The sequence below is a fragment of the Musca autumnalis genome, unplaced genomic scaffold, assembly GCF_047663935.1.
Source record: "Musca autumnalis isolate F117 unplaced genomic scaffold, ASM4766393v1 scaffold_1, whole genome shotgun sequence".
In the NCBI taxonomy this organism is placed as follows: domain Eukaryota; kingdom Metazoa; phylum Arthropoda; class Insecta; order Diptera; family Muscidae; genus Musca; species Musca autumnalis.
In genome coordinates this window covers 178628468-178772646 of record NW_027411644.1, presented here as the reverse complement: position 1 = coordinate 178772646, position 144179 = coordinate 178628468, and the positions used below count along the sequence as shown (strand labels likewise).

Here is a 144179-nt window from a genome sequence, read left to right as displayed (position 1 = left end):
TCGATTGGTCAACTGCAACCGTGCTAAAAATCAGTTACCAGATTTTAAATGGGGGTCAAGTTAGACACCGTTAAAACACTGTAAGAATGGACCAATATTAGTTTTAATTTCATATTCATGTATTGTCATCCAAATCTGAAAAGTGTGCAAAGTATAAGTACGATTTGCCACCTGCAACTGCGTGAAAAACGAGTTACCAGATTTAAAAAGCAAAATACCGGAAATCGGGTGGTACCGTTATATGGGGGCTATAGGAAACAATGGACCCATATTTGTTTTGGTTTCATATTCATGTATTGTCATCTAAATCTGAAAAGTGTGCAAAGTTTTTGTTCGATTGGTCAACTGCAACCGTGTTAAAAATCAGTTACCAGATTTGAAAAAGGGGTCAAGTTAGACACCGTAAAAACACTGTAAGAATAGACCAATATTAGTTTTGATTTCATATTCATGTATTGTCATCCAAATCTAAAAAGTGTGCAAATTTAAAGTTCGATTGGTAAACTGAAACTATGTGAAAAATGAGTTACCAGATTTGAAAAGCAAATTAGATAAAACACTGTAAAACATTTTAAAAATGGACCAATATTGGCTTTGATTTCATATTCGTGTATTGTCATCCAATTCTGATAAGTGTGCAAAGTTTTAGTTCGATTGGTCAACTGCAACCGTGTTAAAAATGAGTTACCAGATTTGAACTAAACACACACCAAGGCAAGTTAAAAAAAAAAACACTGTAAAAAAAATCCGAGTGAAAGGCCTTTGCACAGGGGTAGTGGTGTAGGGTATCACATAGTCGGCGCCGTCCCGACTATAACCTTTTCTTACTTGTTTAATTTTGGCCAGAGGCAGCGACCACTGTGTACTGTGACCACAAATTAAATACAAAAGTTAAGCTTAATTTTGGTGGGGACGTTTCTTGAAAACTGACAACCCTAAATGCCAAACTTTACCTAATTCGGTAGAACATTTTGCTACAAACATCAACATAACTGTAATGTGGCGGTACATACTTTTTCGTGGAGAAGTTTCTGTGTCACTGTTTACCCTAAATCACAAATTGTAGCTAATTGGGTGGGAAAATGTAGTTAAAAAGTTTCCGCTATGAAATCGTGCGGTACCATTATGTGGAGGCTATACCAAAACGTGGTCATATGCCCATAACTTTTTATGGAATGGCTTTTTGATCTCTGATAACCCTAAATGCCAAATTATAGCTGAAAACATAGCTAAATACCTCAAAATACTTTAATTTGGGCGGTACCATTATATGAGTTCTATACGAAAACGTGGACCATTATAGCCAATGTTCGAACTTGACCTACCTGCCAAAAAGACAAATTTTTCCAAATGTTCAGTGATTACCACAGACGGACGAAGTTCATAGATCGACTCAAATATTACGCTGATCATGAATATAATTTTTAACAAAAAACAAACTTAATATACCCTCCATACTATGGTGGAGGGTCAAATCTCAAGTATCAAATCTCAAAAAAAATCAAGTTTGTTGAAAATGGCGTTTGAAGTTGGCGATTGAAATTTGACTTCCTTATTTAAAAAGATTATTACACAAAAATAAAATGACTACTTGGACCATCATTTGTAAAGAGCTAGCCAGATATCAATGCTAATTTTCTGTGCAAGATCAGGCATGGTTTGAAGTGTTTTAACGCTTAATAAACTCAAAAAACTTTTTTTGTTAATTTATTGCAAAATTTCCTGAAAAAACGCATTTTTTGAGTTATGCCATTTTTTGAGTAAATGAGCGATATAATCTTGTAGGAAAATCTCTTCGTTTATTTTTACTTTGTTCTAGCTGCCGAAGGTGAACCTACCTTGAGGAGAATATTATAAGCTGAGTGCGATATACAAACCAGTCATCATTGAAGTCACCATATATTTCAAATTAATCGGCAAATAAAGTACACAAGTCTACTGCTGTAAATTTTATTTTTTATTGAATTTCAACCCACAAAAACAACAAAACAAAACCCCTGAAGTTAAATAAGTTTTGTTGAAAATTGAAAGTTAACTTAATATAAGTTACTAAATTCATTTTGAGCAGTATACCTCTGCTAAAATGTGGAATTCAGCCGATCTACGCACTTGTATTCGCAGTGTCAGGTAAAAATGTTTATGACTTAGTACTTTTATACTTCCAAAGTATACTTACATAGACAGGCGGACGTAAAGACTTTAACTTAATCTATAAAGAAAACATAAAACGGCAAATATTAGTAAAGGGTTAGCATTTTTCCTTGTTTTAAAGTGAATACTTATCTTTTTGTTCGCTTTGCTGTTTTTTTCAGTCATTCTAGGCAGTTGAAGGAGTTTTTTAGGGGAATATTCTTTGTCCTCATTACAAAATGATGGTGGGTCTTTCGAAGTTTTAAAACTGAAAAGAAAACGAAAAAAAAAGCTTCAAATTCAAAATATTATTTTATAGAATAACATATGGATTTAATAAAATTAATGTTCTACTTTACAACTTCGGCGGGTGGTTAAAAATATTCAGAATCGATTAATGTTAAATTATAAAGTACCCCAGCTAGTAGCATTTGGAAGATTGTTTTTTCAAAAATCACATTGCGGAGTCTTTTTAGAGTCCTTTTGGTGACCAAAAAGTGATTAAGAACGATCAGAAAGGTACTCGTAAGTGACTCCCTCTAATGATTCAAAATGTGTAGCAATCACAAATAAATCATTGAGGCGTTTAAAATGTGACTTTTATTTCCGTTATTTATTGTCATATATTGATCATCTGAAGATTGAGAAATGCTTAATCAAAAACAGATCATACATGTGTTTGAAAAGTGATTATAATTATGTATCTACTGATCATATTTTGATCAGCTAGGTGATTAAACACTGATTGTTTTGCTTTTTCCAACCATAACGGCTTGGTTGTATACAATTCTTATATACACTTTTTACAAAACTTTGATATAAATATCAATATTATGAGTATTGACAAAGACAACATATCGAGCCCTTCCCGCGAAAAAGATGTAAGCGACATTTTTTCGATTTTCTTTTTTTTACGGAAATTGATAAAGAATATTCCAACACACCATCTCCCAAATTTTTAGAACTCAGCCATGTACCGTTACGAAATTAGAGCAAAAACAATTTTGATGTAAGCGCCATTTTTGCTTTTTGTGTACATTTGTTTGTGACAGCGAATTGTCGCTTACATCAAATTGCACATTTACATACCATGTCGTTATTCAACTATATTACAAGAAATACGTTTTAATCTTATAATTCTTCGAATAAATACTTGCTATAAAATTAGTGTGCTTTGTTTTTAAATTGTAGATAAGAATTAATCTAAAAATGATTTGTTTCAAATATTTTTTTTGATGTAACCGCCACTTCTCAAAGTAAAAGCCTGATTGCGTGACAGCGAAAAAGATGTAAGCGACACAAACTACCGTTATATTGAAGATATTCCACAATTTTTTTATTTTTTCAGTAAATAGGATTTAATAACAGAACTATACCAAATTTGAATAAACAATTTTGGTTATATCAAAAGTTATTCAATAAAAACCGTCTCCTGTAAAATTAGCTTTTTGTCGCTTACACCTTTTTCGCGGGAAGGGCTCGATATGCCCTGGTTTTGCCAGGTGAAATGAAGAATGTAAATGAAGAAACAGTATAACAAAGGGATAATTAAAAGTCATAACAAAGCAGAAAAGAAAACAAAACATAGGAAAGAAACAAAAAACAACGAAAAATAGAAAAGAAAATTCTTTTAATTTTTTTGGTCTGTTAAAAAGACTCATAAATGACTCACTGAAGGCTCATAAACAATTATAAACATGACTCAAAAAAGAGTACCAAATTAACCAACAAATCACCAATAAATGATTAACATGCGATTCCAAAAAGACTTTATATATAGCATTTCCAAATTAAATGAAACCTTTTCCAAATTGAATGAAACTTTTTCCAAATTGAATGAAACCTTTTCCAAATTAAATGAAACCTTTTCCAAATTAAACGAAACCTTTTCCAAATCAAATGAAACCTTTTCCAAATCAAATGAAACCTTTTCCAAATCAAATGAAACCTTTTCCAAATCAAATGAAACTTTTTCCAAATCAAATGAAACATTTTCCAAATCAAATGAAACCTTTTCCAAATTGAATGAAACCTTTATTTTTATTAAAGGAAAAAAGGCAGAATATTTTGAAAAGAGAAAGAATAACAAATTGTATGGGTTTCAACGATTTTTTACTTAAATTCTAATCTTAAGTAATGACATAAAAGTTTACCTCCCTGCATGTTTTGCTTCCTTGAACTTAAACATTTCATAAGTTTTGGGCATCAATTAATGTTATAGCGAAATAATGCTAAAGAGAGAATTAAAGGTTAAAAATTGCTAATAATAACAGGGGCTATTTGTATTACTAGAGATGGTTTTTACCGGGTATTTATTTGGGTATTTACTATATTGAATGGCAAATACAACATTTTACACCCTATTCCTGGGTTTAGGTTGTAAATTCGTTTTAAATGGATAGTTTTACAATACTTTAGACTAGTGGGTAAATACTTGGGTAAATACCCGAGTATTTACCCAAGTGTTGGGTAAAAACTCATTAACTGCCGAACCACTTGACGTAGGCTGACAAAATTTGGCTTACGTCTTTCTTATGTCAACAGAACTTCTGGTACTGAACATGGGGTCTCTGGGTCCATGTTTTGATATAACCCCCATATAGCCGTACCTCACGATTTAAGGTATTTTTCATCTATTAGCCACATTTTACAACCAAATTGGCTGTAATTTGGCACAGTGAGTCCTCAAGGAGCAGCAAATATCCTTGCAAAAATTTGTCAATATAGGTCCACGTTTTCTAATAGCCCCCATATAAGGGTACCCCGATTTCGAGTATTTACCCAAATTTTGGGTAAAAACTCCTTAACTGCCGAACCACTTGACGTAGGCTGACGAAATATAGCTTAAATCTTACTTATGTCAAGAGAATATCTAGCATTGAAAATGGGGTCTCTGGGTCCATGTTTTGATATAGCCCCCATATAACCGTACCTCCCGATTTAAGGTATTTTTTGTCTATTTGCCTCATTGTGCAATCATAGTGGCTGAAATTTGGCATAGTGAGTTCTCAATATGTAGAAAGTACCCTTGCAAACACTTGTCAACATAGGTCCACGTTTTCTAATAGCCCCCATATAAGGGTACCCCGATATCGAGTATTTACCCAAATTTTGGGTAAAAACTCTTTAACTTCCGAACCACTTGACGTAGGGTGACAAAACGTGGCATAAATCTTTCTTATGTCAAAAGAACTTCTGGTACTGAACATGGGGTCTCTAGGTCCATGTTTTAATATAGCCCCCATATAGCCGTACCTCCCGATTTAAGGTATTTTTCATCTATTAGCCACATTTTACAACCAAATTGGCTGTAATTTGGCACAGTGAGTCCTCAAAGAGTATAATATATCCTTGCACATATTTGTCAACGTAGGTCCACGTTTTCCTGTAGCCCCCATATAAGGGTACCCCGATTTCGAGTATTTACCCAAAATTGGGTAAAAACTCATTAACTGTCGAACCAGTTGACGTTGGCTGACAAAATTTGGCTCAAAACTTTCTTATATCAATAGTAATAAGTGGTTCGGCAGTTACGTCAAGTGGTTCGGCAGTTAAAGAGTTTTTACCCAAAATTTGGGTAAATACTCGAAATCTGGGTACACTTATATGGGGGCAATTAGAAAACGTGGACCTATATTGACAAATTTTTGCAAGGATATTTTCTACTCCTTGAGGACTCACTGTGCTAATTTACAGCCAATTTAGTTGTAAAATGTGGCTAATAGATGAAAAATACCTTAAATCGGGAGGTACGGCTAAATGGGGGCTATATTAAAACATGGACCTAGAGACCCCATGTTCAGTACCAGAAGTTCTTTTGACATAAGAAAGATTTATGCCACGTTTCGTCAGCCTACGTCAAGTGGTTCGGCAGTTAAAGAGTTTTTACCCAAAATTTGGGTAAATACTCGAAATCGGGGTCCATGTTTTGATATAGCCCCCATATAGCTGTACCTCCCGATTTAAGGTATTTTTCATCTATTAGCCACATTTTACAACCAAATTGGCTGTAATTTGGCACAGGGAGTCCTCAAAGAGTATAATATATCCTTGCACATATTTGTCAACGTAGGTCCACGTTTTCCTGTAGCCCCCATATAAGGGTACCCCGATTTCGAGTATTTACCCAAAATTGGGTAAAAACTCATTAACTGTCGAACCAGGTGACGTTGGCTGACAAAATTTGGCTCAAAACTGTCTTATATCAATAGTAATAAGGGTATTGAAAATGGAGTCCCTGGGTCCATGTTTTGATATAGGCCCCATATAGCCGTATTTTTAACTATTAGCCACATTTTACAATCATACTGACTGTAATTTGGTACAGTGGGTTCCCAATATGTATAAAATATCCTTGCAAAAAATTGTCGACGTAGGTCCACGTTTTCTTGTGGCCCCAATATGGGTTTCTGAAATCGGGAGGTACGGCTATATCAAAAAGTGGACCCAGGGACTCAATTTTCAATACTTTTAATACTATTGATATAAGAAAGTTTCTAGCCAAATTTTATGAGCCTACGCCAATGGTTCGGCAGATAAAGAGTTTTTACCCAATATTTGGGTAAATACTGGGTGCCACCGTGGTGCAATGGTATGCACGCCCGCTTTGCATGCAGAAGTTCGGTGGTTCGATTCCCCGGCCAGGCAACATCAAACATTTTTCAACGGTGGCAAAATACCCCTCAGTAATGTTGGCGACATTTCCTGAGTATTTCAGCCTTGTAAAACTTCTCTACAACTGGTGTCTTTAGACACGCCGTTCGGACTCGGCGATAAACAGTAGGTCCCATATCATTGAGCTAATATGAATCGGGGTGCACTCATTGATATGAGAGAAGTCTCCCTTGTCCCGTATGGGATGTTGTGGAACAATGTTTTTTTTTTTGTTTTTTTTTTTTTTTTTTGTTATTTGGGTAAATACTGGAAATCGGGGTACCCATATATGGGGGCTATAAGAAAGCGTGGACCTACGTTGACAAATATTAGCAAGGATATTTAATGCTCATTGAGTACTCACTGTGCCAAATTACAGCCAATTTGGTTGTAAAATTTGGCTAATAGATGAAAAATACCTTAAATCGGGAGGTACAGCTATATAGGGGCTATATCAAAACATGGACCCAGAGACCCCATGTTCAGCACCAGAAGTTCTTTTGACATAAGTAAGATTTGAGCCAAATTTTGTCAGCCTACGTCAAGTGGTTCGGCAGTTAATGAGTTTTTACCCAAAATTTGGGTAAATACTCGAAATCGGGGTACCCTTATATGGGGGCTATTAGAAAACGTGGACCTATATTGACAAATTTTTGCAAGGATATTTTCTACTCCTTGAGGACTCACTGTGCCACATTACAGCCAATTTGGCTGTAAAATGTGGCTAATAGATGAAAAATACCTTAAATCGGGAGGTACGGCTATATGGAGGCCATATTAAAACATGGACCTAGAGACCCCATTTTCAATGCTAGATATTCTCTTGATATAAGTAAGATTTGAGCCAAATTTCGTCAGCGTACGTCAAGTGGTTCGGCAGTTAAAGAGTTTTTACCCAAAATTTGGGTAAATACTCGAAATCTGGGTACACTTATATGGGGGCAATTAGAAAACGTGGACCTATATTGACAAATTTTTGCAAGGATATTTTCTACTCCTTGAGGACTCACTGTGCTAATTTACAGCCAATTTAGTTGTAAAATGTGGCTAATAGATGAAAAATACCTTAAATCGGGAGGTACGGCTAAATGGGGGCTATATTAAAACATGGACCTAGAGACCCCATGTTCAGTACCAGAAGTTCTTTTGACATAAGAAAGATTTATGCCACGTTTTGTCAGCCTACGTCAAGTGGTTCGGCAGTTAAAGAGTTTTTACCCAAAATTGGGTAAATACTCGAAATCGGGGTACACTTATATGGGGGCTATTAGAAACCGTGGACCTATGTTGACAAGTTTTTGCAAGGGTATTTGCTACATATTGAGAACTCACTATGCCAAATTTCAGCCACTATGATTGTACAATGAGGCAAATAGACAAAAAATACCTTAAATCGGGAGGTACGGTTATATGGGGGTTATATCAAAACATGGACCCAGAGACCCCATTTTCAATGCTAGATATTCTCTGGACCTACGTCGACAATTTTTTGCAAGGATATTTTATACATATTGGGAACCCACTGTACCAAATTACAGTCAGTATGATTGTAAAATGTGGCTAATAGTTAAAAATACGGCTATATGGGGCCTATATCAAAACATGGACCCAGGGACTCCATTTTCAATACCCTTATTACTATTGATATAAGACAGTTTTGAGCCAAATTTTGTCAGCCTACGTCAAGTGGTTCGGCAGTTAATGAGTTTTTACCCAAAATTTGGGTAAATACTCGAAATCGGGGTACCCTTATATGGGGGCTATTAGAAAACGTGGACCTATATTGACAAATTTTTGCAAGGATATTTTCTACTCCTTGAGGACTCACTGTGCCACATTACAGCCAATTTGGCTGTAAAATGTGGCTAATAGATGAAAAATACCTTAAATCGGGAGGTACGGCTATATGGAGGCCATATTAAAACATGGACCTAGAGACCCCATTTTCAATGCTAGATATTCTCTTGATATAAGTAAGATTTGAGCCAAATTTCGTCAGCGTACGTCAAGTGGTTCGGCAGTTAAAGTGTTTTTACCCAAAATTTGGGTAAATACTCGAAATCTGGGTACACTTATATGGGGGCAATTAGAAAACGTGGACCTATATTGACAAATTTTTGCAAGGATATTTTCTACTCCTTGAGGACTCACTGTGCTAATTTACAGCCAATTTAGTTGTAAAATGTGGCTAATAGATGAAAAATACCTTAAATCGGGAGGTACGGCTAAATGGGGGCTATATTAAAACATGGACCTAGAGACCCCATGTTCAGTACCAGAAGTTCTTTTGACATAAGAAAGATTTATGCCACGTTTTGTCAGCCTACGTCAAGTGGTTCGGCAGTTAAAGAGTTTTTACCCAAAATTGGGTAAATACTCGAAATCGGGGTACACTTATATGGGGGCTATTAGAAACCGTGGACCTATGTTGACAAGTTTTTGCAATGGTATTTGCTACATATTGAGAACTCACTATGCCAAATTTCAGCCACTATGATTGTACAATGAGGCAAATAGACAAAAAATACCTTAAATCGGGAGGTACGGTTATATGGGGGTTATATCAAAACATGGACCCAGAGACCCCATTTTCAATGCTAGATATTCTCTTGACATAAGTAAGATTTGAGCCAAATTTTGTCAGCCTACGTCAAGTGGTTCGGCAGTTAATGAGTTTTTACCCAACACTTGGGTAAATACTCGGGTATTTACCCAAGTATTTAGCCACTTGTTTAAAGTATTGTAAAACTATCCATTTTGAATCGATTTCATAGCCTAAACCCAGAAATAGGGTCTAAGAAGTTGTATTAGCGATTCAATATAGTAAATACCCAAATAAATACCCACAAATGGGTATTTACCCGGTATTTACCCAATTTACCCAATTTACCGGGTATTTACCCATTGGGTATTTACCCACTGTCCATCTCTATGTGGTTCACGATTTACTGCTTGTGGAATTTTCAATGGACATACTCATTACATAACTGGAACAGTCCTGTTTATTGAACTGTTGGTTACTATGCTCAATCACTTCAACCATATTACGATCTATTGTCTGATCGCGTAGTACCACACTGGTACACAATTTTATTTTTGAAAATACCTTTACTATTGGGTTCAACATTGCTGAATATGGCATTCAAAATTTCAAATTACACCGGTTTAATTCTATTATTATGTGTATTCGTTTACATATTAAGCTATTGCATAAAAATTATCGTAAAAAAAACTTTCAAAAATAAAACTGTGTGCCAAAGTGGTACTACGCGATCGGACAATAGATCGTAATACCGTTGACGTGATTGGCATAGTATCGAACAGCTCAATCAACACGACTGCTCCAATTATGTAAGGACCATGTCCATTGAGAATTCCCCAAGCAGCAAATCGTGAACCACTTCATTAGGTACTACAATTAGCCCCTGTTATTACACTGTGAACCGAAACCTTGGGACAGAGATAATTCCTTTTGGGGATGAAAGACCTTGGTGAGTATATTAAGAATCCCAAAGGACAGATCCGCCGTGAGTCGAACTTCCGAGTTATGGCGTGATTAAGTTTTTGGTGAAGACCCTAAAACAACAGTTAACAAAGATATAACGTTAATTTCAGATGCCTTACATGGTCTTCAGCAGAGACTTAATCAGGCCATAACTCGGAACTTCGACTCACGACTGATCTCTCCTTCGGGATTCTGAATATAGTTAAAAAGGGCTTTCATTCCCAAAAGGAATTATCTCTGCCCCAGATTTTCACCTTCATTTTGTGTCACAGTGTTATTAGGAATTTTTTAAAACTAAATTCTCTCTTTAGGATTATTTCGCTATAACCTTAATTGATGCCCAAAAATTATGAAATGTTTATGTTCAAGGAAGCAAAACATGCAGGGAGGTACACTTTTATGCCATAACTCGGAACATAGACTCACGACTGATCTCTCCTTCGGGATTCTGAATATACTTAAAAAGGGCTTTCATTCCCAAAAGGAGTTATCTGTGCCCCAGATTTTCACCTTAATTTTGTGTCACAGTGTTATTAGGAATTTTTTGAAACTAAATTCTCTCTTTAGGATTATTTCGCTATAACCTTAATTGATGCCCAAAAATTATGAAATGTTTAAGTTCAAGGAAGCAAAACATGCAGGGAGGTACACTTTTATGTCATTATTTAAGATTAGAATTTAAGTAAGAAATCGTTGAAAACCCATATAATTTTTTATTTCTTTCTCTTTTCAAAATATTCTGGCTTTTTTCCTTTAATAAAAATAAAGGTTTCATTCAATTTGGAAAAGGTTTCATTTGATTTGGAAAAGGTTTCATATGATTTGGAAAAGGTTTCATTTGATTTGGAAAAGGTTTCATTTAATTTGGAAAAAGTTTCATTCAATTTGGAAAAGGTTTCATTTAATTTGGAAATGCTATACCGTAAGAAAATGGTAGAAAATTACTTTAAACTTATGCAGAGGAAGTCTCATAATTGATTTGTTTAGAAGAATCGCACAAGGTTGCGTTTTTCTACAGACAAAATAGTCTGTTATGCTCAGAAAATGCGCTCATATTCCATTCTTTTGATCGCGCAGACAGATGAAAAAGACTCGAAAAAGAGTCCCAAATTAATCAACAAATCACCAATAAATGATTAAAATACAACTCGAAAAACGACTTTATATACCATCAGCAAATGCTCGAAAATTACTTTAAACTAATGCAGCGGAAGACTCATATGTGATTTATTTAGAAGATTCCCCCTAGGTTACGTTTTTCTACCGACAAAAGAGTCTTCATGATCAGAAAATGTGCACAACCTCCAGCTTTTTAATCGCGCAAAAGGATCAAAAAATACTCGAAATTGATTAAAATTTTCAAAAAGTGCTGGCTGGGTACATACATACGTACGTAAAGATTTTTAAGTAACAATAGTTATTAAATTATACTTAATATACTCAACATATCTACATATATACACTCCCGATCATCTGAATAAGTTTGACATTTTTTCTTTCAATATGTTAAGGTATCTTCTGATGTGCTCGTATTACAGATCCATACTTTTTAGTTTTTGAGAGTCCTATACTATGCCAACATTCACAGCAAACAACTTAACGGTGTTGCAATATTTTCGGAAAATATCCCAATAATAATAAAAAATATACAAAAAGTGTAAAATTTTTGCGATCATCAGAATAGGTTTGAATAAAATAAAGTCGAAAAAGTGTACTACCCATGCAAATATTGAGCAGTTTTTTGGTTTAGTTTAGTAAAATGGAACATTCTGATAAACCCTACAATATATTTGACCCGCTTTATTAGGAACGTGGGTTCAATTCTCCACCTGGAAAAGTTACCAAGAAATTTCAGATAAAATCAAGGAATATTCCAACACAAACGTTTGATAAACCTGCATTAAATGACTTTTTGATTTCGAAAATCAAAAAGCAAATACCAAGTATTAGCCATATACTAGGATCGATAAATTAGAAATGTCATTGAAAATAGTTGGTATTTGAGCTCAAGCTTCATTTTTTTACTATACTTGCAGTACAAATTTAAGTATTATCATGCTCACAAATCCACCATAGTTGACCACATGTATCATAAATGTTGGAAAGTTGGTCTGGAAGAATGTCTCTTCGACGACAATGAAGTAGAAAATTGTATCGCCGACTTTTATAGTGCGTTGTCACTTTTCTCCAACTGTTAAAAGAAGTTCCCGCACCGATTGGAAGTTTTCCATTGCAGTTAATACGAGGGCTGCACGAAAACTACTTGGCCTAGGCAACACCACTTATAGCGAGGCGCCATTTGAAATTTTTTTTGGAAAGTTTGACAAAGTGGTATTTACTTGTCAACATTTTTGTCCTATAATTTTTCACAAGTTTCGACGTGGATAATCACCGCAAGAGTGTATCTATCAAATTAAATCTTTGTATGTCGATAAAGGGCCATCCTATAGGAATATGAAAAATTGGTTTAAAGAATTCAACCGTGGTCGGCACTCGCCAAAAAACGAAAGCCGTGAGGGTCGCCAAAAATCGGTCGTTGTGCCAGAAGAAAAAAAAAATGCCGTGCATAAACGGATGATGCGGGATCGTCATGTTAAATACCATGACATAGAGGCATCCTTGGGTAATTCTTCAACCAAATAACATTTGATATTGCATAAACATCTGGCCGCAAACATTTATTTTTGTCGTTAGATCCAGCAACATTGAACAATCGCTCAAAAAAGGCTCCTGTGAATTGGTAAAAAGAAAGTGTGCATAAAATCGATCGCAGTGCTTCAAACGCCGTTTATAGCATCGTCACAGACAACGAATCTAGGATCTATGCTTAGGAGCCTGAAACAAAGCAGGAATCGGCCGTTTGGATCTTCGAAAGTGAGCCAAATCAAACGAATGTTGTTCATATAAGAAGCACTACGAAGCAAAAGGTTACCTGTTTCTTCAGAAGAACTGACCCTGTGGTGACTGTCTGATTGTGGATGGTATATACATATGTACATAAATCTTAGGGCATATCAACCATCTCAACTATCGAGCAGCGTTTTACTATTATTACTCACATACATTATTACTCACTTCTGTTCAAATTGTGCCTACAGAAGTAGTCTGGATCAATTTCGGCACATTGATGTTCGTTGGGGAAGAGAATAACCACGGGGAAGAAATTGATTCACGTCATTCCCATACCATCGGAGAGCTGTATGTATATATGTATTTGCAGTAATTAATTCATTATCATTGGTTACGTTTTTCAAGCGATGCATATAGCATTCATATGACAGTTTTCTTACAGATGTTCTGACATTGATTTCTCATTCACAAAGCCTCGATACAGGAGATGATTTGAGAACCCGTAAGAAATTGTTGTACAAGATTGTTTTTAAATCAATCATAGTTTTTTTATACCCTACACCACTATGTGGAAAGGGTATTATAAGTTTGTTTTGGGAAAAATTCATGTAACACCGCGAAATATCGGTCCTAGACCCTCAATGTGGTATACCAATCTTCATATCTCGACGAGATAAAGCGATTTTGAGATGTGTGTCCGTCCGTCTGTCCATTATAAATTGTAAACAAACTCCAGGCCGCAACTATGGACCGATCGTCACGAAATTTTGCATGGAGGTTGGGTTTAGACCTATTGTTTTTGATGATGATCGTGAAATATTTAACGGGTGAAATGGACCAAAAACATAATTTTTATCCGGTTTTGTAGCTGCCCTGTAGGTCGCAAAAATAGTCCAATCGCCTGGAAATTTTAACTAAGATAAGAGTTGGGTGCCACCGTGGTGCAATGGTATGCACACCCGCCTTGCACACATAAGGGCGTGGGTTCGATTCCCCGTCCAGGCAACATCAAAACACTTTTTAACGGTGGCAAAATACCCCTCAGTAATGTTGGCGACATTTCCCGAGTATTTCAGCCATGTAAAACTTCTCTACAAAAGTGGTGTCTTAGACACGCCGTTCGGACTCGGCAATAAACTGTAGGTCCCATATCATTGAGCTAAAATGAATCGGGGTGCACTCATTGATATGAGAGAAGTCTCCCTTGTCCCTTATGGGATGTTTGTGGAACAATTATTATTATTATATTATTATAAGAGTATATGACAAAGAAGAAGCTTGCAATTTGAGGTAGTGATCAGATAATATTTAGCGGGTTAACTTTTGTGTGAAAATGTTTAATATACAGCTTATATGTATATGTATTCCTGGAAGATACATTGCGCCCACGTAAATAAAATTAGGAAAGCCATTTCTTGACCTTTCCATTGATGTCAATTATGTTGACTTACGTGTTACGTGTTCATAACAGAGTTACAGCCTAATATATCCAATTATTTGTTTGTAGTGTAATCAGAGCACGCTAGAGGCTGCAATTATAGATCAATAGTCACGAGATTTTGCACGATGTAAGAGTTTAGGTCGAAGAACATGCCTACAATTTTGAATGATGATTTCATATATCTAGATGCTAAAATGGACCATTACTTTTTAATGAAAAATATAATGTATAAAAACACATTTGCATTTGAAAAACCAAAAGTTCTAGGACAGAGAAGCCATCCCACAGTCGATACGTCTGAAGAGCTACTCAACTAATAGCGAAACCAGGTCACGAAATTTGGTGACTGTGTGGGTTCGAGTCCTTGGCTTTCCTTTTGCACTTGCAAAAAATTTTCAAGAAATTTCAAGCTTAACTCTAAACGAGAAAATTAATAAAAAACCATTAAAAATTATCTTCGCCTTTACAGGCAAAATTTCAAAAATAAAAATTTAAAATTTGGTCCATATTTTACTTCCTGGAGGGCATATACCAGCGAAGTAGCCTACATATGGAAAAATAACTACCGATCTTTCCCCTGATGCAAATTGCGATAGCTAACGGGCCTACAACCTAATATATAATAGATTTTGTATAGAATACAAAATTTCCCAGCATTACTGCAAATTACTTGGAGCCCTAGCATATTAATTGTCCAATTGAATTTTTTATACATATGCAAATTGCAGCAAGGAGTCGCTTCGCAACCTTTATATACACTACACCACAATGTGGAAAGGGTATTATATGTTTGATACATATCGTTTAAATAACGGAACTACTATTGTCGAACATATAAAAGGATTACTTTATCGTTTTGGTTTGTTTGCAAATAACTACATTTATCGCATGCTAGAATATGTCTCAATCATTATGGAAAAGTTTTCAAATCACGATAATGAAATTCCCAGTTTTTTTAAATCTATGCAAATTACAATTCTGTACTGGGTCTGAAGTTTGTGCACCAACTTTGGTAAATGGCAATTCAATACTTCGAAATATTAGTCGTGTTAAAATGGTGCGAACGATAACTCTTGAACGGAGCATACGTAGGGTTCGAATACGGACTATATCGGTCCCGACCAGCGCACAGTGGATCCACTTGTATGGAAAAGGTGGCCAAAAATATTTAGAGTGTAAAAATCAAGCCAATTCGCCGGTTACAGCTTTGTGCTGCTGCGAAGAGTGTTTTAAGAAACCACGAGCGTAACATTCTCCCCCCTTTCCCCTCTGGAGGGGGTATACGGTAAGAATTGTATTATGCTGTTAGTACAAAATGAAATGAACAAAGGTCCCGATTATCTTATGATGCAAAAATAGGCTTGGGGAAACAAAACAATCTCTAAAGCAACATAAAATCCACCAAATTTAGCGGATTAAAAAAATCAAAATTTTTCTCTGAAAAAATTTTAATATAGATCTTATAGCGTTCTTCCGGGAAAGCACGTACCACCAACGTATAACACATTTGGAAGAAGATTTCTTCATATTGCCACTGATGCCAATTATGTTAATGTACGGGGTCAGATAACTGAGTTATACGCTAATATATCCATAGAAACCCTATTCTGGGACAGCTTTAGTCAGCGACCCACCATTTATAGTCTGGCACTAGATGGCAGCTGATTTTAATACTGAATAATCTTAAACCCATGACCAACTTTGAAAAATTATTCCCGAGGTGGGCACTGGTGGGCATCATGACTAAAACCTTATGTCAAATTTAAGTATATAATCGAATTGGCATTACAAAATACACTATGAAAATATGCAGCTAACTGCAATTCCACAACACGCTAAAACACTACTTTTTAATGAAAATTAAGCCATTACCTCCTCCTTCAAAATCCACTATAATATTTTGCTATACGTATTAGTTTCGCGATATTTTGAATATATTTACTTGCACTTAAAATATAGGTTGTACTCGCAACAAAAAATATTAGTCAAATGTTCCGACTTTTGAAGCTATTCTTAAGCAGATCGCGTTCGAATGAAACAAAAACTAATATAGTTTTAAAAAGTTCCATGTCATAGCTGTCAGAGTTGCCAGATGTTGTACCAAAATTTTGACATTCATTTTTTTATTTTTGGCCAATGGGTGGATCCACTGTGCAGCGGGTACCTCACACACAACATTTGGGAAAAGTGTAGTGTGAGGACTCGTCTCGCATCTATTTGAAGCAAACTCGTGATACAAAACAATATACATGTCTTTTATTTATTTTTTTTGTTAAGAGGCTGAGGTTTTATCTTCGTTAGCATAGCGGTAAAAGTCGTGTAATGCTATTTTTAAATTCTTTTAGTTTCATTCTTAATACACACATTCTTAATACAATTTTAAAACAAAATATAACGTGTCGCAAAAATATAACGTGTCACAATAATATAAAATAAATTCCGTGTAAAACTAATGCTCAGGGCAAGTGGTGTAGGGTATTACATGGTCGGCCCGTCCGAAAATAGCCCTCTCTTACTTGTTTTTGTTTTTTTTTTTTTTTTGAAAATATGAAAAAGAATAATGGTTCCAATGAGAAATTACAATAAAATAACTGATATTAAACCCATTATTATGAGTATTCTTTTGTTATTTTTTGGATTTACCGAACGGATATATTGGAGGAGCTTCTTTGCATTAACTTTCAATGTAAAAATTATAGTTTTAATGCCTCCAAATTGGTTTATTTTGCGTTTTCAAATCCATCAGATAGTAAAGGAACACATATAATAATGACCCTTAGTCTTCTTTTTTCTATTATATAAAATCCTCGATTCTAACTTCCTCATCGAGTTTCTATAGTCGCGATCTCTACGGCTGTGGGAACCAAATCCACGTAACATTCTTATAAGATCAAACATGATTATGGCAGTTGTCTCATTTCTTAAATATTGTTGGAATCATTTATTCGATATTAAGATTTAAATATTTGGTAAACCCGACACAAAAAATTTATATTTTTTTCTCCGAAAAATGTCCTTAACCTTACTTACAATAGCTACCATTACTTGAGTAAAAGATAACGGTTATTAAATATGTAAGTGCAAGAAAATATTATAATGATTCATAATGCGCAATTTACAAATTACTCGAAACGCCTTTCAGTTCTTCCAAGTAGAATGTTGGAATCGTCGTGGTAGAATCGTCGTCCTAAATACATCAAATCAAAGAGTTAACTGCAATGTGCATTTGACCTCTGCAATGTGATACTTATCTCATAGAATGAATATTTCAATACCAGTACGCGAGACGGAGTTCGCCACTAGTTTTTCTGTAATTTTGTTTTAATTTCGTATTGTTTTCTAACAAAGACTATTGTAAAACATACATATTAAAATTTTTCTCATGCTTTGACTGGAATTTTTAAAAAGATATAGGATCGCAAATGATTAGATCGATGTGTTACAAACAGAAAAATAAACTTAATAAACCCTCCATACTATGGTGGAGGGTATAAAAATAACAACTTAGAAAGTTTTTGTCAGTTTTACCTTTTTTCCCGAGTATATTGTGGAAAGAACTTTTCCCCGCTCGAAAATCTTTACGCCTTTAAAATATGTGAAAATGAAGGGCAATACAAATCAAAAATCTGCATGCCGTCAAAATTATAAGTAATTCATGACCAGGTTTTAAAATGGATGTAAGCCAAAATTGCGTTTTAGCGTTCAAAGCCAAACTCATAACTTCAACAGCAGCCAAAAACTCGTTTGTCATGAAGAAATACAAATCAACAGCCAAATATCCGTTGCATTTGAAAAACCAAAAGTTGTAGGACAGATAAGCCATTGCACAGTCGATATGTCTGAAGAGCTGCCCAACTAACAGCGAAACAGGTCACATAATTTGGGGACTGTGTGGGTTCGAGTCCTTGGTTTTCCTTTTTCATTCGCACAAAATCATCATCAATCTTAACTCTAAACGAGAAAATTAATAAAAATAAAGATTTTATCTAATCTTATGTAAAAGCTCTTTAAAATATAATACAGGAATATCAGGTTGTAAAAAAATCATAATCATATACACAATCCGTATTTCATACATAGGTAATAACTAATACGAAATGTACCGAAATACATAAACATACCGATTTTGTGAGAAAGGAACGTGTAAACTGATAAAATTCTCGGATGAACATTCTTGTAGGATTTTTTCATGTAGAAAATCCCGTCTTGTTTTTCTTTTACAGCTCAAAAACAAAACGGACATGGTAGGAACTGAGCATAAGGTCAAAATGTTCTACAAAAAGATTCCTCATCATTTAAAATGGTGAAACAATATCGTCAAACAAAGCTATAAAACATTTTTAGGCATTATTGGGGGCCAATCAAAAATCATTACTTAATAACTCAGAAATATCAGCCATGGGATCCTTTGGGTTACTCAATGTACCCAATATTGGTTTTCATTCTCAAACCGAATTGTTCACCCCAAACCCTGACTTCTATTTGGTGTCACAGTGTAATCAGTAGGATATCCGGAGAGATTGTGGTCTCCGTCTTTCGACGGAGTCCAACAGGTCCTTTAACAGAAGACAAGTTTGATTTCTCACAAAAGACAAAATGAAAAAACCAGTAGACCTTTGTAAGAAGACCAGTAGGTCTTCTGACAGAAGACTTGTGGATTTATATACACTCCGGTTCATCTGAATAGAACCAGCCAATATTTGTCTACAAATACCGTTATATCTGACGAAAGGAGAGGAATTGTAAATTATAATTTTGTGGACATGTAGAGTATATAGTAGCCGATATTTTCAATACCTAACATGTTTCACATATGCGTTATAACGGTACTTTTTACTCGCTTTATGAAAAAATGTCAAAATATTAGCATTTTTTAATGGTTCACCAGGATAGAACCACCCTAAGAATTTACACAAATTCTTTGTTAGATGTGGTTAACTTTAACAAAAAACTATTTATAATTATAAAAAAATGCCGTTAGTGTTGATTGACAACAAATATTGTGCAAAAATTTGTATTAGGGTCTTGAAATTTGATGAAATTCGAGGCTTAGAGCTCCAAAAAATATTTTAATGAAGAAATCGGTAGAAACAATTTATAAAGACAAAATTCTGTACTGAATTATGTTCAAAATTTTCTATACTACAATACAATTACAAAAAAGTCACATTTGATAGGTTTATGAGTCCGAAACAGAGGAAATATGGTAAAGATAATCCAAAATTCTACCTTTCCAATCCAAAATTTGATATTTTATCTCAGGAAAGTGAATGCAAATCGATGGGTTCCACCCAGTTTCGTTGGCTGTGGACACCTACAGGTCCAAAAAATAAAGAAAATTCCACCGCCGAACGCTCCATCTCACCATCAAGTCCTTGGAATTTCAAAAGGTTCTAAGACATTTGATGTGAAGAAACAGCTTAGCGATAGGGAAAGGCAGACGTTAATTTTTTCGAAAGGACAGGGTTTAATTTTGATGGTTATGATGTTCACACATCTTTTCCTTATAGTATAAGTACCGAAAAATGTTTCTGATCCGTTATTACACAAAAAATAGCGCCTATGTTTCTGTACTTTCCTTGTCATGCGATATCTTCTAAATCAAAGCCCTTGATGTTGACATGAAGCGTTCGGCGGTGGAATTTTCTTTATTGTTTGGGCCTGTAGATGTCCACAGCCAACGAAACTGGGTGGAACCCATCGATTTGCATTCACTTTCCTGAGATAAAATATCAAATTTTGGATTGGAAAGGTAGAATTTTGAATTTTCTTTACCATATTTCCTCTGTTTCGGACATATAAACCTATCAAATATGCCTTTTTTGTAATTTTATTGTAGTATAGAAAATTTTGAACATAATTCAGTATAAAATTTTGTGTTTATAAATTGTTTCTACCGATTTCTTCATAAAAATATTTGTTGGTGCTCTAAGCATCGATTTTCATCAAATTTCAAGACCCTAATACAAATTTTTGCACAATATTTGATGGCAATCAACACAAACGGCATTTATTTATAATTATAAATAGTTTTTTGTTAAATTTTACCACATCTAACAAAGGATTTGTGTAAATTCTTAGGGTGGTTCTATCCTGGTGAACCATTAAAAAATGCTAATATTTTGACATTTTTTCATAAAGCGAGTAAAAAGTACCATTATAACGCATATGTGAAACATGTTAGGTATTGAAAATATCAGCTACTATATACTCTACATGTCCACAAAATTATAATTTACAATTCCTCTCCTTTCGTCAAATATAACGGTATTTGTAGACAAATATTGGTTGGTTCTATTCAGATGAACCGGAGTGTAGAAGACGTAAAATGTTCAATTATAACTCGATAGTTATAGAACTTTAATTTTGCTTGCAAAAAATTAAAGATTCAATTGAACCAAAAAATATTTTCCACATGAATTTTGTAACTAAAATAGAGTTGAAAAAGTCTAGACTTCAAAGGATTGTAAATATCCTGTGGATCGTCCTCAAACACCGTGCGTTTTATATGTTTTCTTATAGATTTCTTTTCAAATAAATAATGTTTTTTGAAAAAATTGTTGTGCCGAATTTAGTGTTATATTTCTACATACATATATTGTATGTATGTATATGTATATTGCCCGGAGTCGGAGTCGAGTAATTTTTTTCGACTCAGACTCCTACTCCAGCAAAATTACTCGACTCCGAAACCATGCTCAATATCCAACCGAAATGTTTAAAATTGGCATTTAGTCTTCCTTGGGATTATAAAACTTTCACCTTAGATTTCTCGGTATAGGTCTGCCCCTTTATGTAGCCCCCATAGAACGGTTCCTCCCTCAAAATCCATCCGAAATGGCTGAAATTTGATACTTATTTTTCGTTAGGTATGTAAAGCTTTCCATTGTCGGCATAGGTCTTCAAATAGCCCCCATATAATGACACTCACCTATTTTCGAGGGTTTTGTTGTCAAAATTTCGAACCGAAAATTCTGTAATTTGTTATTGTGTGTAGTCAGAGGTTAGTAAGATCAACGATGACGCCCCATGTGAGCTCTTTTAAATATTGGTGCTACATTTTCCTTCTCAAGTGGATGTATCTGGATCTTTTGGAATCTCAATGGGTAGAAAAACTCCACACAGAAAATTACCAGTACAAAATGATTACACTATGCAACAATGAAAATGCAAACAACTTCTAGTGTACATTTTTTGAAAGTACATATTTAGACTACAAAAACCCTAGTATGGTTTTGTCCTGTCAGATCCAGTTCGGATTTTATGGCCTCATCTAAATCGGGCTAAATCTACACTTTTTGCATTTACCAAGCCTTTATATCAGAAACGAATAGGAATTTGGCCTTGCTGTCTTTAGCAATATTGTAGCCCTAAACTAGTAGAACTTATCTTTTGAAAAAACCACATAAGAAAAACTCCATCTAGGGCATCAAAATCTAAAAAATATAGAAAATTTTACATAATTGCTGAAATTCTGGTCAGTATCGGTTAAACTATTGGGAGTTAAACCAAGTAACCTTTTGCAAAAATCGTCCAAATAAAGTTCTCAACAATTCTTTAGAACATTCTGAAACTCTAAAATGCTTACATCATGTTGTTTCAGCGGTATTTTGCATCATATCTTTTACAACACGTATTTCAAATACAGTTCACACCAACAGTTTATTCTCGCATTTCGGATTCCACTACATTATTGACATTTTTATTAAATCGTCGTTGAAAAATGTACTGAAAACAACGGCATAGAGGCATTTTACAACAATGACATGTTCTGAAGAGTTGTGTATTACATTCCGGGGAATATTTTTCCAAAAGAAAATATTCAGAAAATATTAACGGTTTTGGAGATACGGTGCAAAATTTCTCCAAATATTTTATTCTTGTCCTTGTCTACAAATTTGCTTCAGAGGTCAGAAGAAGATTCGCATTGGTTTCAGAGATATAGCCCCGAATTTCTTTAAAAACTAAATATTTAACCATGTTTAGATGGGGCCATAAAATCCGAGCTGGATCTGACACAACACACCCCAACTAGGTTTTATTGTCGTTTGGGTCTGTATATTCAAAAAATCTTCAGTTCGAATTGTTTGCACAAGATCACCTTAAAAATGTTGCACAGTGTTATCATCAGTTAAGATATTATTCTCCTTCAAGTTATTAGACTTGAAGTTGGGGAAGAGCTTCGTAATTGCTTATTGTCCATATTTACTTCAACACTAGAGTTTGGGAATTCCCGACTTTTTTTCATTCCCGGGAAATCGGGAATGAAAATTTCTCATTCCCGGAAACCCGGGAATTCCCGGGACTATGGTAATTCGAATTCGCGGGGCATAGACGTGACAGAGATTATTCCTGACTAATTAGCGGAGGTTATATAAAATATCTTTTACCAACTACCATACTAGCGGAATATACATACCTTGTTATTACTGGTTTCCAATCCTAATATGCTCTATTTGCCACTTACACATTGTTCTATATTGCAAACAATAATTCGAATGGATCACAGCTTTCATATCTTAGCCAATTAATATCCTTCAAGAATGCCACCAATAAAAATTTAGACTAGAACAACCATGATAAACTAAAAATTAAAAATTATGTGAGGCTATACAGACTTCAAATTGTAAAAAACACCAGTTATCGAGAAGACCAATGCATACATATTTTATACGAAGTATGGATTTTTCCAATGGGCCCGCAATTACGAATAATCGGTGCACGAATTATCGCCATTCTACTATATTTCCAATATTAAATAACTATAAGGCAAATAATATATGTCTTATACATGAAAATACAAATACCCGTATTCCCGGGAATTTCAAAAAATGTTCCCGGGAAATCCCGTTCAAAAAATTTCGGGAATTTCCGGGAAATCCCGGGCCGACCAGAAACTCTATTCAACACAGTTTGTGGGGGAGGAAGTTCAGACCGGCCGAACTTGACGCCGTACATAATTGTTCTATTTGCCCCTGGTAAATAAATTCAATTATGGTTGATTTCGACATTAACATTTTGTTCTCCTCAATTACGTAACACTGTGCAACATTTTTAAGGTGATATTGTGCAAACAATTCGAACTGAGGATTTTTTGAAAGTACAGACCCAAACGGCAAGAAACCCTAGTTGGCTTTTGTTTTGACAGATCCAGCTCGGATTTTATGGCCCCATCTAGACATGGTTAAATATTGAGTTTTTAAAGAAATTCGGGGCTATATCTCTGAAACCAATGCGAATCGTCTTCTGGCCTCTGAAGCAAATTTGTAGACAAAGACAAGAATAAAATATTTGGAGAAATATGAACTCGAAAAACTACATTTATTGCCTCAAATTTCACAATATATGCAAAAATTCCACAATTTTTATACATTTTGCACCGTATCTCCAAAACCGTTAATTTTTTCTGAATATTTTCTTTTGGACAAATATGGAATGTAATACACAACTCTTCAGAACCTGTCATTGTTGTAAAATGCCTCTATCCCTTTGTTTTCAGTACATTTTTCAAGGACGATTTAATAAAAGTGTGAATAATGTAGTGAAATCCGAAATGCGAGAATAAACTGTTGGTGTGAACTGTGTTTGAAATACGTGTTGTAAAAGATATGATGCAAAATACCGCTGAAACAACATGAAGTAAGCGTTTTAGAGTTTCAAAATATTCTAAAGAAATGTTGAGAACTTTATTTGGAAGATTTTTGCAAAAGGTTACTTGGTTCAACCCCAATAGGTTAGCCGATACTGACCAGAATTTCAGCAATTATGTAAAATTTTCTATATTTTATAGATTTTAATGCCCTAGATGAAGTTTTTCTTATATGTTTTTTTAAAAAGATAAGTTCTACTAGTTCAGGGCTACAATACTGCTAAATACAGCAAGACGAAGTTCAAAACCATTTCTGAGATACTCGTAAAGGCCCGATAAATGCAAAAGACTATAGTTTTAGCTCGGTTTAGATAAGCTCATAAAATCCGAGCTGGATCTGACAGGACAAAACCCTACTAGGGTTTTTGTAGTCTCAATATGTACTTTCAAAAAATTCATACTAAAAGTTGTTTGCATTTTCAGTGTCGCATAGTGTAATTCAAGCGCATTTAGCTTTACTCCAATTTTTCACGATTGTCTAAACACGATTATGATTGATGAAACGTTGCTGGCAATGTCTTTTTTAACCTAATTGCTTATTAATTATGTTAACACTTTGTCAAGGAAATACGTTTAACCTTATCGTGTGTGTATATGGGTATGAGTACGCATTTTAACATAAAAGGACGTTAAACAATGTGTGAGTGTGTGAATAATAAATGAACTTCGTTATTAACCTCACTATTTGTTTGGTGAAGGCTAACAATATGCATACATCCATATAACGATACGGTTCCTATTCCGATGTTTTTCCCTAATTGAAATGTAATTATGGCGTGTACAATAGGCCGGAAAAAGTGTGTTTGTGTTTACACATTCGTATGTAACTGTTAGCTTAATTACTGCTTCTATTAAAGAATAATTTCGTAAGGAAGTTTAACTTGAACTACCAAAAAACTTAATTAGAAGCAAATTCACTGTGTTTAGGGGCGGGAGTGGGTTTTTTAATTTTGTTCGATTTTATTGTTCTCAATTTTTACCCTTTTTTATTCCTTTTATTTAATGAAAGATTTTATAGTTTTGTTTTTTGTATGAAAAGCTTTTTATTTATTGTATTTATTTCAAGTTATGGATTTTAGTTCAATGTGTAATTTATTTTATTTAAATTTCATTTGATTTAATTTATTTTAGGTTGTTTTTGTTTCTAATTCTTGTTTTCTTAAAGTCTTGTTCCAATTATGTTTCACTTGTTTATGAGGACTCTTCTTTCTGTTACTGCTTTCGTTCTTGTTGCTTCTGTGGTCAATGATGTGTTGATCGTTTCGATGTTTGGCAGCCCTCCAAACATTTGGAAGTTAAATATATCTTCTCTCAGTAAATGCGTCTCCGTAAAGTGCCTGCATTCAGTTAAAAATGCGAATGTTGTCTATTTACAAGAAAAAATATGTTGTTATCGCTTTTTTATCCGTATGTGGTCACAACTGCGCGACTTACAGTATTATAAAAAGCGACACTTTATGTTGTACAAAAACAAATGCTTAAAGTCTCTATATTATAGAGAGTAATGTTTTCAAAACAATAGTGGCAACATTACAAAAACAATTTATCTTGCAAACAGTTAAGCGAATTGTAATGAAAGCAAATAAGTAGAATAAACATGAGTTGATTGACGTGATTTCTTCAGTTCTTATGACGTTCTGTTAGCAATCGGTACAAACTTGGTACCAAAATTTAAATGAAAATAAAGCTGTTTAGTTTCTTTATTGTATATTTACAACTTTTATAAAAAGTAAATCAAACGTATTATTATTCATTTGAATTCAATGTTAATGCGGTTATAAAAGGTGCATTGTATTATAATTTTTTTTCTTTTTTGATCAATTTTATAATAAAATGCATCTTTTATAACCGCAGTAACATGAAATTCAAATGAATAATCATAATATGTTTGAATAAACAATAAAAAAACTAAATAGCCTTTTACAAATACTGTCGGTTCCGTCACTACTGAAAGTTTCGTAAACGGTACCTGCATGAGTATCTAATGCACACTCAAAGTGCCCCGCTTCCGACACTCCAACTGAATCGCATAAGAAACATACAACAGTGACGGAAGCGAAAATAGAGTTTGGACCGCATAAGTGGAACAGTTTCTTTAGTAATTTTTGTCTTTTCGGAAACAAATTCGACTGTCGCAGTAGACACAACAATCCGTTTTCAGTGACTTTTGCGTCAAGCAAGCGATAGAAAATGTTTGGAGGGAGGTAACTAAAACTTCACTGCAGTGAGGATTACATTCCAAGTTATTTGAGGAATATTAACAACAACATCTAACACTGCTTCTCGTGCGCTATTTCGTCACTAGCAGAGTAGTTTATGTTGTTGTTGTTAATTGAGATAAATAAGGAACGGCGAAGAGAAATGCCAATAACAACAATAGGAAGGTCCGTTAGTTATGTGGATCATAACTAGGAGAATTTTAATGTTTGTTGTTATTGGCTTATTATGAAGAGAGTTGTGAAGCAATGAAATAGAAAATAAATAGGTCAATGAACACATGCTTATGACATTGAATATTCTTTTTTGGAGAATAAAATCATATTATGCATATGGGTAATTCCATTGCATTTGAATAATGCCAAAAGGATCACAAATAATTATGACTTACAATATTATTTTAAAGTCAATTGGTTTAATGTCTTCGTACATTAAACATACCGGCCCCTCCGTGATGGATACCGGTGTTTCTGAATTCATTCCTATGGACAACATCTAAAAGTCAATAGCAACTATAGTAATGCATTTTGGATTTGAATATTTGGCGTTTAAAATACCCTTCTAGGTAGATTTTGTAGTGATGTCTATGGGTTTGGGTTTGATGTCGCCATCCAATACAAAAACATTCTTGAAGTCGGAATTGTTCGACAGGGTTGGTGGAGATTTGGCTGACCGTCTTCCATTAAAGATGAATCATTTTCAGAGTAGTTTTGATGAGGCATAAATCCAATTTTGAAGATGTCGGTACTTCCATTCTGTAAAGGACAAAAATCAATAAATAACGTTTTGGAATAGATTTGAACTACATGGAATGGTGATTAGAATTTTTCCTAAAGGTCTATTTTTAACGCCCTGAGGTATTTTTGGTGGTCGTCGTTATTTTAGCTGCCAAAGCCAGGTTGTAATTATATTGTCTGGATTGTTAGTGATGGTTACCTTGTTAATGTTGCTAATTTTAAAGGCGATGAGGTTATCTGTGGCTGGCGTAATTTTCTTTTTGATATGGACGTATTTTGGAATCATCTGATTTTCATTTCTTCGGTGGCAAATGTTTATTTGTGTGTGAAAATGCCCACGTAGGATTTTGTTTTGTTGGTGAGGACTTTCATGGCTAGAGCGAAGAAGGTTGTATAATCCGAGGTCCTTCTGAGAGTCATAATTTACCTTTCTCAAACCTATAAAGAGGGTAAATAGCAAATTAGTTTTCCATTTAAACTTGTATAAGTATCGTATGATAATTTTGTGGTTACAAAGTTTTTTATTCATGACCAAATTGTCAAGTCGCTTGAGTGCTGATTTTGGTCGAGATTTCCTAAATGATTTTGTATGATTTTTGTTTTTCGCCTTCGTAGCAAATTTATTAAGTTGATGCGTTTTGTGAGGTCTGTATACAGTGTTGGTCACAGAATTAGCACACCCCTTTGGGGCAAAATGATTTCAGTCAGCTAAGAGTTTTGATAGGGCAATTTGAAATATGTTCGTAAACAAAAGTCTTTTCTATAATGTATTTAACAGATTTAATGATATAAGTGAATAGTATTATCAGTGGTTTTTTGAAAATAAAAGTTTTGTGAAGACGACCAAATTTTCAAGGGGACATATAATTAGCACACCCTAAGATTTTTTAATTTAATTCAATTAATATACAAAAATTAATTTATATTGAAGTTAATTAATATTCAAAACGTATTGAACAAATCATTTTTTGAAAGAAAAAATAGTTTATCACTCCGGAATCTCAAAATATATCCCAATAGCGGACCATTTTTCGTAAAGTACACTTAAACCTTAGAAAGTCGGCAAAACTTTAAAAACAAATGTACAATTGGATCTGAAATTATTGGAATTGTTAACCGATTACCGAAATTTAAATATAAAGTGCAAAAACTTTTCAAAAAGTGTTTAAGGTCAATGATTCATTCAAGAAAATTTTCGACTTGGAAGGGGTTTATAGAAAGAAGATCAATAAAATGCACCCTTGTGTGGAGAAGGATCAACTTATAACACCATTTGTTATTCAAAATTACCCGTCTGAATAACACCAAAGACCTATCACTACAAAACTGTCAACAAAGACTAGGTGAACACGTAGTACATGAATATTTTTAAAGGTATAACCCCTTTCTGACCATAAAGGATTTTGAGGTTTGCTGAAATTGGTAAAAATTCAAGAAAGTAGGCATATACTATTCAAGATAAAGGTTTCCTGGGTTATTGATTTTACATTTAATCATTTTAAGCTCCGGAAAACATACTATCTTGCGGTATCAATAGACTATCTCCCATTTGCCTAATGTTAAGAAAATTATTGAAATTTGCGTAGGTCCCATAGAGATGAATATAGGTTTATCGTGGCATACATCACGACATATCGGTAAAATTCAGTCCAGATGGATAAGTTTTTATAAAATTAATAGCCCAAAACATCATATTAAAGTTATTTAATGAAAATTTTTGTGTCAAACGGACTTTACATATACCCACTGCTGGTGGGTACATCCAACTATTCGCAAATTTACACAGATGAACAAGAATATGATATTTTATTTGATGTTTCTATGAACTACTTGCCTCAATGAATTTGGTTACATGAGAAAAAAATCGATAAAAAAACACTAAAAAACTGAAATTTCCATCAGTCCTTGGGACCTAAGGTGTACCCCATATAATTCCCTTCTGACACTGAAATTTCGGAGGCTGGTAGAGAATATAACTAGCAGACTGGAACTTATTCCCAAACGAAAGGGATTTAAAACTGAATATGGACGAAAATATTGACCCTATTCACAATATTAGTGATTCTTTTAAGGTGTGCTAATTACGTGTCCAGTGAATTTAGTACATTTTTTACATTTTTGGAGGTTATTCAAATTGACAGCTATGTTTCAGTTTCTGTATTGCGTTGTATTCTTTAAGCATACTACGGAGAATATATTAGTACAAATACTTTATTAAATACAGCTACTTTTGAAGGTCTTTTTAGGCTAAATAAATGTTGGTAGTGGGGTGTGCTAATTCTGTGACCAACACTGTATATGCACTTGTTTTTGCAGATAGATTGGTGTTAACGATATTGGTTTTACATTTTGTGGAGTAATACTCGGATTGAGATGTTGAGCTTTCAAGTCTTTGGGTTTGGAGAAATTCACATTGAGCTTTGTTGAAATTTTATCTTCATTTAAGATGGCTTGTGTTGATTTATGTAGTTGTCTGTAGCGAGGGGAATATTGTAGTTTCAAATTGTATATTGATTTTTCATATGGAACTTGCAATTTGTTTTGAATTGAGGGGTTTTCAGTATCCCGCTTTTGGTTTTTAAGATGAAGATCTTCTACTGAAAGAATGTATTTGAGGTGATTACTGATACCGATAACAAGGTTTGAACAAGGCATATTAAACGGAAAAGTCTTTGTAGGAAAAAATGTGCTTAACTTGATGTCAGCGTTCAATGACCAGCGAAGTGTGAACGCAAAAGCCTTTTTTGATGCTTCGAATACTGCTGTAGGTACGCCTGAGTTGTGTGTTAGGTGGTTTCTCGTGGGAATTTTTGGTATCTGTTGCAGTTCAACATAACTAAAGATTGATCCGAAGTAATTGATTGCTATAAGATACGGTCGACTAGGCTGGAGTTGTTTGGGTTTCTGATGATGATCGAAGTCAAAGTTTGAGCAAAGCAATTTAAACATTATGGTCTTTCTAAAATGAGCGCAGACATTTAATTTGAGGTCAGTATTCAATCTCGAGCAATGTATGAAAACACAAGCTTGGGTTGATGTTTCCAACACTGCTGGATTTAGGCCCGTGATAGGTTTCAGATTTCTCATTGGAAGTGTAAGTCGCTGTTCCAGGTCATTAGAAATATAGATCGATTCGGAATTGAAAATTGCTCGGATGCCGTATTTTTGACTGGTGGACTTAACTTGCGCCAGAGAATCGAATAATAAAGTCTCTTCCGATTTTGTTTGAGGTCTATCCTCATCGTAAAGAGTTAGATTCTTGGAATTACTTGACGTGGTGTCATTTTTATCGCCTTCCGACTTGGTTTGAGGTCTATCCTCATCGTGAAGGGCTTGCAAAGCTGAATGATTTGTTTGATTAATCAAATGTACAGATACCAAAGTTTCTTTTGGTATTTTTGTTACGTTATAAGGTATTGATGTCAAAGTCTCGTTTGACATTAGTTGATGTTTATGTCGAAAAGTGTTACATCTTAAATGCTTAGTTTTACTAGGGGTGGTTGTTAACAAGAAATCTTCGGATAATGGTTGACGTCTATGGTGAGACGTTTTTGATAATGATTGCTTTGCTTTTATTTGATTTGTGGACTGTATTTTTGTTCCTTTTTCAGTTCTTTGGGGTCCTTTGAAAAAAGTACCACCGTTTGAAGAAGCAGAAATGATATCAATTTTTGTATTGATGTACGCATAACAATTTTTGTAAAGTTTAAAAGCTGAATTGAAGACATGTCGTATCCATTTGATATCAATCGGATTTTCACCTCTTGGAGCTTCATAATCTCGACAATTTTCATAACAATTTCTAAGATTTGACCAAGTAGAATCTAAAATTTCTCGAAATGCTTGTAACATGTACACCGTGTCTCCAGATGTATTTCTGACTTGATGCTCTTCAAAGTCAATTAGATCATTGTAAGTATTCGTAAATTTTCTCAAAAGATCCATTTGGGGATATAAAATAATCGAAAAAGGTCATGAAAAATCAAAGTGGTTGTTAATCCACAAAATGGAGAAGACTCAGCGTAGTAAAAGGTGAACGACGACAATGTCAATGTATAGCGTTTGGGAGAAAATGTATTCAAAGGTCGAAAATAAGTCCCCAGAAAATATAAAAAGATATGCTGTTGCAGCTCTTAATCTTTTAAGGAATCTGTGAATCGTCCCCCGCGATTTTCTGGCTTTTTCAGCAAATAAATGTTAGATTTGTGCTATGTATGTATATGTTGTACTTACAGGTCCTCCATTTTTACTTGCTTTACAGTTTAAATGTGTGTTATGCTGAAGTCCAAATGTTGCAATGTCTCCTTAAGTTCCAGGTTTGATTTAGCGTTAAGTAATTTTTGTTGTGGGATTTCCTCTTAGAGCCATTCTTTGCATAGGTCTAGGTCTAAATTTCACCTTGAAATATTTACTTGTATTTTCTGTTTTCACTGGTTCTTTTACAGTTTGCTTGCACTTATCAAAAAAAAACACGATTCGGCTCGTGGGGACCAAATGTTTAGGGGCGGGAGTGGGTTTTTTAATTTTGTTCGATTTTATTGTTCTCAATTTTTACCCTTTTTTATTCCTTTTATTTAATGAAAGATTTTATAGTTTTGTTTTTTGTATGAAAAGCTTTTTATTTATTGTATTTATTTCAAGTTATGGATTTTAGTTCAATGTGTAATTTATTTTATTTAAATTTCATTTGATTTAATTTATTTTAGGTTGTTTTTGTTTCTAATTCTTGTTTTCTTAAAGTCTTGTTCCAATTATGTTTCACTTGTTTATGAGGTCTCTTCTTTCTGTTACTGCTTTCGTTCTTGTTGCTTCTGTGGTCAATGATGTGTTGATCGTTTCGATGTTTGGCAGGTAACTAAAACTTCACTGCAGTGAGGATTACATTCCAAGTTATTTGAGGAATATTAACAACAACATCTAACACTGCTTCTCGTGCGCTATTTCGTCACTAGCAGAGTAGTTTATGTTGTTGTTGTTAATTGAGATAAATAAGGAACGACGAAGAGAAATGCCAATAACAACAATAGGAAGGTCCGTTAGTTATGTGGATCATAACTAGGAGAATTTTAATGTTTGTTGTTATTGGCTTATTATGAAGAGAGTTGTGAAGCAATGAAATAGAAAATAAATAGGTCAATGAACACATGCTTATGACATTGAATATTCTTTTTTGGAGAATAAAATCATATTATGCATATGGGTAATTCCATTGCATTTGAATAATGCCAAAAGGATCACAAATAATTATGACTTACAATATTATTTTAAAGTCAATTGGTTTAATGTCTTCGTACATTAAACACACTGTATATTGACAAAACTAGATTTGTTTTGTGTGTTTTGTCAAGATTTGTTATATAAATTTTTCATGGAAGTTGGGATATTATTAAAGAAGCATTTATGACACCATACCTTGGTTTTGAGAAATTTTTGTATGAGGAGCAAAACCTATTGACATTTTTATTAGCACTGACAATGAAGCAATTATTAGTCAATAAACCCAAATTGAAGTAGATCGAAACAGGGTAATTATTTTTAATGAAGCCATCGAAAACATTCCGATCTTTTGATGTCATGTACATGTCTTCCAATTAATCAAAAAGTGCAATAATAAATAGGAGGGGAACTAAAAAGTTTCTGCCCTAGGTAACACGCAGTGTTGAATTTTTTTGAATTTTTTGTTTGTAAGTTTGATAATTTTTAGCCTAAACGTTCCCAGGACAGTTTGACATACGATCATGTGTTGTGTTGGATAAAATTCAATTTTTGTATGTCGATAAAGGACCGTCCTATAACACTATGAAATACTGGTTAAATGAATTCAATCACGACACTCGCAAAAATCGAAGGTCGTGAGGGACGTCCAAAAACGGCTTTGTGCCAGAAAAAAATTAAGCCGTGTTATATGCCATAAAATAGATGCATCATTGGGCATTTATTCCACCAACTAACATTTGATATTGCATGAACACTTGGCGGTAAAAAATTGAGGTTTTCTCGTTGTATCCCGTACGTACGATCGCGGTGCTTTGAAAGACGTTTATAAGATGGATCCAGGTGACGAAAGTAGAAACAATTGCCATAAGATACTGCAAAACCGGTCAAAAACCATGCTTTGGTTGTGTCTCAATCAAGCCACTGTAAACAACACAACACATGATCTATGTCAAACTATCCTGAGTACATTTAGCCTAAAAACTGTCAAACATTCCAAACAAAAAAATGCCAAATGTCGTCTGGCAACACTGTGTGTTGCCTAGGCAAGGAACTTTTTTAGTTCCCCTCGTATTACAAAAGTATCAATGTCCATAATTTGTGGAGGGGTACCAGCTTAAGTAATTTTTTTTTAGTCGTTCCTAATCCCACTCTTTCCCGCCCTGCCGACCGAGAGGGCCACCTCCCCATAACGTAGGGAGCGGGTATACCTCATATTCCGGAATATGGGGGGTTAGTAGACTAGGGAAAACCAGCTACAGCAAAATATCAGACAGTTAGAAAGTTACATTTTAAAGGCAAACACATCAAGAAATAAATAGGTCTAATCTAACATATTGTCTGGCAAGTGTTGCAACACACTAATAACGTAAGATAAAGTTTTTTTATGACATGCAGAGGTTCAGATAACGACATCATATTATAAAACTTGTTATATATTTACATCACATAAAGATCGTAGTGGATTAATTATTTCATGATTAGATTTCACTAACATTAATTTAAGTGGTGTGTAGTTTCGAGTGCTACGTGAAGGTACATTAAAATTTATTTCGCCTATTAAAAACTGTTTTTCAATTTGTCCACGCAAAATTTTAATAATGAATATAGATCTGATCATTGAACGTCTTTTCTCCAATATTTGAAGGTCAATTAACTTTAGACGGTTTTCATATGGTGGAAGAGGTTAATTTGAGCTGCACCCTAAGCCTCTAAGAGCAAATAAAAGAAATTGAACTTGTACTGATTCTATCTTATCAGAATAACATTTGTAGAACGGAATCCAAAGTACACAAACGTATTCTAAAGTTGGTCGAACAAGGCTAATAAATAAGTCACGTATGGATCGTCAAATTCCTTAGACCAGCGTTTTATAAAGCCTAATAGTGACTTGGCTTAATTAACACAAGACTCTATATGTAAGTTGAAACGCAGTTTACTGTCTAGAATAACTCCTAGATCCACAAAAGAATCTACATTGTCCAATTTGTGCGAACCTATGAAGTAGTCGCAAGAATTAGGACGAGCTCTATAAAATGAGAAATTTTTACATTTTTTTTAAGCTTAATGACATACCGTTGACACTACACCAGTTGGAAAGAGAATACAAATCATGTTGCAGATTAATTGACTGATTATAAGAATCAAGATTTCTAAACAGTTTAACATCATCAGCAAACATTAATACTTTAGAGTAACGATTTGGAGTAGGTATTTTGAAAAAAGTCAGCAAACATATTTGCAAAGTCATCAGGGTCACATGATTCTTTACAATCAAGTTTCATGCTACTAGGAAATTCACGTACTTTTGTTTTAGAGTTTACGAATTTATAGAAGTTTTTAGGATTTCTATGAAAATTATTTCGCATCTCAATTAAGTAATTTGAAAAACACCTTGAATTGTCTCTGTTGAACGCGTTTTTTTAGTTTTTGCATAATTGGTATAATTTAAAGTGGAATTACATCTTTTAAATGTTTCATACAGTCTACTTTTCATATTTTAGGCACAAAAACTAAAATGGCTCAAATCGGGGTTTGCCGTTATATAGGAGCTATATCTAATAGCTGAACTAATACCAAATACCAAATTTTTGCTTATAACGAAAATGTAGGTATAATTTATAATATTCCTAAAATCGGGGGCTGTACCTGCTGGACAGTTTCAAGAGACAAAAACGGCTTTAAGAATCCAGGAGACAGAATCATGGCGATGTTCACACTTACGTCATGCAAAAGTCTTAAAATTAATTGATAGTTTGAATTAAATGGCAGGTGTTGCGTAAGCGATTATTTGTCCACCTCCTTCAGATTTGCCTCTTTGTCTTTTACCTTTCCAAGTAGGGACATATGGGCTGGGTGTTCCTCCGCTGGACGGTCTGGCAACATACACATATGGATCCAAGATTGATGAAGGCATTGATGCCGACACTTATTGCGAACCCGCTTATTAAACACTCATAAAAACTTAACGATAGCTGTAGCGTCTCTCAGGCAGAGATTCCTGCTACAGAAAAGTAGCAGAATTGGTGAAAGAGCAATACGCAATATCGTTAAAGTTTGTTGGGATCCGAGTCATGAGAAACGAGTTAATAGATGAACTTACTCGAGGTGTCATCGAGTTACCAGTCGGCAACATCTACAGCGGGCATGAATGCATCTCAAAGATGGCGCTTGGAAAAGGTCTATAACTACTAAAAATTTTCCTTCCTTCCGGAAGCTGAGAATTACAATCAATTTAGACTGAAAATGTAGATAAAAACTGAAAAATACCCTAAATCGGGTGGCACCGTTATATGGAGGCTATTACAAAGCGTGTCCCTGTGTCCATAATTCAATACATTATTTAGATTAGATTAAATAATGTAGGCATTGTGGACAGGAAAGTTAAGAATATTTTTAAGTTAAGAATATTTTATGGTGGAGGGTACAAAAAGTTCGGCCCGGCCGAACTTAATAATGCAAACTAGTAGCACTTGACTGGGTGAAGTTGGCCACACCTTATGTGTACAAAAAACATACACACAACACAAAATATTATTATAGAATATCAAGTGAAATTTGCCAGCCTTTATAAACACTTCATGGCCTGCAGCAGTTGTCGTCCAAACGGCAAAACCAAATATTAGCCGGTAAGGCAGAAATACTATATTGCATTTCCTATGTTTTAGTAAATATTTATGAAAGAAGTTTATCTATTGCTTCTTGCGAATGGCGTATCCGTGGTTGATTACATATTCCCTAAACATATTCAAGGAACCGGGTAAAAGTTCTGTTTCCTTACCAAGAAGCATAGACACAAAATTAATTTTTTTTTTAATTTTTTCCCAGACGTTTTAAAAAGAGACTTTGTACATATATCTGGAGAAAAAAATAAATTGTATGAAATAAAAATGGCTTATAGACAGCTATTAACAGGAATTTCTAATGAAACAAACAATTTAAAAGAGAGAACAGTGTGGTTAACTAGTAAAATATGAATGTAAATTTTGTCAACTATATTACAAACATCTGACCATCCAGACATAATTATTTTTTTCTATAGTTTAACTCGGACTCGAATTGTAATAGTTATTTCACTTGCCACTTAATCATTAAGAATATAGGTACTAAAACTGTTAAAAAATTATTTGCTTGTTTTTATCTATTAATAACATTTATATTTGTAGTTATTTACTTGTCAAACATTCAGTACGATATTTATTTCAGATATAAATATATTTTATATATCATGCGCTTAATATTGCATTCTATGAAAGAAATAAATAAAACGCAAAACAAATTAAATATGTAAAAAGGTATATACGAACTATATGTAATTTGACATTTGAGGTTCCTAGTGGTCACAAAACTTCTCTGGCATAAATTGCCAACATAGGTCCACGCTGTGATATAGGCCCCATAAAAAAATGCCGCCCGTTTGAAGACATTTTTAGTCACGTTTCGTTTCATAAAATTTCTACACCTGAAACTGTGGACAGGAAAAAACTAATTTTCCATTTTAGTTCGTAATATTACAGTTTTTTATTTAACTTGCATTGGTGTCCGTTTAGTTCAAATCTGGTAACTCATTTGATGGTGAAGTTCGGCCCGACCAATTTTCCGTTTAGTTAAAATCTGGCAACTCATTTTTAGCACAGTTGCTGTTAACCAATCGAACTGAAACTTTGCACACTTTTCAGATTTTGATGACAATACATGAATATGGTATCAAAACCAATATTGGTCCATTTTTATAGTGTCTTAACGGTGTTTAATTTAAATTGCATTTCAAATCTGGTAACTCAATTTTGACACAGTTTCAGTTGACCAATCGGACTAAAGCTTTGCACACTTTTCAGATTTGGATGATAATACATGAATATGAAACCAAACCCAATATGGGTCCATTTTTCCTGTAGCCCCCATATAGCTGGACCACCCGATTTAGTTTAAATCTAGTAACTCATTTTTAACGCAGCTGCAGTTGCACACTTTTCAGATTTGGATGACAATACATGAATTTGGCCCATTTTTTTACAGCCCCCATATAGCAGTACCACACGATTTCAGGTATTTTGAGGATTTTATCTTCATTTTTGCCCGAATTAGCTGTCACTTAGCATTTGGGATTTCCAATGATACAGACATTTCCCCACCAAAAATTTTGAACATAAGTCTAGGTTTTGGTACAGCCCCCTTATAGCGGTACCACTCGATTTCAAATATTATGAGGATTTTATCTTCATTTTTAGGCCGAATTGGCTGTAACATGGCAATGGGACACCCCATTGGTACAAAAATTTCCTCGCTAAAAATGATGGACATAGGTACAGGTTTTGGTATAGCTCCCATATAGCGATACCACCTGATTTCGAGGGTTTCAAGGATTTTATCTTCATTTTAGGCCGACATAGGTCTAGGTTTGGTATAGCCCCCATATAGTGGTACCACCCGATTTCAAGTGTTTTAAGTATTTTATTTTCATTTTTAGCCAGAATTGGCTGCAATTTGCATTTGGAGTTCCCAATGGTACAGAAACTTCCCCACCAAAAATTATGGACATAAGTCCAGGTTTTGGTATAGCCTTTATATAACGGTACTACACGATTTCAGGCATTTTAAAGTTTTTATCTAAATGTTCGGCCTAGATTGACTATAATTTTGTTCTCAGTGGTCAAACAAGGTATTTACTAAAAAGTTACAAATAAAAAATTATTAAAAAAAATTAAGTTTCATTGTTTTATTTAGAAATGCACTTAAACCTAGAAAATAATTTGTCGCTTAGCCTGAATAAATATATTTTTCTCATGATGGAATCTCTCAAATAAAATGCTTACATTTAAATTATAAATGGTGGCGAAATTAAACTGCAAGCGTTTTATTTGAGAGATTCCATCATGAAAAAAAATATATTTATTGAGGCTAAGCGAAAAATTATTTTCTAGTTTTAAGTGCATTACTAAATAAAACAATGTGCATTAAGTGCATTTCTAAATAAAACACTGAAACTTAATTTTTATACCCTACACCACTATGTGGAAAGGGTATTATAAGTTTGTTTTGGTAAAAATTCATGTAACACCGCGAAATATTCGTCGGAGACCTCCAATGTGGTATACCAATCTTCATATCTCGGCGAGATAAAGCGATTTTGAGATGTATGTCCGTCTGTCCATTATAATTTGTAATCAAACTCCAGGCCGCAATTATGGACCGATCGTCACGAAATTTGGTATGGAGATATATTTCACATCAGAAAAGATCGATATTTTAATTGGTGATGATCGTGAAATATTTTGCGGGTGAAATGGACCAAAAACCTAATTTTTATCCGAATTTGTAGCGGCTCTGTACGTCGCAATAATAGTCCGATTAACGCAAAATTTTAAATAAGGTAAGAGTATATGACGAAGAAGGAGCTTGCAATTTGAGATGGCGATCAGATAATATTTAGAGGGTTAAATGGACCACAACTTTTGTGTGAAAATTGTGAAAATGTTTAAAATACAGTTTATATCTTTGTTCGTAAAAGACACATTCATTCCTCGTAAGTTATATTTGGAAGACGATCTCTTGGCCTTTCCATTGATGTCAATTATGCTAATGTACGCGATCAGATAACAGAGTTAGAGCCTAATATATACAGTTTTTTGTTTGTAGTCTAATCATAAACACGCTATTATAGCTCAATTGGTCGCAATTATAGCTCAATAGTCACGAAATTTTGCACGAGGTAATAGTTTAGGTTGAAGAATATTGCAGCGTGGGGTCGCCTCGCCTCCTATTTTATACCTCAGGAATTTGGGTAAAGGGGAACATACAAAATACGACCAAGGTTGTATCTCATCGAAATAATGGTTTAAGAGCCCAAGTATGTTTGGTCGAAATTAGTTTCAGATGATTTGGAGTCGATGTAGCCCTGTCCGTTCACCTGTCTCTCTCACTGTCTAGCTGGCTGGTGCGCACGAGAACTCTCGAACTGATCACCGAACTGATAAGCAAATTTTATACTTCGTAATATTTTGCCCAAACATAGTTTGAGTTCGAATATGGGCTACATATGTAGGTCCACACCTCCCCCACAAAAGTTCAAAATTGTTTTCGAAAAATTGTGTGAACTATAAATGGCAAAGTGAGCAATCGATTTGGTCCACACTTTCCATATATTATTATTAAATTTTTCCAGATATAGATCGGTTAAGACTATATCCGTCGACAGATTCGGGTACGTCCCACACAGATTTCGGAAAAGTGAAATGTAAGAGTCCTCTCGAACAGTTTTGTATTTATTTTCAGCAGACTGTCCTTGCGGCCACCTGTACGATGGTACAATTCAACGGCAAGTCCATACTTCCTGAGGTTATGGCCGAAAATGGCAAATCCGCAAGATAGCTCTCAAGGGGATTTTCTGATTGGTCAAACTTTGCACATCGTATTATTTCATTCAGTCTTGTTGGACTATATCGGTCCCCTAATTAGAGTATTCCCACACAAAATTTGAGAAAAGTGCAATATTTTGACGAAAACTCGTGATAGAAAATCAATATATTTTTATACGGCATAATAACTGAGTTTGTTTATTTTTTGGTCATAGGCTGAGAGTATATCACCGTTAGCGCAGCTGATTTATACTATCTTCTTTAGTGTGTAATTGAATATGAATAATTTTGGGATTTATAAATTTTTTTGAATTATTTGAATTTCTATTCATTATTTGTTATTTCTACCGGTAAAAAATATATTTTTGATATCACAATATGTACCCACAATGAACTATTTTCGAAATACCCTGAAAATCACAAAACTGCATTATTAACCATATTTGAGGTACAAGTGCACAATTTTAGGACGATAAATCTTCAATAAACTCACAATTTTCCCAAATGTCAAATACCAGATATAGCGAATTGCATTGTATATATATTTATTTATTTTAGGTGTATTCCAAAAAGGAACCTGATATTCAAAGACAAATTGAAGATGTAGCAGGAGGGGCTAATCAATGTGAATTTTCGAATATTTTGTTGAAATGTATCTATCTATATATATAAAACTAGCTGACCCGGTCCGCGTTGCTGGCCCGTTGTTTGGGTTCTCCGTGTAAACTTTAGTTATCTATCCAGTATTGATACACCCATAATTAGGCATCCCTCTAGAAAATTTATAATATAAATCAATGTTTTGACATAAATTCCCCCAATTTAAGTTATCCCCCAAATTTAAGTTATAAAATCTCTTTTATTATACCCTTCACCATAAATCGACAGTTTAAAGCACTTTGTGATCCACATATAATGGTCGGTGAACGTCAATTAACATTGCTATATATTGGATTGTTGGTCTCGGTTGGCGTCGTAATTATTACTGCAAAGAATTGTTGGTATAGGTCCACGTTTTGATATAGCTCCCATAGAACGGTACCGGCTGATTTTCGCTATTTTTGAGGATTTAACATCATTATCACACCGAAATGGCTGAAATCTGGTTTTAATATATTTTAAAGAGAGCATAAATATTCGTATCGACCGAAAGACACGCCTTTTTATTTGCGCTCGGTATGTAACAGTAACACTGTTCAGTATACGTCCTCGTTTTGATATAGCTCCCATAGAACGGTGGCGCCTGATTTTCGCTATTTTTGGTGGATTTAACCTCATTCAGGCCGATCGAACGTAACGCTTTTTTTTCGCGCTCTATATGCAATAGTGGTAAAATACCCCTCAGCGAAATGTATGTTCCTTCGGGATATGTATGGCAACATTTATATAATTCATAAAAAAAAAACTACTTCTATAAATTGTAGTTGTTATTATCGAGATTTTGCTGTATTTAAAAAATGTATCTTTAACTAGCTATTCCAAGGACTGAAATCAATGCTCATGAAGTTTCACTTCCCACATTTTGAGATTTTATCCGTAATTATAATATTTTCAAAAATCGAACACGATCGCGGTATTCTGATTCCAATGATGATATTGTATTGTATATCAATAACTTTGTCTGATTTCCAATGGATCTTTCTGGAATTTCGATCTTGTGACATCTCAAGTTATCCGGATTTTACTATATTCCAAAATGTGGAGTTGATCGCGCTGTCCCACTTATTGTTTAGTGTTCAGCGTTTATAGCGTTTTTTATGCACGCTTACAAAATTATGTATATTATCTGAAATAATTGCAAATTTTGTGATGACCGCGATATTTCACTTTCCGCGATATTTCACTTCCGCGAAGACCATTCAGGGTCAAGATAGTAATTACAGTAGTATTGCAAACAATCTGTAAACAATATGTTCAAAAATATCATGGACTTCAGACTAAAAAAAAAAAAAATTATGAAGGAGAACCTCCGGTCACTACACCTAGCCGTATAAAAATAGCTCACGACCGCGCTATCCCACTTGTTCAAGCTAGTGTTTATATCATTCTTGTGTCACGCTTACTAAAATTATGTATATTAATTGAAATAATACATTTTTGAAAACTTTGTGATGACCGCGATCATTCAGGGAAAACAATCTGTAAACAATACGTTCAAAAATATCAAAGATTTCAGATTTTCTTAAAAACATTGTGGGAGAGGACCACCGGTCACTACTCCTAGCCGTATAAAAACAGCTTACGACAGTTCTAATTAATTGAAATAATACATTTTTGAAAATTTTGGGATGACCGCGATTTTCACTTCCGCGACGAAAATTCAGGGTCAAGACTGTAATTACCATAGCATTGCAAACAATTTGTAAACAATATATTAAAAAGGAATCTTGAATTTCGCGGTTTTCTTAAAAAAATTGTGGGGAGGACCACCGGTCACTACACTTAGCGGGATAAAAAAAATAGATTACGACGTATTCTCAGACCTAAAAACTCCACAAAATTTCATAAGATTTCCCAATCGATTTTTCGGAATTTCTATATAGTGACATCTCAAGTCATCGGGATTTTACTGTATTCCAAAATATGGCGTTGACCGCGTTATCCCACATATTGAAGCCAGTGTTTTAGCGGTTTTGTAGTCACGCTTACTAAAATTAGGTATATTATCTGAAATAATACATTTTTGAACCATTTGGGATGACCGCGATATTTCACTTCCGCGACGACCATTCAAAAAAATATATAGCCTATTTTCACCACCGGTGTTCCCAGAACATTATCTGAAATTTTCAAGAAAATCTATTCAGCCGTTTTTGAGTCTATTCGGAACATACAAACAAACAAACATACACACATTGCCTTTTATATATTAGAAGATTGAAATTTGTTTGTCTGTCTGTTTGTTTGTTTGTGCCTTATAGACTCGAAAACCGCTGAACAGATCTTACTTAAATGTTTAGGGTACATTGCTACATGGTCTGGAATGAAAATAGGCTATATCATTTTTTGAAATTTCGCGTTGATCTGGAGATATAGCATCAAAACCGGATGTACCTCCAAAAAATTTAGATTTTGTATGTGTGACGGAATTTGATGTAGACATAAATTTACCAAATTATATTCAAATCGGTTCAGATTTCAATATAGCTCCCACATACATATATTTTCGGCCGATTTCCTTATTTTATGTACCAAACATGCTATTTATGTCCAATTTCGATGAAATTTGGAATGTATGACGAAACTTGGTCTGGAAATAAACGTGCCAATTTATATCAAAATCGGTTCAGATTTAAATATAGCTCCCATATATATTTTCGGCCGATTTTCCGCATTTGATGCAGCAAACACGCTATATACGTCCAATTTCGCTGAAATTTGGGATGTCTGACGGAATTTGTTCTAAATATAAATGTGCCAAATTCTATCGAGACCTGTTCAGATTTGGACGCACTACATATGTCCAATTTCACTGAAATTTGGAAAGCGTGACGCAATTCGTTCTAGAAATAAATGGGACAAATTATACCGAAATCGGTACAGATTAGAATATAGCTCCCATATATATTTTCGGCTGATTTTCCGTATTTTATGCACAAAATGTGAATGTAAGACGGGATTTGGTCTAAAAATAAATATGACAAATTATATCGAGAGCGGTTCATATAGGAATATAGCTACCCATATATATTTTCGGTCGATTTAATGTTTTTGTTACGTATGTTCAATTTCAATGAAATTTTGAAGACTTAGTTGGGAAGGCTGTTAAGTATCATATCTTTGAGAGACTTCTTAAGATTTATGTTTCATTATGATATATCTAAATCATTAGGAATACTTATAGGCGGAAAGGCTTTCGAAGGAGTGTTACCTCCTGAAACTTAAAAAAATACCATAGTAGCTTCACAACAACCCTGAATAGGTATATCGACCTTTTTGTAGAAAATTAACTTATGTTGAAACTGAGGTATGGGGTACTGTAACTCGCGAACAGTTGTACTATACCATAACTTTTGAACGCATTTCGGTAAAATAAACTGTTTTAGCCCGATTCACCGATGGGTTTCTTAAAATAGTAATTTGAGCGGAAGCTGTGGTCGTTTTAATGTAAAAAAATAGGAAAAAATCGTTGAAGGAAACGAGTTTTTTTAAGTAAATTTTCAATTAGTGGCTTTACAATAAAATGTAGAGTATAATGTTCAAAGAAGAAGTTAAAGAATACACTTCAGAGATGAAGTTTCTAATGTATGATTTTTTAATATAACCAATGCATCAATCTCAAACGGATGCTGACATTTTGAAGACTGAAAAATTGGGTTTTTTGAATTTTTGCTCTAATCGGGACGCGCAACTGTACTCGTTTAAAAATTGATTATGAGATTGTAGTACTCGCGATTACGCATTTTTTGATGTATAACTCGGGCGTGTAGCCTTCAAAGGTTCAAAACAATCTCAGCTTAAAGTCGAAATTTTTATGCGTAAATTTTTCTAAAAAAAAAAAACAGTTTTTTGGATTCAAAATTTACAAATGCCATTCGATTTCAGTGGAAACCCGCGTGAATTTAGTTTTTTTACGTTCTGAATCTAACAAGCCTTTGCGCGTCTAAATCCATCCAGTAGATCGGCGGATATGATACCCCTCAAATTTCGAAAATCTGCAAAAAATGTTTTTGAAAATATCGCGTATTTAGACGCGTTTTAGATGTGTTATTCCTACTTAGATAAATAGAGCGAAACGCATATTTAAAATGTGCGAAAACAGATATTGAAAAAAGTTCGCGAATCCGGAGAATCGTGGAAATTATGGGCATTTTACTGTTTTTTGCACCCTAACATGCAACTGATGCTACATCGTGGTCACCAAATGGAATTTCACAAACTGTACACCAAATAAAAGGGATTGATTCGCTGTGTTGCAAAATCGGATGCGCATCATGTCATTTTCTCTATTACGCGGTTTATATGCGTTTCAAATGTTGTAATATTCAATATGACATTATTTTAATGTTATGCCACAATTGGAATTCCTTGTGATTTAATATAACGTTCTAAAAATATTCGCCAATAGGAAAACTATAAGCGAACAATTTTTTGTAATGGAATATCTTCACTATTGGGCGAAATATTGACGAAAAAAGACGAAGAACTCAAACATTTTTTCTTCAACCTTTTCTATAAAACCATAAAAAAATAAAATTAGAATAACATGATTTTTATTTTTTCGTCATATTTTCTTTGTATTTTTGCAAATAACATGAATACTATAGCTTCAAACTTCACGACTTATGTTTCATTTTATTCCTCACAATGTCTGGATGCTGCTATAATATTTTTATATATATTTTTTGTAAGTATAAGCGCTATTGTTTCAAAAATATGTTTGTAAATACGTGAAATTATTTAACAAATTTTATTTTTCGCGAATCCATTGAAGCTTTTCGATTTTTTTTTTTTTGCATCATCGCAAAGGGTGCGAATTCAGTTAACGATAATAGGATATAACTGCTTACTATATTAAGCCGCGATTTTTTTAGAATTTTTTCTAATAAGCATAATTAAAACGGCCATATCTATTGCGCGCAACGATCGAAGTTGGTAACGAAATCAGATTTGGAATGACGATTTTGTTCTTCATCTATGTACCAAAAATCATAGATGTAGTATCAAAATTTTTTTTTTATTTTTTTTAAATGGAAAAGACGGTTTTAGACATTTTTGCTGATATAACTCCTTCATATCTCCTATATTTATTCGTTAAAATATTAAAAACGCTAATATAATTATGGCATTCCATTATATTTTATCGTAGTCGGGGCAGCAAAGCGCGCCGGGTTCAGCTAGTAATTTATATAATTGTTTCACAAACATCCAAATAGGGACAAGGGAGGCTTCTCTTATATCAGTGGATTCATATTAAGTTATTGATATGTGACCCAGTTTTTATCGCCGAGTCCGAAAGGCATGTCCTAAGTTGCCACCTGTAGAGACGCTTTTCACGGCTGAAATACTCAGGAAATATCGCCAACATTATTAAGGGGTATTTTGCCACCATTGAAAATTTGATATGGCCAGGCCTGAGAATCAAATCCGGACATTCAGCGTGCAAGGCGGTTGATCATAACAAATTCCTAGAGGTTCTGGTGTAGGGTATCACATGGTCGGCCCCGTCCGACCATAGCCTTTTCTTACTTGTTTTAAATAATTTTTAAGTTACTTGTTTTTAATTTGGAATAGATTTTTATTAGGGTCTAAGTATTTTGAAATTAATATAAACTAAATATATATTTACCTTTCTAACACTATTTCTGCAAGCTTCTTAATTTAATTCGCAATATCGGATATTCCTGAAAAAGAAAAGAAAATATATAAAATGATTATTGATACAATAAATAGAATGTGCGAGTATAACAAGGTTATGGAAAGTGATGGACACATTTTCTTATTCCAAGAAATTCAAATAATATCGGGTACAATTGACACCTCTTTAACCCACTGTATTTTAATGACAACGAATTAAGAAAGACACAAGAATTCAATGCAAAATTAAATAAACAACGAAAATAGCAACGGTTACCACCATCGAACATGCAAGAGCACTAAAGTTCTAATGGAAACAAAGAAAAAATTATACAGAATGAATTTGAATGAAGCTAAAAACTTGCAGCTATGCTGGCTTGTTTCCACTTTCATTCAACTTAAATAACTGAAAGCGACCCATAAAGACTGTTTCCATGAAATTTATTTATAAATTGATGCAAAGTGCAAAATTGTTGGCATATTTTATTTTGAGAATGTAAAGGAAGCTCTCGTTTTTTATTTAAGAATAAAATAAATTTAAAGGGTTACATTTTGTATTACCAATGATGCGTTTATGTGAATATAAGGAAAGTATTTGAAGTGGCAAAAACTTAAAAATTGATAACAAAAATAATTCCTTTGCAGGTTTTATAGACCAACATGTTTGTCTGAAAATTGGTAAAATTTTTCTTAGAAGATACGTACCAACCACGTAAATCACATATGGATAAAAGATTTTTGACTTTTCCATTGATGCTAATTACTATGTTAGATAACAGAGCTATACTTTGTATATCCATAGAAACTATATTCTAGGGCAGCTTTTGTCTTCGACCCACCATTTCAAGTCAGGCGCTAGAGGGCAGCTCACATTAGGAGTGGATAATCTTAAATGCATGACCTACATTGGAACAAGTAAGACCGGCGTTAAGTTCGGCCGAACTGTATTGAAGTTAATATGAATAATTAGTAACTACGAAGCTCTTCCTCTGCAATGAAACCAAAAATTATTAAATTTTAGGTAACGTAAGGTTTCATATCATAAACGAAACATTTCATTGTACTAATGTAACATTTCATAGCATCAATTGAAAATAATCAATGAAACCCGTTCATTGATACAACGAAGCATTTTTCTATTAGTGTGTGTGCAGGCCCCTAAAAAATTGTCGTGGCTCGGTTTCGAAGTCAGTCTCAGTGTATGTATAAGCAAATCCCTGCAATACCTTTTTTGAAGCAGAACTCTTACATTTCTTGCGTAAAATTCCAAAGAAAAATATATATGAAAAGAATCCTCCATGGCCTGTTGAATAAATCTAATAATAAATCATAATAATGTTGTCAACTATCATTTCACTGGTTAACCTTATCATTATTAACAGCAAATGAACTAATTTAGAAAGAAAGAGTTCCCCTTCTATCATGCACCGGACACTAAACAAAAAATAGCACAACGACGAACAAAAGAAAAGGTATAAAGTTCGATATTATTTTCATCGCTATTTTAAAAAGTTTTTCCCTTTCATCGCTTGACAATTAACACTTACATACATATAAATGTATAGGAGATATAAGAGTTAATGTGGATGGAAGGATTTAAGGAAGTTCGGTATTGTTTCCTTGATTATTCAACCTAAATAACTGCCATTACTTTTTACACATGAGCGCCTACACATTCACCACAATTTAGTGAACACACATACATACTAACGGATATTTCCCAAAGAGCTGACAGCTTGAAACGATTGCTATGTGGTTTATTTGTGTTAGTGTTGTTGAAATTTTTTTACTTGAAAAATATTAACGTGGATATTTCAATTTTCTAAACAATTCTCTAAACTTTTAAAATATAGCTTCTATTTCGAAAGAAACGAGAATTACACTGCGGATAATGTTTCACAGTGTTTGATGAATGGTTTTATATGCCTTATTATGGTGTAATGGATTCAGTTAGATCAAAGTTAGATGGTGATTCTCACTCTCAATCCGATAGCAACAGCAACTTTAGTTGAAAACCCGCGAAGTGTTCGATGAAGTGCGCGAGGTGATTGCTAAAGCATAAAATTAGCAATGCAATTGAAAAGAATGATTTCAAAAAGGCTCTGATGAAGTCCTTCAGTGGTAAAGGAAAAGCAATTCTTCATGCGCTTTGAAAAGGTGTAATGTCGTATATATGTATTTCCTAAATATTAAAGTGATGTGAAACGCCTCCATATTCATTGTCGTACTATGTCTGACACACCATGTTCGCCGTATTTTGAAATTGTTGGAAAGCTGCATAGAAAAAGTTGATGATATACACGTCCTGTTATAGAACCCCATTCAAATCCATTTTGACTTTTGCTCGTGTAGCGTCGCATAGTGGTTCAGAATCGTTTTTTTGGCAAAACTCTGTAACTTTTGAACGGATAAAGATATTTTCATAATTCTTTTTATTGTTCGACAGATAATACTTTCAGCCTTCTGAAACATCAAATGTCACCAATTTCGGTTTAGCGGTCGCAGAGGAATTCAAGGGCAAAATTAAATTTTTGAGTTTTTTCATATTTTGCATCAAAATATGTGTGTTGTTGAGTTTTTCATATCTTCTAACTACTTTAGAAAAGGTCAAACACCAATAAATAAACTAAAAATATTTTGTTTTTTCAAAACCCATTTTTTTCAAAATTGAAAAAATGCTCCTTGGGTTTCCACAAAACTCTTGTAAAAACTGATATATTTATAAAAATTTCCATTTGTGTGAAAAAGCTATAATTTGTTAGGGAAATGGTATGGAAAAAAACACATTTTTACCCATGTAACTTCAAAAAATTTAAAAAAGTGTTAAACGGACGGAGCGTGACCGGTACAAAACTCACTCACTACGTGTAAAAGCTACGGTAAATTATTAAAACGACTCCTAAAGGCAATAACTCCACATACATACATATATTAATTTTGTATCACGAGTTTGCTTTAAAATATCAATCAATGTCAATACCAAATCATTGACATGTATCAAACATTTTAGTAACCAACTTCTTCATAGAGGACTCGAAATATTAAATTACGTTAAACTAAGATTGAAAGAAATTTTTGAAACAGTCTTAGGCCCGTTTTTACATGTTGTCTTTAAATTCCATTTTTGTTATACCTTACTTTAAGAGAAATAAAGAATAAAGTTCGCATTACAAGGGATTTGTTATTACATCTTCCATTTAAACTAAATATTATATTTTGTAAAAATATGGCAATATCAAGCAAAAAAATCTGTATACCTCAAGTTTTCTCAAACCTGATTGGTTGATTTGAATTTGCTGACAATTTTTTCTTGCTCTTGGTGCAGCATACTCTCGGGCGCAGTTTAAATTTTAAAAGGAACACAAAGTTCCTTTTAATTTCTCTGACACTTATTCTTAAAGCAAACATGTAAGAATAAAAAATGGGTTATCTGACCGATACCGGCCAATATTTAACTACAGAAAGGATGTAATAACGGGCCTTAGAGTTATCTTGCCCAATAGCCATTTTAGTATGTGCCGGGAGGGTTTTGGAGCTTGGACCATTATCGCAGAAAGTGTGACTTACACCGGAAAAATGAGGCCACTAGAACAACCTACTGAAAAAAGAACCAAAACGTGTTGGATGTACCCGAAGGAGTGGACCGATATAGCCCATATTCCAACGTGATACTGACTGGATGAAATAATATGATGTGCAAAGTCTGCACCAATCAGAATCTCCCTGCAAGAATTTTCTTGCGGATTTTCTATTTTGGTTGTTGCCGTCAAGGTTTTTTGGAACATTTAGGCTAATATCTCAGGAAGTATGGACTTGCGCAAGAAAAAAATGGATGGACCGATATAGCCCACCTTCGAAAAATTTGGTTCGAATCGGTGGATCCAACCTGATACATGACTGGATGAAATAATATCTTGTGCAAAGTCTAGATAAATCAGAAACTGCCTGCGAGAATTATCTTGCGGATTTGCCATTTTGGTTGGTGCCGTCTGGGTTCCTTGGAACTATTAGACGCAAGAAATAAATTTTACCGTTGTAAAGGGAGCCGCAAGAACAACTTACTGAAACAAATTTCAAAACTATCAGAGAGGAGCTCTTAAACTTCCACTTTTGTGTGGGAGGTACCCGAAGGAGTGGACCAATATAGTCCATATTCGATTCTGAAAGGAATAACATACAGTGAGTGTCAAAAATATTCGGTTTTCAATTTCACCAATAATAACACCTCAGTTTTTTTAGAAGACCGTAACCAATATCCAAAAAACCAAATAATTAACAAAAGCTTTGTTCCAGAACTTTTTTAGTGGTAAAAGTAGTAGAAGAGCAAACTGATTAAATTGTTCTCAGAGCAGATATATTTTCAAAAAGTACAGGAACGGAAAAAACTGTGAACATTTTTAAATGTGTCAGATACAAAAAACAAAACATGGTAGACGTCATGTTAAAACATAAGATAAAAATAAACAAACTTGTATGAAATTATTTTATTTTTAATTGTTTAATTTGAAAGCTCATTTGCAAATACCACTCTACGTTTTCATATGATCACACATGAGTTAGTGCTAAATCATCAAGGGCATCAGTAGCGACGAATCTGCTGAAAAATAATTTTTCCAAACGTCATTCTGCTGGTCTTTCAGTTTGCACAAACAATAATATTCCCTCAGGAAAAAAATCAATAACCGTTAATTCCAATGATTTAACGGTACCACCCGATTTAATGCATTATATGAAGATTTAAAGAATTTAACTCAATTTTATTTAAAATAAACCACCAACTTATTTATAGAAGCCAGTCTTTATTTTCTGTGTGTATGTGGTCACGGTAGTTTGGACGGGGAATAACGGACAACTTGTACAAACTGTTTTCTCACATATATTTCTGATCGATCGATCAGATCCTTTAGTGGTTATAAGAATAATTCTTGCTTTTGCATAACGGAGAAATGGTATATCAGATGTAAATTTAGCAAAGAGAAAGTATCTTGTCATTTGGAATTCCAAACAACTTAAAGGGATACGTTGAAGACTACGACCTTGAGTATTTAGGGCAATGAATGACATGTGTTTTTATTTCAAACCTGACGGTGGATTTTGCAGTTTTGGAATATTCCGTTTCACAAAGAATTCGTTACAAACTATTGAACTGAAATATTTCGTTGAACTGCAAGAAAATGTGTTTAATTAATGAAATTTTCTGCAAATTTTAATACGTACATCGCTGATTTCAGTTAATACTTCATTTGTAATTGTATTTAAGTCTTGTTTCAGTGCTAAATTCAAAATTTAATGGTTTTAGTCAAAATACTTATTTATTATTTTCCCTTCAAAAATGATAAATATTTTGTTTGACAAATTTACCACTTTCTACACAACCAAATGTATGTAGTAGGAAATAGTAGAAGAGAAAGCCATTCAGAGCCATTTTTGTTTAAAGAGAACAGAAAATATTGCCTTTTTTGTAGTACAGGAACGCATTTTTTCAACAAATTTTCAAAGTAGTACTAAATAGTACTATTTTGCAGGTTCTGGAACACAACTATTATGTTGATCCTGTGGGTACTAAAAAATATATGTAACACGGATCCATGGCAACCCTATAAGAGAGAACAACAAAGAAAATGTTGTTAACCCTGTTTTCAATGTGTCAAAAATATTCGGTTTTTGTAACTTTTGTTAAATATTTTGGCAACAAACAGGTCATTATCTGTAATATTAGTATACATTTTAATAATTGTGAACAGAATCTTTGTTCTTGTGTGCAGAAGTATTATATTTTATAGAAATTATTAGCGCTAAGGGAAAACGCTATCCTAGAAAAAACTGGTTATATTTCATTATAAAAACTGCAGAAATAACCGAAATTTTTACTAATTTTTGAATATTTGGTTGAATATAGTTGAAGTAATGTGCAAAAGTCACGAAAATATAGAAATAATCGATATCGTGAAACACATAAGCCAGCCAAAACCAAGGACTGGGAGGGAAGATTGCGGAATCTCCTGAAAATTTGCGGCTAAACCGCTCTTAATATTCTTGAAATTGGTCGCCGAGTCCTAAATGACTTTCTGAAGATAGAAAATATGCACTAACATTTCAAAAAATCGTAAGGATAAAGGCTTTCGTGGCCTTGTAACACATCACAAACCATCGGCTTATTTACGTAACCAAAAATTTAGTTCAATTTTCGCCTTGATGTACCTTCAAAACTTGATGTACATCAGAAACTTGGAGAAATAGAGTTAGTTTTGAATGCCCAAGCAGGAAAATCAGTATACCACCAAGTTTTCGGCCTTTCTGTGTACTCCAATACAAAACGTACAAAGGAGATTCTAGGAGACATGCATTTATCAATGACTTATGATGTGATACATGGCTGTGAGAAGCTTTAACCTTCTGATTTTTTGGAATGTAAGTTGATATTTTCTATCTTCTGAAAGTCATTTAGGACTCGGTGGCTAATTTTAAGAAAATTAAGGGATGTTTAGCCGCAATTTTTCAGGAGATTGTCTACCTTCCCTCCCAGTCCTTGGTTTTGACTGGCTTTTGTGTTTCACGAAATCTATTATTTCTATATTTTCGTGACTTTTGCACATTATTTCAACTATATTCGACTAAATATTCAAAAATAAGCAAAAATTCCTTTTATAATGAAATATAACCAGTTTTACTCTTCTCTAGTATAGCGTTATTCCTTAAGTCCAATTTACATATGCACATTAAATGATTTCGTTTTACGAAATCCTAGAATCAAATGAAGTGCATTTACATCTGTTTTTTGCGTCATTTGCTTACGCACATACACACATATACAATAACACAAACACACGCACACAATATATTTATTCAGAAAAATAGGAATTTCAACACAAATGTGTATCAAATAACTTAAATTAATTCCAAAAACAAAAAACATAATTTTAGCAAGTTGTTTAACCATTTATTTTCACTTCCCAGATAGCATTTAGAAGACTGTTTTGTCAAAAATCACATTGAGGAGTCTTTTTAGAGTCCTTTTGGTGATCAAAAATTGATTAAGTCGCTTGTGTGATCAGAAAGGGACTCGAAAGTGACTCCCTGTAATGATTAAAAAGAGTTCAATTTAAAATACAACAACAAATGTGTAGCAATCACAAATAAATCATTGAGGTGTTTAAAATGTGACAATTTTTTGTTATTTATTGTCACATTTTGATCATCTGGAAGATTGAAAAATGCTTAATCAAAAAAGGGTCATACAGGTGTTTGAAAAGTGATTATAATTATGTATACTCTGATCATATTTTGAACAGTTAGGTGATTAAAAACTGATTGCTTTGTTTTATTTTTATTTGGTTGTAAATAAAAAAATAAAATTCTCATATACACTTTCTACAAAATTTTGATATAAATGTAACGTATAATATTAAAGGTACAAACACAACACAACAGGTTTTGCCAAGTGAAATGAAGAAGCAGTATACTAACCACCAAGCAACATAAAGGATAATTAAAAGACATAACAAAGCAGAAAAGACTATAAAACATAGGAAAGAAACAAAGAAGAATAAAAAGAAATTTTTTTTAATTTATTTCGTCTAACAAAAAGACTCATAAATGACTCCCTAAAGGCTCATAAATGATTATAAACATGACTCTAAAAAGACTCGAAAAAGGGTCCGAAATTAATCAACAAAACACCAATAAATGATTGAAATACGACTCGAAAAAGACTCATTTGTGATTTGTTTAGAAGAGTCGCCTGAGGTTATGTTTTCCTACCGACAAAGGAGTCATTTATGATCAGAAAATGAGCTCATATTCTAGCTTTTTAATCGTGCAGTCGGATCAAAAAAGACTCGAATTTGATTAAAATTTTCAAAAAATGCTGACTGGGCTTTTGTCATCGTTTGAGTATTTTTGTTTTTCTACAACACACACAAACAAACAAAGACATCATAAAACAGTTGCATTTTTTGGTAGTTTATGACGAAAAAGCAGGGTTGCATATAATAGTATGGTGTTTTCGTGCGTTGTTTAGAATAAATGACGCAGCTATCGTCAATTATTTTTGTATGGTAAATGACGCAAAATGTTGCCTGTTTTAGCAAATAAATGACGAAACAGCTCTAAATGACGAAAAAGTTGCTAATGTAAATTGGACATTAGCCCTAAATTTTAATAAATTGCTATAAAATATGATGTTTTTGCACACAGGCACAAAGATTCTGTTCGCAATTATTAATATGTTTACTAATATTGCAGAAAAAGTTCGTTATAAAAACTGAATATTTTTGACGCTTAGAAAACAGGGTTAACAATGTTTTCTTTGTTATTCTCACTTATAGGTTGCCATGGATCCATGTTACACACATTTTTTAATTGCCACAGGACCAACATTTCTTTAAGTATTTGGTTTTTTGGTTATTGGGTATGGACTTCTAAAATACTGAGGTGTTATTATTGGTGAAATAGAAAACCGAACATTTTTGACACTTACTGTATATTCTGAAAGGAATAATACGATGTGCAAAGTTTGGACCAAATCGATTGCTCACTGCGAGAGTTATCGATCACACCATTTTACAGACAAATTGTGAGCTTTTGTGGGGGAGGTACCCGAAGGACCATCTTCGAACATTAACTAAGTTTGGAGAAAATATTACGATACCCAAAACTTTGTTCGAATCGTTTGATCCGTTCGAGAGTTATCGTGCGCACCAGACAGACAGATATACGGACAGACGGACGCTCATGGCTAAATCGACTCCAAATTATATGAAACAAATTTCGTCCAAACATACTTGGGATCTTAAACCGTTGTTTCGATGAGGCACATTTTTGTTCGTATAAATGTGTAAATATACACTTTCTAGCCTGAACAAAATACCTGTTATAGTTTATGAGAAATAGCTGTTTCTTTCTCCAGAAATTTGTAAAAATTACGTATTTTCCAAAATTGTGGAACATTAGGAGCAAGCCATGCTCACACCTTCCAATATTTCGATCTAATTTTTTGCTTTCCTTAGTTTGAATATGTTTCCTGTCGAATCCCATATAGAAATTAACAATCTGTTAATAAACAAAATACCGGATATCGGGAGGTACCGTTCTATGGGGGTTATATTAAGGCGTGGACCTGTACCTACAAATTTCCGGGAGAAAGTTATGTACCCCTCACGAAGACAAAATGCCATATTTCAGCCATTTCGGAGCAATATTGAAGTCATAACCTTCATAATACCGAAAATCGGAAGGTACCGTCCTATGGGGGCTATATTAAGGCATGGTCATATACCAACAAATTTTATAAAGAAAGTTTAATACCCCAAGTGAAGACTAAATACCAACTTTCAGCCATTTCGGTGAATTATTGGGGTCACAATCTTCAAAATACTGGAAATCGGAAGGTACCATCCTATGGCGGCTATATTATGGCATGCACCTGTACCGACAAATTTTGTATGGAATGTTTACTACCCCAAGTGAAGATTAAATACCAACGTTCAGCCATTTCGGTGAAATATTGGGGCCACAACCTTCAAAATACTGGAAATCGGGAGGTGCCGTTCTATGGGGCAATATTATGGCATGCACCTATACCGACAAATTTTGTATGGAATGTTTAATACCCCAAGTGAAGACTAAATACCAACTTTCAGCCATTTCGGTGAAATATTGGGGCCACAACCTTCAAAATACTGTAAATCGGGAGGTGCCGTTCTATGGGGGCTATAAGAAGGCGTGGACCTATACCGACACATTTCATATGGAATGATTAGTACCCCAAATGAAGGCTAAACACCAACTTTCAGCCATTTCAGTGGAATATTGAGGCCACAACCATCAAAACACTGGAAATAGGGAGGTACCTTTTATGAAAGCTATATGAAGGCGTGGACCTATACGAACAAAATTCTGGGGGAAACTTGTATACCCCCAGCGAAGACTATGTATCAACTTTCATCCATTTCGGTGTGAAAATTAAGCTATAACCTTCAAAATACTGAAACTCGGGTGGTACCGTTCTATGGGGGCTATATCAAAACGTGTACCGTGTACCATTTGCAATACCAAACATCCTACGAGTAATAGAAACTTCTATACCAAATTACAAAGCTCTATCTTAAAAATTGCGAGCTGTATCTTGATTTCAACAGACGGACGGACAGACGGACATGGTTATGTCGACTTCTAATTTCACACTGATCAAGAATATATATATATACTTTATAGGGTCTCTCTCTCTTTACCCCCAAGGAAGACTTAATACCAAATTTTAGCCGTTTCGGCGGGATATTGAGGCCACAACCTTCAAAATACCAGAAAACGGGAGTTACCATTTTATAGGGGCTATATGAAGACGTGCTATACCGACAAATATCAGGTGGAAAGTTTTATACCCCAAGGAAGACTTAAAACTAAATTTCAGCCATTTCGGAGGGATATTGAGGTCACAACCTTCAAAATACCAGAAAGCCGGAGGTACCGTTCAGTCATTTCGGTGGGATATTGAGGCCACAACCTTCAAAATACCGAAAATCGGGAGGTACCGTTCTATGGGGGCTATATGACGGCGAGGAGCTACACCGACAAATTTCAGGTGGAAGGTTTTATAACTTCCAACGAAGACTAAATTCCAAATTTCAGTCTTTTCGGTGGGATATTGAGGCCACAACTTTCAAAATACGGAAAATCGGAGCTATATGAATATATGGGCCTATGCGGACAAAGTTTCGTACCCCTAACGAAGACTTAATAACAACTTTCAGCCATTTCGGTGGGATATTTAGACCACAAATCCTTGTATATATTTTTGCATATGGTTTTGCATATGCTCATTTTATGCAAATATGTAAAGATATGTCAAAACATGCACGATGTGCAAAATATGCAAACATTTCTGGGCCTAGTTCGTTTTACTTTGTGATAAAACGAGTTTCTGTCTAATCAGATTTTCTCTACGACCATCCTAACCATATATGCATTTGCATGGGATTCCGCTGTCTACATATAATGAACGGCCCGATTTTCCTTATTTTTAAAAATTTAGGTACGTTTTTGACCGATTTACCTGTAATATAACATTTGGAGTTCCCATTGTCCACAAATAACCTCCACCAAAAATGTTCAACATAGATCAATGTTTTGGTATAACCCTCATGTAACGATACCTACCGATTTTCAGTATTTTAAGGATTTTTGCTTTTTTTGTGACCGAACTATCTGTCATTTGATCATTGAGGTTCGCAGTGGTCACATAACTTCTCCACCAATTGTTTTCAAATAGGTCCATGTATTATTATAGCCCTCATACAGCGTTACCTTACAATTTTCAGTATTTTGAGAATTTTAGTAGCATTTTTTACCAAAATCCCCCATATAAGGGTACCTCCCGATTAGAGGTATTTTTAGGAGTTTAGCTACATTGTTGACCGATAAATCTGTAACATGTCATTAGAGGTTTCCAGTGGTCACCAAAAATTGCCAACACGTTATAGCTCTCATATAAAGGCGCTGCACGATTTTAGACATTTTCTGACCTAATTTGGGCATTTGCGGTATCAGTGTTCATTAAATGTTTCCACCTGAAATTGTGGATAGGAAAGAAAATTAATTATTCTATCTTAGTTCCGAATATTTTATGTTGAAGGGTATACAACGATGTTTTACTTGTTAACGTTTCTTCATGTTTAAGACCATAACATCGATTTACCAAATTAAGATTTATTCGAAAAAATATAAACTTTTCATCTAACCCGTATAAACGTTTTTATTTTTTCTCCCAGGAAATCCAACCATTCAGCGTTAAACCACATTAACGTGGCCACTGTTGAAGCGAAAAGGGCTCTTCTGTTGAAGCTTTTATTATAGACAAGTTAGAGGAAAACAGTAACTTGTGTGTCTGTGTCTCTTCTTACTTATTCTCTTTTATTTCACGAATCGACAAGTTTAGCCATACCTATACACAAAGATACGAAAAAACACTACACACCTCCATGTCCACAAAGTCTGCAGGAAATGAAACATAACTAAGAATGGAGAGAGAACACCACACAATTGTATATAGAGACGGCTTCACAACACTACCCCACAATAAGTCATCATCAAGTGGCAGGGTAATGGTTTTATGTGGTAGTAGTAAGTACCATTGCTGCTGACTGGATGACGATGATCAAGACAATGTTCAGTGTAAAAGAAGAAGTCCCAATAAAGGTCAGGATTTGTTGCAAAAATAATATAAGAGGACCTGTCATACCAAACAAAAGGCAAATGAACAACAAACTATCTTCTCCTTCAGAACAAAGGAAAATAGAGACGTTTTGTTTGTGCAGAAAAATGAAAGGTCAGGTCAAATAGAATAGAATGAAGTATGATATTTTATAGTCACCATGTACAGACTCACACAAAAGAATACATTTTACCGACATCAACTTGTAAAAATTAATGTATTTATATTAGACTAGCGGACCCGGCGAACTTCGTCTCGCTGTTAAGGAATAAAATTTCATACAAAAACTCAATTTTCGATTTTTCCAATTTTCCGACTTTTCCAGAGGGATTTTCCAAAATTTTCTTCCGTAAAGACCTTCTCCTCGAAAATGCGAATAACTGACAAAAATTTTTACAGAAATCGGCCTAGCCGTTCTCATTTCATGAATTACTATACATTTTTTACACCATTTTTATATATATAGATTTATATTTTGTTTCAGAGTATATATGGGCTATATCGGTCTATGTTTTGATATAGTCCCCATAGAACGATATCCCTCAATTCTCGTTATTTTAAAAGCTTTAGCCTCATTATACCACAGAAATGACTGGTGTTTTGTATTTGGCATTCGTTCGGGATATAAAACATTCCACTAGTGAATAAACGTTATGTTTTAGTCCCCATTTAACTTTACCTCCAGATTGTCGGTAGTGTGAAGATAATAAAAACATTATTCAACCAAAATAGCTGAAAATTTTCCTCTTTTATCGTATAAAATATTCCGGTAGTGATTTATACAGGTGCAAGTTTTGATATAGCCCCATAGAACAGAACCCCCAGATTTTCGGTATTTCCAAGGTTCCGGCTGAACTTGTTTAAGATATAAACATCGATCATCGTTTTGAAAAAGCTACTATATATTTTGAAGTTTTGGTCGACATTTCGGTCCAAATTGGACGAAATTCGGAATTTTAGGGTAAGTGTGGTCAAGCAATTTGTCATTAACGGTTACCAGTGGCCAAATAACTTTTCCACCTAAACTTGCTGACATAGGACCACGGAATAGCCACCAAATTGGTTTATACCCTCCACCATAGTATGGAGGCTATATTAAGTGTTTTCCGTTTATAACGCATTAAAATAATCATTGGTGACCCTATAAATATACATATATCACCAATATATTTGGTAATTTAACATAGCTGAAGTCAAGTTTTATCCTTTTAAAATACGCGACTTGTGATTGTATATTATACAAATTAAATATTCCATTTCAAAAAAATCAAAAAAAAAATTGATTTTGATTTTTGGTACATGGATTAAGAAAAAAATCGTCATTCCAAATCTCTTTTCGTTACCAACTTTGATCGTTGCGCGCAAAAGATATGACTGTTTTAATTATGCTAATTAGAAAAAATCCAAAAAAAAATCGCGGCTTAATATAGTAAGCTGTTATATCCTATTATCGTTAACTGAATTCGCACCCTTTGCGATGATGCAAAAAAATCGAAAAGTTTCAATGGATTCGCGAAAAATTAAATTTGTTAAATAATTTCACGTATTTACAAACATATTTATGAAACAATAGAGCTTATACTTTCAAAAAATATATAAAAAAAATTATAGCAGCATCCAGACATTGTGGGGAATAAAACGAAAACTAAGTCGTGAAGTTTGGAGCTATAGTATTCATGTTATTTGCAAAAATACAAAGAAAATATGACGAAAAAAAAAATAAAAATCATGTTATTCTATTTTTTTTTTTTTTTTTGGTTTTATAGGAAAGTTTGAAGAAAAAATGTTTGAGTTCTTCGTCATTTTCGTCCAAATTTCACGCAATAATGATGATATTCCGTTGCAACAAATTTTTCGCTTATTTTTAGAACATTATATTAAATCACAAGGAATTCCAATTGTGGCATAACATTAAAATAATGTTATATTGAATATTACAACATTTGAAACGCATATAAACCGCGTAATAGTGAAAATGGCATGATGCGCATCCGATTTCCCTTTTATTTGGTGTACAGTTTGTGAAATTATATTTGCGGCCACGATGTAGCGTCTGCTATGGCGCAAAATACAGTTAGATGGTCATAATTTCCACGAAGTGCATTTTACTTTTATGCGCATCCGATTTCGATGATAACCTTTAAAAAATACATCATTTGATGTCGTTTCATTGCCATCCATCAAGAACCGTGGATGTAGCATCGCACTTAATTTTTAGAAAAAATCAATTGTATCTCCGGATTAGCGATAGTTTTGAAATATATGTTTTCGCACATTTTAAACAGGCATATAGCTCTATTTATTATTTATTTATTATATATTTATTTCAGTAAAATTTGCACTTCCAAAACGCGTTTCAATGCACGCAATTTTCAAACACATTTTTCAGAACGTAAAAAAACTAAGTTCACGCGGGTTTCACCGACAATTTAATGGCAGTTGCAAATTTTGAATCAAAAAAACAGGTTTTTTTTATAAAAATGTACGCACAAAAATTTCGATATAAGCTGAGATTGTTGTGAACCTATGAAGGCCACACGCCCGAGTTATACATCAAAAAATGCGTAATCGCGAGTACTACAATCTCATAATCAGTTTTTAAACGAGTACAGTTGCGCGTCCCGATTAGATCAAAAATTCAAAAAACCAAATTTTTCAGTCTTCTAAATGTCAGCATCCGTTTGAGATTGATGCAGTGGTTATATTAAAAAATCATACATTAGAATCTTCATCTCTGAAGTGTATTCGTTAACTTTTTCTTTGAACATTATACTCTACATTGTATTGTAAAGCCGCTAATTGAAAATTGACTTAAAAAAACTCGTTTCCTTCAACGATTTTTTTCCTATTTTTTTCATTAATACGACCACAGCTTCCGCTCAAATTATAATTTTAAGAAATCCATCGGTGAATAGTGCTAAAACAGTTTATTTTACCTAAATGATGAAGCATTGTGGCTTTTTTTTATTGGGATAGCGTTTGCAATTTTGTTTTTTCAAAATAGTCTGGCTTAATCCCATTGTTGTTGTTTTAATATTTTAAAACAACTATTTTATTAGTGGAAAAGATTTGGCATTGTTCGCAAAGGGGTAAGGCAGGGAATACTATAGTTTCGATCCACGCCACTGGATCTCATCAGTTCCCTTGTTTCTTGTTTGTGGATATTCTCCACCGAAGTTATTTTTCAATAACAATGCACACACCAAAATTTGGTTGGTCTGCTTTACAGCAAAAACAACACACGTCGTGCCAGTGTCTTCAATTTGAAGCATTGTGGCGTTTTTTTATTGGGATAGCGTTTGCAATTTTGTTTTTTGTTTTTTCAAATTAAGCCCGACTATTTTGAAAAAATTACCTAAATGATTTTAAAAGTTTTCGTATTTACAACAATTCGCGAGTTACAATACCAAATACATCAGTTTCAACATAAGTAAATTTTCTACAAAAATACCGATATTTATGGTAAAAAATGGGTAAAAATGGGTAAAAATGGGTTGAAACCAATTTGTCTTTTTTTGTTTTCGTACGATATGTGAGTAAACCACACTTCTCAAGATTTTCCTCATTATCATCATCTCCTTCATGCATTACTTTTCAAAATTTGATCTGCTTCTATCATGATGCTGACATTTTTAAGCCAGATTTACAGTGTTTTTGACATTTCCTTCAAGTTGCGTTCCGCAAACAAAAAAATCATTTATAGGTTATAGTACTTGCGATTCTGGGTCATTTGATACGTATACTGTGAATGTAGTCTGTACAGCTTCCTAAAAATCTGCATCCTAATGCGGAAATTTTGTGCGAAAATTTTTTTAAAAATCATATTTTTCGGGTCTAAAATGCAATTGTCATTCGATTACCTCTTACGACATTGCACATTTTAGGTTTTTACGATACGTATCTAATTTCTCGCGTGTTACGAGAAATACCAAAGTAGGAAAATCGCCTAAAATTGTATTTGAAATTATCGCGTATTTTATCGAGTTTTCTGCTTGCTATTTCCACAGCAACGAAAAAATTATACAGCATCGGTTTTGCAGAAACAGAGATTTAAAAAATCAGTGATAAGGGACCTGCATTCATAGTGCCGTCCTGTGGGGGCTATATCGAAACGTCGACCTATACCTAAAAATTTCAGGTGGAAAGTTTTGTACCCCCAGCGATGACTAAATACCAAAATTCAGCAATTTCGATGGATTATTGTGGCCATAACCACGGGCGCCACCGTGGTGCTATGGTATGCGCACCCGCCTTGCACTCTAAAGGTCGTGAGTTCGATTCCCCGTTCAGGTAACATAAAAAATTTCAACGGTCAGCTATGTTGGCGACATTTCCTGAGTATTTCAGCCATGTAAAACTTCTCTACAATAAACAGTAGGTCCCTCATCATTGAGCTAATATAAATCGGGGTGCACTCATTGATAAGATAGGAGTCCCCTTGTCCCGTATGGGATGTTTGTGGAACAATTATAAGCTTCAAAATACCGAAAATTGGGAGGTACTATTCTATGGGGGCTAAGTTAAGTTGTTGGTGCTTACATAGCCGTGAAAAATCATAGACGAGAAAAATTAAAAAAAATCGTCCCATTGAAATGGGATTGAACAAATGCTGGAGCTGTGCAAATTCTCTACAAGATTGACCTTTAGGACTTTTTCCTAGGTTTTACCATTTTTGAGATATAGAAGTCGAAATTAGGACAACTGTATGTATCACCTCCTTACAAAACAATGTCATGCATGGAAGGTGCTTACACCAGGGAAGTTTGTTCAGGATTTTGCTTGGAAACCGCAAGTCGTAGAGAAATGGGACTAAAGAAAATGTTGTAGCAGTGAAATTTTTCTAGTCCCATTTCAATAGGTCAATCGGTTTCCAAGCAAAATCGTGCAACCTAAAAAAGCCCTATAATGTGAACTTTGACGCAATTAGTTTAAAAATCCCGTTGGCGATTTTGTTGATTTTTTATCTATGAACATTGTAGATTAAGAATCTGCAAAAACTTTCCAGGTGAAAGCACCTTCCATAAAAATTTGGTTCAGGCGCACCGTGATGTTTGACTATTATAACTTTATTTAGCTGCTACATTGATATAATATGCATCAAGTGTGAGGTCAAGAGTTGGTTTTCAAGTCTAGTTTTCGTAAGTTGTCCGAATATGCCGCCAGAATTTAAATTGCTGATTAATCATTAAATTTGGATATTTTTCCAACAAAAGTTATGGTAAATTTTACACGCCAAATCATTATCAACAATTATTGTCACTATCCTTGACCAAAACTATTACCTGATGCAAACATTTGTCAGTATTGAACTATAACTGCGATCTCTAGCGTGATTAAGGTTACACTACCCACAATTAAATCTTAAGGATCCCTGCTTATACTAGGATGTAACTCTGTTATCTGACCACGTACATCAACATAATTAGCATCCAGAAATAAAGATATAGTAATTTCAGTAACAACTTTACCAATTTTAGCACAAAAGTTCTGGTCAATTCTTCTCTGTCGTAAACCCATCACCGCCGATCAGACTACTATTGCGACCTACAGAACCGCTACGAAATTGAATAAATCTTTTGTTTTTGGTCTATTTCAATTTCCCGGTGTTACATGAGTTTTTCGAAAAACAAACTTACAAACCTATAAAGTATATATATATATATATTCTTGATCAGGGTAAAATTCTGAGTCGATCTATGCATGTCTGCCCTGCCTGTGGTAATCACTCTAGCATCCATAAAAATTAAGATAGGACGCTGAAATTTTTTAAAAAAATTGCGTCTTTTGTTTGCACGCGGGTCAAGTTCGATGATGGGCTATATCGGTCCACGTTTTGGTTTTTTGACGTTTTTAGCTATATTTTCAGACCGAATTAGCTATAATTTGACATTTAGGGTTCCTAAGTGTCAAGTAAATTATATAACAAAACTTGTGGACATAGGTCCTTGGTTTGGTGTAGCCCCATATAACGGCACCCTTCGGCTTTCGGTATTTTGAGGATTTAAGCTACAGTTTTTAATCAAACTAGCTATAATTTGACATTTGAGGTTCTCTGTGGTTTCGGAACTTCTCCACGAAATAAAGTCAACATTGGTCCATGTTTAGATATAGCTCCCATATAACGGTACCGAACTAGCTTTAATTTGACATTTAAGCTTCCTATGTTTGATATAGCTCCCATATAACGGTACCACCCGATTTTCGGTATTTTGAGGTTTTTAGATAAAATTTTTTATCGAACTAGCACTTCTTCACTAAAAATCGTCTGCATAGGTCCATGTTTTGGTATAGCCCCCAAAAAACGGTTCCTCTCGATTTTCGGTATTTGAGCTGTAATTTGACATTTGAGGTTTTCTGTGGTCATGAAACATCTTCGCCAAATATCGCCAACATAGGCCTTTGTTTTAATATATCTCCCATATAACGGTACCACCCAATTTTCGGTATTTTGAGCAGGGTTTCGGAGTAGAGGTATTTTTGGCTCGACTCCGACACCGACTCCAGTCGAGTTTTTTTTAGGACTCCGACTCCGGGTCGATTCCGAGAGTGAATTCCTATACCACTTAAAATTAATAAAATGTGCACAAATTTTTAACTTTTTACTATATTTTGGCCTATATAGGCTAATGTGTTAGTTTTTCCTTACATATTCATTAGAAAGGGCATTCGTTCGAATATATTCGAACATATCAATACTGTTTCTGCAGAATCTTACATTGAAAAATAGCAAAGTTAGAAAAATTTTTTCGGTTTTTCCTTTCTTTTTGCACGAGTATATTCTGGACGGAATTCATCCGCGTGAGAAAATCTTTAAGCTTTCACAATATGGGAAAATGATGGGGCAATACAAATCGTAAGGACTACATGCAATAAAAACTATAAGCAATTCACGACCAAGTTTCAAACTGGATGTAAGCCAACATTTTAGTGTGCTTAGCCGTAAAAGGAGACCCCCAGTTGTAATTCTCAATAAAAGCCATTTTTCATGGTTTTTTCCGAGAAAACTACGTAACTTTTTGGCAGATTTTTTCTTCATCTGAAAGAGAAAAATATTACGAAGTTTTGAGGCCCTGTTTTTATTAAAGCGGTGCCAACTCTATCTCGAAAACTAATAAACCAATTGTCATATATATTTTTGTGGCCAATTTCGAGAAAAACACAGTTTATATGCTGCATACAAAATAAAATAAATTGTTCCCATCCAACGCTCATACTGAGGCAATATTGTTCCGATCGACTTAAAAATTTGACCACATATTCTATGCGTATAAATCGCATGAAATTTATAAATAGACCACCCTTTAAACTAAAATTCAGCGCTCAAATTTTGAACTTTGGTGTGGAGTGGATAATTTTATTAAAATATTGGAGATATATTGTGTACACCATTCAGCGCGTAGGCAGATGGAGGTTTTTTGGAACTGAAAAATTAGCAAACGATGAGATTTCGTGAATGAACATATTCTACAAAAATGTTGCTAGGAAAATTTTATGTAGGGTCGGTGCACTGGGCAAGAAATCGATATTGTCATGTTTTTATTGTCCTTTGATATATATGTAATAGATTATGCGAAATTTACCGAAATACATAAACATACGGTTTTTTTGAGAAAGTAACGGGTAAAACTGATAAAGGACAATGAAAACGTGACAATATCGATTTCTTGGAAATGGGAAACCTACATATAATTTTCGGTGGAACATTTTTGTAGAAAATTTCATTTTGTTTTACTTTTTGAGTTCAAGGACATGGAAGGAACTGAGCTAGAAGGACAGCATATTCGACAGAAAGATTCCTCATTCTATTTAACTGAAAACATGTCATCTAAAAATGATGAAACAATATCTCCAAATAGAGATATAAAGCTAGTTTCCCAATGGATGATGAGGGTCAATCAAAAAAATCATTATGTCATGACTCAGAAATTTCAACTATGGGATCCTTTGGGGTTCTCAATTGGGACTTTCATTCCCAAAAGGAATTTTCCTCCCCCAGATCTTAGCTTGCATTTTGTGTCACAGGGTATTCAGTAAGATTTCCCATAGAGACCGCAATGTCTTTAATAGAAGACAAGGATGACTTCTCACAAAGATGAGAATAGCAATAGACCTTTGTGAGAAGACCAGTAAGACTTCTGACGAAAGAGGTTAAAGGTCCAATCTTAATTCGACTGTCATAGAACTTTACTTTTGTTTGCAAAAATGTAACGAATCAATTGGATCAACAAAATGGGATGAATAGACAACACTTCAGAGGATAGTAAATATCCTGTGAATTGTACTTTTAACTTAGTATAATATATAATTTGCATATATGTTTTCCACACTTTGATATAGCCGCATAGATGCCTTTTACCAGGTTGAACACATTTCTTAGCTTAGATTAGATAATTCAGATAATTGGTGTATCTGTGGTTGAAACATTTTTGCACCAACTATTGCGGACAGAAAATGAAACTAATTATTCAATAAATAAATATTTTATAGTGGAGGGTATAAAACCGACTTTTTACTTGTTATTCCCTATACCACAATGTGGAAAAGGGTATTATAAGTTTGTTTTGGTAAAAATTCATGTAACACCGCGAAATATTCGTCGGAGACCCCCAATGTGGTATACCATTCTTCACATCTCGACGAGATAAAGCGATTTTGAGATGTGTGTCCGTCCGTCAGTCCGTCCTTCCGTGTGTCCGTCTGTCCATTATAAATTGTAATCAAACTCCAGGCCGCAGTTATGGACCGATCGTCATGAAATTTTGTATTGAGGTCGGGTTCAGATCAGAATAGATCCCTATTCTTATTGGTGATGATCGTGAAATATTTAGCGGGTGAAATGGACCAAAAACATAAAATTTATCTAATTTTGTAGCGGCTCTGTAGGTCTCAATAATAGTCCGATCAACGCGTAATTTTAAATAAGGTAAGAGTATATCACAAAGGAGAAGCTTGCAATTTGAGATAGCGATCGGATAATATTTAGAGGGTTAAATGGACCAAAACTTTTGTGTGAAAATTGTGAAAAATTTTAATATACAGCTTATATCTTAATTCCTGGAAGTGACATTCCGGACAAGTGAGATATACTTGAAAGTGGAACGCTTGACCTTTCAATTGATGCCAATTATGTTGGTGTGCATGATCAGATAACAGAGTTACATCCTAATATATCCCGTTTTTTGTTTGTAGTGTAATAATAAACTCGCTAGAAGTCGCAATTATACATCAATAGTCACGAAATTTTGCCCCGGGTAAGAATATAGGTCGAAAAAGATGCCTACAATTTTGAATGATGATCTGATATTATTTAGCGGGTGAAATGGACCATTACTTTTGTATGAAAAATATAAAAATTTTATTTTTGGTCGATATTTTAATTCCTTGAGGACATATATATATATATATATATATATATATATATATATATATATACATATATTTCGCATACATATATTTGTAGGCTACTACATATGGAAAAAAACTACTGACCTTTCCTCTGATGTAAATTGCAATAAAGTGTTTGCTAGATAACGGGCCTACTGCCTAATATATAATGGGTTCTGTGTAGAGAACCACATTTTTATACCATGCTACATATTGTCTCTCCAAAAGTTTATGTAACACCACGAAATATTCGTCCTAGACCCCTTATTTGGTATGCCAAAATTCATATCTCGACGAGATAAAGCGATTTAGTGATGTGTGTCCGTCCCTTTAAAATTGTAAACAAGCTTTTAAGGCGATTGGGTTCGGGCCAGAATAGAAATGATTAGTTTTTGGTGATGATCGTGAAATGTTCACGGGATGAAATGAACCAAAAACAAAATTTTAACCAATTTTGTAGCGGCTCTGTACGTCAAAATAATAACCCGCAAAATTTTAAACAAAGTTTGAGTTTTTGATGTAGAAGAAGCGTACAAACCAACGTGAAGATCAGATAATACTTAGCGGGTTAATGGACTGAAACTTTTGAGTGAAATTGGTAAAAATTTCAATAACGTAGCGGTTAAACAACGGAAGTAGTAGTACTACATAAGTGGGTTTCATTACATTTTAGTTTGTGTGAACTAAATTTTTCTTTCCTGCTATAAAAATGTCTTTGTCATGCTAGATAACTTTTTGGTTTTGGTCATAAGTATTATACATTACATCTCTGGTATTTGATAATGAAATTTTCACAATCATTGAAAAGAAGTTCCGTGGAGAGCGTTTGTCCAGGGATAGTGGTATAGGGTATCCCATGGTCGGCTCCGTCCGACTATAGACTTTTCTTACTTGTTTTTAAATCGATTTGTGTGTGAACTTGTTTTATATTTTAGTGGAATAAATGTTCTTTTAGTGAATAATAGGCAAAAGTTCATTCATCCGTGCTACAGGAAATAATTTTTGAGCAAAAATATCGAACAGTCATAACCCTAATGTATACAAAGACCAACTTCATACTATACTTAGGTCTGTGGCTATAGCAATATTACTATTTGTTGCTGATATCAATAAAAATAACCACTTTCTATTCTAAAGTTTAGAATTGTGTTAATAGTATCCACTTATACTTTACTTTGCTAGCTTTCAGTTGTTCTTGCTGCTTGTATAACGAATCTTGGCATTTGTCGTTAAAACTGCTGTAGCTATTTGCAACAACACTAGTCAATTTTTTTGCATATTATCCTTCGGCGACAACTTTGGATGACTACATCGTCGGTAACCAAGCATACGCATGCTAACGTTAAAATAGCCCTGCTTGTTTTCCTGTCTCTGACACTCGACGCGGTGAAAATTGCCACTCTAGTGCTTCAGTTGGGGCATCATAGTGTCTATCAGTGCGGTTACAGCAACTGCGGCTGAAATCATGCCACTGGGTGCGCCACAATGCCTTACAGCGCCTCGCATACTTTAAATGTTGTTACTTTCATGTAGAAGTAAGCATGTGTTTTCTTCTGTTATACAGATGAATTGCACCGCATTTCGCTTAATGGCTTAACATTATTTAAATGTTAAAAGGTCTTATGTAATTTAGCTCAGGTTTAAGAGTAACGTTAATGTAGGTGGGTTTAAGGTGGAAAAAAAGAATGTGCATTTAAGATATTTAAGATGATTTTAAATGTCTTAGAGGATATTTGTGCTGGAAATCGGACCATGGAACATCGGCCCACGTAGCTGTGGACATCTGTTAAAATTATGGTGGACATTTGTTCAGTGATTAGTAAATCTATAGTTATGTTTAGTCTAATCTTATATTTCAAAAACAACAAGTTGCTAAAATCTCCACAAGGCATAGAAAATACCTACATAAATGTTTACGATACTAGAGCTGCCATTATATGGGGATTATACGAAAAAGACAAGTCTTAATCGCAGCAACAAAAAAATGCTATAGTCGGACGGGGGCGACCATGCGATACCCTACACCACTTGTCCTGGGAATTAGATTTCCACGGAATTTATTTTATATTATTGCGCCACTATGTCAGCATGCATGGACTTGCCCACGAAAAACATAACATAATAACCGGAAGTTGTGGACCGATATTAACCATCTTCGAACTTAAACTAAATCTGGACAAAATATTACGTACGCTAATTTTTAGACCAAATCGGTTGACCAGTTCGGGTTTTATAGTGCGCTCCAGCCACTACACATGGAATTTTTAAAACTTTCTGGCTATTTCCTCAGGAAGTATGGATTTGACCCAAAGCGATTCCAGAAGAGGTCTTAAACTGAACTTATCCGAAATTTTGTGTGGGAGGTAGCCAAAGAAGTGGACCGATAGAGTCCATATTGAAACCGCATTTAGGTTTTGTAGAAATTTAACAATGTTCAAAGAATTGACCAAATCGGTTACTTCCTTCAAGAGTTGTCATGCGCACAATTTTCCGAACATTTTTAACTTTTGTGGGGGAGGTACCCGAAGGAGTGGACCGATATGATCCATCTTAGAACTTGTACTAAGTTTGGGCAAAGTATTGCGATCGACAAATTTTAGACCAAATCGGTAGATCCAGCCACTACACATGGTGCCACAGGGATTTTTACAACTTTCAGGCTATTTTCTTAGGAAGTATGGACTTGCCCCTGAAAACAACTTGTACCTTCTTAAGGGGGGTCAGTAAATACAAGTGGTCACAACAAAAATCAAAGTGAATCAAGAGGAGGTCTTAAACTCTATCCAAAATTTTGTGTGGAAGGTACCCGATAGAGTCCATATTCAAACCTCATCTAGGCCTGGTAGAAATTTTACAATGTTTAAAGTATGGACCAAATTGGTTACTCCCTTCAATAGTTATAGTGCGCACATTTCCGAACATTTTTGAACTTTTGTGGGGGAGGTAACCGAAGGAATGAGCCGATATGACCCATCATCGAACATAAACTAAACCAATTGGTTGATCCGTTCGAGAGTTATTGTGCGTTCCAGCCAGACAGACTCCAAATTTTTTGAAACGGATTTTGTCCAAACATGCATGGCGTCTAAAACCATAATTTCGATGAGGCACATTTTGCCCGTTTATACCCTCGTTAGCATAAATGCTGAGGGTATATATAGCTTTTGGGTGATATTTACCGAATTGATCAAAGAACAATTAAGAAAGCACCAGTCAGCTGTGCTGATGGAGTTATACTCTCAGCCTCTGAACACAAAAAGAAGGAAACAACATAATAAAATATATTGATTTTGTATCACAGTTTGCTTTAAAAATCGTGGAATCTGTAGGTACCGTAAGGGGGGGCTATATGAAATCACTGACATATACCAACAATTTTTAAAATCAAACGTCCGATTCTGCAGAAAAAATTTAAAACGACCCGATATGAGTTCTTTACTTTCTCCAAGAAGAAATAATATGATGTGGTAATTTGGGACCAAATCAGAGATATTGTGTGAACATTTCATAGACAATTTTTGAACTTTTGTGGGGGAGGTAAGTAAAGAAGTGAACCGATATGGCCCATCTTGAAGGTGAAAATTGTGCGAATCGGTTGAAACGTTTGAAACCAGGCAGACGGAGAGGTCTAAATCGACTCCAAATTGTCTGAAACGAATTTCCTTCAAACATACTTGGGGTCTAAAACCAATGTTTCGATTAGGCACATATTTGGTCGTATCATAAGTGAACATAAGTGAATAAACCTTCGTTAGCCTAAAGGTTAAGGTATAAAAAACCGTTGCTTTCTACCAAAGGTGGTACACAAACTTCATCCTGGAAATTTCTCTATCATGGTTTAAAAAAATTTCTGTAATGATTGCGACGTAAATATAGTTATTTGCAATAAAACCATAACAATAAAAGAACTCACATATATGTTCGACAGTAGTTCCCCAGCAAAATTTGAAGGAAGGGGTTCCATGCGATGACGTGATTTTATGGCATCTTTTGCATTGGTTCAAACGATGTCGTGAGAGATCATTAGCAATTGAACCAATGCAAAGGAAGTCGTGAAAGATCCGATCTTTTCATCAGCATTTGAAGCCATTCCATCGATCCAATAGTGATGAATTTTGTGTTTTTATTTATACAAATTTTTCTTAATATATAAGATTACTTATTTACAATAGGCTTGATCTTGTCGGAGACTCTAAATCACAACCAACGTTGCTAAAACTCTCGTCGTAATGATAATGTCATTGCAAGGGTTGGTGAAAATGGCATGCATGGAAATGACATGCCAAAGCATTGGTGAAAATGACATGTCAAAGCATTGGTGTAAATGACATGCTTTGGATCCAAAAATGAATAGCATCTTTTGGGGTCCACGCTCATATAAAATTCATCGATGAAGATGCTAAAAAGATGACATGCCAGATCACTTGCATCACTTGGCTTCAGTTCATCTTTACTTTTTTTGCAGAGACTAATGTTTACAAAACGCACTGACAGCTTGCAAAATTTACTGGTGAATGGAATTGTCAATTGGCTTTTCAGTTTTTGAAATGATGATTTTTTAGTGAAAACCTGAACTCTTTAATGAGAATGATGCTCACTTTTCGGCTTTCCCAAAAATACACCAGAACAAAATATTTGCAAGCTGACAGCACGATTTCTTAGTTGAATCGCCGGGATGAAATCATGATATTGGTAGCGATCAGTAAATTTTGCAAGCTGTCAGTGCGTTTTGTAAAAATTTTTCTCTGCAAAGAGGAAAGTGATGAAGTTAAGCCAATGGGGGAATACTCCAGACTTAAGCAACTAAAACAGAACAAATAAATTTATTTTCGTAACAATATGATGAATCATAACACATCTTCATTTGTAATATTAAGTCTTTGAGTTTTGAGCTATATTTCAACTTCTTCAATCATTAGTTAAGAATGATGTGATGAGATGGCAATGTTATTTCTTATAATAAATTTAATTCTTCAAAAAAGGAATCAGTGGAAAGCTAATTTCCTACGGTAGTGGTGTTGGATTATCCTTAAGTCGTCTGGTATTGAAATCGAGGGCGGCAAATAATAATAATCGAATAATAAAAGATCACAAAAAGAAATGTTGATCCATTAATATCTTATGCGTATTCACTTATTTATGCAATAAATTAGTGAATACACCATTTCGTATCGAATTACTTTCAATTGGATTTGCCAAAGCCTGCATTCAATAAAAATTTTCTGCAAAGTATTTTCCAACATTGACAAGCTCTAAATTACATTTATGTAGAAATATGCTGCTAATGTCATTAAAATGTTTTTGATTGGCATGGCGCAAGAGTAGACGTGTTTTTTGTGGCTGTTCGAATTTCTTTGTAAATACGGAAATATACGATGATAATAATGTATTAAACACTAAATTGGCTTAAGCATGCAAATAAAATAATAAAATATGTATTAAAACAAAGCAGTTTCACCATTTAAAAACTTATAAAAAAATTTGAAAAAGCATTAAAAAGTCTTTGTGAATAGTGGTGAGAGTACCATGGGCAAATATTCAACTCACTATTTCTCTCTCAAAGAGCAAGACAAAATTTAAAATCAAAGATAATAATAAAAATCAAAAACAACATTGAGTGGATGTCAGCATATCAGTTGTTAATTTCATTATTATTATATTCGTGAAGAGTGTTCTCTTATACTGATACACAACAGAATATAATAAATGAGAGACAAGGCAAGTCTGCGATACTTAATAACAAATTAAATTAAAGCATTTGCTGTGGGTGTTCTCTTATACTGACATATAATGCCAGAATGTGATAAATGAGATATGAAATAATAAATACTAACTGTCTAATACTGCAAAATAAAATCAAAAAAACAGAACGTATCAGCTTACAAACAAAAACAATAAACTTGTAAATGAAGAAACACAAATAACTTTAAGAATACCACGACCAATATTGAAAATTAAGCTAAAGAAAAACTAACGAGAATTTAAACCTGTTTGCTGCAACACCGCTCTATTTCAATCAAATCTTATTTGCACGATGGAGTGTGCAATTTGTAAGAAAAACATAAAAGCGACTTCTAGCATCGACTGTGGAATGTGTAATAACAAATTTCATATATCGTGTGTGTCTTCCACAAGTCCATCATTGTCTGATCCGGTGCTAAAACTGATGAAAAATAGTTCAAGCGGGATATTTTTTAAATGCATTTCTTGCCTCAATAACCCAATTAACCGAGGAACAGTATTGTCGGATACAACAAATATTTCGAGCAAGTTGAGTGAATTGGAATCGTCAATTAGTCATCTTTCTAAGATTGTAGCCGAAGATGTTGTTCCCCAACTGAAAGATATAAAAAACGATGTCGCCTCGTGTTTTTCCAAAGTTAGGGAGACTGAGGAATTTGTTAAATCAAAAGTTGCTACCTTGGAAATGGAAAATAATGAATTACGGCGACAGTTGAATAGATCAGATGTGTTGATAAGCGGCCTTCCTGGTAATTTGTCTCCTGATGAACTATATAATGCTGTATTTAAGATTGGCAGAGCCCTTGATGTTGATGTTCAACATGTTGACATTAATATGTGTGCTTACATGAAAAGGAAGAAATTGGTGGTTGCAAAATTTAATAGCGTGTTTAAACGAGACTTACTTTTCAAAAACTATATTCAAAATCGCAGCCTGAAGTTAAAAGATGTTATCGATACTGACATAGAGTCCCGAGTATTCCTCAACAACAACCTCACACCAATTGAATCTAAGTTGAGCTATATGTGCCGAACACTCATAAAGAGGAAGAAAATTAAGAAATTCTCAATTTTGAACAAAAACAATCCAGAAGCCAAATTAACATTTGTCGATGATACCCATCAGATTTTATCTTTTGAGAAGCTGGCTGTAATGCTTAAGGATCTTCCCGTTGAACCCACAACCAATGCTTAATTTATTGTTTAAAATACCTAATTATTTGCATCTGCTTTTGATTATTTTTTCCCCTGCATGCTGATTGTATTGATATGTGTATTTTTCTATTTTACAAATTTTTGAATGGTCATATTTTTGAATAAATGAGAATTATGAAATATGAAGTGTTCATATGTAATATTAATATTATTAATTTAGTTTTAGTTTATTATTTCTTGGCACGAATATGGATAGGGTACTTAAACTTTGATAATGGCTAGTAACCTTGGTCCGACCATTGGCTTGGAACCCATAAGGTGTTTAGCTCTAAACAGAGATAACTTAAATATTATTCATTTTAATGCACAGAGCATTGTGCCAGGAGCGAATTCCTTTAAAATTGATGAAGTGAGATATATATTCTCAGAGAAATACTTTGATATTATTGCGATATCTGAATCGTGGTTGAAAGATTGCATACCTGATGAACTAGTAAATATCGAGGGTTATAAATTATACAGAATGGACAGGTTAAGTGGGCGCGGTGAAGGAGTATTTATGTACGTTAGGAGTACTCTATGCTCAAGGGTTGTTTATGAATTAAAGAAAGACATGATTTCAGAAGGTTTATTTGTAGAAGTGGATAGTGTCGGTATGCGTAAAGTGATTGTGGGTGTGCTTTACCTCCCATATGGTAATTTGAAAAGCTGTGAACCTATCATTGGCGAAATCTCTTCTAAGTTCGACAATGTAATTCTGACAGGGGATTTTAACATTAATCTTTTTGGACATAGCGAACCCGTCAGAAGTTTTTGTACACAACTCTTTACCAACGCATTTCAGCGTTCATAGTGAGCGATGTTCAATTATAGATTACTTCATGGTAAGTTATATAAATTCTGTAGATCGTAAAGGACAATTTCACTTCCCAGCGCTTAATTCTCATCATGCTGCAATATACATATCGTACAAATTAAACAAACTCGAATCGGAGAGCAATTTTACATTCCGCGATTATTCAAAGTTAAACATTAATGCGTGTATCCGGGATTTGGAAAGCTGTAATTTTGACAGAATGTATACTCAAATTGAAATCTTTAATGAAAATATCCTGTATGTTTTCAATAACAATGTCCCTTTAAAAACAGCACGGAAGAAATCTTTCTCCGATTGGATTAAAAACGCTAGTATTAAGTCGGCAAGAGAGATGCGTGACTTTGCATATGCTGCATATGTTGAAAATAGAACCACTGAAAACTGGAAAACCTTTTGTAAACGTAGAAATCGACTAAAAAGGATAATGCGCAGAGAAAGAAAGAAACATTTTTGTAACATATTCTCTGTATCTTCTTCAAAGGAAATGTGGTCAGAGTTCCGTAATCTCGGGCTGTCGAGCAGTCATAATGTGGGGTGTGGTGTGGATGTCAACTCTTGCAATGACAGAATGTATACTCAAATTGAAATCTTTAATGAAAATATCCTGTATGTTTTCAATAACAATGTCCCTTTAAAAACAGCACGGAAGAAATCTTTCTCCGATTGGATTAAAAACGCTAGTATTAAGTCGGCAAGAGAGATGCGTGACTTTGCATATGCTGCATATGTTGAAAATAGAACCACTGAAAACTGGAAAACCTTTTGTAAACATAGAAATCGACTAAAAAGGATAATGCGCAGAGAAAGAAAGAAACATTTTTGTAACATATTCTCTGTATCTTCTTCAAAGGAAATGTGGTCAGAGTTCCGTAATCTCGGGCTGTCGAGCAGTCATAATATGGGGTGTGGTGTGGATGTCAACTCTTGCAATGACTTTTTTACATTACCTCAGCTGGATAATGCACCTCATATTGAGTATGATATGATTGCTGATGATGATGCCTTTCATCTTAGAAATACAGATGTAGAGGAGGTCTGGTTGTCGTTGTCCAAAATAAAAACTAATGCTGTTGGATGTGATGAAATCCCTCTGAAGTTCATAAAGCTTATCTTTTCTTTAATTTCTAGACACATGGTTCACATTTTTAATACCATACTTATGACGTCGACATTTCCTGTGGCTTGGAAATGTGCTAAAGTTATCCCTATAGCTAAAATTAAAAATCCAAGTTCCTGCTCTGATTTTCGTCCAATAAGCATTCTTCCTGGCTTGTCTAAAGTGTTTGAAATAATTGTAAGCAATCAACTATTGAATTATTTGCAGGAAAGAAACCTGCTGTCAACATATCAGTCAGGGTATAGGAAAGGGCATAGCACCACCACTTTGATGATCGATGACAGACTCTATAAGGCGACATCTGAATGAAAAACATATTGTCGCATTGATTAGCTTTGCGTTTGATTCGATATGTCACGAAGTATTACTTAATAAGTTAATCCAATTCTTCAAATTCTCTTTACCTTCTTGTAACCTGTTTAAATCCTTTATTTGTGGTAGGTCCCAGTTTGTTGAAGTTAAAGATAAGAGATCTTCAATCCGTGAAATATATAGGGGTATAGCCCAGGGGTCGATACTAGGCCCTCTACTATTTTCATTATATATGAATGACCTGTTTGATAACTTAGCATTCATGAAAGGTCATCTATATGCGGATGATCTGCAGATTTTCTCGCATTGTACTATGGATGGTGTTAACCAATTTCGTGTCGATGTGGATGATGAATTAAATCGATTAAATGGTTGGTGTATCCGAAACTTTATTTCCATTAATACATCAAAATCTAAAACACTGCTATTTAATTCGAATAATAACAATGATTTTTATTTTACCTTGGGAGGATTTGTAATTGATAATGTCCAATATATTAAGATTTTAGGTTTCTATATTGACTCCAACTTAAAATTTGAGCACCATGTAAACATCCTAGCATCAAAGTTGTCCTTTCTGTTACGGCGAGTGTACTCTGCTGGACCATTCCCCCGTGATGTAAGAGAGAAGATTGGTATGACCTTACTGATGCCGCATTTGACCTATGGGCTTGAGCTCATTTCCGGTGCTTCATTAGGTACTTTAGATCGTCTTGAACTTTGCACTAATCGAATCGTGAGATATGTATATAATTTAAGGTATTATGAGCATGTTTCTTCTTATGTCTCACAATTTTTCCATGAAACGACTGAATGAACAGCCTCAGTCGTTTCATGGACCTAAGAGTTTTGCAATTACTGTTTAAGGTTATGAAATTTGGGCGCCCCTCTTATTTATATTCATCTTTTGTGTTCGTTAGTTGTACCGATACATCAAGCAGTAGTAATGCAACGTTCTTTCCAAGTAAGAGCTACGCGCTTGTGGAATTCAAAAATTCCTTATAGTGAACGAAATTTTTCTATGTCCTGCAATCAGTTTAAAGCAATGTGCATGTCCTGTTTTTAAAATGAATATTATTTAAATGAGAATTTCCTTGTCAATGATATAAATATATTTTTTCTACCCATGTTAGTTTTGGTGCAGTACTATCCATATTCGTGTTAAAAAAAAAAAAAAATTAAATAAAATAAAATAGTTAAATGATATGTTCTATAGTTTTTTAAGACATTAATTTTATATAGCGTCATTTTTATATAATACTTTGTAATCGTGTTGGCCTTAATCGGCTTTTGATTATATAATGGTAAATAAATGAAATGCAATGAAATGAAATGCAATGAAAATATACAAAAACCTCGAATACCTGCTCCGAACATAACTTATCATCGAACGTATACCACATGTGTGAAATTTTTCATTTCCTCCTTGCTGTCATTATGAATAAAATAAACGATATTATAAACCTTCAGATCGGCTTAGGCAAAATATTTAAAATTCGTAAGAGGAATTTTAATAATGATAGGCTTATGTTGAAACTTGAATACCTTTATAACTTGTGGTTTCCTTAGCTTGAAAGAACATGCACTGTCTTCAAGCAAAAATTTCAATGTTATAATTTAAATCCAATTTTCAATCGTAAATATTCTATCAACTTAGGAATTTAAAAAAATAATCCTATTGTATAATTGTGGTATTCTACAATGTGATATTTGTCTGTAATTTATGCGTCGAAGATATACTGCTGCACAATAACTACTTTGGAATGCTCTTGGCGTTGTTTCTTTTTGTTTGTAGGCAAGCTTGTCTGGATTTATTTCCTTTTGCTTTGTTGTTCTTACTGTTTTTGCAAATTCATTAGATATTTTGCATAAGAATCCACTTATAACAGTCGGAAATAGCGATTCTATCAACAGAGCGAATATCTTGTGAGTTACGCTGCATATATGTTTGTATGTGTGGTTTATGTGTTTCACATTGTAAATACGGTAGAACTTCTCAATAACGTAGCACTTGGGGACCGACGAATTACCAATTATATCGTTATAGAGAAATCATTTTGTGTGAGACTATACGGTTTAATTTATGACCCATTGGTACAATTTGCAATGGTTTCAGCGGATAACAACACCACACTTTATGATTTGAAATGTAATTTTTCCGTAGATCAAAAATACAAGTGTAAAATTATATCAGGCACGATCGAAAAGGTTAAATATGAAAAATATAATGCTTCAAAATTGGCATAAGCCTTAGAAAACCACAGCTTAGACTTTAATAACCAACAAGATTGAAAGAAATTAAAGAGTGAACACAAATTGCAGCAAAGAGAGAACTCACTTCGGGAGACATCTATCACGAGTTGGAAAACTCTCAAAAACATTCGAAAACCAATTTTTATCTACAAATAAGCTAATGTTTTTCAACACAGAATCTAAATATTCCACTGACAGAACCGATATCCTCAAGGTAAATAAAATCTTCTTTTCTTAATTTATAGCGAATAAATTATAACAGCAGGAATTTTTGAAATTTGACATTGAAATTATACAGACTTAGAAAGTGACAGGGCGTTCCATGGACTGTATTGAATTAAATATGAATAGTTAGATTGTTTTCGTTTACTAAGGTACTAAACTTTTTCTCTGCGTTAAGATTTATTCCTTGGAGGAGTAGCATATCTTAATTCATTATAATCACTATATATTGATAATTTTCTGCGTGAAGGTTTTCTACACATTGAGATTCCTAAATACCAAGTTACATCCACTTCAGAAGCAACATGTAGCAAAAACTTTAATAGAACTCACATAGGGCGTTATAGTGGTTCTTTCCAAAACATGAACTAATATTTACAATTTTCCGAATTGTATCCTTTGACAACATATTAACCCAGCAAAATTAACTGGAAGTAGTACAATGCGGACTAGTTCTTTCACGGCATGTTTTGATAAAGTCCTAGTGGAGTAGTGAAAAAGGCACTCCATTCCCCACATTTTGTGCGCATTCGGATGCGATCCGACGAATGACATCCATTCCTCACATTTAACTAGAATCCGGATTCCGGATGCAGTTCAAACGTAGTCGTTTATTAGCAGTTGTTAGATTTCCAAAATTTTCTTATAAAATAAAATAATTTGCGAAAATTTTTGCGGTCATTTATGAGAAGAACATTTTTAATGGAGTGTTGTTGCAGAACTTGTCCAAAACTTAAGTGGCAATGGGAAAACAATATAAAAACAAGTAAGCAAAGGCTATAGACGGACGGGGCCGACCATGTGATACCCTACACCACAACCTCTAGGAATTAGCTATATGCAACCGCCCTGCACGCTGAATGTACGGGTTCGAATCTCAGGTCTGGTCACATAAAATTTTCAACGGTGGCAAAATACCCCGTAGTAATATTGGCAACTCGCTACTAGTGGCAACTTAGGACAGGCCGTTCGGACTCGACGATAAAAACGAGGTCACATATCAATAACTAAATATGAATCCATTAAACAAAATCCAATAGGACAACTGAACTGAAAATTTCTCTGTCATGATAGAGACAACCCCATGTAGTAGTTATTAATCCATATGTAGGCTACTTTGCCGGTATACACTGAAAGAAAAATGCATCGTTGTATCAATGAACGGGTTTCATTGATGCTATGAAATGTAACATTAATACAATGAAATGTTTAGTTAATGCTATGAAACCTTATGTTAACTAAAATTTAATGATTTTTGGTTTCATTAAATAAATGAAACGTATTTCATTGATGTAATGAAACTTCTAATTTCTTTATATTTTAAAAAATATGTGAGTATTGAAACTATGCTAAATAGTATGTGCTTAAAAAAACTAGTATTCAAATATCTTTTAAGAAAATTTTGGAAAATTGGATATATTTGATGTTTTTAGTTGGCTCCAAAAATTAATGATATAGTTTCATTAAATAAATGAAATAGTTTCATTAAATAAATGCAAGAGTTTCATTAAATAATTGAAACATTTCTGAAGTTCCCAATACTATTTTGCGGAATGAAAAAAGGGTCTGAAATCTTATCTATATTATGACCCTTATATTATAATTTTTCTTCTAATTATTTTTCTTTATTAAAAAAATGTTTTAAATTTATAAACAGAACACAGTTATAAACAGAACACATTTATAAATCTGCCAATTACATACATATGTATGTATATAGAATCACATACATCAAACATACATATGTATGTACGAATATTAGCAGAATCGTCTCTAAAACAAACCCGTTCGTGGGTATTGATTTGGTTACGAAGTTTTTCGGCAAATCACACACACGCGACCCGAACGCAAAGTAAGAGAGCAAATGTTTTGATTTTTTTACTTCAGTCTTGTACTGAATTTCATGCAAGCAGGTTGATGCCGCTTTATTTGTTTATTTTTGGGTACACAGAAAAGATTTTGCAGTTGTACAGCAAATATGTGGAGGGAAGAATTTGAAAATGATTTTTGTTTTGTATTAATATTTTTAATGACGCAGAATGCCTCGTCTGCAATGCAACAATAAAAAATGTATGTATGCTTAGAAAGTCTTAAAAAATCATTTTCATATACAATTTGTTTTTTCTCTCAAAAAATTAACATATGAAGAAAAATACTTTTCAAATTATGAAGTTATTTATAATATTTTTAATTTAAGTCATACAAAGCGAACGCGCCAACAATATATTTTTCATTTCACACTCAATATGAAAATCATCACCCTGTTCTGTCAGTGTAATTTTACCCACACATAAACAATTTAAGCGCTCGCTCTTCTTGGTCGGCTATGCTCTAAAAGCGTAACTGTACAAAAATTCCTTACTTGATTTACTAGCGATTGGCTTTGATATACATACATATTCATTCTCATTAAAATGTTTGTCTCATTTTTTCTACTTGGGTATCAAGGCTTATTCTCTCGGTATGTTATTCTCTGTCGTTCCTTGTTATGTATTTCATTGTTGTTATGAAGTAAATTCCAGCTGTGCGGTGTGAATGTGTGTGTGTGCGTTTAACAAGCAGAAAACAAGATTAGGCAAAACAACCCTGTCTGCCAAAAAGTTGATCAGCAAATTGTCAACAACATTGTTTTAGTTGACATTATAACGCCGCCAAGTGCGGATGAATAAAAATTTTACGATTCGTGTTTTTAACTTAGAAAAGTAACAGCGTGTTTTCATGAACGAAGACACAATTTGGTTTTCATAGCGGTTGAAGTTTGTATTCGTGTGACAAACAAATGAAAGCTTTTTATTTTCGTAATTTTTTTGGTTTTCGTAACAAAATCAGACGAACGAATACGTCAAAAATAAACGAATGGAAAAGACCCATCGTTTTGAATGAAAATTAAATAATTTGAGTAATAAATGGCACAAAACACACGAAAACTGGAAGGGAATGCAATTTTATTTATTTCCATAGAAGCACACGCCTATATGTACATCCGTTTCTTCATATTATCACAATTATTTCTGTACAAATTTGATTACATTTTTTTATTATTTTTTGTTTGTCATCTGTTTATCGGGGTTGCCATCGAGTAACACATTTTACGTGCAGATGCCTATGCAAAATTCGCAAAATAAGTATCATGGAAACCCTGAAATATTAAAGCTTTTATGAAATAGACGAAAGCTTTTAGATAAAAACGAATGGTTCGTAAAATTTTACAAGAACCAAATTTTGAACGTGTACGTTTTAGTACGAACGGTTCGTGTGACAGGCAAGCATTTTTACAAAAACACGCTGTAAGTATGTAAATGTTGGACAAATTATTTCGGTTAAGTTTTATGTATTCATTTGTTTATATAAGTGAATTTACATTTATTTGGTTTTTCTCTTTGTAATAGATGAAATCAATAGAAAGTCTAGAGAAGAATGGAATGACGGAGAAAATGACAAGAGTTTGGTGTCCAACGACAAATAAATTACTAACAGTTTTTATGATTTTCAATTTTACTTAATGGTGACAACGCCCAATAGGATCATAAACTTCGTTGAAAGTAGGTATGAAGTGTTTAATGTGAAAAGAAAATACAAATATTAATTTAAAACTCTTTCATGTAGTTTTTATATGTACAGTTGTTTCATGTGAACTTTGTATGCTGTATCCCAACATCATGGAAGTACACAGGGGATGACTGAGCGGCAGAATATGAAGGTAAGTTATTGTGTAGAAAACCAGTTATTTAGTAACAAATTGTTTATTCTTTAAATTTTACTTACAGATGACAACGACCAATGGTATCATTAATGTATTTAGTTAATACTTAAGGAATCAAAAATGAAGTATTGTATCCATGGTCAAAAATTGTAATAAAATGAATTAAACATATTTAGCATTGACTTAATTTTTATGCATTACGTGAGTATGGAATGACTTCATGAAATAAATGAAATCTTACGTAACATCAATGAAATGTATCATTGATTTTGAGCCAACGTAAGGCTTCATTGCATTAATGAAAGTATTTCTTTACATTAATGAAAGTATTTCATTACACTAATGAAAATATTTCATTGCATTAATGAAAGTATTTCATTGTATTAATGAAAGTATTTCATTGCAATAATGAAGAAGTTTCTTTGCGTTAATGAAGAGATTTCATTGCATCAATGAAGAAGTTTCATTGAAAAAGTTTTATTTCATTAATGAAAAAGTTTTATTTCATTAATGAAGATATTTCATTGCATCAATGAAGAAGTTTCGTTGCATTAATGAAGAGATTTCATTGCATCAATGAAGAAGTTTCATTGCAATAATGAACAAATTCGTTAATTTTACTTCAATGAAACTCAATGAAAGCTTTTTCGTTTATTCAATGAAGCTCAACGTTGGCTCAAAATCAATGACAAATTTCATTGATGGAACGTAAGATTTCGTTTATATTATAAAATATGGACTAAAAATAAAATTTGTATATTTTTCATACAAAAGTAATGCCTATGTCAGCCGCTAAATAATATCAGATCATCGTGAATAATTATAGGCATTTTCTTCTACCTAAACTCTTACCTCGTGCAAAATTTCGTGACTATAGAGCTATAATTGCGAACTCTAGAGTGTAAATTACTACACTACAAACAAAAAACTGGATATATTAGGCTGTAGCTCTGTTATCTGATCACGTACATCAACGTAATCGACATCAGTGCAAAGGTCAAGAGATCGTCTTCCAAATATAACTCACGAGGTGAGAATATGTCTTTCAGGAAAGATATAAGCTGTATATTAAAAGTTTTCACACAAAAGTTCTGGTCCATTTAACCCTCTAAATATTATCTGATCATCACCTCAAATTGCAAGCTACTTCTTTGTCATACACGCTTACCATATTTAAAATTTCGCGTTGGTCGGACTATTATTGCGACCTACAGAGCCGCTACAAAATTGGATACAAATTATGTTTTTGGTCCATTTCACCCGCTAAATATTTCACGATCATCTCCAACAAAAATAGGGACCTATTCTGGTCTGAACCCGACCTCAATGCAAAATTTCGTGTTGATCGGTCCACAATTGCGGCCTGGAGTTTGATAGCAATTTATAATGGACAGACGGACGGACACACATCTCAAAATCGCTTTATCTCGTCGAGATGTGAAGATTGGTATACCACATTGGGGGTCTCCGACGAATATTTTGCGGTGTTACATAAATTTTTACCAAAGCAAACTTATAATACCCTTTCCTCCTGGTGGTGTAGGGTATAAATATGGACCAAAATAAAATTTTGATATTTTTGATACCAGATCATTATCGAAAATTGCAGGCATCTTTTTCGACCTAAACTCCTACCTCGTGCAAAATTTCCTGACTATCTATATATATAAAAGAGTAGTGAGGTGAGTGACTGACTGACTGATTGACTGACTGACTGATTCATCAGCGCCCAGACGAACCGGCTGAAGCTAGGAAGTTGAAATTTTTAGTGTGGGTCGCTGTTGGTGTTTAGGGGTGAGATAAGGCTGGATTTTTCGAAATTCGAACTGGAAGGGTACGAAAAGTACCAAAAGGTACTAAATATGGTACCCTTTGTATAACGCGAACGCGTAGAGCTAGAAATTTGGAAAGTGGGTCCCTATTTATGTGTACGATAGATGTACCAAAGGGTTTTTAGAAAATCGTACTATAAGTGTACGAAAAGTACTAATTTTGGTACCATTAGGTATCATGTGAACGGATAGAGCTAAAAGCTTGAAATTTGGAATGATAATTAAGGTTGAAAACTAACGATTATATAAGGAGTTGTTTTCTGGTTGTGAACTCATGTGTTTACGAAATGTACTAAATGGTACTAAATTTGGTACAATTTCGATTGTGGGTGAACGAATAAACCTGGAATCATGAAACTGGAATTTAATATTACTGCAGGAATATAGTCTTGAGATATGGAGATACTTTTGAAAATGGATACTTGTGTGTACTAAATGGTACTAAATTTAGTACAATTTGGATTTTAGGCGAACGAATTGAGCTGGAATCCTGAAATATGGAATTAAGATTATTGTTGGAGTTTATGATTGAAATGTGGAGGCAGTTTTGGAAAATCGTACTTATGTGTACGAAAAGTACTTAATGGTACTAAGTTTGGATTTGAGTGAACGAATAGAGCTGGAATCGTTAAATTTAGAACTATGATTACTTTTGGAGTGTAGGATTGAGATATGGAAATAGTTTTGGAAATGGGTACTTATGTATACTAAATGGTACTAAATTTAGTACAATTTGGATTTGAGGTGAACGAATGGAGCTGGAATCCTGAAATTTGGAATTAAGATTATTGTTGGAGGGTATGATTGAAAAGTAGAGGCAGTTAAGGAAAATAGTGCTTATGTATACGAAAAGTACTAAATGGGACTAAATTTGGATTTGAGTGAAAGAATAGAGCTGGAATCATGAAATTTAGAGCTGCGATTACTATTGAAGTGTAGGAGTGAGATATGGAGGTAGTTTTGGAAATTCGTACTTATGTGTACTAAATGGTACTAAATTTTGTACACGTCGAATCTGGGTGAACGGATGGAGCTGGAATCCTGAAATTTAGAAAAAAAAGATTACTGTTTGAGTGTAGGATTAGGATATGGTGGTACATTTGGAATGTCGTAATTATATTTACTAAATGGTACTAAATTTGGTACAATTTGGATTTGGGTGAATCGATAAAGCTGGAATCCTGAAATTTAGATTTAAGATTACTACTGGAGTTTAATATTAGATTTGGAAACTCGTACTTAGATGTACCAAAGAATTTTCGGAAATTCTTACTATACTCCTAAGTGTACGAAAAGTACTTAAATATACTAAACGTGGTACCATTAGGTATTATGTAAATGGATAGCGCTATAAGCTTGCAATTTGGATTTATAGTTAAGTTTAAGAACTAAGGTTTATACAAGAAGGTGTGTTCTGGTTGTGAACTCATGTGTACGAAAAGTACTAAATTTGGTACAATTTCGTTTGTGGATGAACGAATAAAGCTGGAATCCTGAAACTGGGAATTAATATTACTGCTGGAGTGTAGGATTGAGATATGGAGGTAATTTTTTAAAATGCGTACTTATGTGTACTATATGGTACTAAATTTCGTACAATTTGGGTGAAGTAATAGAATTGGAATCCTGAAATTTTGAATTAAGATTTCTGTTGGAGTTTAGTATTAAAATGTGAAGGGAATTTTGGAAAATCGTACTTATGTTTACGAAAGGTACTAAATTTGGATTTGAGTGAACGAATTGAGCTATAATCATGAAATTTAGAAGTATGCCTAATATTGTAGAGTAGGATTGAAATATGGGGGTACTAAATGGTACTAAATGGTACTAAATACTAAATTTTGCTTAATTTGAATCTGGGTGAACGGATGGAGCTGGAATCCTGAAATTTACAACAAAGATTACTGTTGGATAATTGTACCAAATGGCACTAACTTTGGTACAATTTGGCCGGAATACTGAAATTTAGAATTAAGATTACTACTGAAGTTTATGATTAAAATAATTTGTACTCATATGTAGTAAATGGTACTAAATTTGGTACAATTTGGATGTGGGTGAACGGATGGAGCTGGAATCCTGAAGTTGCAATTATGCGTACTAAATGATAATAAAAAAATTTGGATTTGGGAGAACGAATAGAGCTGGGCGTGTCGGATTTGAGATATGGAGGTAGTTTTAGCAGGTGATATATATGAGTACTAAATGACACTAAATTTGGATTTGAGTGAACCAATAGACCTGTAATCTTGCAATTTAGAACTATGATTACTATTGAAGTGTAGGATTAAGATAAACGGTACTAAATTTGGTACACTTTGGATTTGATAAGTGAATATAAGAGCTAGAACACTGGATCTGGATTGGGAAATAAAGTAATTTTGAATATTCATACTTATGTTGAAGCGTTATATACGGTCTACATTCGCATGCACATTAAGTACAATTTTTTGTTAATTTTTTTCTAACATTTCATGCCAAAAATTCTGAATTTCGGTTGGAAAATGTGCAGAAGATCTTCAAAATACTCTAAATATTCAAAATATCTTTTCTAATAAACGTGGATTGAAATGGACATTTTTTAAATAAAACTTTTATATCCTCGGAGTAATCAAGGTCTAAATTTAAAGAAAATTGGACGATATAGATTTGTTCTTCTTTTTAAATACACTAAGTCGAGGGGTGTCGTTAAATGAGGATATACGCTAAAGCTAGAACCTTGAATTGTGAATGTGCGTTATTGTTGTTATGAAAGGGTGAGATAAAGTTTAGTGTTTGGAAATTCGTACTGGAAGGGAATGCTGTGTTAGTAAAGGGGTAAAACCAGGAGTCAAGTCTGAAATTTGCAATATCAGTCGCTGTTGGTATATGTCTGTGATATGAGGTCGTAGTTTTGGAAATTCGAAATAAAAAATATGATATCTGTTTAGGGACTACAGTGTACAGTACAAAAAGGAATTAAATCGAAACAATATTGCTAATAAAAATAGGTCTTAGTACAACAGAATCTCCAGTGTTCACCATTTCCATATTCGCTTATATATATTTTGTTTATATATATTTTGTTCCCTTTCCGCATACGAAGTAGCGGCATTTGCTAGTAGACTTATAATTGCGATCTCTATATAAAAAATTTTCACATTTTTCACACAAAAGTTTTGGTCCATTTAAAACCCTTAATCTTATCTGATCAACATCTCAAACTTCTTCTTTGTCATGTACTCTTACCTTATTTAGAATCGGTTAAAAATTTTGTTTTTGGCCCATTTCACCCGCTAAATATTTCACGATCATCACCAATAACAATAAGTGTCTATTCTGGTCTGAACCCGCCCTCCATGCATGACCTTCATGACGATCGGTCCATAATTGCGGCCTGGAGTTTGATTACAATTTATAATGGACATACCGTCCGTCCGTCCGGACACACATCACAGAATCGCTTTATCTCGTCGAGATATGAAGATCGGTATACCACATTGGGGGTCTACGACGAATATTTCGCGGTGTTACATGAATTTTTCCCAAAAAAAACTTATAATACCCTTTCTACATTGTGGACTAACGGGCAGTTCTGTCCCAAAAAGTGCCTAAAATCCTCAAAATATCGAGGGAGCTACTGGTATATGATACTGATACCTCACAAATTCTATCTCAATTATTGTGAACGCTAGAATGAATACATTAGACGGAAATGGCTAACTCGAATCATAATTTTACCCTGATCAAATGTATACATACTTTATAGGGCACAAATGAGTATTTCGATCAGGGTTTCGGAGTCGAGCCATTTTTCCTTCGACTCCGACTCCGACTCCAGGCCAGTTTTTTGTCACGACTCCGACTCCGGAGTCGACTCCGAGGGTAATTTGCTATACCACTAAAAATTAATACAATTTGCTAAATTTCCTATACTAGGACCCTATATGCTTATCTGTTCTTTTCTCTAAGACAATTTGTAATGCAATGCGATGTAAAATTGATGTTCCGTATTGAATCTGCTGTATCTTATATCAAAAAGAACAACAACAACAGAAAGAATTTAGAAAGTTTCAGTAGATTTTGCCGAAATATATGTACGAGTATACCCTCAGATTATCAATTTAAAACAAAAACAAGTAGAACTGACGAGTTTGATAATTTTTTTTGTACGGACGCACATAGGGTAAACATAGGCATAAAGTTGCTCAAAACTCAAAATATGAAAATCGTTTTTTTTTATGAAAAAATGTTGATAAACGGCAACCAGACTGTTTTCTACATTTGCTGTAACCATCCTCGACTTTGTAAGATTAACCAATCCAATGCAGCAGTCGATTGAACTCAGCCATACTGAAAACAAAAAGTAAATTTTCGAAAACTAAGAAATTAGGTGAACATAAAAATGACATTATTTTCGCGAAAACTTATATTTTTCAAGATTTATTGTTTTTGTACAGTCTCCGAACAAGATTAGCATTTAATATTTTCAGATCGATTTTACATCTTTGCTCTTTAATAATGGTAATACATATCCTCTTTATGAAAATTGTTTATGATCATTTTTAAGATTACTACAATTTCAATAGTGAAAAAGTCTATTTCCCGTCGTTTCCCGACCATAGTTTCTTCTAATGTTTTATGCGATTGAGCCTCAAATATCAGATGCAATCATAAAAAATGCGCATATTTGCGACATTCCGAAAAAATCTAATTTTCCTCAACTAAAATATGAAATATTTTTATATGGAATTAAACGGTTTACTCACACTAAATTTTGCTCCGCCTTATAACCGGGGCTCGTATTTATCAGACTAAACCAACATCTATCAAATATGTTTGCATTATTCAGAAACATTCACGGCTTTTCTCATGTGAATTGAGAAAAATTTAATTTAAGTAAATTTCAAAAAATAAAATTTGGAATGAAATATATGTATATGGGACTATATATACATCTGTACTGATTTGTTTCAAATTTGGCTCAATGTTGTTTAAGGCTAGTTCAGGTTGCATGTGTCAAATTTCAGTGATTTTGGTGCATTTTTATCTCATATCAGATGCGAATATATATGGAAGCTGCATCCAAATCTGGACAGATTTTCATTATTTTCTATAGGATTAATCCTTGTGCAGAAGATATGCTTTGTGCAAAATATTATATCAATCGAAGTATAAATGAGCTTTCTAGGACTTTTGATCAACTTTTAACACAAATTTCCCCTCGTGGGACGGGTCACATATCTTTTTCGTTTTATTTTGTCGAAATATGAAGATGGGTATGCCAACAGTAATTTGTTACTAACAGATTTTATGAAAGCGAAATTTTGACTTCTACAGTTCCCTTTTTTTTAAATGCATATTTTTTAATTCGTTTCGCTTAAATACAAGATTATTATGTTCTTAATGATCCCACCAAAATATATGTGGATCGGTTTATTCGTTTTCGAGCTTCAGTGGCCACCCCAAACTGCTTTAGTAAAAACAGTGTTTCGTAGGTGGCCATTTGTCAGAAAACTGTGCAATATTTTTCAACAAAAAAAAAATCTGAAAGTAGCTCAAGGTATTGTAAATCAGATGAAAACAATATCTTTTGGAAAAAATTGGTAGATTACTTTCATTTTTCGTGCACAATAAGTGACCATAACCCCTTAATTGTGGACAAAATAAACTTATAGTACTTTTTCCACATTATTGTGTGAAGTATAAATATGTGAGATCTAAAACTAGTATTCCAGAGTGTATATAAGTTTTGTCATAAATGTGATGGTATATTAAGAAATCGATTCATATTGAAAGATGCAATTATAATTCTATTGTCATGGAACATTACTAAATATAATAAATCCTTTGCTTACAAGTTTAATCATAGATTTCCTATAAAATGAATAAACGATTTTTCAAAATGTTAATAAAGTTAATCTCTCTATCATAAAAAATAAAAACTCTTTTGATAAATGTAGAAAAAAACATTTTGCCCGGAGTCGGAGTCGAGCTTTTTTTCACGACTCCAGACTCCGACTCCGACTCCAGCAAAATTTGCTAGACTCCGACTCCAGACTCCGACTCCGAAGCCCTGATTTCGATGCGTTACAAACGGGAACAAAATTAATATACCTTCCATACTGTGGTGTAGGGTATAAAAAAAATCAATTATTAAAGCAACTTTCAAGTTCACTTCGTCTAAATAATCTTAATTATTTAGCTATTCAATTCCAATTAATTCAATACTTTGTAACTTCTAGTTATACACAAACATTCGCCTTATCTTTCTCAAACCTGTAATATCTGTACATATTAAACAGAAAGCAAATGATATTGACAACATAAATGGAATTAAATTCACACAATTAAACAAGGATTCCCTCCATCCTGCACACATATGCCAATAAATATTTATGTATATCTCTATCCATGTACGTACATCTGTTACATGCATTAACTCATACATATAAGGTGAAGGACACTACTGATGTTGGCTGATTATGTTTTGTGATTCTCTTATCGTAGAAAATTATTGCGGATTATTTGTTGTTCAGTTTATTCTGTGTGTAAATGTGGAATGTAATGTCCAATAATATCATTTATCATTTGGCCAGACTAATGAGATATATCGCAGAAACAATGTGGAATTGCAAGCTGATGTAATTAATTGCAATTTGTATCATTCATTCAATAGTGTATGAGTCGAAAATTTAGTAGAGAAAATCCAGTGCAATGAGAAACTCGTACATATGACAATTACAAGTATAGCAATTGATGTAGTTTACATTATATACTGTCTATGTTGATATGATTAATCTTTCAGGACATATAAGAAATATTAAAATTAGAATTAACATTAGAAAATACACTGCCGCGCACTTAAATAGAACTCCCTACAACAGTTCTTTTCTACTTTAAATTTTTGCCGATTTATGCAAGGTATGAGGTGTTGAAGTTTTATTATATTTTGTTTCATATATTTGGAGTAAACTTAGGGCCTGTTTATGTATGTCGATAAGAAAACGAATGCGGAAGAAAAACTACCAAACTTGAGTGTATTTCAAATTTGTTTTTTGTTTTGAAGCAAAAGCAAATGAAATAATATTTATTTATTTTATTATTATTATTATTTTATTATTTATTTATTTTTTTTTATTTTCTTTCAAATCTAATGTATATAAGAATTATACAACGAAAGCAAAATAAAGTCAACAATTGACGTACAAAATTTGGCTCATTTGAATAGAAACTCCCTTTAAAACTTCGGTATACTTAAAGGCTGTATTAGAATATAGGTGCATAGTCACTCTATATTGAAAAGTGCTTTCAGTTGCTGCTCAAAGATATACCAGTATATCCTGCTTTGACAAGGATTCTTGTTATAATCAAGTGTAATGCCTAACGAGGCTTGTCCTTTTCTTTCAGGAAGTTTATTTTTGGAAGTACACTGTCACCTAGAGTCGTATATTTTACACATGAGTCATTCCCATATATTCTAGATAATATTTACCACCCCTACAGGATATCCGCATTTCTTCTGAAAAATTTAAGTTTTGACGACTCCAAGTGTTCCCAAGTTTATAAAATTATGATGAAATTTCCACTTCGGACATCCTAAAATGCTTCTCACTACTGGAAATATCTGTTTAAAAACTCCTTTATAAGTTGTCGTTCGCATTTAGGGTGAAGTAAATTGAAGTCCAAGTCACTCAAAATTTATGATGCGTTCCAACATAATAAAATCACCTTCATCGCTACAGAAACAATTGAGAAAATGATTTGACATTCAATGAACGCCAAATTAAGTTAAGCAATTGTTTACTTCATGAATAGAGTCCTTAATAACACTGTGCTACAGTGAAAATTTGCAGGGGTTCTAATGTATAAATTCGGTTTTGTGGGAGTCCACAGAAGACGAAAATACCTTTGGTTTCTTTGGGTCACTTCGGTTTTTCATTTTATAACGGTAAATGTAGTGAAAAATGGGCTATCTGGGATTTTCAACTTTAAACGGACATAACTTCTTTTTTCCACAACCGATTTGCACACACTGTTTTTCATTATAAAGGGGAGAGTAATTCCTTTCGAACAAGCCATAGGTTTTTAAAATATGGAGAATATGAAAAAAACCAAAAAGTTGAAACACAAAAAATGCCATAACGCATTTATTTTTTAACTGATTTCGTTGGTTTTTCCCATTTTGGAACGCCAACTAAATTTCCTACTTGCTAACAGTAAATAATTGTACTGTTAGGTGCCGTTTACGCAGCCTAGAGCACAAGGAAAAACATTTTACTGTTTTTTAATGCGTTTTTGTCACACTTAAACCACTATTACTTAGCCATTTGTTAACCTATTTTAAAAACCTATGGCTTGTTCGAAAGGCATTACTCTCCCCTTTATAATGAAAAACAGTGTGTGCAAATCGGTTGTGGAAAACAGAAGTAATGTCCGTTTAAATTTGAAAATCCAAGAAAGCCAATTTTTCACTACATTTACCGTTATAAAATCAAAACCCGAAGTGACCCAAAGAAACCAAAGGTATTTTCGCCTTCTATGGACTCCCACAAAACCGAATTTGTGCATCAGAAATCCTGCAAAAAAATTTTGTCCACTTTTGTATCATAGTGTAATCATTCAAATGAGCCAAATTATTTACATCAATTTTTGACTTTTTTTTTTTTTGCTTTCGTTGTATAACACTGTGCAACATTTTTAAGGTGATCTTGGGCAAACAATTCGAACTGAGGATTTTTTGAAAGTACAGACCCAAACGATAAGAAACCCTAGTTTGGTTTTGTTGTGACAGATCCAGCTCGGATATTATGGCCCCATTTAAACATGGTTCAATATTGAGTTTTTAAAGAAATTCGGGGCTATATCTCTGAAACCAATGCGAATCTTCTTCTGACCTCTGATGCAAATTTGTAGATAAGGACAAGACTACAATATTTGGAGAAATAATGAACTCGAAAAACTACATTTATTGCCTAAAATTTCAAAATATATGCAAAAATACCACAATTTTTATACATTTCGCACCGTATCTCCAAAACCGTAAATTTTTTCTGAACATTTTCTTTTGGAAAAATATTCCCTAGAATGTAATACACAACTCTTCGGAACATACCATTGTTGTAAAATGCCTCTATCCTCTTGTTTTCAGTACATTTCTCAACGACGATTTAATAAAAATGTCAATAATGTAGTGAAATCCGAAATGCGAGAATACACTGTTGGTGTGAACTGTGTTTGAAATACGTGTTGTAAAAGATATGATGCAAAATACCGCTGAAACAACATGAAGTAAGCATTTTAGAGTTTCAGAATGTTCTAAAGAATTGTTGGGAACTTTATTTGGAAGATTTTTGCAAAAGGTTACTTGGTTCAACTCCCAATAGTTTAGCCGATACAGACCAGAATTTCAGCAATTATGTAAAATTTTCTATATTTTATAGATTTTGATGCTCTAGATGGAGTTTTGCTTATGTGGTTTCTTCAAAAGATAAGTTCTACTAGTTTAGGGCTACAATATTGCTAAATACAGCAAGGCCAAATTCTTATTCGTTTCTGAGATAAAGGTTTGATAAATGCAAAAAAGTGTAGATTTAACCCGGTTTGGATGAGGCCATAAAATCCGAACTGTATCTGACAGGACAAAACCCTACTAGGGCTTTTGTAGTCTAAATATGTACTTTCAAAAAATGCATACTAGAAGTTGTTTGAATTTTCAGTGTTGCATAGTGTAATAAAAGCACCATCATCGCTACAGAAACAATTGAGAAAATGATTTGACATTCAATGAACGCCAAATTAAGTTAAGCAATTTTGTACTTCATAAAGAGAGTCCTTAATAATTATGAGAGTCCTTAATAATCATTCAAATGAGCCAAATGTTTTTACATCAATTTTTGACTTTTTTTGCTTTCGTTGTATAATTCTTATATAAATTGGATTTGAAAAAAATGAATGACTAAATGTACTCCAAATACATGAAACAAAATATAATAAAACTTTAACACTTCATATCTTCCACAAATCGGAAAAAATGGAGGTTGAAACAAGTAAAAAAGCATTAAGTTCGGCCGGGCCGAACTTTTCATACCCTCCACCATAAAATATTCATTCCTGTCCCCAACTTTAAGTGAGTACGTTAAAATGTCAGATAATGTACATACATTACATTTTTTATGGTGACTATATCTGACTGTTGACAATTTTTGGTGGGCTAGAAATTGGGAGGTACTGTTATATAGGGGTTATAATAAAACATGGGCCTATGTTGACAGTTTCTGATGGGTGCCTTTAATGTCAAATAACTCCTAATTCGGTTAAAAATTGCAGCTAGAATCCTCAAAATACCGAAAATTGGTACATAACATGGGAACTTCAAATGTCATTAACAGCTAGTTCGGAGGTATGTGGGCTATACGAAAATATGAACTTAAATGAACAATTTTTGTTGCAGAATTTTTGTTGACTTTTAAATTTCAAATTACAGAAAGTTCGTCCAAAAAATAAAGCTAAGGTACGGAAAATCATGAACCTACGTTCGGTTAAACATTTTAAGAAAAATCCTCAAAGTACCGAAAATCGGGAAGTATCGTTATATTGGCTATGTTGAAAATTGTTGATGTAGATGTGTGGTGACCACTACAACCTTCAAATGTCAAATTACAGTTAGTTCTGTTAAAAATTGTAGCTAAAATTGCCAAATTACTGAAAATTGGGAGGTACCGTTACATGGGAGCTATATCCGAACATGGACCTATGTTGACAATTTTTGATGGAGAGGTGTTGCGACCACTAAGAACTACAAATGTCAAATTACTGCTAGTTCGGTTTAATATTGTAGCTAAAATCATCAAATTACTGAAAATCGGGAGGTACCGTTATATGGGGGCTTTCTTGACAATTTTTGGTGGAGAGGTGTGGTGACCACTAAGAATTTCAAATGTCAAATGTTCAAATTACAGATAATTCGGTTAAAACTTGTTGGTAAAATTCTCAAAATACCTGAAATCGGGCGGTAACGTTATATGGGGGGCTATTCCAAAACGTGGACCTATGTCCACTAGTTATATAAGTTTATTGACATTTAAGAACCCTAAATCAATTGATAGCTAAATCGGTCTGAAAATGTAGATAAAAACGTCAAAATGCCGTAAATCGGGGGTACCGTTATATGGGGGCTGTACCAAAACGTGGACCTAGGTCCACAACTTTTGTTATATAAGTTTAGTTACACTTAAGAACCCTAAAGGTCAAATTATAGCTATATCGGTCTGAAAATGTAGCTAAAAACGTCAAAATACCGTAAATCGGGGGGTGCCGTTATATGGGGGCTATACCAAAACGTGGACCTATGTCCACAAGTTTTGTCACATAAGTTTACTGATATTTAAGAACTTCAAATGTCAAATTATAGCTAAATCGGTCTGAAAATGTAGCTAAAACCGTCAAAATACCGTAAATCGGGGGTACCGTTATATGGGGGCTATACCATAACGTGGACCTATGTCCACAACTTTTGTTATATAAGTTTACTGACACTTAAGAACCCTAAATGCCAAATTATAGCTACATCGGTCTGAAAATGTAGCTAAAAACGTCAAAATACCGTAAATCGGGGGTTACCGTTATATGGGGGCTATACCAAAACGTGGACCTATGTCCACAAGTTTTGTCACATAAGTTTACTGATATTTAAGAACTTCAAATGTCAAATTATAGCTAAATCGGTCTGAAAATGTAGCTAAAAACGTCAAAATACCGTAAATCGGGGGGTGCCGTTATATGGGGGTTATACCAAAACGTGGACCTATGTCCACAACTTTTGTTATGTAAGTTTGCAGACATTTAAGAACCCTAAATGTCAAATTATAGCTACATCGGTCTGAAAATGTAGCTAAAAACGTCAAAATACCGCAAATCGGGGGTACAGTTATATGGGGGCTATACCAAAACGTGGGCCTATGTCCACAAATTTTGTTATATAAGTTTATTGACACTTAAGAACCCTAAATGTCAAACTATAGCTAAATCGGTCTGAAAATGCAGCTACAAACGTCAAAATACCGCAAATCGGCGGGTACCGTTATATGGGGCTATACCAAAACGTGGACCTATGTCCACAAGTTTTGTTAAATAAGTTTAATGACACTTAAGAACCCTAAATGTCAAAATATAGCTAAATCGGTCTGAAAATGTAGCTAAAACCGTCAAAATACCGTAAATCGGGGGGTACCGTTATATGGGGGTTATACCAAAACGTGGACCTATGTCCACAACTTTTGTTATGTAAGTTTGCAGACATTTAAGAACCCTAAATGTCAAATTATAGCTACATCAGTCTGAAAATGTAGCTAAAAACGTCAAAATACCGCAAATCGGGGGTACAGTTACATGGGGGCTATACCAAAACGTGGACCTATGTCCACAACTTCTAATATATAAGTTTATTAACACTTAAGAACCCTAAATGTCAAATTATAGCTACATCGGTCTGATAATGTAGCTAAAAACGTCAAAATACCGTATATCGGGGGGTACCGTTATATGGGGGCTATACCAAAACGTGGACCTATGTCCACAACTTGTGTAATATGTTTATTGATAATTAAGAACCCTAAATGTCAAATTATAGCTAAATCGGTCTAAAAATGTAGCTAAAAACGTCAAAATACCGTATATCGGGGGTACCGTTATATGGGAGCTATACCAAAACGTGGACCTTTGTTCACAACTTTTGTTATATAAGTTTATTGATACTTAAGAACCCTAAATGTCAAATTATAGCTAAATCGGTCAAAAAATGTAGCTAAAAACGTCAAAATACCGCAAATCGGGGGGTACCGTTATATGGGGGCTATACCAAAACGTGGACCTATGTCCACAAGTTTTGTTATATATATTTATTGACACTTAAGAACCCTAAATGTCAAATTATAGCCAAATCGGTCTGAAAACGTAGCTAAAAACGTCAAAATACCGTAAATCGGGGGGTACCGTTATATGGGGGCTATACTAAAACGTGGACCGATATAGCCCATCATCGAACTTGACCTGCCTGCAAACAAAAGACGCATTTTCCTAAAATTTCAGCGTCCTATCTCCATTTTTGTGGATGCTAGAGTGATTACCACCAAACGTCAAAATGCCGTAAATCGGGGGTACCGTTATATGGGGGCTATACCAAAACGTGGACCTAGGTCCACAACTTTTGTTATATAAGTTTAGTTACACTTAAGAACCCTAAATGTCAAATTATAGCTATATCGGTCTGAAAATGTAGCTAAAAACGTCAAAATACCGTAAATCGGGGGGTGCCGTTATATGGGGGCTATACCAAAACTTGGACCTATGTCCACAAGTTTTGTCACATAAGTTTACTGATATTTAAGAACTTCAAATGTCAAATTATAGCTAAATCGGTCTCAAAATGTAGCTAAAACCGTCAAAATACCGTAAATCGGGGGTACCGTTATATGGGGGCTATACCAAAACGTGGACCTATGTCCACAACTTTTGTTATATAAGTTTACTGACATTTAAGAACCCTAAATGTCAAATTATAGCTACATCGGTCTGAAAATGTAGCTAAAAACGTCAAAATACCGTAAATCGGGGGTTACCGTTATATGGGGGCTATACCAAAACGTGGACCTATGTCCACAAATTTTGTTATATAAGTTTATTGACACTTAAGAACCCTAAATGTCAAATTATAGCTAAATCGGTGTGAAAATGTAGCTACAAACGTCAAAATACCGCAAATCGGCGGGTACCGTTATATGGGGCTATACCAAAACGTGGACCTATGTCCACAAGTTTTGTTAAATAAGTTTAATGACACTTAAGAACCCTAAATGTCAAAATATAGCTAAATCGGTCTGAAAATGTAGCTAAAACCGTCAAAATACCGTAAATCGGGGGGTACCGTTATATGGGGGTTATACCAAAACGTGGACCTATGTCCACAACTTTTGTTATATAAGTTTAGTTACACTTAAGAACCCTAAATGTCAAATTATAGCTACATCGGTCTGAAAATGTAGCTAAAAACGTCAAAATACCGCAAATAGGGGGTACAGTTATATGGGGGCTATACCAAAACGTGGACCTATGTCCACAACTTCTAAGATATAAGTTTATTAACACTTAAGAACCCTAAATGACAAATTATAGCTACATCGGTCTGATAATGTAGCTAAAAACGTCAAAATACCGTATATCGGGGGGTACCGTTATATGGGGGCTATACCAAAACGTGGACCTTTGTTCACAACTTTTGTTATATAAGTTTATTGATACTTAAGAACCCTAAATGTCAAATTATAGCTAAATCGGTCTAAAAATGTAGCTAAAAACGTCAAAATACCGCAAATCGGGGGGTACCGTTATATGGGGGCTATACCAAAACGTGGACCTATGTCCACAAGTTTTGTTATATATATTTATTGACACTTAAGAACCCTAAATGTCAAATTATAGCCAAATCGGTCTGAAAATGTAGCTAAAAACGTCAAAACACTGTAAATCGGGGGGTACCGTTATATGGGGGCTATACTAAAACGTGGACCGATATAGCCCATCATCGAACTTGACCTGCCTGCAAACAAAAGACGCATTTTCCCAAAATTTCAGCGTCCTATCTCCATTTTTGTGGATGCTAGAGTGATTACCACAGACGGACGGACGGACGGACATGCTCAGATCGGCTTAGAATTTTACCCTGATCAAGAATATATATACTTTATAGGGTCGCAAATGAGTATTTCAATGCGTTACAAACGGAAAAACAAACTTAATATACCCTCCATACTATGGTGGAGGGTATAAAAAATTATGTAGTGGGTTCTATTCAAGTGAGCTGCAGTATATGTGCGTATATTTTGCAACAAAAACATACGTACATTAGTACTATGTGTGATTAGTCACATAAATAACAATATAAATTAAATAATGATATAAACAACCCAGTACAAAATCGAGTCTTCGATGACATTTTCATCGATGATACGTTGACGAAATTTCCGAAATTGTCATGTACGACCAGTTGCATGACCATATCTTGCATTGTGTCTTGGTAACAAGCCCAAAAAATGCTTAAAAAGCGTGCTTTGAAATAATTGTAAACATTTATATGCAAACATACATTTTCTTTTTGTAATAAATGAAATCTTGTAAAAATCCTAAGCCGCGTTTCGAATTAACAACTGATTAATTTAGTGTTTAAAAAATGTGAATTAACTAAAAATAATTTTAATTTTTTTTTTAATTCGTGGGGGGTTTGCTAGATCCTCCATCGGGACCCTCCCATTGGCGAATTGGGGAACGTTTATCATAGTTCTCTATGGCGGACATCGGGGAAATAAAATACTCGAGGGTGACCAAAATCTAGCTTAAGGGACGGCAGCTGGTCCCTTAGTACAAATGGCAAGCAGAGGCTTAGAAAGCTGGAATGGTTGCGTTTGAAAAACAGTTGGCGTTGTGGGATCCACATCTACGGCTTCTGTATAGCGGAAAGCGGATGTCTGCTTGGATCAAGCGATTCGCTATACAAACGTGCTCGATAGAACAGGTGGGACGGCACCTGCAAGTTGGCAGCCCCAACATCGTCATAGGGTACAGAGGGCCAATCACTCTCTTACCCGAAACATAATCGATTACTGAAACTTCAAATAATACAGAAAACAACACCAAAATAACGATGACGACCTTAAGCACACGGAAACGGATAAGAATCGCTCAATGGAATGTAAGGACGCTTCGGGAACCATCAAGGCTAGCACAATTAGAAGCTCAAATTGCTAAGTTCAAACTGGATATCACAGGTATCAGTGAAATGCGATGGAACGGAAGTAGCGAACTAATAACTGAAGAAGGGAATCTGGTCATATACTGCGGTAAGGAGTCTAGAGGCGAAAGTGGGGTCGGATTAGTAATCTCAAAAAAACATCGAACATCGAACTCCTGGCGTGCCATATCAGATCGCATAATCACTGCAAGGTTCCGTAGCAACATCAAAAAAAAGTGTCTCCATCATACAATATTACGCTTCGACAGAGGATGCTGACTCCTCAATAAAAGACGAATTCTACAACCAACTGATCGCAACACTGCGAAACATCCCTAACCGCGACATTATTGGGCTCATTGGAGACTTTAATGCAAAAATCGGAACCGAAAATAAGGGCATTACGCACGTAATAGGAAAACACGGCCTAGGCTTAAAGAACAACAACGGTGATCGTCTAATAGATCTCTGCCAAACCTTCGACCTCATAATAGGTGGGTCTATATTTCCCCACAAAAACATACACAAATACACGTGGACATTCCCAAATAATCAAATCGATCATTTATGCATCAGTCGTAAATGGAGAGGCTCGTTACAGGACGTGCGAACAAAGCGAGGAGCAGATATGGACACTGACCACGAACTTTTAGTTGGCACTATTAAAATAAAGCTTCGTCGAAATTATAAAGGAAAATCGAAAAAGATAGAGAGGCAACTCGATGTGAAGGTACTCAACAACAATATTCAGAAGAGAGAGACTGTCAGTGAACTCTTGGAAACATGTCTACCCACCAACAACAAACCATGGGAGGAAACAGTGAACGTGCTGAAAACTATTGCGGAAAAGGAAATAGGATACAGACAAAAAGAAGCAAGAAAGATCTGGATATCTGACAACACCTGGAAATTAATACAGGAAAGGAATACCTTAAAGGAAAAACTTCTCGGAGATGCCAATACCAACCAGGAATACAAAATAAAAGCAAAGGCAGTAAAAAAGCAGCCAGAACCGATAAAAGAAAATATCTTGAAAATATAGCCATAGAAGCAGAGGCAGCAGCAGGAGCGAACGATGCCAGGAAAGTCCACCAGGTAATAGGCCGACTATGCAACAACAACTTACGAGCTAACCGAGGGCTAAAAGATCTCAACGGCGAAATAATCACCAATCCGGAGGATCAAATCCATCTATGGAAACAACACTTTGAACGTATAAGCAATATTGAGCACGACAACAATCATAATTCCTATATTCATTTGAATACGAATACCCCCATTAAGGAGTCGATAGCTGTACATATACCTACCGTAGAAGAGATAAGAGACGCCATATTAAAACTGAAGCGCAATAAATCACCAGGAGAAGACGGCATACTACCCGAACTACTGCAAACAAATCCCACCGCATCAGCAAAAATCTTAGAACCGTATATGAACGACGTATGGATAAACGAGCAATTCCCAACTACATGGTCAAAAGGAGCCATAATAAAACTGCCAAAGAAAAATGATTTAACTATATGCGACAACTGGAGAGGCATCACTATATTAAACACTATTTACAAAATAATGTCCATTCTTCTAAATGATAGATTGCTAAGCATAGAGAAATCTGCGTGACGAACAAACAGGGTTTCGACCAAACCGAAGCTGCTTAGATCAAATTAACACACTACGTATAATAATAGAGCAATCTATAGAATGGAAAACACCACTATATCTCATATTTATTGATTTCAAAAAAGCTTTCGACTCAATAAACCGTGAAGCTATATGGGCAACTCTAGCAGCGAAAGGGGTGCCACAAAAAATAATCAATATAATCAAGGCAATGTACGAGAGCACCACCCTCACTGTTCGTCACTGCGGCCTCACAAGTGAACACTTCCATACGAATGCGGGAGTTAAACAAGGTTGCCCCCTTTCCCCCCTCCTATTTGCAGCAGTTTTGGATGAGATTATGGTAAATGTATGTTCCAAAAAAAGAGGTATTAGCTGGACCTTTGACCGACACTTGGAAGATCTTGATTATGCCGACGATATATGCTTACTGTCACACAACTTTAATCTAATGCAGAGCAAATTAGACGACTTAGTAAAAATTGCAAAAACTGTGGGTCTAGAAATAAACACAGCAAAAACATACGCGATGCGAATAAATAATATCAACGCAAACAACTTCATGATTGACAACAATCCTATAAAATACGAAAAAAGCTTGTGCTACCTCGGTAGCATCATGTCTGCAGACGGTGGAGTAAGCGACGATGTTGAAAATCGGATCAAGAAAGCAAGATCAGCATTCGGTCGCATGAGAAGAATGTGGAAATCAGTAGAGATGGACAGTGGGTAAATACCCAATGGGTAAATACCCGGTAAATTGGGTAAATACCGGGTAAATACCCATTTCTGGGTATTTATTTGGGTATTTACTATATTGAATCGTTAATACAACATCTTAGACCCTATTTCTGGATTTAGGCTAAGAAATCGATTCAAAATAGATAGTTTTACAATACTTTAAACAAGTGGGTAAATACTTGGGTAAATACCCGAGTATTTACCCAGGTGTTGGGTAAAAACTCATTAACTGCCGAACCACTTGACGTAGGCTGGCAAAATTTGGCTCAAATCTTACTTATGACAAGAGAATATCTAGCATTGAAAATGGGGTCTCTGGGTCCATGTTTTGATATAGCCCCCATATAACCGTTCCTCCCGATTTAAGGTAATTTTTGTCTATTTGCCTCATTGTACAATCATAGTGGCTGAAATTTGGCATAGTGAGTTCTCAATATGTAGAAAATACCCTTGCAAAAACTTGTCAACATAGGTCCACGTTTTTTAATAGCCCCCATATAAGGGTGCCCCGATTTCGAGTATTTACCCAAATTTTGGATAAAAACTCTTTAACTGCCGAACCACTTGACGTAGGCTGACAAAACTTGGCATAAATCTTTCTTATGTCAAAAGAACTTCTAGTACTGAACATGGGGTCTCTGGGTCACTGTTTTGATATAGCCCCCATACAGCCGTACCTCCCGATTTAAGGTAGTTTTCATTTATTAGCCACATTTTACAACCAAATTGGCTGTAATTTAGCGCAGTGAGTCCTCAAGGAGTATAATATATCCTTGCACATATTTGTCAACGTAGGTCTACGTTTTCCTGTAGCCCCCATATAAGGGTACCCCGATTTCGAGTATTTACCCAAATTTTGGGTAAAAACTCTTTAACTGCCGAATCACTTGACGTAGTCTGACGAAATTTGGCTCAAATCTTACTTATATCAAGAGAATATCTAGTAATGAAAATGGGGTCTCTAGGTCCATGTTTTAATATAGGCCCCATATAGCCGTACCTCCGGATTTAAGGTATTTTTTGTCTATTTGCCTCATTGTACAATCATAGTGGCTGAAATTTGGCATAGTGAGTTCTCAATATGTAGAAAATACCCTTGCAAAAACTTGTCAACATAGGTCCACGTTTTCTAATAGCCCCAAATTTTGGGTAAAAACTCTTTAACTGCCGAACCACTTGACGTAGGCTGACAAAACTTGGCATAAATCTTTCTTATGTCAAAAGAACTTCTGGTACTGAACATGGGGTCTCTGGGTCACTGTTTTGATATAGCCCCCATATAGCCGTACCTCCCGATTTGAGGTATTTTTCATCTATTAGCCACATTTTACAATAATATTGGCTGTAATTTGGCACAGTGAGTCCTCAATGAGAATAAAATATCCTTGCAAACATTTGTCAACATAGGTCTACGTTTTCTAATAGCCCCTATATAAGGGTAGCCCGATTTGAAGTATTTACCCAAATATTGGGTAAAAACTCTTTATCTGCCGAACCATTGGCGTAGGCGCACAAAATTTGGCTAAAAACTTTCTTATATCAATAGTATTAAAGGTATTGAAAATGGAGTCCATGTTTTGGTATAACCCCCATATAGCCGTACCTACCGATTTAAGGTATTTTTCATCTATTAGCCAAATTTTACAACCAACTTGGCTGTAATTTGGCACAGTAGTCCTCAAGGAGTATAATATATCCTTGCACATATTTGTCAACGTAGGTCCACGCTTTCTTGTAGCCGCCATATAAGGGTATTGAAAATGGAGTCCCTGGGTCCACTTTTTGATATAGTCGATTTCAGAAACCCATATTGGGGCTACAAGAAAACGTGGACCTACGTCGACAATTTTTGCAAGGATATTTTATACATATTGGGAACTCACTGTACCAAATTACAGTCAGTATGATTGTAAAATGTAGCTAATAGTTAAAAATACCTTAAATCGGGAGGTACGGCTATATGGGGGCTATATCAAAACATGGACCCAGAGACCCCATGTTCAGTACCAGAAGTTCTTTTAAGATAAGAAAGATTTATATCAAGTTATGTCAGCCTACGTCAAGTGGTTCGGCAGTTAAAGAGTTTTTACATTTGGGTAAATACTCGAAATCGGGGTACCTTTATATGGGGGCTATTAGAAAACGTGGACCTATATTGACAAATTTTTGCAAGGATATTTTCTACTCCTTGAGGACTCACTGTGGCAAATTACAGCCAATTTGGTTGTAAAATGTGGCTAATAGATGAAAAATACCTTAAATCGGGAGGTACGGCTGTATGGGGGCTATGTCAAAACATGGACCCAGAGACCCCATGTTCTGTACCAGAAGTTCTTTTGACATAAGTAATATTTGAGCCAAATTTCGTCAGCCTACGTCAAGTGGTTCGGCAGTTAAAGAGTTTTTACCCAAAATTTGGGTAAATACTCCAAATCGGGATACCCTTATATGGGGGCTATTAGAAAACATGGACCTATATTGACAAATTTTTGCAAGGATATTTTCTACACTTTGAGAACTCACTGTGCTAAGCTACAGCCAATATTATTGTAAAATGTGGCTAATAGATGAAAAATACCTTAAATCGGGAGGTACGGCTATATGGGGGCTATATTAAAACATAAACCTAGAGACCCCATTTTCAATACTAGATATTCTCTTGATATAAGTCAGATTTGAGCCAAATTTCGTCAGCCTGCGTCAAGTGGTTCGGCAGTTAAAGAGTTTTTACCCAAAATTTGGGTAAATACTTGAAATCGGGGTACCCTTATATGGGGGCTATTAGAAAACGTGGACCTATATTGACAAATTTTTGCAAGGATATTTTCTACTCCTTGAGGACTCACTGTGCCAAATTACAGCCAATTTGGTTGTAAAATGTGGCTAATAGATGAAAAATACCTTAAATCGGGAGGTACGGCTGTATGGGGGCTATGTCAAAACATGGACCCAGAGACCCCATGTTCAGTACCAGAAGTTCTTTTGACATAAGAAAGATGTAAGCCAAATTTTGTCAGCCTACGTCAAGTGGTTCTGCAGTTAATGAGTTTTTACCCAACACTTGGGTAAATACTCGGGTATTTACCCAAGTATTTACCCACTAGATTAAAGTATTGTAAAACTATCCATTTTGAAACGAATTTACAACCTAAACCCAGTAATAGGGTGTAAAATGTTGTATTTGCCATTCAATATAGTAAATACCCAAAAAAATACCCACAAATGGGTATTTACCCGGTATTTACCCACCGTGTGGGTATTTACCGGGTAAATACCATCTCTAGAAATCAGCACACATTTCAAAGAACACGAAACTTCGGCTTTTTAACAGTTGTGTAAAATCAACATTACTGTATGGCAGCGAGACTTGGCTAATGACCAAAAGCGTGGCACACAAATTACAAACATTTGTAAACAAATGTTTGCGCATCATATTAAAAGTGTTTTGGCCAAACACCATATCAAACGACGAACTCTTAAGACAGACAATGGAAGATCCAATACTGCAACAGATTACAAGACGAAAGTGGAAATGGATTGGCCATACATTGCGCAAACCAATTAACAGCATCACCAGAACAGCCTTGGAGTGGAACCCTCAGGGAAACCGCCGACCCGGACGTCCAAAAAATACTTGGAGGAGAACCATAAAGACTGAATTAAACCAGATAAATCTTTCGATGAAATAAAATTAATATGTCAAGATAGATTAAGATGGAAATGTATTATAGAAGCCCTATGTTCCCAAGTGGAATAATAAAGGAAAAAAATATGACGCTCGGTGGTATGATTTTAGAATATATTAGTTTATGTTTACAAAATCGTTGATTTTATTTTCTTTTTTGCTCTGTTCCAGAACCTGCAAGAAGCTACTAGTTTTTACTACGATAACATTTTTTCCTTTATGTTATCGGAAAAAATAATAAAAATTAGTAGATTCTTGCAGTTCTGGAACAGACCATTTGCAGAATTCATAAACAAATTGTCAATATACAATTTTCAAAAACAAATACATATACATAAATGTTTGTGAAGGAACAAAGAAAAATTTAAAATTAATTAATTTTTGGAGGAAATTTTCAAGATTTCGAGAATTGACTGAAGGCTTTGCTACACACTTGTCATGCACACACATACAAAAAGCGTTCATCAGCCGGACAGCATGACTGATAGGTGAGTGGAGGCCCTTACACGTAATCGTTTTCTTATAAAGGAACTTATAAAATTTCTGGCGAGTATTTAAAATAGAGGAGAGAAGATTCTGCAATTCGGTGTACGTGAATTACACTGTGCAACACGAAAATTATTAACCATATTCTGACACCGCAGTGTGATAGAACACGAAAAATGAGAAGACACGTGTCTCGCCGTTTTTCCCTATCTCATCAACTTTCGCGGTTATAGGCCTCCAAAGGTTTGAGGCTTAGATGTAGAAAGGATCATTTCGTCAGGACTATATCTTCCAAACCGTTAGAAAATTTTAATTTATCTCGGAGGCAAAGTTGTAGCTGTTGTCTTAAAGAACAAAAATTGTGAACACATATAACCCATCAAACTTCATCTGCAAGGTCAAAATCGTCATGGTCAAATTTCTTTTAAAATTTTTCTCAAGTTTTGTTATACAGCTTTCAAACCGATCAAATTTGAAGCAAACAACCAACTACAAAAATGTACCTCAGATCTCAATAAATATCTTTCTAGAATATACGAACTCTGTAGAAACGGATCTTAATGGTCAAAATAGCAAAACAATTGCCATGTTTATCCTCTTTTCTAGGATTCTGCTCCATAGATATTAAACCGTTCAAAATTCAAGAAGACAATCAACCAAAATAGCGTAGCAAAGGCATCAATAAACAACTTTCTGGAATATGCGAAATGTCAATGAACGGTTCTTAATGGTAAAAATAGCTAAAATCTTTTGAAAATATCCAATTTGTATACTTTTTTCTCCGACTCTGGTCCAAAGGTACGCAACCGCCCAAAAATTAAGGATACCGTCAACCACAAAAATGTACCTAAGATTTCAATAAACAACCGTTTAGAACATATGAAGATTCTAGGAATGATTCTTAAGGCTGAAATTCACGAACAATTAAATTTGTTTAACATTCCCCATGCTCAGGTTTGGAAATAACAAAATGTTAAAAACTCAAGGAAATTTTAAAGGTTTGTTATTTACGGACCTTAACAGGAAAGAATGATCTAAAATAATCGAATTTTGAGCTAGAAGAATCGTTCCTAGAATCTTCATTTGTTCTAGAAACTTGTTTGTTGAAATCTAAGGTACATTTTTGCAGTTGTATCCTGTATCCTTAATTATTGGGCGGTTGCGTATCTTTGGACCAGAGTCGGAGAAAAAAGTATACAAATTGGATATTTTCAAAAGATTTTTGCTATTTTTACCATTAAGAACCGTTAATAGACATTTCGCATATTCCAGAAAGTTGTTTTTTGAAGCCTTTGCTACACTATTGTTGTTCATTGTTTTCTTGAATTTTGAACGGTTTAATATCTTTGGAGCAGAAGCTGAGAAAAGAGGATAAAAATCGCAATTGTTTTGCTATTTTGGCCATTAAGATCCGTTTCTACAGAGTTCGTATATTCTAGAAAGATGTTTATTGAGATCTGAGGTACATTTTTGTAGTTGGTTGTTTGCTTCAAATTTGATCGGTTTGATAGCTGTATAATAAAACTTGAGAAAATTTTTAAAATAAATTTGACCATGGCGATTTTGACCTTGCAGATGAAATTTAATGGGTTATATGTGTTTACAATTTATGTTCTTTAAGACAAGAGCTACAACTTTGCCTCTGAGATAAATTCAAATTTCCTAACGGTTTGGAAGATATAGTACTGACGAAATTACCCTTTTTACATCAAAGCCTCAAATCTTTGGAGGCCCATAACCGCGAAAGTTGATGAGATAGGGAAAAACGGCGAGACACGTGTCTTCTAATTTTTGGTGTTCTATCACACTGTGGAGTCAGAATATGGTTAATAAAACATGACTCAAAAAATGACACACAGTGTTAGTATGTTGTATGTATTGTTTTGATTTGTCTGTATTGTACCTAGATGCTCACATTTTATGTCTTACAGAATTATTACTAGAAAGGAAGAACGTGGCATCGCTCCATTGATTCTCTGACAACACATTTATCAATATTTTGTGTCGTGATTCTTCACATCCCGCTTAGTCAGAAATTGAAAAGGATTCATATCATTTCTACATGATTGTTTTATTTTTTTATCCAAAACATCCGGACCCTGGAATTACATTGAATTTCGACGGACCCTATTCCAATAGGTCTAGTAGCATAGGAACTAAAGCTAATTAGTCCTTGAGCCAATTATTTTGCCAATGAATGTAGCAGTTGACATGGGAATAAAACCTTCAAGTTGCTGAAATTATACTGTATTTTATCAGCGAGAATTCTACCGAAATGCTGGTCATATACCAAGTACCCAAAATAAAAATATTGTTGTAGATCGTTCTCTAGTATTTACCCATATGTATGTACATACTACATACATATGTACATATGTATGTATGTTCCCATACATATCACGAAGGGACTCGGAACACTTCTCTCATATCATTGAATGTACCGATTCATATAAGCATAATGTTATGGGACTTGCTTTTTACATCCGGATCCGAACGGCGTATTTTAAGACGGCACTTTTAGAGAATTTTTACATGGCTGAGTAAGCCGGCCATACAGAATGTGAGGCACCTTGCTGGGACCCTATACATAATTATTATTTGCTAAAATGTACCTAGTCAGGCAGACGGACATGGTGATGTCTTGCCTGGAACTGCAGTCCAAGCATTCAGTTTGCAAGTTGGACATGCTAAAAATCCCAAGAGGGTGGCATCGTCTTTCATATGGTGAAGGTAAAAAAAAATTACCTATGCTGCAAGAAAGTTAGAAAAAGATTTCCACAAATACTAAATGTGTTTTTATTTTAGATAAGCATACAAAACATAAAACAAAATTCACAGCATCATCTTATATCTGTCTAAGAAAACATATTTCATCTATGTTTTTGACTGAAGTCAAGTAAACAGCGGTGGAAACTTTAGGTTGCAAAAAGCTCGTGGAGAGCTTTTTGTGAATGGGAAACAAAAAATCGCAATTAGCGGACGACGTTGAATTTTATGGTTGCACCAGATGAGGCCATAACACATACTCTGGAAAAGACTGACCTAAATGACGAATATCTCGAGGAACAGAGATTTGCATTAGTTGACATTGTTATTGTGGTTCCCCATGAAATCTTTGCAAAAATGATACCTTTGCGAAAGTCGAAAGGGAATCTGCTAAAGTGGGTCTGGCGGTAAACGGTGAGAAGACCAAGTTGATGGTGTCGACGATCGATGTGCCCATAGAGATCGAACCAACTGTTGACGTTGGTTCCTATAAATTTGAGGTAGTAAAAGACTTCGTCTACGTCGACACCGCCGTAAACACAACAACCAACATCAGATGTGAAATAAAAATAAGAATTGTTTTGGCCAACAGATGCTACTTCGGCTTAAGTAAGCAATTTAAAAACAAAGCCACATCTCGTCAAAACACCAATACCACCCGCGCTGATTTATTGTTCCGACATAAGTAAAGATAAAGGTATCGAGATGATACGATTGCGTTGGCTAGGCAATATCTTAAGAATGAGCGATGATAAACCCGCTAAAACGGCGTACACATACAGTACATATGGCGGTGCACGCAGAATTGGCAGGGCAAAGCTTCGGTGGAGCAAACAAGTGGATGACGAGAACAAATCTTCTGTAATGAGACGGCTAAGTAAGTAAGATCATGATGGTCATCTGGCCATGTTTTAAAGTTGGAAAGTATCAGGCTTGCCAGACTGCAAAAACGAAGAAAATAATTGCACGAAAACTACCGTTTGGGTATTTTTTGGTCGGTTTTATATTTTTGTTGACATTGCTTTTCAATTTTCGTTTTTAGTAAGATATCTTCGTACGACTTTTAACGAAAAATTTTTGAACCCTAAATCGTGTCGAATAAAAAAAGACGTCATCACGCACGGCCAAAAAACTATTCGGGCACGAAACGCACAAACACGCAGTTTTTCGATAAAGCACGAACATGCTCTACTCAAGGCACGACATGCGCCCGCCTCTAGTTTAGATGCGACTTTAAAGTTGAATTTTCGGACTTCATTATGAGTTGTGTACATTTAGATTTGCTATACTTTCTCTCGCTCTCTCTTAATTCAACCGATTTCTTTATTTAATTTTCTACACTGCGGAGCCCATCAAAAGGTTCAAATTAACTCAGTTCCCTTTTTACTGCTAACGCAACAACAATTACCTACAGTCCTAACCTACATTAATTTAAATTAACTTCTAAAAAGCTGTCTTCTGTCAACAATAACACTGTGCTACAGTGAAAATTTGCAGGGGTTCTGATGCATAAATTCGGTATTGTGGGAGTCCATGGAAGACGAAAATACCTTTGGTTTCTTTGGGTCACTTCGTTTTTTGATTTTATAACGGTAAATGTAGTGAAAAACGGGGTTTCTTGAATTTTCAATTTTAAATGGACATAACTTCTTTTTTCCACAATGGAAATTTACAGCTTATTTTTTATTTAAGAGGTGAAAATCATGGCTTTCGAAAAAGCCATAATATTTAAAAATCGGGTAACAAATGGTTGAGTTATAGTGATTTAAGTGTGACAAAAACGCATTAAAAAACAGGAAAATGCTTTTCCTGGTGCTCTAGGCTGCGTAGAAGACACCAAACTGCATAATTATTTACCTTTATCAAGAAGAAAATTTAGTTAGCTTTACAAAATGGGGAAAACCAATAAAATCGGTTGAAAAATGCGTGAGTTATGGCATTTTTTGTGTTTTAACTTTTTGGGTTCTCCTTTATAAAAGTTGTTACCTTGGCGCGTATGATTGTAGTTTGAATTTGTCTAGTTAACAATTACGCACAAGGTACCAATATTTTATAAAGGAAAAATCAAAAAGTTAACACACTCAAGATGGCATAACTCACGCATTTTTCAACCGATTTCATTGGTTTTCCCCATTTTGTAAAGCTAACTAAATTTCCTCCTTGATAAAAGTAAATAATTACGCAGTTTGGTGTCTTCTATGCAGCCTAGAGCACCAGGAAAAGCATTTTCCGGTTTTTTAATGCGTTTTTGTCACACTTAAATCACTATAACTTAACCATTTGTTACCCGATTTTTATACCCTATACCACAATGTGGAAAAGGGTATTATAAGTTTGTTTTGGTAAAAATTCATATAACACCGCGAAATATTCGTCGGAGACCCCCAATGTGGTATACCAATCTTCATATATCGACGAGATAAAGCGATTTAGCGATGTGTGTCCGTCCATTAAAAATTGTAAACAAGCTTAAGGCCGCAATTTATGATGAAGAAGAAGCGTACAAACCAACGTGAAGATCAGATGATACTTAGCGGGTTAAATGGACTGAAACTTTTATGTGAAATTGGTAAAAATTTCAATAACGTAGCGGTTAAACAACGGAAGTAGTAGTACTACATAAGTGAGTTTCATTACATTTTAGTTGGTGTGAACTAAATTTTCCTTTCCTGCTACCAAAATGTCTTTGTCATGCTAGATAACTTGTTGGTTTTGGTCATAATATTATACATTATATATCTGATATTTCATAATTAAATTTTCACAATCATTGAAAATAAGTTCCGTGGAGAGCGATTGTCCAGGGATAGTGGTATAGGGTATCCCATGGTCGGCTCCGTCCGACTGTAGACTTTTCTTACTTGCTAAAAATTATGGCTTGTTCGAAAGTCATGATTCTCACCTTTTATATAAAAAATAAGCTGTAAATGTTATTTGTGGAAAGAAGAAGTTATGTCCGTTTTAATTTGAAAATCCAAGAAACCCCGTTTTTCACTACATTTTCCATTATAAAATCAAAAAACGAAGTGACCCAAAGAAACCAAAGGTATTTTCGTCTTCCATGGACTCCCACAATACAGAATTTATGCATCAGAACCCCTGCAAAAAAATTTTGTCCACTTTTGTATCACAGTGTAATTAAATGCCATTTCACAATAATTAATTGCCATAATCTGCATAGACAACAATAAAATCAAAAAGCAAATCGTCACCTGAAATGCCCGAAGACGTAACCCTCAAAAACATTATTTTACAGGAGAAGCAAAAAACGTTATAAAATTAAAACTGTTTTTATAAAATATCAATCTTATGGGGGAGAATATTTTGGACATTTCAATCATGTACGAATGGGAGTAAGTTATGAAACCAAAACCATTGAAACGTTTAGTTTTGGGATCCTCCATTACAAAAAAATCTGCAATTTTATCCCATTTTTTGAAATGCCATTTCCTGAATAGGATCATTATTTTTCACCGTAGAAGCTTGAAATTTTGCCAGAGCATGTATTTTAGCTTTATGTATCAGATTCTATCAAATAACGAATTTTGATTTTCATGTCGGTTACGTCTTCGGGCATTTCTGGTGACGAAATAAATTACTAAGAATGTACAATAGGGATATAACTTTTTGCACTTTTTTGCAAATATCAAAAATACCACCACATAGCCGTGTAGAGCATGAAAAACTATTATGAAAAAAGGTGTAATTTTTTCTCTATCGCGAAAAAAGTTTCCGCACCAAATGCATTGAAGTTCAGTAATGCATTTTTTAAGTTTAGCTGTTATGACAACATATTTGCTTTTAGTTAAATTTTTTATTTTTTTGTAATCTAATTTTAAATCATTACCAAAGCGTTCTGGACCAATTTGTTTTCAATTCGCGCCATTTCGGAGCATTTTAGGAATTTTTGACACTATTGCAATTTTTGTTATTTCTTTATAAACTCGTGAATTTTATGTTTATATTTATTGTACCTATCGGACAAGAGAATATGGTGTCATTTGCAACAAATTCGCGAAAGTTACAGACAGTTTTTAATGACTTTGCCTGTGAGAATTGTATTTTTTTCTATGAATATTTGTTCAAAGAAAGCAAATTTAAAATTATAAGTAGAAAAAATATCAAAAGGGGTTTAGTAATTACAGTCGGTGCAGAAACTTTTTTCACCGAATGGATCTTAGAAACGCGTTTTCATTATTAGGACAAAATTCTCCAAGTGGTACTGGTGTTGTATTTTGGTAAAAAACATGTCCGATTCTCACAGGTAAAGTCAACAAAAACAGCCTGTAACTTTCGCGACTTCGTTGCAAATGACCCCATTTTCTTTTGTCCGGTAGGTACAAAAAATATAAACATAAAATTCACGAGTTTTTAAAGAAAAAGCAAAAATTGCAATAGTATCAAAAGTTCCTAATATGCTCCGAAATGGCGCGATTTGAGAAGAAATTGGTCCAGAACGCTTTGATAATGATTTTAAATTAGATTACAAAAAAATAAAAATTTTAATTAAAAGCAAATATGTTGTCATAACAGCTAAAATTAAAAAATGCATTACTGAACTTCAATGCATTTGGTGCGGAAACTTTTTTCGCGATAGAGAAAAATTGACGCCGTATTTCATAATAGTTTTCCATGCTCTACACGGCTATGTGGTGGTATTTTTTTGGTTATAGCCCTAATGTACAATGGAAACGAAATATGACAATAAATTGAAAACGAACAACCATTGTTTAGGTTTGTTCGATTTGAGTTGGAAACTTACCTTAATTTACACTGTATTCCAATGATACTGATACAGCGACAGTTACTGTATGTGTTATACTAGAGCCTCTTAGAAGTTCATTTTCATTATTTATATTCAATACGAAGGTACAAAAAATGGAAACAATTTCCTACTTTGCCTATGTAATGTTTAAATTAATGACTGTCAGTAGTTATCGTCGTTGGCTGGTTGGTAGCATGTTTTTGGTGTGTCTATGTAAATGCGGAGGTTTGTATTTTCTGGTTTGGGCATTCCTTTTGCCTCTTCTTCTTTTCTGTCTTGTTAAATTTTGGACTAATTAGTGGGTGTTAAGTGTGACGTCAATATCACAGATATAATGGCGCATTGAGTCATAATACCGCCAAAGATGATGGTTATTAAATTGATTTTTTATTTCTCTTAGTTGTTCTTTAGGGCCAGACAAGTAGATGAGGCCATGATGATTGAAAAGATTAAAACGGCGATTAGAAATGTCAAAGTTATTAGACTAATTATTTTAGATATGCCGCCGAGTGTAACAAAAAAATCTTTAATGGCTTAGCAAAGTTTTCGTAAAGCAAATGAAATGAAAGAAAGCAGAGATTTCTGGCCTCGTTTCAAATATTCATAACATTTTAAACGCTGGAATTTTTAATTATGTTGAGTTGACATGTATTTCATTTGTGTCATATTAATAATTTTTTCGTTTTTATTGGATTTAGCGCAATTATTTACTTTGGCATTTAATTTAATATTGATTAATTTTTGTTCTCGTTTTTTTCTCTGTTTATTGATGTTTCGCTTTTATATTGTGTGGTTTTTTGCTCATTAGCCGTTAAACCGCATATTTAATGAGTTTAACTCACACATTTTGCATGAATTGAATTTATTCGGATTTAATATGTTGTTTTTGTTTGGTGCTTGTTTTTCACAGTTCAATATTGATTTTATTTTTAAGTTATTAATGGTAATTATCGTTTATTTGTCCGTTCACTTTTTACAATTAATTTGTTTCTTTGAGAAAAAATGCCATTGATATGTTTAAATAGCCAGAACAACATTTGTTGAAAACCCCGAAGTAAACAGTTTAGTGGTTAATTTCTATTGTTAGTTCATGAAAAAACATTGAATACATATCGTCACCATAAATGCCCGAAGACGTAACCTACAAAACCAAAGCTTTACAGGAGACGCAAAAAACGTTTTAAAATTAAAAACTGTTTTATGGAATATTAATCTTATGAAGGCGAGTATATAGGATATTATCGATCATTTACGAAGGGGAATAAGTAGTGAAACCAAAACCGCTGAAGTGCTTAGTTTTGAGATCCTCCATTACAACAAAATCTGCAATATTATCCCATTTTTCGAAATGCCATTTCTTGAATAGGATCGTTGTTTTTGAACGTAGAAGCTTGACATTTTTCCAGAGCATGTATTTTAGCATTATGTATCAGATTACGTCAAAAAACGAATTTCGATTTTCATGCCGGTTACGTCTTCGGGCATTTATGGTGACGATATTTATAACTAATACTAGCTGTATTGTTATATTTAACAGGTTTGTAGAGAATAAATCAGACTAAACTGATATGTATCGTAAGATCATTTAATTAAAGTTTTTATCGTTATCATTTCACTTCACATAAAGTGTTTTATTCGGTATTTATTAATTGTGTCAAACAAACAATAACGACATACATGTCAGAATATTGGTTATTAAATTACTATTCAATTTATTTATTAAACAAATTAGCCTTTTTACATGTTTTGTTTTATTTTCACTTTATTTTAGATCTCGTTTGCACCTGTAAGAGAGAAGAAAAACAAGTGAGAAAAGGCTATAGTCGGTACGGGGCCGACTATGTGATACCCTACACCACTTCCTCTGTGCATAATCTTTTCACTCGGAAATATTTCTTTTATGGAGATACGAAAGTTTTCACCTACCTGGGTTATATACCAAATGACTTAAGGCGAACTGATCCAAAATAATTAATATTTAATTTTATATTTGACTACTATCGACATCACCAACATCTATAGGCTTCTATCTCTGTGAGAAAATTTAGTGATGATCCGATCAAAATTCTGACCTGTAGTGTGATTGCAGAAAAAGTGGAAAAAAGGGATGCATTAACGACTATTCCGATATCTCTATTATTTGACCACCTACGCTAACCTACTTTGCATTATTTTACAGATGGGATTTTCTACTTTCTTAGTCCGGCTTTGCTTTTGAAGGTCCCCAACCAAAGGTGTGATATCCGTCATTATTATTAAAATCGCAAAAATGAAAAGTTGGGTTCTATTAGCGACTATTGCGACATCTTCGTTGGTTGACCACCTACGACAACCTACGTTACCATCGTTGTAAAGGTAATATTTTATTTTTTCATAGCCATGTTTTGCTTTTTGTATACCCCTTATAGACGCTGAGATTTTTGCTTTGGAATAAATGTTGACTTTTTCTCCAAATAAAGTTTTTGCCCATTCCGACCCCTAAATATTATCCGACCATCACCAAAATCAATAGGCTTCTTCCTCTGAGAGGCCCTCAGTACCACTCGAAATTTCGTGACGATCCGATCAAAATTGCGACCTGTAGCGTAATTTCCAAAAAAAAAGGAAAAATGGGATGTATTACCGACTACTGCGATATCTCCGTTATTTGGTCACCTACGCCGACCTAGTTTGTATCATTGTAAAGATGGGATCTTCTACTTTCATAGTCAGGCTTTGCTTTTTGAAAGTCCCCAACCAAAGCTGTAATATTCGTCATTTTACCTTAAATCGCAAAAATGAAAATTTGGATTTAATTTGCGACTATTGTGATATCTTTGATGTTTCATCACCTACGAGAACCTACTTTACATCGTTAGAAAGGTGATATTTTCTACTTTAATTGTCAAGTTCTGCTTTTGGTATACCCCATATAGAAGCTGAGATATTCGCTTTGGACAAAAACGTTATATTTTTATCCAAAAAAGTTTTTTGCCCATTCCGACCCCTAAATATTATCCCACCCTCACCAAAATCAATAGGCTTCTTCCTCCTTGAGACCCCCATTAACCCTCAAAATTTCGTGGCGATCCGATCAAAATTGCGACTTGTAGCGTGATTTCCAAAAAAATGGAAAAATTGGATGAATTACCGACTATTGCGATATCTCCGCTATTTGGTCACCTACGCCGACCTAGTTTCCATCATTGTAAAGGTGGAATCTTCTACTTTCATAGTCAGGTTTTGCTTTTAGAAAGTCCCCAGCCAAAGCTGTAATATTCGTCATTATAATTAAAATCGCAAAAATGAAAATTTGGGTTTTATTTGCGACTATTGTGATATCTTCGTTGTTTGACCACCTACGAAAACATAATTTACATTTTTAGAGAGGTGATATTTTCTACTTTCATTGCCAGGTTTTGCTTTTGGTATACCCCATACAGAAGTTGAGATATTCGCTTTGGAAAAAAACGTTGTCTTTTTATCCACCTAAGTTTTTTGCCCATTCTGACCCCTGAATGTTATCCTACCATCACCAAAATCAATAGGCTTCTTCCCATCCGGGACCCTCATCAACACACAAAATTTGGTGATGATCCGATCAAAATTGCGACCTGTAGCGTGATTACAAGGTTTAGATGGACAGACGGACAGACGGACGGACGGACGGACTGACGGACGGACACACATAGCCAGATCGATTCAGCTCGTCGAGACATTCATTTTGGTATATATAAGTATGGGTCTACGACCATTATTTCGATGCGTTACAAACTTTTTGACCAAAACCAACTTATAATACCCTCCCCACATAGTGGTGTAGGGTATAATTATATATTAAAATCAGTAACAAATTGTAGACGTAGAAAATGAGTTAACTATTTTTGAACAGTTCACATTGCAATATATATTGGAAATTATTTTGTCAAAAATATGTATCAGCAAATGTAACTGCTGAAGTTTTTATACCCTCAGCCTTTAGGCTAGAAAGGGTATATGAAGAAAAGACAAAATTTTTTAGTTTTCCATAAAAAAAAATTAAAAAATTTTTTTTAAGCTACATGAAAGATTTTTGGTACATAGATTGGGAAAAAAGTCCCATTCTTAAATCTGTTCGAGATACTAATTTCGGTTGTTGCGCGCAAAAGTTGTGGCGGTTTCAATTCTGATAAAAAGAAAAAAATCTTTAAAAGTTTCTAATCATTATATTGAGAAACTCTCTTAATTAGGGGCTCCCTACGTAATATATGATTACTGAGGCCACATAACATTAGTGAAAAAGTTTTAAGTTTTCGCGGAAATTGAGAAAGAGTTAAAAAAATTTGCTGGATTGCCAATTGTTTTAATAAAAATTAAGCTGTTTATGCATCGGAAAAATATTTTAAAAATATGTACGTAATCTAAACATCGCGAAGATTCAAATGAAACCAAAAATATATAAATCTGTTTAGCGGTTTGCATATTATAGCAAAAACAAAAAAAATATATTGAGAGAATTTATAAAATTTTTGTAAGAGAAAATATTTTTTTAAATTTATTTTGTGAGTTAGTTGAAGAAAATGTAGTAAAATTAGGTCGGAGTTATTCTCCTATTTCAGTTAAATTTCACGCAAAAAATCACATTTTTTATTCTAATCACTTCTCGAGTACACGCTAACATCTAGCGGAAGATATGGCAAACGTTATAATAAATTTTGGTTTCCTTTGAATGGGGTATAATCTTCAAATAAAACTGTATCGGGTAATGTTCATTTTGAAATGCGTGTAAATCGCGAAATCCTCAAAATCACTTGATGCGCATGCGGTTTATCAATACGGAGAATTCTTCTCTTTTAATCTGTACACATGTGCCAGGATTTAATTTGGCGGTTAAGATGTAGCATCGCCTACAGCGTAGTGTGCAAAAAACTATATAATGCTTATAATTTGCACAAAGTGCATACACTTTTTATGCGCATCCGATTTCACTATCAACCGTGAAAAAATACATCAATCTAAACATATTTCAATAAAATCCATCAAGAACCGTGGATGTAGCATCACACAGTATTTTTTGGATAAATCGGATACAGCTCCCATGCCACTAAATTTTTCAAACCGCTGTTTTCGCACAAACGCGAGTGATGATTCACTTTCTTCATTGAAATGGAAACGATCCACATAAAACGCGAATTAGTCAGCGATATTTTGAAAAACATTTTTCGCAAATTTTTCAATTTTTGCAGTTGCTGTTTTCGCCGTTCTAGTAGATGGATTTTTACGATCTGTGATTCATATGATCCGGATCGTCGAAAAACTAAAATATCGCGGGGTACCAGCACATTCAAAACGATATTGTAAATACTGTACCCAAAAAATAGTTTTTTTTTAGAAAAAATATTGCACTAAATTTTGGCCTTTGGCAATAGATTACTCTGCTGCTGTGTGAGCTACATACTCAATATACATATCAGATTATGCGAAATCGCGAGTTCTTTCATCCTATAATTGGTTTTTCTAAATATCCCAATGCGCATCCCAGTTACATAAAAAATACAAAAAACACCTGAAATCCGGCTTCCAAATGTCAGCATCCATAAAAGGTGGATGCAGTGGAAATTTTGGAAATTGATACATTAGAAGTGTAATCTTCATTTTGTATTCTCCTACTTTTACTTTGGACAGATGTCCGTCGTTTGAATGGTTTAATCAAAAATCGAATAGCAATGTAAAAAACCTGTTTATCTTCAACGTGTTTTACCTATGTTTTTTCCTTTACGCGGTCGAAACTACCACGTAAATTAAATTTTTTTGCTAAATTTTTGAGCTTTGTACAAAAACATCTAAATTAATCCAGCAATAGTCATAGTTACTGGTAAACTACAATAGTCCGCGTATTATAATATTGCAAACCTTGGCTTCATGGAAACTAAAAAATTTTGACTTTTCCTCATATACATTTTCATACGGGCAAAATGTGCCTCATCGAAATAATGGTTTTAGACCCCAAGTATGTTTGGACGAAATGTATTTCAGACAATTTGGAGTCGATTTAGTAATGTCCGTCTGTCTGTCTGGTTGGATGGTGCGTACGATAACTTTCAAACGGATGAACCGATTTGGTCCAAAATTTGGCTATCTTAATATTTTGTCCAAACTTAGATTAAGTTCGAAGACGGGCCATATCGGTCAGCTCCTTCAGGTACCTCTCCCACAAAATTTCGGAAAAGTTCAGTTTAGGGCCTGCTCTCGAAACGCTTTGATTTTTGTTGCAGTAACTTATATTCACTGCCCCCCATACGACGGTACAAGTTTCATCAGGGGCAAGTCCCTACTTCCTTAGAAAATAGCCTGAAAGCGAAAGATAACTCTCGAACGGACCTGCCGTTTCGGTCCAAAATGTGCCCTTCGTAATAGTTTGTGCAACCTTAGTTTAAGTTCGAAGATAAGCCATATCGGTCCTTTCCTTCAGGTACCTCCCCCACAACAGTTCAAAAATATTCAAAAAATTGTCGGATCACTTTGATTTTTGTTGAAGTAGCTTGCATTCGCTGCCCCAATTACGACAGTAAAAGTTTTTTCAAGGTCAAGTCCATACTTCTTGAGAAAAAAGCCCGAAAGTTGTAAAAACCCCCTATGGCACTATATGTAGTGACTAGAGAGCTCGAACTGAATACTGCGTTCGTCCACACGTTGGATATCGTAATATTTCAGCCACACAGGCTGAGGGTATATCTCTGTCGGCAATGTCCACTGATAATTTTTTACTTGTTAAATATAATACATGTACGAAAAAAGTATTAAGTGAGTTGTCGAACAAAAACAGCTAATTTTAAAATGAATAAAGAGGAACGCATTCAACGATAACACCGTGTGCAATTTTTTGAGTGATAGAAAATCAATCGCATACTGACACCGCAGTGTGATAGAAGACCAAAAAAAAAAAAATGATGACTCGTATCTCTTTCTCCCCATCACCTGTACTTTCGTGGATATATTGGGAAGAGATCATTTAGTGAGACTCACATCTTCTAAAACATTAGAACTTTTATATTCTCCACCACAAAATATATGGAAATAAAATGGAATAATTAGTTTTCGTTTCTATCCACAGTATTAGGTGGAGATATTTATTTTTTTATCCGTCCCAAATGCTTAATTAGATCAGAAAATGTACCTACAAACGTCTTCAATCGGACGGCACCTTTATATGGGCCCTATAATAAAATGTGGGCCTATGTTGAAAAGTTTTGATGGGGAACTGGGAATCTTCAATGTAGGTAAAATTGAGAGATACCGATATGGAGCTTTACCAAAGCATTGTCCTTTGTTGAAAAAAATTAATATGGACTATTCCCAAACAGCGTACCGTTATATGGGAGCTAAATCAAAACACTTATCTTTGTTGACAATATTTGTTGGAAGAATTATGTGACCACTGGGAAACTCATATATCTCAAATAACCCTTAATCCGGTAAAAAAATTAGCTAACATTTTCAAGCATATACCTATACCAAAGGATGTACCTTTTTTGACTATTTTTAGTACAGAAGGGTTGTGACGGCTACCAACCTCAATTGGTAAATTAGAACTAGTTCTGTAAAAACAACATTTGGTTGTATTTTGGCATTTTAGGTTCTTCGTAGACAGAAACCCTCTGTGCGAAATATTAGCAAGGTAGGTTCACGTTTTGGTATAGCCCCCATATGACGGGCACCCTCATATTAGGTATTTTAAAGGTGAAAGACGAAAACTGCAAATGTAAATTTTAAGATGTTAGCGAATAAAAAAACCTCCTCACACAAAAACTGTCAAGATAGGTCCACTTCCGTGTGAAGTCCCACAAACCTACACATCCATTAAGGATTAAAATTTCAATAATTTTTTATTTTCTGTGTATCTATAATGTTTGTTGGTCTATTCAGCAGGTCAATACCATTAATTTTATTAATAATGTCTCAGATCAACTTTAGGTTAGTCTTTCAGATTATATTTATCTTAACACGGGAATGTACGGGACTCAATTTTGAAGTGTCCACGGAAAATAAAAATAATTATTTTGAAAACTTCAAAAAATCACTTCTTGCGATTAAAATTGCACGAAAACAATAAGAGTTTTTTGCATTTTTTTAAAGAGTAAAATATCATAATTGTTTTGTAAAATATTAAGAAAAACAAATCATGGCATACTGAGTTACCATTTGTCCGCGCCACTCCATTTTCCTAAGGAAAGAAAAAATATATTTCTTAAAAAAAAAATATGAAATAAAGTGCAACTTTAAGTGGATTTTTATTTCGTTTCGCAGAGTAAATCGCCAAACTGAGTTTGAGCCATTTGCAGTGGAGTACTTAGCTAACCAATTCAATAAAAATGTAATTAATTTTATGGACTATCAAAATTCCGCACCATACATTAAATTGTTTTATAAGGAGGTGATACAGTCAGTCAGTCAATTGTCCTAATGTGAATTTCTATATTTCAAAAATGGTAAACCCTAGGAAAACGTCATAAAGACCAATCTTTTAGAGAATTTTCACTGCTACTACATTTCCTCCAATTCCATATCGATAGGACTTGAGGTTTTCAAGCAAAATCATGAAAACCTAAACAAACCCTGAAAATATTAACTTTCATCGGGATTTATTTACAAGTCGCCTTTTTTTTATTTTTGTTTGTTTATTTTTCTCATCTTTAAACAGTATCGTTTCAGAATCCACAAAAACTTCCCAGGTGTAAGCACCTTCCATTTAAAGATGGTTTAGGCACACTGTATATAGCCGTTGCTTAAAAGTTATAATTTGTTTTTGAGCATATCAGAAAATAGGATTTCTTATACTGGACATAAATTTAGATATCTTAGAATATTATTAATTCCTGCAGCATTTTGATCTCCAAAAAGTATACAAAATATAATGAAAAGTCTTTCTTTTGTTATAGTGGGCAGACACTATTTTTTTTTTAACGAAAGTAAGCATCAATTATTTTGTGTCATTAGTAGACATTTTTGCTAACAGAATTAAAAAAGTAGCATAAATATATCAATGCTAATGACATGATGTCCCTTTGTGTCAGTATGGAAGCAGAAAAACTTCAGGAAAACTTTTTTCCAACATAAAGTTTTTTGTGTCTATTGAAGAGGAAACAAACATGTTTTTCCACACGCACATCCATCCAGTCATGAATTTTGTTTGTCTGTAACCCACATTTAAACATTCCTTCTTCCTTAATTTTTGCCGAACAGTTATCGGTAATGTCCATTAGTCAAATTTAATTCAATTAAAAATAAAAAAGTCTGTAAATGATGATAAATTAGTATTAGTCCTTAATGAATTACTTTGTAATAACCAGGGCTTCGGAGTCGGAGTTGGAGCCTAGCAAATTTTGCTGGAGTCGGAGTCGGAGTCGTGAAAAAAAGCTCGACTCCGACTCCGGGCAACAATCGGTTCTACATTTATCAAAACTGCAATAGCCAGAAGGCTTTTTAAATAAATCGCGGTCAAACTTCACACTTATAGAGGGATTTTACATTTTCACGATTTTGCTTGAAAACTGCAAGTCCTATGGAAATGGATGTAAAGAAAATGTTGTAGCAGTGAAAATTTTCTACAAGAGTGACCTTCATGATATTTTTGTACCGCTTTTGAGATATAGAAGTTCAAATTGGGACAATGCACTGACTGTATCGCCTCTTTATAAAACTATACCATGACTACAATTTACCAACTTAAACTTATATATCTCAAAAATGGTACAACCTAGGAAAATATTGCAAAAGCCAGTCTTGTAGAGAATTTCCTCAACTATATGATTTTCTCCGGTCCCATTTCGATAAGACTTGCCGTTCCCAAGCAAAATGGTGAAAACTTAACAATTAAAACCTTAAAAATGTGACCTAAACTTCCATATCTCAAAATGGTAAAACCAACGAACAAATTATAAAGGTCAATCCTCTAGTGAATTTTGGCAGAAACAATATTTTCTTTAGCCCCATTTCGATAGGACTTACCGTTTTCAAGCAAAATCGTGAAAACATAAAAAAACCTAAAAATGTGAACCTCAAGTAACCTTAACCACGAGAGTGTATGTTAAGGAGAAATAGGCTATTTTGGTCCTCTATCACGATGCGGTGTTAAAATATCGTTAATTTTCCATAACTCAAAAAATTACAAAGAGTGTTACCGGACAGTAATTATGGTAATTTGATATTTCGAGTCTCATTGGGTACATAAGTCAAATTCCGAAAATTGTAAATATACTCGTATGTTGGTGTTTAGGTAGAGAAACCTTATAACGATACCGTCCGACTGCAGTTGCAGGGTTTTGCTACATGTTCTGAAGTGTGAAGTATACTGAAGTGCTTGTTACTTTGTATTCCGTATTGTCAACGAAAAAAAAATCGAACAATATAGGAACAATATAGGAAAGTTCAAACAGAAATGACTATAATTATTATATAATAATTTAAGTTGTGAATTTTATTTTATCTATTTTCGGAGTCGACTCCGGAGGTGGAGTTGGAGTCGAGAAAAAAATTGGTCTGGAGTCGGAGTCTGACCAAACATGGCTCGACTCCGAAGCCCTGGTAATAACAAGAATTCGTTTTTACCACACTTATGTTAGCTAACAAGAATTTCTTTTAGAAAGAACGGAATTAAAATAAAAACAAATTTGATTGTAAATGTACGTTTGTGTTGAAATTGTTTAGAAAACTATTTCACTTGTCACGAATTTGAAAAACAAGAAACAACAGAAAACATGCAACTTCATATTTAATTGCCTACAAAATGTTTGTGATTTAATTTAATTTGGAAGGTGCTACTTCTGCGCAGTGATTATCGTATTGAATGGTACAAGCATACGAAGTAAGTCGTTGGTGTCGTATACCTCCTATTCAGCAATTATAAGTTCGTTTTTCCGAAAATTCATGGTTTGTCAGTTATATAAATACATGGACATATAACGACAAAAAGGCTTTTTATTTCCAACCTAAATACAAAAGCCTAAATACAAAATTTTAGTAATTTCGTTTAGATAATGCGGCTAAAACCTCCAAATTTCAGCTATTTCGGAATAATGAGGCTAAACCCAAGGCAAATTGATCAGGAAGTGTTATCGACAAATGCTTTGTATGTCAACATTTCTTTATGAGTTTTGATTTTCTTGGTCCAATTGGATTTATTTTGTTGTGTTTTTTAAGCTTGTAGACCTAAGTTTAGTAAATAAAAATTCCTTTTTATTTCATTTATCCCGACGTTTCGTCAATTACTTGTTGACATCTTCAGGGGATGCGTCTATTTAATTAAAACATTTCATTAAATCAAATCTTCATGATAAATGTAACCAACTTACAATAAATTGGATAATATTTACATGGAGTTTTTTGTCAATGCACAAAATAGAATTATTAAAAATACAATTCTTTAATTAATATAAAAAACGACTTAAAAAACTAGTATCACAGGCTCCTATATTGCAATTCTGTAGCTGACACTTATGTTGTTGGTATCCTCTTTGAGGTTCATTGTTCTGTCTATTTTTTGTTGTATGCGTAAACTTTCTATTGTGTATCTCTTGTTGTCTTTATTTTCCTTATCCAGAATTTTGACGTTTTCAAAATCTGCTTGGTGCCCTGGTTTTGAAATATGTTGTGCTAGCGCCGTTTTTTGTGTTCCCTTTTCAATGTCAGTTTTGTGTTCTCCCATTCTCGTTTGAAGTGCTCGTTTTGTTGTGCCAATGTATACAAGATCGCAGCTTTGTTTATCGTTTCCCATACATTCTATTTCGTAGACTACATTGTGTTGTTGTTCCTTTTCTATGGGTGTTTTGACGTTTGAAAATATTCTGTTTATTGTTTGGTTTGCTTTGTAGGCATAACATATGTTTTCTGTTCTGTTTATTATCATTCTCATGTTTCTGTTGTCTGTTAGACCAGGGATGTATTTTATGCTGCAGTATTTTTTATTCTCTTCATTATTAACAGGGTTGCCATCGTTTAGCTTTCGTATGCTGTCTTGGATAAGTTGTGGGATTAATTTTTGGGGAAAACTATTGTTGCTTAAAATTGTGGTGATTTCTTTTATGTTGTTCTTGTGGAATTCTTGATCACTTATGCGCAAAACTCTCATTATAAAACTTTTAGCTGTATTAATGATTTGGGATTTTGGCTGTGTTGTATGGTAATTCATGATTCTACCAGAAGCAATGCTTTTATGATACCAATCAAATTTAATAATTTCCATTTCTGATTAATTTTGTGTCCAAATATGCAATTGAGTTGTTTGTTTCAATTTCAAAAGTGAATTGTATTTTCTCGTGGTACTTGTTAAGCGTTTTGAGAATTTCATTTGTGTCTTTCTTCTTAATAATTGCAAGTGTGTCATCCACATATTTGGTTATAAATTTCATTTTTATGTCTTTTTGGCTTAGTTCGTGGATAGTATTGACAAGAAGATCATCTAAGACAATATCTGCTACGGTTGGTGACAGGGGGTTCCCCATAGGCATTCCGAATATCTGGTGATATATATCATTATCATAATTGAAATAGTTATTGTCTTTGAGACAGAAATTTAATATGTTTAAGAATTTAGTCTTTGGTATATTTGTGTGTTTTAATTGCTTCCCATTGATTCATAATTATTTTGATTGCCAAGTTGACTGGTATGTTTGTAAATAACGAAATTACATCAAAAGATATCAGGACTTCGTCACTTTCAATTCTTGTACCTTTTAGTTTCTGTTTTAGATCTGTGGAGTTTTTAATGTTGTATGTATCAGAAATGGTGTGTTTTAGTATTTTTCCAATGTATTTGGATAATCCATAGCATGGAACATTTATAGACGATACTATAGGCCTAAGTGGTATGTTGGGTTTATGTGTCTTAGGTAACCCATAAATTCTTGGAGCTGTGGCTGCTGAGCAGTATAAGCTCTTTTTTTCCCATTGGTCGATTATATTGTTCTTGTGTAGTTCAGTTATTATGTTGTTGTTTGATTTCTGTAGTTTCGTTGTTGGGTCTTCTCTTAGTTTTCTGTATGTGTTTTTATCATCAAGAAGTTCACCCATTTTCTTGTTGTACTGTTCCTTGTACATGACAACCGTTTTATTTCCTTTGTCCGTTTGAGTTATTATGATGTCATTGTATTGTTTTAGAAATCTTGATGTTTTCTTGTAGATGGTCAATATGAATTTTTCTTTAGGACTGTTTTTTATATTTCTTTTGAAGGTGGTAACTCTGTTTCCTATTTTTGTCCTGCATGTCTCTCTTTCATTTTCTTCTGACATTTGTATACAGTGCTCTATGTGTAAAGGTGCACTTGCCATCACACTTCATTCTTTTAACAGCCGTTTCGTGCATCGCAATAATGATTTGAAATGTTATTGCCAGCGCCCCCTATCTGTAAAGTTCCCCAAATGTATCTGGTTACTTTTCACGCTCTTGAAGGTTTACGCTCTTGGGACTGTATGCTCATGCAAATCGGCTGGAAAGCTGTTGATTTTTTCTGGCGAGTTTGAGGCTACTCGATATGGAAATTGGTTTTACTCTGCCATTTTGTCGTTCATCATTAGTCATATCAGGTTGGGAACAAAGTTTCCTATTAGTTGTGTGTGCTTCGTGCAAGTTTTAATTTTTCTATAAATTTTTCATTTTTAGTCATTGATGGTGAGTTATATTATCCGAATCGCTTAATAGTTAAAAAAACAATACATTTGGTAAATACTATATTTATTTAGAACCCCCCAAACACATTCCGATTCTGCGGCTAAGCATATCCATATTGATATTTTCACATCATCATCGTCTTTTGCACAATTTGCATTGACATTATTCCCTGAATAATCATTATCACGTTTTGCACAATTGCAATCATCATTATTGCAGAAAGAATTGATTTTGCTACCCCACTAAGCCTGGGTGTCATACACCATTATGGTGAGTTTATCTCTTTTTTTTTATATGCAAATTCTTATATGTGATGTTGTTTTTGTTCTCTGTTAGGATGGGCATCCAGAATCATAGGCAGAGGATTTGGGTCGTTTCCACAACTACAACATTGTTGGAGATTTTTATTCTTGTTGTTCCGCATGCCTTCTATTTGTCTTTGATAATCACTCAAACGATCAGGAACAGAAAACCAGTTGTTTTCTCTCATCATTTCAATCGCTACCATTCTTTCGATCGTATGACAACGTATAATGTTAACCACTTAGAAGAATCAACGGGTTTCAGTAATTCGTATGACGTGTGAGAAAACCTTTGACGCCAGATTTATCAAAATAAGAAAGTGCTAAAATATCAACGAAATCGCCATAAAAGTCCAAATCTTGGGATCTACCGTCAAATAATCGACGAATCTATTGCTTTCTCATCGCTTGTTGAAAACCAATATCATAGTTCTCCAGTGAGTAAGTGCTACTAGTACATGGTTTCGCTACATCAGAATTGAGAACTCATTAATCGAAGGAACAGCAAAAAAAAAAAACCCCAGCTTCGCTAATATTATGCCACTATTGCAACCAGTGTTAAAAAAATTCACAAAATATCAAGTTGGCCCTATCATTGGCAGCCTAAAAATCTACGCTAGTGTTTAAGTGTAAATCATACATGCGTTAAGTGAATCAAGGCATATTATTTTGTCCTTGGCAACTCGTATAAAACGGGAAAAAATTTATGAGTTCGATGATTTCGAAGCTCCTCCTAAAGAAAGTTAGTACTAATTCATTGCTAATTTTACCTATTGCCATCTGAAAAAAATACGTTTTGATTCAACTTAATTCGTGGTTATTTTGCTCAAGCCACAGTTTGAAGTTTAAAAACGTCCATTTCAGCTGAACTAGTTATATGCAATTGTATCAACAAGTGGTTAACAACGTAACCAATACACAATTGTATTCATATAAATAAACTTTACATACTGACATAAAACGGTACTATTGTACTTGAACTCGTTCCCCAATATATGTAATGAAATTGATGTTGGCATCTTTGTATGGCTACTTGTTGATACGAAACAAACTACCCAATTCAGCAGCTACTGTATATTGCTTTGCAGAGTGAATGTTGTTTAACCAAGACTTGCTGTACTCTCATCATTTTGTCATCTCTTGATTTTTTTTAAAAATCTCTCATCTTTAAACACTCATCATCAGCACACGGAGAAAGATCTTTCGGCGTGGGAGGCTGTTCGAGTGAAACTGTGAGTATTATATTTGTATCTACACATGGTCTTTGTTTCGGCAACATTGGTTATGTATCTTTTGCTCAGGCTAAGCGAAACAACCTGCTTGTGTGCCTTGAGTTGGGTCGATATTTTATTTTGGCAAATTTTGCATTTATGATTTAAAAATTTAAGAAATTATTTAACTCATTTATGATTATTTTAGGGATAATTGTTACTTTTAGAATTACCTTTTAAGTCGTAGTATGTTGATTATTAGCGTTAAAATAATTATCATTGCATGTTACCCAATAACTTGAACTCTGAATTTAGAATGAATAAATTAATTATGGATTCTGTTTAAATCTCTAATTTCCCTGTTTGATATCTACTTAGCCTAATTGGAATAGTCACGAGGAATATGGGTGTCAGTGGATTAAAACATTTTAAAGGAATTTATTTTATCCCTGACCAGGTTGGGTGGGCCAGATAGACCTTTTTTTTCGACACCTTTGCGTCTATCATACCTTAACTTGTCAATAAATGTTGGACTCAGTGCCTTTCTAACTCCACTACTCTTACGAACTAGCACGTATAAATTAAAATAGTTTGGTGTAGCAGTAACATACTTTGTTGAAGCGAAGATCCTGCCCCTCCGACGAGCTGACAGGCCGGATAACAATACGTGCGACTGCTTCACTCTATTCATCATCTCAAATACCAAAAGGTTGTATGCTACATATGTCAGCTAATACATGTAGTGGTGAAAAGTTTTTGTTATCTATTGGGATTGCAAACTTATTTCCTAGTGAGAGAATCCACTTATATTCTACTGGAAAATAAATATCTGTTTTGTTTTCGAACCAGTCATCATTAAAAATTATGCCGTATTTATCAAATTGTTTCCTTTTTAATTTGTTTAATTTTTCTAGTTGCGTGTTATTGATTTTTTGTGATATTTCTTTCAATCTTGTTTTTTGCTTGTTTACAAAAGACGTGTAGTCTGAAATCCATAATAAAGTTTTAATCCCAGAGTCAATATTAAATATTTTGTTTTTTTGTTGATTTTATGTCAGCATTTGCTTGCGATATTTCCAGATTTAAGAGTTTTTTGTGGAAATGTTCTTCAATTTTGCCTAATTTTGTCATTATTGTATTGCAATTGAAAAGTTGATTTACCTTCGTTGTTGAAGCTTTTGTGTGTTGGGGTATGATACCATAATCTCGACATGTCAGTAGAAATTTAAGTTTTTCTGTTTGTTGTGCTAGCCTTTTAATTTCATTGCAATATTCTTTCATAGTTTTACAAGTTGCCTCGTTATATTTAAAGGAGATGTGTTGAAAATAATTCTTCATTTTGTGCGCCTAGTTGTTGTTGGTTGTGTGAATGTTTTCTTTCAATAGTGCGTTCGGCAGGCTTTCCGATAATTTGTTGAGTTTTGATTTTCTTGGTCCAATTGGATTTATTTTGTTGTGTTTTTTAAGCTTGTAGACCTAAGTTTACTAAATAAAAATTCCTTTTTATTTCATTTATCCCGACGTTTCGTCAATTACTTGTTGACATCTTCAGGGGATGCGTCTATTTAATTTAATTTTTATTTACTAAACTTAGGTCTACAAGCTTAAAAAACACAACATTTCTTTATGTTTTTGGGGAAATTACAATAAAAAAATTTTACAAAGGTATTTGATACTTCATATACGAACAGCTGGTGTGACACCTCTATCTATCCAATATGCCTAGGCCAACATCTTAAAAATACCGAAAATCGGGAGGTTCTATTGAAGATATTTCATAACGTCGCAATCTTTCTTTCTCAAAGGGACTTTATCAGATTTTCCGCTCCATGATGTTTTTTAGGATTGATATTGCACTCTTTTTGCTAACACAAGCTTAACAAACATTTTAGTTTTATATTGCTGATGGCTCATTTCTCGCCGTATAAAGCAATCTGTAAATATATAGTGTTTTAAAAAATGTTCATAAAACATGGTTCGTTATTTAAAAACTGACCGTGGTTTGGACTTTGGGCTCTAACTAAAAACATCACACCCACTGGTTCTTTCTTGACCAAAACTCTTACCTCATGAATAAATTTGTCAGTATTGAACTATAACTGCGACCTTTAGTGTGAATGTAATTACACTGCACACAGTAGTTCTTTTTCCATATGCAGGCTACTTTGTCGGTATATGCCCTCCTGGAATTAAAATATGGACCAAAAATATTTTTTTTAGTTTTCATACCAAAGTAATGGTCCAGTTCACCCGCTAAATAATATCAGATCATTATCGAAAATTGCAGGCATCTTCTTCGACCTAAACTATTAACTCGTGCAAAATTTCGCGACTATTGAGCTTTAATTGCGACCTCTAGCGTGTTTATGATTATACTACAAACAAATAACTGGATATATTAGGCTGTAACTCTGTTATCTAATCATGGACACCAACACAATTGGCATCAATAGAAAGGTCAAGAGTTCCTTTTCATTACTTGACTGGAATGTGTCTAGAAGAAGATTCCTACAATATTGGATGATAATCTGATATTATTTAGCGAATGAAATGGACCATTACTTTTGTATGAAAAATAAAAAAAAAAATATTTTTGGTCTATATTTTGGTGCCAGGACATAACTCCATAACATAATTCCCAAAATGATTTTGGGCGTTCTGTTCGCTTTGCTTTACATAACTCCCAAAATTCGTTGGGACATAACTCCGAAAATTCTGTGAAGCAAAGCAGACATAACTCCCAAAAAAATCACGGTCAAAACTCCCAAGGCTTTTTTTTCCTAATTTCAAAATTATTTCTTTGCTTAATATTGAAATTTATATATATACAAATTGTTATAAATTAAGTGTCAACCAATGCCGAAGCATCCACAAAATTCTACTGATTTCATAAAATTATTTAAAAACGGAATCATGCCCGAAATTATGTCAGTAGCAGTTCGGAGAAGTTTTACCATACAACGGTATTCCACGAAGACATATTCTTCTCTACAAGTGGTGTCTTAGGCCACGCCGTTCGGACTCGGTAATAAGCCGTGGGTCCCATACCATTGAGCGAATATGAATCGATATGAGAGAAGTCTCTCTTGTCCCTTCTGAGATGTTTGTGAAACAATTATTATATTGTTTAAGCTTGGTGTGATACGGTACCAAACAGAATCCACAAAGTTTTTTCTTACAATAAGTTGTTCCATAAAGAAATTTTGATTTGTGAAAACCTAATTCCCAGTGGTAAAGGTGTAGGGTATCACATGGTCAGCCCCGTCCGACTATAGCCTTGGCTTACTTGTTTTCCTAAATAGTTAAAATATTTTTCTTAAAAAGTAGCTCGATTTTTTTCAAAAATATTTTCGGCTGCGGCTCTTTTCGTTTTTCAGAAAGTATTTGAATGTGTTTACAAAAACGTTTTACCTTCTTAAATTGTGAAAATATTTTTGTACAAAATTGCGAGATTTTGTCAAAAATATTTTCGGCTGCGGCGCTTTTTGTTTTTCAGAAAGTATTTGCAAGTTTTAACAAAATAATTATTTTCCTAAATAGTGAAAATATTTTTGTAAAAAATTCGCGATTTAAAAAAAAAAAAAATATTTTGGCCTGCGGCACTTTTCGTTTTTCAGAAAGTATTTGAATATTTCTACAAAAACGTTTTAACTTCTTAAATTGTGAAAATATTTTTGTGCCAAATCGCGTGATTTTGTCAAAAATATTTTCGCCTGCGGCCGCTTCTTGTTTTTCAGAAAGTATTTGCAAATTTTAACAAAAAAAAATTATTTTCCTAAATAGTGAAAATATTTTTAAAAAATCGCGTGATTTTTTAAAAAAATATTTTGGCTTGCGTTACTTTTCTTTTTTCAAAAAGCATTTCAAAATTTTAACAAAAACTTTTTATTTTCCTGCGGGCAGAATTTTTCATTTAAAGTAGGCTTGAAGTTAAATTTTTAATATAGAATATAGTAATTAATTTTCTTAAACATTTTAAATCAGTTATAAATTATAATATGAAATGAAAAATGTTCATATACATACATATACATAAAGTTATTTTTTAATTTTCTTATACATTTGAAATAAAAATTGTATTTAAATAAAAATCACTTATATTTTAAAAACGGACATAACTCCCATTGGAACTTATGCCAGCTAAGGGGGTAGACATAGCTCCCAAAATAGTTTTGGGACTTATGTCCGTTGGGAGTTATGTCACAGCACCCTATATTTTATTTCCTGGAGGGCATATACCGGCAAGGTAGCCTACATATGGAAAAAGAACTACTGACCTTTCCCCCAGATGAAAATTACAACAACGTGTCTGCTAGATGACGGGCCTACTGAGCAATTTTGTGTAGAGAACGACATTTTCCCATTCCCAGTTTATGCATTATTGCAAATTACATGGTGCCCTAGCGTATTAATTGCCCAATTAGATTTTTATACATACATTCCATGGGTCGCTTTGCACCTTTTTTCAAAAGGATTCCCCAGCAGGCAACATCAAATTTTCAGTGGTGGCAAAATACTACGGTAGGGATGGGTAATGAGGCTCCAACTTCAACCACATCTGAAGTTTGATTGCATTGCTCTGTAGGATTGACTTTGTTTCATCAACTTTATCTTGATTCTGGACCACTAAGGGTACAGTGTTTGCCAGATAACTAGTCCACCCCACATTTTTTATTAATTTTCCGGGAGTGTATAAATTTTTTTTTGTTTATGTTCAGGATGATATATAGTTGAGATCAAGACGGACACGAACCCCCCTTCCCGACTGATTGCAAGGATAATCAATGGCTCCCTAGTCTGGCTTGTCTCGAACAACTTTTATCAATTTACTATCGATATATCTTCCCACGTTCGAACAATAGAACACAGCTTCATGCTCGCAGACAGTTATCTGTCATCCTCAAAACTGTTTGAAGGATTGGTTTTAAACATTACATGCCAAAATTGCCAAAATTGGTAACTCTTTTCGTATTAACGAACCAAAGTATCTAAGTGTATATAGCTTTTGTAGCCATAAGTCTGGATCTTTCGGGAATTTCTACAGGTTTTGAAATATTTGACATCAGATTCCTTGGAATCCTTGCATTTTAGGCATAAAGTGTCTTTGGCAATATTACTGACAACAATGCGGGGTATCTTTTTATGAAAAAATTTAACCCTAATGCGAGTCACCAAAGGGGTTTTTTTGGTTCTTTTCTCAGAACGTTTAAAAACTCCTTCAAAATGAGATCGTATCAGATCAAAAGATTCTACAAAATTATTTGTCATAAAATTTTACTATAGGCCTCCGAATACACCAAAACTCTAAATCATACATAAACGCTAGGAATCTGCCAAAAGGAAAATCACATTTTAGGGTTAATCTTTTACTTTATCTGAGTTTATTAGTCCCTGTTTAGACGTTCAAAGTAATTGGGAAAGAAAATTGAGTTTATGGGCGAGGGAGTAGAGAGGAATAAGAGGGGGTACGTACTCTCCTGTACCAGCAAATTCTGTTTTGTTTCTCTATTCTTTGTATACAACCTGAAGTTGGCTGCAGATTTTTTTTCATTTTCTTCTTTCATTTTATTTTCTCTGTCGACAAGTAAACAGCGAGGGAAATTGAAAAAAAAAGTTTTGGACTAAAAAGTACTTGAACAAAATTTAAAAGAAATCGTTGTCGTTTCCAAAAAAAAATTAAAAAAAGTGAAAATATCAAAATTAAAAAGTATGCATAAATCTCCTCACGGATTATTGAGAATTTTGAAAACAATATAAATTTCGAATAATAAGAATGCAGCACATTAATTATTTTAGAGTTTATCATTATTCTACAAATGTTAATTTTTTTTAGATGTCTTTCAAGTGGAAACGAGAAGTAGTAGAACAGCTAATATTTTATGTGCAGCAATACCCATGCTTATACAACGTCCAGTCAACAGACTATCTGAACCGGATCAAAAAAGCCCAATGCTGGAATAAAATTGTGGAGGACCTCCAAGTTATGGATCAGAATGTTAATTTAAATGAGGTAAAAAAGAAGTGGAAGAACTTACGAATCCAATATTCCCAAGAGGAGAGACAGAAATCTGCTTCCCAAAAAAGTGGAGCAGGCACAGAGGACATTTATACTCCTAAATTGTGGTGCTACGACCAATTGGGATTCCTCAAAACACACGTGAAGATGAGAAGTTCTAAGGACAACATTGATGTACATATGTTTAATATCCTGAAAATGTAATAAGTATAGTGTAAATTTAAATTTCATTTCAGAACATTACCATAGAAAATGCAGAAAGTTTTTCGATTGAAGAAGATGTTCCAAAGGAGGTACATGAACGTACTAAAAAGAAACGTATTGTAAGTTTTAATGTAAGACTTTATTTAAACTGTCCTTGCTGATTTATATGTTTTTTATATATTTAGAATTCAGCAGATCATTTTCGAAATGATTTAGATAACATAAAAAATATGTTATCTGCTAAGAAGGAGTTGAAATATGCTTGGCTAGGCAATTTAGTAGCCGCCCAAATGGAGGAGATAACTCCAGACCAACAGAACAACGCTGCATGGCAGGTACAATGCCTCATGCAAGAATTAATTAACAAATTCGCACGAAGCAGTAATCCTCCGCCTAGAGATATACTGCAGCAGTCAATGGATGGAATCATCGATGAATTTGATATAATTGAATGCGAATACGAATAGGTAAAACTTTTCATTTATTGCAATCTCTGAGTTCTAATTTAATGTATGTTTCAGAAAAAAACATTCAATCACTGTTAAGGTTAAGAGGCTAAAAAATGATCTCCTCGTCCTGTGATCTGTATTTGATATCGAATATCACATTTTTAATATAAACTTGTTTGAATATTGTTTAAGTTTGTTCTTCTTATAGCTTTATAAGCATTTTTGAATTACTTAAAACGCTATATGAATATAGAATTTGTTTACTTGAAAATTAGTAATTGTGTTGAACAAAATGTTCGTTGTGTTCTTTGATATTAAATATCATTTTTTAAATCTGTTTTGAATGCGGTTTAAGTTTGTTTCGTTTTAAACTTTATAAGTTTGTTTATATGTATATATAGAATATATTTACTCTTCAATCAATAAATAACCGAAATGTTTTTTAGTTATTGAAAAAAGTGAAATTGATGAAAGTCAACTTTGTATTCATTGTTGTAACTTTGTATTTTTGTACGTACAAAGCTATTTCGTTCAATAAAATACATGTCATTGTCACTTCTAGCTTATATGAATGTGCCTTCTACATGTTGATATATTTGACTTTTCTTTTGAATAACGGAGACACGAAATTATTTAGGTAAACCCCTAAATACCATGATAAAAATACACAGGTAGCCGAATCGGCAATTGTTGGTAACATAAGATGTCAAAATTTGACATAAATCCAATGCAGTTGACCCATTATGTTACCATCAGCTGGCTTGATACTGCTACCTGTATTATTGTACCATGCTAAATACGAATTAGTATACATATCTGACGTTTCATAAACCAACATATGACTGGTTTCTGGTAACACTATAAATAACAGATAAACAAACCATAAATGTGGAACCAACACTGTTTTCTGGTATGTGGGATATGACAAATAGGTTTGATGCTGATGTTCTGTGCACCTTCCGGAATGCATACTGATAATGGACAACTGGCAAGCTTTTTCCAGCTTATGTTCACGGGCCAAACTGTGCATCCAGGAATTGTGTGCCCTTATCAATCATGGAAAAATGAATGAAAGTCAAGGATAAGAATCTATCATTTGGATGGTAAGTTATGATAAAATTGTTCTTTACGTCAATTGTATTAACATTTTCCTTTCTCTCTACAGAATTAAAGTAATCTTAAGTCCAGCATTTTGTCGTGGTCAACCGATAGCTCGAAGCCGTAAAACAGTTCACTACACAAGAAGTTTATGAAGCAACCCTACTAAAATGTGGAAGCTTGGGATATCATCACGGTCACTGAAATAGACCCATTTTGTAGCAACGACATGAATTTGCTGTACCAAATTCTTGGCTAAAGATGTTTACCGTATTGATGGGGAGAAATTTGTCATCAAGAATTCGAGTGTACCCTGATATGAAAATTTTATGTCAAAGCCAAGGACGTACAGACCAAAGGTATATTTTATGAGCTCTTAGAAAAATGAATGACTGTTGTCATGCCAACCAAAAACAGTCCGGAAATTCAGTCTCCTCAGTGAAATTTCTGACAAAGGAATTAGGTTAATAGACTTCGCAGCGGCAGAACATGGTACTAAGAAGTAGTAGATTTATGCATCACGACCTTCATTATTCCGAGAAGCTAACATGGACTCGGATCACCATATAGTTGCAGCAAATGTACGTATCCGATTAAATGTTGCAAATAAAGTTCGAAGAGACACAACACGACATATTGATGTTATTTTCGTTTTCCAAATTTTACTTCATTATTTTTTTTTTTTTTATGTATACAATTTGATTTTGAATAAATTTATTTTGTCGTTTGTCAACTCTATCAAAATTGTTTTGACACAATAGAAGGACTACAGGAAAAAATTGTAATCAGATGTTTGCTGTGTCCTACCTTATAATGATTATACCATGGGACTTAATAGATAAAAAACTGTAACAATATTATGGATGGTGAATGAAAAAGTGATTTAATAATTTCGGTGGAATAAATCCACAAACATAAAAGGAAACTTATGAGGACCAGCCCCCCCCCCCCCCAACCAGTGACTTTTTAACAACGTTACTCATTCTTAATTTTACAACAATTTTGACTAGATAATAGCTACAGGAGAGATGTACTTTAGTAACATCAGAAACTATAGTTTTTTCCTGCCGTACCCCTTGGCTAACAGAGTCATATATCACCACCAATAAATCAAATGTCGAATTATGTATTTTTAAAAACAAAATAGCATTAATTTTTATTCCACACCTAAAAATAAATAACACATTGAATACTTATGTACTGAATATACCAAACTAAACACATTAATTTTTATTACATTTCTAAAAAACATTACTGAATACTAAAGCCAGTCCAGTCTTCCTTCACAATTAAAATATTCTGTGAACTGTTGTCTTATCGCTTCAGCTTCACCTTTTCGGGGGTTGTAAACACTGCCTGCGTCACATTGGTCAATGTGTGGAAACTCAAAATTATTATTGGGTTTATATGAATCATCATTTTGAAGCAAAAAATTATGCAACGCAATACATGCAAATATGAATAATTCCACCTTTTCGGCATTTACATTAATTGGCGCTAGGAATACTCTGAATCTATTTGCTAACATTCCAAAGGAATGTTCCACAACATGTCTTGCTCTTGATATTCGCGCATTATAGACTTGTTTTTCTATTGATTTTGTGTGGTACGGGTAGGGTTTCATCAAATGTTTTTGCATGGGGAACGCATCATCCCCAACTACTACATAAGGAAGCCGACGTCCATTACCCACTATACAGTCATCTGGTATTCCATTTTCGCCTTGCAGTATTTCACTTAAACGGCTTTGTAGATATACGCCTGCGTCGTTGTTTCGGCCATTACATCCTACATCTACAAAAATGAACCGACAATTTGCATCGACTAAAGCCATCAAGACAATGCTATTAGTCCCTTTATAATTGTGATAAAAGGCACCGTCTTGACGCCGTGGACGAAAATTTACATGCTTTCCGTCCAACGCCCCAAGACAATTAGGGAATTGCCATTTTATTGCAAATTCCTTTGCAATTGCCTCCCACTCGGATGGGTTTTCTGGAAACTATAAAAAGTAACGTTTGAAATGTTTTGTAAATACAAGTAATTTGCCAAAATACCTTTACAAACGTAGATTTCAGTCTTTTCCAAATGGCGTCGCAGACTTGTGGAACAAATAGGGATATGGAGGCTTTAGACAATCGGCTTTGATAGTCGATGCTTTGGAATGTCTCACCTAAAACGATAAATCAACTCTATATTTGAAAGTAAACCACTAGTCGTTATACATACCTGTAGCAAGGAATCGTAAGGTAATGGCCAATTTTTCGGAAGGCCGAATGGAGTCTCTCATTACTGTATTGCAGGATGCAATATCGTCATCGATAAGGTTCAAAATATAATCAAATTGATCCTTGGACATTCTTATATAATTGCGATATGACCATTCATCAGTCAGTTGGAGTTCTTTTGTTAAAAGTGCAAAAGAACCACGATCGGGTCTGTCTCTTCTCCATGGTTTGATCCACTGCTTTCTCTCTTTTTTCCTGGTGGGTAAATATGATGCCTTTTTGCACAAATCAATTATACCTACACAAAAATAAAATAGTCATTATTCTTTACAAAAACAAAATAAAAATTTATTACCGCATAATATTTCCTCATTAGAATCCACCGCTATAGCTTCTTCGAGCAATTCAAGAGTTCCTTTAATAATTAATTGTTTTTCTTTTACGTTCATTGTTGCTTTTAGTTTTCACTAACAATTGTGTCTTAGTTTTGTTTTTGAACGGCCCGATGAGAAATTGAGTGTGAAGAAGAATAACGAAAATTATAAAATTGACACAAACATGATTTCCGTGTCTAAACTTCAGGGAAATTTTAAAGGAAATTAAGAAGATAATTTTCCTTTCTAGTTTGAACGTCTAAACACGGACTTAAGTTTTGTCCCACAAAACTTCATTCTAGATAGAAGACGTCAAAGATAAAAATAATCTCCATCAAAATTTAATATAAGTAACTGAATAAATGAAATATGTATTTGCAATATATATCAAGAAAATATATACATCGAATTTGCCAACAAAGCACCCAAATATTTTTTGAATAAATTTGTTTTGCTCTTTTTTCGAGTTGATGCATGAAAGTAACATGAAATTTAATTCAAGACGAAAAGTGTTAAAAGAAGAAATATTGTACACAAAATTTCATTGTAAGTCAAGGGACAAACTAGATATCTAAGTAAAATACTTTGTTAAGAAAATTACGTTACAAAATTAGATATTATAGGTAGAAATTATTTGTTAAACTTTTAGGGCCATTATTATATGTGTTCTTTTACTATCTGATGGATTTGAAAACGCAAAATAAACAAATTTGGAGGCATTAAAAATATATATATATTGAAAGTTTATGCCAAGAAGCTCCTCCTTGAAATTCAATCATCACTTTTAACTTTAAGTTAAATAGAACACTTTAAATCTGTTCGGTAAATTCAAAATATAACAAAAGAAGACTTGTAATAATGGGGGTATGACTCTCAATTAAAATTTATTCCATACTGAGTCTAAATCTCCTAAAATACTTCACTTTTTGGGGGTTGTGTCAAAAGCAGAAATGTTCCAAATCAAATTTCATTATGAGTGAACAAAAGAAATTTGTAGCTATAATCTATATATATAAATGAGCTTGGTGATAAGTGATTGACTGACTGACTGACTCATCATCAACGCCCAGCCAAAACGGCTAAAGCTAGGAGCTTGAAATTTTACCAGTGGGTCACTGTTGATGCAAATGTGCGAGATAAGGCCGAATTTTAGAAAATTCGTCCTGGAACCACAAAAAATAACAACAACAAAAATCCTTATTTTTCATTACTATTACGTACTTATTTACTTAGTTGGCCCTCTGCAAGACATGTGTCAAATTAACAATGCTATAACTTCATGATACCGTAAACGATCACACATAATTTCAAATTTTGTAGTTTACTTCTAGGCGCACTTATTTTATCGTAAACCACTAAATAATAGAAAGACAAGACATTTGTTATCTTCCATTGCAACAGATGTCGCAGTTGGTGATAATGATATAAACATCAATTACGCGAAAAATACAAACCGATCCTGATTTAGTTTTCACATAACAGGTGTCGCACAAAAGATTTTCATTCGTTAAAATACAGTTAGAAAAGATGATTACAAACGATGCATTTGTAAAAATTTTGATTTTCAATTTAAAATTAAAACAAAAATTCTTTCAATAAATGATGTTGGGTTTGTTGAACAAATGAGTTGCTGTTGAAGACAACATTAGGGGAATAAATTCAGAAATCGGCCAGAAATACAAAACAACTAAAAACTGTATGGACCTCACTTTTTGGTAATAACTAAATGTTTGCAAATCAATGAAAGTGCAATAAAATTGTGCATATTACCACGATTTATTTGCAATTAAGAATTTTATCGTACATGGAGATGTACAGTTATAACTATTCAATTTTCAATTTCAAAATCTGTAATTTGAAGAAATCGCTAAATAATTAATGAAATCAATAATAGGCCCCAGGAATATAGGAATTTGGTATGGACATCAAGGTTGGGAAGTGGTGCTTCTAAAAGGAAATGGTTTGAAAAATTACCAATCATGTGTACGAAAAGTACTAAATGGTACTAAATTTAGTACAAATTAGATTTGGTTGAACGTAAAGAGCTGGAAACCTGAAATTTGGAATTAAGGTTACTGTTGTAGTATAGGATTGAGATATGAGGGTAGTTTTGGAAATTCGTGCTTATGTGTACGAAAAGTACGAAATAGTACTAAATTTGGTACAATAGGAATTTGGGTGAACGGATAGAGCTGGAATCCTGATATTTGGAATTGAGATTACTGTTGGAGTGTAGGATTGAAGAAATTTTGGAAATTCGTACTTATGTGTATGAAAAGTACTAAATGGTACTAAATTTGATACAATGGGGATTTGGGTGAACGGATAATAGCTGGAATCTCGAAATTTGGAATTGAGATTACTGGTGGGGTGTACGATTGAGGTAGTTTTGAAAATTCGTACTTATGGGTACGGAAAGTACTAAATGGTACTAAATTTAGTACAATTTGAATTTGAATGAAGTGTAGGATTGAGATATGAGGGTGGTTTTGGAAATTAGTACTTATGTGTACGGAAAGTACTAAATGGAACTAAATTTTGTATAATGGGGATTTGGGTGAACGGATAGCGCTGGAATCTCTAAATTTGGAACTGAGATTACTGGTGGAGTTTAGTATTGTGGAAGTTTAGGGTACGAAAAATACTAAATAGCACTAAATTTGGTACAGTTTCGATTTGGGTGAACGGATAGAGCTTGATTCCTCAAATTTGGACTGAGGATCACTGATGAAGAGTAAGAAAGATGCACCAAAGGGTTTTTGGAAACTTGAGTGTACGAAAAGTACTAAATGTACTAAATTTAGTACAATTTGGATTTGGGTGAACGGATAGAGCTGGATTCCTGAAATTTGCAATTGATATTACTGTTGGAGTGTAGGACTGGGGAAGTTTTGGAAATTCGTACTTATGTGTATGAAAAGTACTAAATGGTACTAAATTTGATACAATGGGGATTTGGGTGAACGGATAATAGCTGGAATCTCGAAATTTGGAATTGAGAATACTGGTGGGGTGTAGGGTTGAGGTAGTTTTGAAAATTCGTACTTATGGGTACGAAAAGTACTAAATGGTACTAAATTTAGTACAATTTGGATTTGAATGAACGGATAGAGCTGGAAACCTGAAATTTGGAATTAATATTACTGTTGAAGTGTAGGATTGAGATATGAGGGTGGTTTTGGAAATTAGTACTTATGTGTACGGAAAGTACTAAATGGAACTAAATTTTGTATAATGGGGATTTGGGTGAACGGATAGCGCTGGAATCTCTAAATTTGGAACTGAGATTACTGGTGGAGTTTAATATTGTGGAAGTTTTGGAAATTCGTACATAGGGTACGAAAAATACTAAATAGCACTAAATTTGGTACAGTTTCGATTTGGGTGAACGGATAGGGCTTGATTCCTCAAATTTGGACTGAGGATCACTGATGAAGAGTAAGAAAGATGCACCAAAGGGTTTTTGGAAACTTGAGTGTACGAAAAGTAATAATTGGTGCTAAATTTAGTACAAGTTGGATTTGAGTGAACGGATAGAGCTGGATTCCTGAAATTTGGAATTGATATTACTGTTGGAGTGTAGGACTGGGGAAGTTTTGGAAATTCTTACTTATGTGAATGAAAAGTACTAAATGGTACTAAATTTGGGACAATGGGGATTTGGGTGAACGGATATAGTTGGAATCTCGAAATTTGGAATTGAGATTACTGGTGGGGTGTAGAATTGAGGTAGTTTTGAAAATTTGTACTTATGGGTACGAAAAGTACTAAATGGTACTAAATTTAGTACAATTTGGATTTGGGTGAACGTATGTATGTAGCTGGAAACCTGAAATTTGGAGTTAAGATTACTGTGAAGTGTAGGACTTAGATATGAGGGTGGTTTTGGAAATTCGTACTTATGTGTTCGAAAAGTACTAAATTTGGTACAATAGGGATTCGAGTGAACGGACAGAGCTGGAATCCTGAAATTTGAAATTGAGAT

General features: G+C 34.1%; 1 long non-coding RNA gene across 1 annotated transcript; it reads right to left on the bottom strand.

Moving 5' to 3' along the window:
- Positions 1-25303: 25303 nt before the first annotated feature.
- On the bottom strand, positions 25304-115765 carry LOC141390976 (uncharacterized). The gene is made up of 3 exons (XR_012409535.1): positions 114686-115765; positions 46044-46098; positions 25304-27620 (listed from the first exon to the last, which is right to left on the bottom strand). It is a non-coding gene; the product is annotated as an uncharacterized lncRNA (long non-coding RNA).
- Between the last annotated feature and the right edge of the window lie 28414 nt (positions 115766-144179).